The sequence below is a fragment of the Chanodichthys erythropterus genome, chromosome 16 (assembly GCF_024489055.1).
Source record: "Chanodichthys erythropterus isolate Z2021 chromosome 16, ASM2448905v1, whole genome shotgun sequence".
Classification (NCBI taxonomy): domain Eukaryota; kingdom Metazoa; phylum Chordata; class Actinopteri; order Cypriniformes; family Xenocyprididae; genus Chanodichthys; species Chanodichthys erythropterus.
Window position 1 is genome coordinate 36,311,979 of NC_090236.1, and position 144,179 is coordinate 36,456,157.

The 144,179-nt window shown below is 37.3% G+C and overlaps 6 protein-coding genes and 1 long non-coding RNA gene across 14 annotated transcripts; 3 read left to right on the forward strand and 4 right to left on the reverse strand.

The window, feature by feature from the left end:
* The first annotated feature begins 1,962 nt into the window (after nucleotides 1-1,962).
* samd7 (sterile alpha motif domain containing 7) lies at nucleotides 1,963-14,380 on the forward strand. Of its 3 annotated transcripts, XM_067362551.1 has the most exons (11): nucleotides 1,963-2,286; nucleotides 6,654-6,737; nucleotides 7,033-7,138; nucleotides 8,593-8,709; nucleotides 8,846-8,969; nucleotides 9,777-9,901; nucleotides 9,982-10,060; nucleotides 10,166-10,854; nucleotides 12,262-12,383; nucleotides 12,469-12,579; nucleotides 14,106-14,380. In XM_067362551.1, the coding sequence occupies exons 4-11, from the start codon at nucleotides 8,607-8,609 to the stop codon at nucleotides 14,340-14,342; spliced, it is 1,590 nt and encodes a 529-aa protein (XP_067218652.1). In that variant the 5' UTR covers nucleotides 1,963-2,286; nucleotides 6,654-6,737; nucleotides 7,033-7,138; nucleotides 8,593-8,606; the 3' UTR covers nucleotides 14,343-14,380. The 3 variants fall into 3 exon arrangements, with proteins under 3 accessions (XP_067218652.1, XP_067218653.1, XP_067218654.1); XM_067362552.1 differs by lacking the exon at nucleotides 7,033-7,138; XM_067362553.1 differs by lacking the exons at nucleotides 1,963-2,286; nucleotides 6,654-6,737; nucleotides 7,033-7,138 and adding an exon at nucleotides 7,427-7,565.
* LOC137002720 (uncharacterized) lies at nucleotides 10,437-22,048 on the reverse strand. Of its 3 annotated transcripts, none has more exons than XR_010891909.1 (3): nucleotides 18,570-22,048; nucleotides 13,009-14,181; nucleotides 10,437-10,542 (listed from the first exon to the last, which is right to left on the reverse strand). It is a non-coding gene; the product is annotated as an uncharacterized lncRNA (long non-coding RNA). The 3 variants fall into 3 exon arrangements; XR_010891908.1 differs by lacking the exon at nucleotides 10,437-10,542 and adding an exon at nucleotides 12,614-12,932; XR_010891907.1 differs by lacking the exon at nucleotides 10,437-10,542 and having other exon boundaries at nucleotides 12,614-13,791; nucleotides 14,079-14,181; nucleotides 18,570-22,045.
* On the forward strand, nucleotides 16,907-28,999 carry sec62 (SEC62 homolog, preprotein translocation factor). Of its 2 annotated transcripts, none has more exons than XM_067362554.1 (8): nucleotides 16,907-17,064; nucleotides 22,562-22,670; nucleotides 22,794-22,899; nucleotides 23,200-23,395; nucleotides 23,470-23,565; nucleotides 26,520-26,580; nucleotides 26,657-26,776; nucleotides 26,889-28,999. In XM_067362554.1, exons 1-8 carry the CDS (start codon nucleotides 17,029-17,031, stop codon nucleotides 27,365-27,367), a joined length of 1,203 nt encoding a protein of 400 aa, XP_067218655.1. In that variant the 5' UTR covers nucleotides 16,907-17,028; the 3' UTR covers nucleotides 27,368-28,999. The 2 variants fall into 2 exon arrangements, with proteins under 2 accessions (XP_067218655.1, XP_067218656.1); XM_067362555.1 differs by having other exon boundaries at nucleotides 16,908-17,064; nucleotides 23,200-23,368.
* Nucleotides 29,000-30,027: 1,028 nt separating this feature from the next.
* Nucleotides 30,028-51,720, reverse strand: nadkb (NAD kinase b). 2 transcript variants are annotated; one of them, XM_067363295.1, is made up of 12 exons: nucleotides 51,599-51,720; nucleotides 39,075-39,335; nucleotides 38,916-38,999; nucleotides 36,307-36,436; nucleotides 36,076-36,184; nucleotides 35,828-35,913; nucleotides 34,736-34,838; nucleotides 34,478-34,632; nucleotides 33,676-33,775; nucleotides 32,001-32,158; nucleotides 31,801-31,883; nucleotides 30,028-31,630 (listed from the first exon to the last, which is right to left on the reverse strand). In XM_067363295.1, exons 2-12 carry the CDS (start codon nucleotides 39,323-39,325, stop codon nucleotides 31,471-31,473), a joined length of 1,419 nt encoding a protein of 472 aa, XP_067219396.1. In that variant the 5' UTR covers nucleotides 39,326-39,335; nucleotides 51,599-51,720; the 3' UTR covers nucleotides 30,028-31,470. The 2 variants fall into 2 exon arrangements, with proteins under 2 accessions (XP_067219396.1, XP_067219395.1); XM_067363294.1 differs by lacking the exon at nucleotides 51,599-51,720 and adding an exon at nucleotides 40,657-40,821 and having other exon boundaries at nucleotides 30,029-31,630.
* On the forward strand, nucleotides 50,861-52,293 carry gpr160 (G protein-coupled receptor 160). Its single transcript, XM_067363296.1, has one exon. It carries the CDS (start codon nucleotides 51,242-51,244, stop codon nucleotides 52,142-52,144), a length of 903 nt encoding a protein of 300 aa, XP_067219397.1. The 5' UTR covers nucleotides 50,861-51,241; the 3' UTR covers nucleotides 52,145-52,293.
* An 8,762-nt stretch (nucleotides 52,294-61,055) lies between these two features.
* Nucleotides 61,056-96,105, reverse strand: skila (SKI-like proto-oncogene a). Of its 2 annotated transcripts, XM_067363831.1 has the most exons (8): nucleotides 95,997-96,105; nucleotides 93,204-94,486; nucleotides 74,098-74,190; nucleotides 71,438-71,523; nucleotides 69,848-69,993; nucleotides 67,203-67,465; nucleotides 65,421-65,642; nucleotides 61,056-63,903 (listed from the first exon to the last, which is right to left on the reverse strand). In XM_067363831.1, exons 2-8 carry the CDS (start codon nucleotides 94,317-94,319, stop codon nucleotides 63,655-63,657), a joined length of 2,175 nt encoding a protein of 724 aa, XP_067219932.1. In that variant the 5' UTR covers nucleotides 94,320-94,486; nucleotides 95,997-96,105; the 3' UTR covers nucleotides 61,056-63,654. The 2 variants fall into 2 exon arrangements, with proteins under 2 accessions (XP_067219932.1, XP_067219933.1); XM_067363832.1 differs by lacking the exon at nucleotides 95,997-96,105 and having other exon boundaries at nucleotides 93,204-95,934.
* A 9,648-nt stretch (nucleotides 96,106-105,753) lies between these two features.
* On the reverse strand, nucleotides 105,754-140,633 carry prkci (protein kinase C, iota). Its single transcript, XM_067362565.1, has 18 exons — nucleotides 140,179-140,633; nucleotides 130,769-130,890; nucleotides 128,232-128,321; nucleotides 125,033-125,083; nucleotides 124,790-124,875; nucleotides 124,528-124,665; nucleotides 122,679-122,736; nucleotides 121,747-121,802; nucleotides 119,640-119,816; nucleotides 118,951-119,048; nucleotides 117,237-117,323; nucleotides 116,957-117,092; nucleotides 114,018-114,105; nucleotides 113,715-113,840; nucleotides 113,550-113,629; nucleotides 113,300-113,389; nucleotides 108,043-108,158; nucleotides 105,754-107,742 (listed from the first exon to the last, which is right to left on the reverse strand). Exons 1-18 carry the CDS (start codon nucleotides 140,256-140,258, stop codon nucleotides 107,655-107,657), a joined length of 1,767 nt encoding a protein of 588 aa, XP_067218666.1. The 5' UTR covers nucleotides 140,259-140,633; the 3' UTR covers nucleotides 105,754-107,654.
* Between the last annotated feature and the right edge of the window lie 3,546 nt (nucleotides 140,634-144,179).

A 144,179-nucleotide genomic window follows, 5' to 3' on the forward strand; every position in this document is an offset into this window, starting at 1 on the left:
CATTGTCTGGTTTATTAGGAACAGAGATCGTTCTTTGTTAGTATAAAGAAACCTCATTGCTTGTCTGGCTACTCTCTGATGTCTCAGACGACCACATCTTTGTCCTGTGTCGGCCACCGTAGCTTCTCTATGTGCTTCGAAAGGGAGGGGTAAGCTTTGGACTGAGCAATTCGCAACCTCACCACTAGATGCTGCTAAAATTTACACACTGCACCTTTAAGGTCCAGAGTGTAACTATTTTGTGTTACTAGTGTAAAATAGTTTTATTAAAGGAAATAGGAGTGAAATAGTAAAATTCCAATAAAATTACACACCTTTGTCAAAATGTATGCAGTTGGCATTAACACAGACGAAATGATCATAAAGACAAAAATGTCCATAAGGACAAACAAGGGTTAATGTTTTTGAAAGACGTCTATTACACTCTAAAAAATGCTGGGTTAAAAACAACCCAAGTTGGGTTGAAAATGGACAAACCCAACGATTGTTTTGTCTTAACCCAGCGGTTGGGTTAAATGTTTGCCCAACCTGCTGGGTAGTTTTATTTAAACCAACTATTGGCTAGCTTAAAATGAACCCAAAATAGTTTGTAAATTAAAAACCAGATGCAATTAGAGGCAACAATAATAGACAAAAGGTGAATGTTTATTAATAAGCTTTAATATTTTATTAATATAAACTTAATAGTTTATTAATATAAATGTATAAATAAGCAATTTAATAAATGTTTATTGTTTAATAATTATTCATTGAACATTAATAAATGTTCATTTCCAACATACTTTGCGTTAATTTTAATTAAGCAATACAGTAATTTTTAAACAATAGTTGAGTTAAATAAAACTACCCAGCAGGTTGGGCAAACATTTAGGGTTTGTCCATTTTCAACCCAACTTGGGTTGTTTTTAACCCAGCATTTTTTAGAGTGTATGCTCACCAAGGCTGCATTTATTATAAAAAAAACCCTGCAATATTGTGAAATATAATTGCAATTTAAAATAATGGATTTCTATTTTAGAATATGTTAAAATGTAATGTATTCCTGTGATCAAAGCTGAATTTTCAGCATCTTTACTCCAGTCTTCAGTGTCTCATGATCCTTCAGAAATAATATGAAGATTTGCTGCTTAAGATCCATTTCTTTTTATCATAAATGCTGAAAACTTTGTGGAAACTGTCATTATTTTTTTCAGGAATCTTCGTAACATTATAAATGTCACTTTTGATCAATCATCCTTGCTGAATAAATGCATCAATCTCTGACCCCAAACTTTTGAACGGCTACATTGTATATTGTCATTTTCAAGGCCTCAAGTTCAAAGCTATTTGATGAAATACTATAGTAATGTCATCAGTAAGTACTTGACATTCCTGCAGCTTCACCAGCATTTGTTTACTCATTTCCTCCATTGCACAGGAGGTGTTGTGTTGGGCCATTTCTGTAATAATCAGCAAAACAGCTTTATTAACCCTCTGTCAGCTTATCCCCGGGGGAGGTGAGCACTTGCCGCCAATCTCTGCGTCTCCCAAGAATCTGTTTTCCTATGAAATGCTCATATGCCGTCCAATTGTGCGCACACCTATCCCTGTACTAATTCTCCCTGATCCTCTCAGTGTTAAAAAATATAAGTCTGAGAACTGCAGACGATGCTGTAAGCGGGTGGTGAGCGCAAACTGTCAGATTAACAAGTCTGAGCACATGATCATCCACAACATAGTCAGGAGGGCAGGCGCCCAATTAATGCGACCTGATACAGTCTCTGATTAACACTCTGAGAATGATTTCTATGAGTCGCACTTGAAAGGCACACACACATCCTGCTTGACTTCAGCTGACACTGTCTTTTTCACGGAAAAGGAAGCTGAGCGTTTAGGTGTCTTACCCTGTGTCTTAAAGTGCTAACAGGGGATTACTGAGGTAAATGTTGAAAGAGGTTTAGTCACTGCGCTTAGGCAGTGCTCTTAATTACATTTCAGCAGAGTGTCCCGCATGCAGTTGGACGAGAGATCATAGTGATGTCAGGTAAGGGGGGGCTTAAGCAGGCAGATAAAGCCAAGCTAATAGAGATAACATCAATCTGTAATTAAAGGCCTTTTTTAGTTAAGACTAGGAGCTGGCACTTGTTGGTCAAGGCATCTGCAGCAGGACTGAAGGCTTGAGAGTCTTTCTTGTTGCAGCTTCAGCTCATTTTGGAACCATTTTTCTTGTTTGGAATGAATGTATTGATATTTACTTCCTGACTGAGAGCCTGGACAGTTTCACATTTCTCTGGCAGACATTCAGAGGTGAGTCCAATATCACTTTCTTTCCACTATTTGATGTTTTAATTGTTTATGCTGTATATTTTTGGACACACTTTAGATTAGGGTCCAATTCTACCTTTGAACTATGACTTTTGCCTCAATAAATTACAGCTTATCAAAAGGTGGTAGTTAAGTCTAAGGGTTGCAGATTATGATCATGCAGGCATTAATATGTGCTTTATAAGTACTAATAAACAGCCAATATTCTAGTAATATGCATGCTAATAAGCAACAAGTTAATAGTGAGAATTGCACCCTAAAGTGTTATCTTTTTTTTGTTAACCTGTAATGCGAGGTTAATGATTTAGACAGTATTTTAAACACATTCATTTCACTATAAATTCATTGCAATGATGGACATGCAAAATACTGGGTTGTTTCAACCCATGTTTGGGTCAAATATGGACAAACCCAACCATTGGTTTAAATTTTTTAATTCAATTTATATAGGATTTGTATAGGATCACTGTTTTCTGCAAAGCTGTTGACAGACAAGACAGAGCAGGTTACTTTTAATGTCTTAAATTTAAAATCTGGTCATTTTAAAAGAAAATTAAACAATAAATACCGTTTTGTGGCTCTTAATGTGTCGTGACAGATCATCTCTTCGTACTAGTTCATTTATAGCATCAAATAAGCATGAATGAACATCAGAAGGAATGTTGTTTCAACCGCAGAAAGACGTCAGTAGCCTACACACCATTTTTCAAGTTCAAGTCCACCGAAATTAATGCTGCCATCATGTGCTATCGGAAATGTGATAATTCCCACTTCTGACATTGTAATTATGAGCTCATCTCATTCAAGTTTCGAAATAGGAGGGCGTTCATGTGCAATTTTTACCTAGAAAACTCATATTTACGATAATTCCAAGAGCATGTGAAGGCAGCATAATCTACTAACTCCCTTGACCGCTCTGTTGGACAAAATGGCAGATTCGCTATTATGATTGGTTAGATCGCCTGTCAATCAAACTCCATAAGTGACGAACTTCAACACTGAACTGATTTCAGCTGATTTCAGTCTTTCGCTGAATCATTTTCCTGTTTATCACTGTAAAGCTGCTTTGAAACAATCTGTAAAGCGCTACATAAGGGTGACTCGACTTGAAAAGAAAATGCAATTAATTTTAACCGTCATCTTTATTTCTTTAAACGTTAATATCACATTTAACTGTTTATGTACCAAAGAAGATCAAAGTAATTTGCAGTGTTCATATCCTTGTCACTTACTTAGACTTGGATACCATTGGAATTATTGTGTACAAAGGAAGTACATTAGACCAGATGATTATTATCTTCTCTACTATGACCTACCCAAATGCTGGGCTTGATTTAAGTCGTCAGCAGTTTTCCTTTAATTTATTCCTTTAATGAGATTAGACACAAACAAATCCATCCAGTTCAAGTCTATGACTTGGATATGGAATCACTTGTCACATATGTGACAAGTGATGGAATAATATATCTATTCTATTCCAAAAGGGGGTCATATTTATATGAAGAACATGAACCAAAAATCACATGAACCACATTATAATTATGAACCAAAAATCACAGCTGATACAGGCATGTTTATCAACAAGCACCTGTCTATGTATTTTCAAATTATAAAAATTTATATTTTGGGATAATGTTTGAAAATAAAGTACATTTTGATAAAACTTCTCATATGAATTTTCAAAAATTATTTAAAAATGTTCTACATAGAAATATACTTATAGATAATAAATACAATTCCTTCATTCTATATTAAACAGACTCTTGTGTGTACCAGGCAGAGTTTTAACACTGGTGACGGTGTGTCTGCTTGCACCACATTTACCACATAAACCGATTGTATCCCAGATTCATCCCCAAGGTGTTTTTAGGACATCTCTGGGGCTAATGGAGGCTAATAGGCTTAGCACTTAGGGTGTATTGTCCGGTATGCTTACAGGCAAGGTTTGCTGAGGGTAAAACTCTAAACTCTGGGATTACCTCCAACACATCCCTTTAAAATGCTGTATAGTCAGGACTTAGCTAATAGGATCTGAGGGGGGAATAGGGGCCCTGAAGGTAGTTTGGGGGTTGGCTGACAGCAGGACCGCATGCATGCAGGTCAGCAGATGTAGCAGGCAGACTGCTGGACTAACAGGAGGATTACTGGACTCAGATTAGAACGGCTCCTCATAACGGGTAATACGCACAGAGGCAGTCCCATAGAGAGTACAGGAGAATTATCCAGGAATAAAGATCTGTGAATGAATTATCTAGACCGTGTTAAAGGTTGAGAAATGGACACTTCACTGATGTTTTGATTACATGACAATTATATAATATAATATAATATAATATAATATATTCAGAGCTGGGTAGTAATTGATTACCTGTAGATTAGATCATATTACATTTTAAAATACTCAGACTACTTTTCTATTGATTAAATGATTACATGTTATTTAGTAAATTATTTATAATTCATTGATTCTGCTCGTTTGTTATATTTAATACTACTACTAATAATAATACATTTTATTTATAATGCACTTTTCTTAAACCGCTACAACAAGTACATCCATAAAAGCAAAAAAGTTAAGACAAACATTTTAAATTTTTTCTTTCTATAAAAGAATATATATTATATATATATTGTAATAATATATTTATTGAAGTAAGCCCTTAGATTTTGAGTTAATAAGTTAGGTTAATAATCAAATTAAGCCAATAACAATAAATAATTAATCATAGCACCTATTTTACAGTTTGTTTAGACGTTTTCGGAGATGTGAGCTCCAGACCGTCAGCAGCCGTTCAGGGCTCGTGTACCCGCCGAGAACAGCTTAATTTCGGCCAGTGCTTCAGGGATTTGACGCTGTGTCTTATAGTGGTTATACATGAAATATAATTCATTTTGGGTACATAAAACAGGCAATCTTTGGTCTTATTAATCTACTACTTGTTCCTGAGCAAATCGAATTGGGCTATGTTAAATTAAATAATTTAATATTAAGGCTATATGTAACTTATGTCCTGTAGAGCACTGCTTTTGTACATTATGTTTGACTGAATTGTTCAATTATGTTTAATTCCTATTGTCTTTTATAATAGCTATTGTTATTAATTTAAATATTATTGCAACCACCCCGAGTACCCTAGCAACCGCATAGCAACACCTTAACAACCGTATAGCAACACCTTAGCAACCACACCGAGTACCTTAGCAACACCCTAGCAACACCCTAGCAACCACCCCGAGTACCCTAGCAACCACATGGCAACACCTTAGCAACCACCTAGAGTACCCTAGCAACTGCATAGCAACACCTTAGCAATCGCCCAGAGTACCCTAGCAACTGCATAGCAACACCCTAGCAACCACCCCGAATACCCTAGCAACCGCATAGCAACACCTTAGCAACCACCCCAAGTACCTTAGCAACCGCATAGCAACAACTTAGCAACCACCTAGAGTACCCTAGCAACCGCATAGCAACACCTTAGCAACCACCCAGAGTACCCTAGCAACCACATAGCAACACCTTAGCAACCACCTAGAGTACCCTAGCAACCACAATGCAACACCCTAGCAATCACCCAGAGTACCTTAGCAACTGCATAGCAACACCCTAGCAACCACATAACACCTTAGCAACTGCCTTGAGTACCCTGACTAACTATCTATCTATCTATCTTACTATCTATTTCAAAACAACTAAACTAAAACAAACTTTTAAACTTTAAAGTCCGCGTGAACCGGAAGTTGCAAACGACTTTTCTTCAGTGCTGTGACGTATTTCCAAGTGAAACGGAATATTGAATAGAGGGCAGAGTTTTATTTTAGCGCTCCTCCTCTCCATCTCTCTCTCATAGCAAACTAACGGTCGGAGGGGAGTGGTTTAAGTGTTTACAACCCAAGCCGTCAAACTGATGTCATCTGAGGAGGGGCACCGTTGCAGAGGGGAGGAGCATTTTCAGATTTTGATTAAATATTACGAAGCCAAACAATTTTTTTGTGTGGATTGACTTTCACGGATGAATTGTTCACCACAAAACTAGCAATTTGAGCTAACAAAATAAATAAGGTCAATTTTGATTTCATGTGTACTTTAAACTTTATAAACTACTTCAAACTTTCTGGACTGGCTTTTTCAAGCCAACGTTATATGAAAGTTATATTAATACACCATTAGATGACGGCAAACTTTACGCAACTTGTAACGATAGTTTGCTTAGACTACACAGGAATAAGGAAAATACTGCTGAAAATACTGGTTATACTACTAAACTTCAAGCTAAACAGCTAAACAAAGGTGTTGACAAACCTGTTACAGCCTGCTTGTTACATTTTCCCTCTATCTGATTTCTCAGTATCAGACTGAAAGCAGCGACGTCACTAAAATATCTTACACCTGGCCTGAGTGAGTGAAGATAAAGCACAGAACAAGTAAACAGGTAGGCTACTTTATTATATCACATGATATATTCTTTATAACATTGACGTTTGAATTCTTGGAATGTTTTTATCATGGTTGCATCTTAAATATCGTTCACTGGCCTGTCTAGAAAAGATAATCTTTAGTAGGCCTATTAGATAGCAAAGGATAGTATTGCTTTATGAGCCCTCAGGAGCTGATGGGATCGTTTGTGTGTATTGTGTAAATACTATTCAATTTGTCTGTGTGCTATTTCAGTAGTGACTGTGAATAGGCTATGTCATGCCAAGTACATAATTTTACATATGTTCCAGACCGTCTGTGCATTAATGGTGGGGATTTTTGGAGATATATCTAACTGCAGAACCACAGAACCACAAGTCACAGCAGTTTGAGGACAACAGCATCAGACTTTAAAGGGTGAGTTCACCTAAAAATGAAAATTCTGTCATCATTTACTCACCCTCATGTCATTCATCTTTGGAACACAAATAAAGATATTTTTGATGAAATCTGAGCGCTTTCTGTCCCTCCATTGGCAGCAACACAACTGATATTTGATGCTTCAAGAAGTTCATAAAGAGATCGTAAAACTCAGATTTCATCAGTTCAGTCGGTATTTTCACCCCAAAATGGTTGTCCTGTTGTCGCTGTTGTCCTCAGACTGCTGTGACATATGGTTTTGCAGACTCTTTCTGCATCTTACATATTTGAGCCAGTAGATGGCGACAACAAGTGACCGTCTTTATGAGTGATTCATTCAAAACAATGATTAATTCAACAAGTTTTTATAAGTAAGCGGCCATTCAAACAGAACACGTTTTTTGGTTAAGAACGCAAGACGCAGGTCAGTGGAATGAATTAAACGCAAACTCTTGAGACTGTTTTAGAAAAGTTGAACTTATAATTTATGCGCCACATTTCTGAAAACACTATACGCCAGACTCATGCCTTCCGCCTAACACATGTTTACATAGAAAAGAATGGAAAGCAGTGCAATAGAATGCAAAAACTCGTTCTAATAATGACCCCTAAGTCATTGAATCGTTCATTCAACTGATTTGTTCAAAATCCCTGAATCATTTAGAAATGAAACACCAGGGCTGTATCTGAAATCGCCCCCTATACCCTTAAATAGGGCACTATTTGAGGGGACAGCCATTTGTAGTGGTGTCCGAAACCATAGTGGACGGTGTTGAGTGCACTCATTCAATCCCACAATGCACCGCAATAACGAGTGTACAGCCGATGCACGCTCAGCGGCTTGAGAATACCCATAATGCACGGTGAGAGTCGCACGCTGAATGAATTCCCGCATCTCGCCAGGAGGTCCAACATACTATAAATTCCTTTTTAAATTGATCATTAAATCGTTTAATTAAGGTTTGTACATGCATGGCAGAGTTCAACATAAATATTACTACTGGAGCTGCCAGTTTGCTACAAATTATTATTATACAGCAAGCACAAACTATGTGAAAATGGCAGCCCTTCTGGCGCACTCAGTGTCCGAATTCACTCATTTCATTCACTCCTTCACTATATTAGTGAAGTAATGTAGGGGATAGTGAATGAGGGTATAGGGGGTGATTTCGGACACAGCACATGACTGTGTGTTGCAAGTTATACTTAAAGGGATAGGCCATCCAAAACTTAAAATTCTGTCATCGTTTACTCACTCTCATTTCGCTCCAAACATGTATGCATTTCTTTCTTTTGTTGAACACAAATGAATATATTTTGAAGAATGCTAATAACCAAAAGGTTTAATTTCCTATTGACTTTCCTATTGACTTCTGTTGTCCCTACAATGCAGTGTGTTTTTTTTTTTAATGTGCACTATTTATAGACTGTGTATGTTTGTCACACTCAAGGAAGAGGCAGTGTCATGACCCCACGTGAACAGCTAAGGAAGATAACAGCGCTGGGAGAGCAAGGCGCTCTAGATGAGAAACACTGGTACCGACTGGTCAATGGCATGTCTGCTGGAGGTGAGAGTTCATCACAGAAGTGGCACTGTCCATGAAGCACTTTAAATAGAGCTGATCACAATCTTGAAGAAATATGGCTAAGAAAGAGCTAATACTATTACTGACACCTTCATCTGTTACCTTGCATGTGAAATAGAGTTGCGGCAAAGGCAGGAGCTCATGATGAGGAACCAGATGGCCATGGCTCCACAGATCTTGGCTCAGGGGCAGCAGAGACTGCAGGGTGTTCCCACACAGTTTGATCCCCGCTTCATGGAGAGGTATGTTAGAATGAACTCCAGTGAGATAGTAAAAGATATTAAAGGTGGAGTAGGTGATCTGAAAAATGCTAATGTTAGCCTGCTAGCATTGAAAGCATACGATCCCACCCTCCCCACATGGAAAGAACCTATATGTGTATATATGCGCATATATGAAACCTATAAGCAGTGTGTATGCACATATATGCTGCATATATGCACATTTATGATAATATATATGCTGCATATATGTGTATATATACTGCATATATGCTGCATATATGCCCTATATATACTGCATATATGCGTATATATGCCACATATAGGCAAAATTGAGGTGCATATATGTGCATATACAGGAAATATAGGTCTCCTGTATTGCTTCTTCATATCCACAATTCCGCATATCTATATAGCTAATGGCAGGATCTGGTCATTTTGTAGCTCATATCTCATTTTCGACTGTCATACATGATGCCTAGCTCATATTTTCTATTATCAAGGCAAAAACTAAGAATTAATGGAAAAAAAATGATGCAAGAACTTATGTGCGAACACGTGAAATTGGTATCACATGTAATTGGCATGTTATGGAATTTAACTACACTCTAAAAAAATTGGTTCTTCAGCGGTTCTTTGGGGTGGTTAAGGTGCTATATAGCACCACTACCTTATAAACCCACATGGAAAAACCTATATAAACATATATGTTTCAATATAGGTTTTGATATAGGTTTTGCATTTATGTGACATATATAAAATTGGCCGTTTTCCTATATTATAGGTACATATATGTATTTATAAATTATAAATCCTCTTTATCTGCAGAGAACTTGTGCCGCCCACTGAGATGGTATCAGCTGATGCTAGACAAATCCACATGGGTGCCCACCTCGGCCCACCTATGCCCCCAAACTCCAATGTTATTCCAGGCAGGGGATTCCCTGGCTCAGGTTGGAATGGAATTATATACAGGTTAATATTAGAGGAAGCTTACTGAGCAATCTAATTTTGTTAATTTTTTAATTTCCAGGTTACGGCTTCCTTCCGACTGAAACCATGGAGACGGTTGCCAGACGACAAGAGTTAATTCACAAACAGAACATAGCCAGGTGAATTTCAGTGTATTTGCCTGCCATGTAAAACAATATTAAGTATGATGAATACAATACAAAGCTATTAATAAATGTAATTAATAAGTTTGTTTTTTTAATGAGGATGGAGATGAATGCCATCCTGCACCAAAAAGAGTTGGAGAACGCCCACCAAAAGGGTCTTATTGGTATGGAGAATCCCATGATGTACCAGGGCATCCAACCCAATCCAATGGCCTTCAGGGGCCGCCAGCGACTCCCGGATGGTCATGATGTATTCGTCCACCGCACCACTCTTGAAGACCTGCATGCGAACAGTCTCCTCATGTCAAGCCCTTACCCACCGATCAGCACACTGCAAAGGGAGCGCGGACGCAGGACAGGCAGGAGGACCGCCAATCATAAGAGCTCAGACAGCAACATCACTCTCCCCAAAGGCCAATCAGAAGAGAAGAACATCGAGCAAAGTCCAGGAGGTGCCTCGGGGGAGGAGAAGGAAGCTGAAGGGAAAGGTGAAATGAGCAACGAAGCCACCAGCATCAAACCACACCAAACCAAAGTAGACACAGAGCTGTCTTCAGCCAGCAGTAGGAAAAGTTTTAAGGAAGGAGAGCCAGGGATTCGCAAGGCGTGTATTAGTGGACAGGAGGGTTGTGCAGAAGTCACCAACTGCAATGCTAGCACCAGCGACAAAGACATTTCCAACACTTGCTCGGCTTTCCAAGAAAAGTTTCTGTACCCGTCTGCCGCTGGCCCACTCACAGGGATGCCCTACATGCTCCCCGTGCCAGGAAATGGACTTCTACCACTCGGTGTGTGTGTTAGTTCCCCCTTTTTTAAAAGCATTGGTTGTTTTAGTATTATATAATGGTTGCAGTTTATTTTAGAGTAAATGCACTTACAGCGTAAATGAGCATACAGAGTAAATGTACTTACAGCGTAACTAAGAAAGTACTGGGTAATATAAGGTAACCACATGGGGTAAGGTTAGGGGTAGGTTTGGGGTTAGTACCTAGTTATTACCCAGTTATTGCATTACTATAATAAGTACATAGTATGTACATGGGGAAAAGAACTGTAAAATAAAGCGCTACCATAATAATATTTCTTCGTATTTTAAATTAGCTTATATTTTTATATTTGCATTTTAGTATTTTTTAATTGAAGTTTTAGTAATTTTGACATGCTTTTGTTATTGTTTAATATTTCTTTAGTTTTAGTAATTTTAGTACTTCAGCTATTTAAACTATTTATTTCAGTTAGTTGCCAATAAAACATTTCAATTTTTTTATGCATTTAGATTTTTTTTTCATCTAATATTTTTATTTTATTTTATTTTTAGCTTTATTTTAATTAAATATTTTTTAATAGTTTTAGGGCCAGATTTATTAAACAGGGCGAATTAGCATGATGCAATACCAAAAAAGTGCCGATGGGAGTGGGAAGTTCTGCGCGTGAACTACTGACGACATGCAAATTAAAGAACACAGACGCAGCCGGATCATTTCCATAATAACGCAATCTACCAAGAGCAGCAAATTAGCTTTTTTGGGGAGCAAATAATCACGCAAATACTAATGCTATCTCACGACCAATTTGTACGTATTTTACAAGGTGGCTAATTTTTAAGAAATTCGTACGGCCTCACTCTTACAAATTCATATGATTTGTCGAAACCCTAATGACAGGTAGGTTTAGGGGGGAGTTAGGGGTAGGTCATTCATACGAATTCGGCAACTCGTAAAATACGTACGATTCAGCACAAAACGTACAAATGTATACAAGTAAAGTCAAACTAATTTGTACGAATTAACCACCTTGTAAAATACGTATGAATTGCCGTAAGATCGAGTTGCAAGTAACAGTAAATTGACTAGCGCAAACCTTAGTAAATGACCTTGCATGATTAATTTAAATAGTAACATGTTTGTGTCTGAAAGGAAAACTCCTACAAATGCATATGCAATAAGGTCAGCCGCAAAAACAACTGTGTCCATGCCATTTCATTTTTCATTGTGTGTCTTTATTAATTCCTATAGTTTTTTAACGCCAAAAGAGGGTTTGCGCTGGCGCAAGCTGTTAGTAAATCTGTCCATTACAATAACAACACTGGTGTTTAGCTGTTAGTTAGGCATGTTTTGTGAGCCAATATACATCTCTCTTAAGAAATATTAAGACGACGCATTATAGTCAACATTATCTGTTTTATTTTCAACTAGGACATCCTAATATGTTTCTTAATGGAGAAGAGGTGTCTTCATTACAAGATATTCGCAAGTGGACAGTTGATGACGTCTTCAACTTTATCAGTGAAATACCAAGCTGTGCTGAATATGCACAGGTAATAGAAATGTAAAATGACAAAATGCAGTTATAATTTTAAAGCTGTTTTTTAGTCTCATTCTTTTGTGTGTCATCTGCTGCAGACATTCAAAGACCACATGATCGATGGAGAGACGTTGCCTCTTCTAACAGAGGAGCACCTCCTGGATACACTGGGGCTAAAGCTTGGGCCGGCGCTCAAGATACGATCACAGGTATTTACGTTTTAAAAGGACAAAATTCTCTACATATAAGCAGGTTAATCAATGCAATTAAGTTAATATTAAAATATTAAGAAATTTAAAGTGAAGTATAGGCTACACATAAATGACTGAATATTTTAAAGTCAGCATCAGAAGTTTCAACAGTCTTTTCTTCCCTGTTGTGATGTATATGTGGGTAAAATGGCTACTCAAACAAGAAAAAATGTAGGGAGGGACTTGATTTTGTTCATCAGGAATTGATCTGATCGTTTGGATTGTTGTGGTTTGCTATTGGTTGATCTCATGTGAGTGACAGGTTGTCCCGCCCTCACACCAGTAAACACATCATCAGAGAAGAAAAGTTGCTGCAAGAGAGGAGTAGTTATTTTGATTAAAGGGTTAGTTCACCCAAAAATGAAAATAATGTCATTTATTACTCACCCTCATGCCGTTTCACACCCATAAGACCTTCGTTCTTCTTCTGAACACAAGTTAAGATATTTTTGTTGAAATGGCTCAGCAAAGCCTGCATTGACATCAATGACAGCTGATTCATTATGCTCCGAATCTTCCTGAACCATTGTTTTGAAATCGGCCATCACTATATAAGTCGTTATTTTGTTTTTGGCGCACCAAAATATTCTCGTCGCTTTATAATATTAATATTGAACCACTGTACTCACATGAACTGATTTATTTGTGTTTTTAGTACATTAAATGTACTAATGAGGCATGAGGGTGAGTAATTAATGACATAATTTTCATTTTTGGGTGAACTAACCCTTTAAAGATTACGAGTACACATGCATTTTTAAAAAAAAATAATCATATGCATGGATAAATCATTTATATGGTATGACGTCAGAACCCAGAAAAATAATTAACTGAGATTTTCCACTCTAAAAAATGCTGGGTCAAAAACAACCATTTCTGTGTTATTTGGCAACCCAGCACTGGGTAAATATTGGGTACGGGGTTATTTTAACCCAGCTTGTTGGGTTTTATACACTAACCCATTTGGTTGTGTTTTGACATAGTGCTGGGTCAGTCAACCTGATATTGAAGGTTTTTAATTTTAAATAATAAAATTGCACTCTAAAATCTTATATATATCACTCTAAAATGTTATATATATATTTTTTATTCAATGCCAAGTCAGTCTTTTACAATCATATAAAATATTCAAAAACATTTAGTGTTTTAGGACATGCAGCCAATGTGAATCTGTGGAAAGAAAACTGGTATCAGTAGGCAGTTCATTAAATTAAAATCTTATATATATTCAGCTTTGAAAAGTTACTCCAAAAACAGTGATATATTATCTGTTAGACATTTAATTTCAAAGGAACCAGCAGCGAGTTCTGACATCATACCTGCACCACTCTATAAACACTGCAATATTCCATAAAAATAAGAATTGTCAATTTTGATTTCATGGTGACTTTATCCTCCAGTGGGTCCTTGATCTTCAAAAGGTTAAAGATTATTGCAGAATTAGCTCTAAGACTTACTCATACGGTTATTCTCCTCTCTTTTAGTTGTCCCGACGGCTGGGTAACATGTTCTACAACATGATGAACTTGCACCTGCCTGTCTCCGGCCTGCAGCCTCCACCTGAGAAGAGCGGGGACAGATCATCAGACATCAGCTCCCCCCTCAACTGCAACAGCGTGGAGCTGCTCAGCAGCCCCAGAGACACAGAGGCTCTTAAATCTACAGAGCCTGTAAGTGAAGCTGACAACCCCTCACCGACCCAGATGAGTGAGACCACCTGAGAGAGCTCAACTATTGGACCTCAAAGCCCTTTACTGTTTTGACACTAACTGACATTTCTATAGTGAATATACTGAATCTGATCATATATTTTTAAATATCCATCACAAATATATTATGATCTGTGTAATGCAATAGGTTCAAAATGTGGTTTCCAACAGAGTTAGTGGACTGCTTTTCTACGTATATTATGTATATTTTGTAATAAGTTAGCAAATCAATTAGAAATAATTTTGTCCTTATACTTTTTTATTGTAAAATTGATCTTTGGTTTTTACTTCAAACTTGAATTATTCTCTATTGTCATGTGTTGTTTGCTATGAAGTAAATAAAAATAATTATCACTTTGGTCTTTGTTTGTTCAGTTGGTATGTTAAAAAAAAATTTAAATACAGCATTTTCCACAAAAATGCACAAAATCAATAGTATTCTTCTTTTTTTCAAATTGTGAAAATACATTATTATGATGTGTCTGAATCTAAATCCCTTGTGATTTTTGCAACATCAAACATCAAATCTAATATTTTCTATATACTAACTATACATATATATATATATATATATATATATATATATATATATATATATATATATATATATATATATATATATATATATTGTTTAATAATTTATAGCTGAATGGTTTATTAATGCAGATTTATATTAATGCAGTCAACACAACAATATTTGCAAAAACTAAAGAAAATGGTTGAGTTATTTACTGTCTTTCCCTCTGCGTTGTGGGTTCACATTTTGGTGTTATTTTAGTATTATTGAGAATATTTTAAAATAGTTTTTATTTTTATATTCCATTTTCATTTAAATTTAGGTTAAAGTTTTAGTGATGTTGTGTTTGATTTGTCATTTTATCATTATTATTTAAAAATATGTCTATATAGTTTTTATACATTTTTATTTTAGTTTTAATCATCATCAAGTTAAACTAAATGAAAATGAGAAATGTTAACTCAGCAGTTATTTAACAATTTTATTTTATTTGCTAACAGTCATTTTAAGGTTTTTGTTAACTATAATAACTCTAGTTTAAATGTTTCTTAGGTGTCAAACATTTAAGGAACATTAATGGATATGTTTATTTTATGATAGATAATACTTCATAGCCTATCATCTGTTCTCATGACAAATGGTGGGATTTGCATGATGCGAATTACACAATGCCCAACTGATTGACAGACAAACTGAACCTGTTTCAGTGTTAAAGGGTTAGTTCACCCAAAAATGAAAATAATGTCATTAATTACTCACCCTCATGTCGTTCTACACCAGTAAGACCTTCGTTAATCTTCAAAAACACAAATTAAGATATTTTTGATAAAATCCGATGGCTCAGTGAGGCCTGCATAGGGAGCAATGACATTGTAAATTTCAAGATCCATAAAGCTACTAAAAACATATTTAAATCAGTTCATGTGAGTACAGTGGTTCAACCTTAATATTATAAAGCGACAAGAATACTTTTTGTGCGCCAAAAAAAACAAAATAACAACTTTTCAACGATATCTATATGGGCCGATTTCAAAACACTGTGTCAGGAAGCTTCAGAGCTTTACGATTCGGATCAGTGGTTCGGAGCGCCAAAGTCACGTGATTTCAGCTGTTTAGCCGTTTGATAGGAGCAGTGTTGCCAAGTCTGCGTTTTTTTCCGACAGAATTGGGCTACTTTTACACTGTTCCCACGGGTTGTTTTTCACGTCCGTGGGTTGAATCGACCCAAAATAACATGATATTTAGTTCCTGGAATGCAAATTTTACCACGGGAACCCCGCCAAAAATGCTAATTTTACCCCCCGGAATGTGATTCTTAGCGTGGGACCCCTCTGAAATGCCTTTAGGCTAGTTTTAGACTAGTTTTGAGGAGCAATTGGGTGGGTTTTGTTCTGAAAACCTGGCAACCCTGGATAGGAGATCCAAATCACTGATTCGATTCGTAAAGCTCCGAAGCAATGTGTTATCGGCCATTACATGATATTGTTGAAAAATCGTTATTTTGCATTTTTTTGGCGCACAAAAAGTATTCTCGTCGCTTTATAATATTAATATTGAACCACTGCAGTCACATGAACTGATTTAAATATGTTTTTAGTACCTTTATGGATCTTGAGATTTACAGTGGCATTGCTGTCAATAAAGCCATCGGATTTCATCAAAAAATATCTTAATATATGTTCTGAAGATGAACGGAGGTCTTACAGGTGTGGAACGACATGAGGGTGAGTAATTAATGACATTATTTTCATTTTTGGGTGAACTAACCCTTTAAGTTGTGGATATTTTCAGTAAACAGTTTTCTTCATACATTCATACACAGAGGGAAAAAGTTAACATTTGGTAACTGAAAAGCTAAAAAGCTAAAAACACATGTTATTATATCTTATTTACCAACTGCTCAGGTAATGTTAAAGGTATGACCCATTTCAGGAGTGCCCAAAATTACGATTTAAAATCAATCAGAACTAGAATTGTATCTTCATATTTACAGGTAAAGCTTCATATTACGGTTACTTTCTTTGACTTTTCTTCACCTGCACTTCAGATGGCAGTATTCATTCATCAGATTTTAATCTGCCAAGCGAAGAAGTGACTGATCACAGGCTATTCGAAATATCGCGAGATCTCCCTCCCCACTCTGTTTGCGACCACGTCAAGGGAACCCTGAAGTTAGAAATCATGGCGGAGCGCAGGAGACACAAGAAGCGAATCCAGGTACCAAATTCACCAAACGTTTGCCATCATATTCTCAACCTTAGATCTCTATTTGGCGTTGTGTCGTTTCTCGAGTTAGTGTTTTGTTCGACATAAAATACAGTTGTACTTTGATCCGTTATTTTTGCAGTGCTCTCATACGGGAGGTGGATTATTTATCAGTGTTGGCGCAATTTTTGCGCCTCTCTTCGGTAGTGCAGTGTGTCTCTCGGCAGGTATCTAAAGATGTAACACTGACTCGATGGATCTGATGTGAGCATGAGCTGATTTTAACGCCTCTCCCCTGTGGAGAGTGAGTGTCTGATGGAGTTGGCCATCTTAGCTCGACACAGACTGCTCGGTTTGCAGGCTGTTCTTGTTATTAACCAGCTGTTGTCTCGCATGCTTCACGAATTTGACTAAATATCGTCCATAATGCATAACTTCTCAACGATTGAACCATCGCCACATTTGTACCTATTTGCAGTGTAATTAAAGAGACATTTCACCCAAAAATAAATAAATTCTGGCATCATTTACTCACCCTCATGTTGTTTCAGTCTTCTTTCCGCCTTGAATACACAAGGACTTCACAGTTTATAGCATTAAAAGTGAACTGTGACTGTCAGTCCATAACATTTTACCTAATATCTCAGTTTCCATGAGAAAACGCATATAGGTTGAAAAAAATGCTTACAGGATTTACATTTTTGGGTGAACTATCCCTGTAAAGCCCATTAAATTGGTGCATTTAAAGGGACACACACAAAAAGGCGTGTTTTTGCTAACACCCAAATAGGGGCAATTTTGACAAGCTAATAAATGATCTGTGGGGGATTTTGAGCTGAAACTTCACAGACACATTATATTAGATCTTGTAAAAGGGGCATAATAGGTCCCCTTTAAAATGTGTGCAACATCCTCCTCAATATGTTAATCAAATACAAGTGCTACATTTTGTGGATCTGCCACTTAAATCCTAGTGTGCTATAGTGTTTTGACTTCGATACGATACCCAACTTAAATATCACGATACCGATACTTAAACGATACTATGGCAAAAACATAAAACAGCAGGAAAAGTAAATAAATAACATATGACAGAACTTCTTTCTTCACAAGTGTGCAGGCTGATAATTCTGGATGCCATGAAGTTAGAGTTAGACTTAATATAATTTTTAACGTTTATTATTTTCATGCTCAATAAAATTGTAAATTATTTGCTGTTATGCTTTTTTTTATATGTACATTTACGTGTTTTTGACAGTAAGATTATTGTAAAAATTATATTACTGTAAATAATTAGAGCAATGTTATTAAAGCATAAATTGTTTTAAAATAACTGTATATACCCTTCACATATTTATGTATTTTTAAATTTAAATTTTATTTTTGCAACCAGATATCACTTATTAAACTTAGACTCAATAATACACCTCAGGTCTGCTTGCACAAGTAAAATAAATAAAAAACACTCATTTAATGTTTGAGAGCATAAACATAATGCTGGATTCACATTCACTAACCTGTCGCTCTTTAAATTCTTTGTACAAATCGGGATGTTTGTCGGCAAGATGCTTTTGACCCCCTTCGCTTGCGTTATTTTGTAACATCTTTTGCAGACGGGCTTTGTGGTGTCCGTGGGCTTGCCCTGACTTTCGGCGATGTAAGCAAAATAATGCCATATTTCGCTTCTTGCATCTGCTTTCTCAACAATTTGTGGACGGTCTGCAAGAGCACCTATTTTGCAACCACACCTCTCGTTTCGTCACCATAAAAGCCGCTGCGCAGTTGAGAGGAATAAAGACGCACTCAATGTGCCTTAGAAGCAGCGCGCTGCACGCACACTGCCCCCTGCTATCGCACATTAGGAAATACAGCTGGCACTCAAAGTACCGGTACTAATAAAATGAAGAACCGGACCGTTTTTAAAAGCAGGGTATCACGATACCTTTCTAGTACCGGTATATCGTGCAACACTAGTCTGCTACCTACTTAGACAGCATTTTTGGTCATATTGTGATTGCCATCCCTAAAAAACATTGTGTAGGTTGGCAGCTCATTTGGCTTTGAGACACGTCCACAGTGTGTTCCTGTAATAAAAGAACAGTTGAGTTTTGCGCAATGACGTGTTGTCTTGATAAGAGAGACACTCTTCATGATCCTTCCAGCGTGTTGATTTTTGCTCTTATGCAACAGGTTGAAATCCACTGTCATTGCTGGTCAGTTTTATTTCAGTGCGTAAACAAGTAATTTATTCATGTGATGCAAAGCTGAATTTTCAGCATCATTACTCCAGTCTTCAGTGTCACATGATCCTTCAGAAATCATTCTAATATGCTGATTTGCTGCTCATTATCAGTTGTGCCATTTAATATTTGTTAAAACCGTGATGCTTTGATGAATATAAAGTTTAAAAAACAGCATTTATTCAAAACAGAAATCCTTTGTAACACTATTTTAACTTAATTTGTCCTTTCTGAATAGAAGTACCACCACAAAGCCCAAGTAAATTAAAAGCTCTGACATTCCCACTCTGAGTGATAGATGAGAAATCCTGCATTACTTTTACTTATTCACAATCAATAGAATCCTAAATCAAATCTTTAGATTTGAAAGGTTTCCAAACTAAAACAAATAGATAAAGTAAATGTTTTTCACTGTAATGATGCCAATTAGACCAAGTGTTACTGGTATAGTTCACCCAAAAATTGTCGTTTACTCACATTTAAACATTACATTTACTCACCCTCATGTCTTTCCAAACCTGTATTATTTTTTTCTGTGTAACACAAAAAGATATTTTGAAAAATGTCTATCATTTGTCAAGTCAATTGGAACCATGGCATTATTTAATCTTGTGTGCCGCAGGCGAAGTTGGGTGAATTATCCCTTCAAGCAGTTTATCTGAAGCCAGCAGCCTTTCTCATGTAGTACAGACCACCAAACCGTAATGATAACAAGATCAGGGCCTACTGTAGTGCAAGACAAGTTATTATTTACCAAGGCGACTGAGACATTGCAATCAATAAACATTTGGCTGACTTCCTTCACAAAATCCAAAGGAATATCAGGCAACATTCCAGTAACTCCCAGACAAAAATACCATGTTTATATGGTCTTCATTGAATGTGACTCATGCATTCTGACCAAATAAAGTATGACCTAAGGATTGTGGAGCCCGTAACGCTCTCATACTAAGACCTCAGGCTTAAGAGTGCAGTTATAGTCATTCATTACTCAAATGAATGTCGTCTCTGTAGCCTGGATTTGTGAGGGTGTTTTTGTATAGTGTGGTCACACAAGTAATGATCTTTAGCTTAATAGAGCGGGTCAGCGAGGACTCGGTGTGTCTGCAGCCAGTCTGAATGGAGATGGTAATTTCAGTGTATGGATTACAGAGCACAGCACATCAGTGTGTGGTGAGCTGAGGCTTTTAATTAGTTCACATTCATTGAGTCCATGACCGACGAGGGTCCTGCTGCCAGTGCGGGAGGTTAATTTCAAAGCTTTTTCAGATTCCTGCACTGCTGTTATCCTGAATTCTTCTGTCATTTTTCTTTGGAATTAAGGGCTTGTTGCTAAAGGAACAAACCAGCTTTTTGTCATTTCTGTTGTATCTATTATGAATCTTGGTTTAGTATCTAGGTCCTGTCCCATGGTGTCTCAAGTCTCATTGGTCCAGAATCATGCTCTATATAATAGAGATGCACATATTACAACTCTTATTATTATATATATATAATATAATATAATATTATATAATATTATATATATATATACATGCATACATACAGGTGCTGGTCATATAATTAGAATATCATCAAAAAGTTTATTTATTTCACTAATTCCATTCAAAAAGTGAAACTTGATTATTATATTCATTCATTACACACAGACTGATATATTTCAAATGTTTATTTCTTTTAATTTTGATGATTATAACTGACAACTAAGGAAAATCCCAAATTCAGTATCTCAGAAAATTAGAATATTGTGAAAAGGTTCAATATTGAAGACACCTGGTGCCACACTCTAATTAACTAATCAACTAATTAACTCAAAACACCTGCAAAGGCCTTTAAATGGTCTCTCAGTCTAGTTCTGTAGGCTACACAATCATGGGGAAGACTGCTGACTTGACAGTTGTCCAAAAGACGTCCATTGACATCTTGCACAAGGAGGGCAAGACACAAAAGTTCATTGCAAAAGAAGCTGGCTTTTCACAGAGCTCTGTGTCCAAGCACATTAATAGAGAGGCGAAGGGAAGGAAAAGATGTGGTAGAAAAAAGTGTACAAGCAATAGGGATAACCGCACCCTGGAGAGGATTGTGAAGCAAAACCCATTCAAAAATGTGGGGGAGATTAACAAAGAGTGGACTGCAGCTGGAGTCAGTGCTTCAAGAACCACTACGCAAGACATGGATTTCAGCTGTTGTATTCCTTGTCACCTTTGAACAACAGACAGCGTCAGAAGCGTCTCGCCTGGGCGAGAACACAAAATTCTGTCATTTATTACTCACCCTCATGTCGTTCCAAACCTGTAAGACCTTCGTTCATCTTCAGAACACAAATTAAGATATTTTGATAAATCTGATTGCTCAGTGAGGCCTGCACTGACAGCAAGATAATTCACACTTGCAATGCGCAGAAAGATACTAAAGACATATTTAAAAAAGTTCATGTGACTACAGTGGCTCAACTCTAATGTTATGAAGTGACAAGAATACTTTTTTTGCACCAAAAAAACTAATGACTTTTCAACAATATCTATATGGGCCGATTTCAAAACATTGCTTCATGAAGTTTCTGAGCTTTATGAATCTTTTGTTTCGAATCAGTGATTCAAACGGCTAAACTGCTGAAATCACGTGACTTTGGCGCTCCGATTCACTGATTCGATTCGTAAAGCTCTGAAGAAGTGTTTTGAAATCGCCATCACTAGATATTATTGAAAAGTCGTTATTTTGTTTTTTTGGCATACAGAAAATATTCTTGTCATGTTATAATATTAAGATAGAACCACCGAACTCACATGAACTGATTTAAATGTTTTTAGCACCTTTATGGATCTTGAGAGGTGCAGTAACATTGCTCTCAATAGAGGTCTCACTGAGCCATCGTATTTCATCAACAATATCTTGATTTGTGTTTGGAAGATGAACGAAGGTCTGATGGGTGTGGAACAACATAAGGGTGAGTAATAAATGACATTATTTTCATTTTCATATTTTCATGTTACCAACGTTGTAAAGAGCGATACATAAAATGCACTACCATTCTAATACATCGACTTGTAGACGAGCCTGTATAATTCACTTCTTCTGAATCAAATCGGTATTTCCATTCTATTCCATTGACTGAGTGGATCAGGTATTCTGAGAGCCCCTCCATACAGAGACGTGTTTAGCTGTATATGCAAAAAAATTGTATCGTATTGGCCTGAGCTGGTGTGATTGAGTGGAGGCAGGGCTAATATGCGTATTCTTTTATCTCTTTTTTTTTTTTCTTTTTTCAGGAGGTCAGTGAACCTACCAAGGAGGAGAAGGCAGTGGCCAAGTACCTGCGCTTTAACTGTCCCACCAAATCCACCAACATGATAGGACATCGAGTGGATTACTTTGTCGGTCAGTGCACTCATTCCTGTTTTGCTTTCTTTTGTTCCCTCTGCTTAGGGTTTATATCAAGGTTTCTTTCTTTTTGGCTTCCGATGCTGTCATTAAACCAAATGTTTGTTTTCTGCTCATCAGCCTCTAAAGCAGTCGACTGTCTGCTGGATTCAAAGTGGGCCAAAGCAAAGAAGGGGGAGGACGCTTTGTTCACAACCAGAGAGTCGGTGGTGGACTACTGCAACAGGTAAACCTAGTCTTTCTCTCTCATTTTATGATGCCGAATGGGACTTCAGTGGTATTTGATATTACAAAGCTCTAAATAATTAGCTAAAGTCCCCCTGTAGTCCGTAATTTTACCCCTTAAAACTCATCTTTGATCACAAAAATGACACATTTAAACATTTTTTCCTGTGAAAAAAAGCCTTAAAATAGCTTGAATGTATCTCTACACCAGGGCTCTTCAAGTAGTTTCATTTCGAGGGCCGGATTATCAAATCAAAAAGTTGAGGTGGGCACTAATTTGAACTATTCTTACTATTCACAGGCTCCTAAAGAAGCAGTTTTTCCACCGAGCCCTGAAAGTGATGAAGAAGAAGCCAGAGAAAGATGTAAAGAAAGAGAAAGAGAAAGAAAAAGAGAAAGCTAAAAGTGACAGTGGCAAGGAAGAGGAAAAAAAGAGCAAAAAAGACAAAGACAAAAAGAAGGATTCTGAGGTTGCAGACACAAAGAAGGAAAAAAATGTATGAGTGCTGTTACATGCTGCATATGTGCATATCATGATTCTTATTTTGAAGGCTTATTTCTGAATGTTTAGGACGACAGTCCAGGATCTCCAAAGAAGAAGAAGGATGTGAAAAAGAAGTTCAAGCTGGAACCTCATGAGGACCAAATGTTCTTGGATGGCAGTGAGGTCAGGATGAATAGCGTTCAGAAAATCAAATCTAACAGATGCTTGTAAATATCATACATTTTGCTTGACGATGAATTGTCATATTTGCAGTTACCAATTTTATTGTCTGCTTTACATACCGTTTACAGTAGTGTTTTTACAAAAGTACTGACTTCGGTACCAAGTTGGTACTGAAATCTTATTCTTAAACACCTCTGATTGGCCATTGTGTTCACGTACTTAACAGATGTGTCTGTGATTGGCTACAATGATCGATGCTTTAAAAACGTTGTACATAGACATCTTTGACGGTCTTCACCGAGCGCTTACATGGGAAAATTTATGAAGAGCGTGAAATATGTCTATTTACAACATGTTTTTGAAGTGGTGATCATTGTAGGCCAATCACAGATATATCTGAACACAATGGCCAATCAGAGGTGTTTCAGAATCCGCTCAACAGCGCTCAAATGCTATTGGGAAATGCTGGTATGTCACATTTTTACAATTTCACTACCAGCTTTGGTTATTTTGGTGTAATTTATATGCTATTATATTATTTATTAATATGTTCAATTAGCTTAAATTTTTATATTTTCAGTTTTCGATTTAATTTTAGTTTAAGTTTTAGTAAGTTTGATATGTGCTTCTGTCATCTATTTCAGTTTTTGTAAACAAAAAAAAAAGTAAAAATTCTTCAATGTAAAAATATATTATAACTTATATATTATAAGTTTAACATTATTGTTTGTTATTTGCTAACTCGATTCTAATTTTAATTTACTTTTTTAGGTTTTTCATCTAATATTTCTATTTCGTTTTATTTCAGCTTTATTTCAATTACCTACAATAATTTTTAACAGTTTTAGTTTAAGCTTTAATTAACAATTTCAACACTGATAGTAATCATTTTATTTATTTACCTTAATATTTAATAATCTTTTCTTTTTCTTCTCCTAATTGGAGGCCAAGCATCCGTTGTATCCGTTGGCATTCTTATTATTCTTCCGCTCTGGAACCACTTGTGGGAAAGTTATGAAATTTGGCACACAGATAGAGGACAGACTCAACATTAACTAGAACAAATTTGGTGTCTCTAGATCAAACTCTTTAGCGCCACCACTTGTCCAAAGTTTCACTCATGCTTACGCCAATAACATTTGAACCATAAGGGTTCCAAAACGCGATAAACGCCATTTTCAGAAAAATTTAGTTTCTGCCAAAATCAGTATTGTATCTGGTTGGTATTGAAAAGTAATTTATTAATTTTGTGCAAAATGCGATATCCGTCATGTTATTCTGTCATGTTTTCTCCCTTTCTTTCCAAAATGCGACAAACGCCAGTCTCCTTTTTCTGCAGAACACGATATATCCTCTCAACCAATCACATCGCACCATTCCACCCAATGTAAACATTAAAGGCTTTTTTAAAAAACGTTTTTTAACACCAATGTATTTGGCAAATACGTTTATTTAACCGTGCGGTGGCGCCAGATACTCGTTAATCGGTAATGACAAATGATTTATAACATTAACATGACCCGTTAATTTCATTTTGGGAGCGACGGCTGAATGTAGCCTATTTTTAGTAAAATGCCTGTATATAAGATAAATATTGGCAAATTTTACACTCTGTCATATATGTGAATCAACTTACTTTGTTGTGTATTTTCAATTTAAAAAATAACTTTTATATTGATAGATTAATTGTATTTTGAAAAAAAAAAGTGTCATGGATTTATTGCATTTTGGGAAAAAAAAAATTACGTTTTTATAATAAACTTTTTAAAATCATAATGTAGATTTGAATTTTTAATGTTTTTATAACCAAAAGATGCTATGTGAAAGTTTGAAACAGAAAATAGTGGTTTTTATCTTGCCACTTTCTTGGTAAAGAAAACACCTTTTTACTCAAATTAATCAAAATGGAGTTATTGCGTTTTGGAACCAAACTCTTCAAATAATTTTTTTCATCTGATTCTTTAGCTCAATACGATTTGATTGCACCCTATGCTGTCATTTTCCATCATGAAACTTTTCCCGCCAAATTTTCCCTCCAAAAAACCTACTTTTTTGACCTCTTAAACGGTTGCTCCAATTTTCATGAGAATCAAATCCGATCATTTTCAGACTATGATGGCAAAAAGTTACCAAAAGCTGTCGATAAACCCAACCATTCTCGAATAACAAGCAAACAAATTCGAAGAAGAGCGTGCCACATTGGACGCATGACTATATCTCCGCAATGCTTTAGTGTATTCTGACCAAACTTTGTACGTCATAACAAGCATGACCTGAGGCTACATGCTGTGATTCGGCACAGCGCCACCTGCTGGTCCAGAGATAGCAAAAATGGCTTCTTAAAATAACTTCCAAACAGTTTGGCCTTGGTCTTGTTAGATTCGGCTAACTGTTCTTCGAAACTGTTTGTCCAATTAAGATGAAACCACCATAGGAAATTCGGAAACATATGCTAAAGCCCAAATGCCAAAATTCTGATAGTAAGTGGTCATTTTTTACGTACTCATACATATATACGTCTATAACTCCTAAACGAAATTAGATATTTTCACCAAATTTGACATTTATGGGCACATTCTGAAGACACTTTAAAAAAAAAAAAAAAAAAAATGGTGGGATTGCACCTGTTGGTGGCACTATAACTGAACTAAATATTAAACTATAATGGAGTATATATTCTTTGTGCTTGGCCCCCTAATGGCTGCTTGCAGCTATATTTATTATTACTGTTGTTGTTGTTATTTTAATTAAAAAAAATTATTATTAAGCGTTTTTTTGGAACCCAGCCAACCTGAATATTATAATGTAATAATATATCCTTATATTACATAATTATGTGATGAGTTTTGATAATATTGTTGTGATTATTAAAATATTATATGAAAATTGGTGTTATAGATTCCTCACGTTCTCATCTTTTGTGTTATAATTATTAACATTTGTCTTCCCAACAGGTTTATTTTTGGATTTATGATCCAGTCCACTTTAAAACCTTTGCCATGGGATTGATTCTAGGTAGGTTCTCGTCTTCTACAGTGTCTGTCGTTTCATTGACTCCAGTACAGATTCAGAGCATTGTGTGTGTTTGCAGTCATTGCCGTCATCGCAGCCACTCTCTTCCCTCTGTGGCCCGCCGAGATGAGAGTCGGCGTGTATTACCTGAGCGTGGCAGCAGGATGCTTCGTCGCCAGCATATTACTTCTGGCTGTTGGTACGAGTTCAAGACTTTACTTTCTAGTCACAATCTGATATGGTCTACCACTTTCAAATGACACGTTCTGTCTTTTCTCGTCCTCCTATTCCTTCTTTTCTCTTTCGTTCAGCTCGTTGCATCTTGTTCCTGATCATCTGGCTGGTGACCGGCGGCCGTCATCACTTCTGGTTCCTACCAAACTTGACAGCCGACGTGGGCTTTATCGACTCTTTCCGGCCCCTCTACACGCACGAGTACAAGGGTCCGCGCTCCAGCTCCAAGAAATCCAGCGGCGAGAAATCCGACAAGGGCGGCGATTCCAGCAAAGCGCAGAAATCGGATAGCGAGGATAAGTCGGACAGCGAGAAGAAAGACTGCGAGGAGGAAGAGGATGAAGACGAGAATAAAGAAACGGAGGAAGCGGGCGCAGAGCGTCAGTCAGACACGGACAGTGACAGACGAGAGGACGAAGGCTCGCAGCACAGCAACGGCAACGACTTTGAAATGATCACCAGAGAAGAGCTGGAGCAGCATACGGAGGAGGAGGAGGAGGAGGAGGATGACGAAGAAGCGCAAAGTGACACAAAGCCCTTGACTGTTCAGACATAAACGTTTTCCTCACGCCGCACACATACTCCCATGCTCCATGTGGACCTGCTGACGTACTTCTGTCATGTTCAGAAGATGTTTCCCATTTCTGTTCAGGCTGAGATCTTCCTCTGTGAAAACAGACAGGCTTAAAGGTTAAACGAGAGCAGGAAACGGCTACGACGACAATGGATATATCGCAAATGCTTTCCCCACTATGGATGCAACAATGCAAGTCTCCCCGAACCCCATGTTCCTTGATTTTTTTTCTTTTTTTTTTCATGTTAAGTTTATCTAATGTCAAGTGTTTTGTTGTTTAAACATGTCGGTAGTGTTAAGAAGGACTGGTCAACTTTCACAATGTTTTTTAACCCACATAATATGAATGTTTGCTCTCCAATATAGTCAGATTCAAATCTGAAGGGTTTTTTTGTACCAATAGATGCATTGGATAATTTGGACGGACCAACATATTTTGTCTTTATAAGTGTTACTATCTATCGTTTTAGTCATAAATCTCAATGGCACTTGACCTGTGATTATTTCTTTGTGGAACTCTGGGAGATCTTGCTTGGTTTGGGACGAGAAATGTATTTTTGTGTTCTTGACACATCATACGTTTCTGCAGTCTTGTTTTGTGACCCTATTGAAAAATAGTCCTTGTTAACGGAAATGGAGAAGTTAATAAATCAGAGCGGTATCCTTGACTGTGATAGGAAGTTATTTAAAACCAAACTCAATTTGAGTCTGCATTCAGAAGGGGAAACTACATCCACATTTGTGCCAAATGATGCGGGATATTGATGCTTTTTTATGTACATTCAAATTATGACCAACTTACAGATCGAGTTCAAACGTGTCATGCCGTAGCTCGTATAGTATGTCCTCTAGAGCCAATCACATCCGTGCATCATAGCCTTTGGTTCACCCATCTGGAGGTTGACAAATCATACTTCCCCAAGCGGCTGTGGTCCAAAATAGTTAAGTTAGTTTGCATTTTAACAGGGCCAAGGTCCAATACTATCTTTCCGTAGGGTTGCATACTTTTGGCTAGAGTGTTATTTTACATTAGCTGTTTCTTTGACTCATACTGAGGATGATATTTAAGAGAAAAAATACAAATGTATCATTTATATATGGATTCTATAAATCTACCAGAGATGTTCATGCCAGCACTTCAGGTTCAGCATGAGCTGTACTCTATTTTATAATGCCAGACATACAGGTTTTTCATTTCATTGCATTTTGTACTAGTACTAATACTAAAACCACCAATGTTTTCAATGCTGAAGACTTTAGAAAGATTGTTTCGGGGCAATTTATTGGAATTAAAATGGCAGAAAGCATCCTGTTAATCTATATGATGCATTGACTCTAGTGGTTATCAAATGCGCACAAGACGAGATGCTGCAAAGGTGTTTTTCCTATATTAAAAACCCTTGTCAAAAGCATCCCTCAAAATTCATGATCATCTCAAGTTCAAGTTGTGCCTGAGTGAACCACTCTCTCTCTTCTTCAAATGTATGACTCTTTAACCACATCTGTGAGTAGATGATCTTGTCATTCAAACCCCTAGAGAGCTCACATTAGTGTTCCTGTAGAAGTTTTCAATATTCTGTCGTTGACTTTGAAGACCTGGATAGACTGGGCATGACACTACATGTGCAACTAAAGACATTTGTTTTTACTTTCCATGGAACTTCAGTCACCTTTTTTCTGTCCCTGTTGTCTTTATGAGAGAGAAAGATGCTGATATCCCAGATTTTTTTTTTTTTTTTTTTTTTTTCAATTGGCAGGAATTTTGATTTGACATGGGGTGTCTGTCATGTAAAGATGTAATATCATTTATAAAAAAATTACAAAAAATTTAAATCTCATCTTTTTTTATGTGGTCAGCATCTTCAACTATCTGGATCAGTGTTGAGGATTGTCTTTTTGCAATATCTGGAGAATAATTTGTGTCTGTCAACTGTATCTGTATCCTTTCATTGCAATAAAAATATAGAACACAAGCAATTTGCATGGTTTTGTTGAAAACTCACAAATGTGGAGCTTTTCTGTTTTTATAATATATTACATGCTTTTATATATATGTGTGTATATATATATATACAGTACAGTAGTCAAAATTTGAAGTGGATCAAGAAGGTTTTAGGACAACTTTGATGAACTTTTTTTGATCCACTTCAAATGTTGACTACTGATTTTATACATATACACAGTGCCCTCTATAAGTATTGGGACACATTTTTTGAAGACTTTTTTTTATATGATGAACAGTTTAATTTAGGTTATCGCATAGAAACAAACAGAATATCAACCGTACTTGCTTTGATGCACAAAAACAAACCTCATTGGTTCTTCCTGAAGCTCAAACATGCTGTGTAACACGAGAATGAACCTAATAGGTTCTCGCATGCGTCAAGCAAACATGCTTGAGCTTCCGTTTACCACAACTGATGTGTGAATTGAATATTTTTTATGTGAATAAAAGCCTAAATTAAATCTGTTCATCATATAAATTGATCGAGTCTCTTCAGTAAATTTGGACTAAGCCACTCAATTCATATGGATTAGTTTTACAATCTCTTTATGAACTTTGAGAAGTGTCAAAGTGGTAGTTGCCATGGAGGGGACAGAAATCAAAAGATATGATCCAAGATAAAAAGAAATTGTTTTTATTGAAATATTACAAATGAGCCAAATACATGTCATCTCTTATTTACATCAAAATGTAAACAGCTTACATACATTCAGCTGTACTAGTTCTTATGCAATAATGTTATAAGACCTTGCAGGGTCAGGAAAACTTGGTGAAAAATGCAAAACACACAAGGTGCATTTGTAAATGAATAAATCACAGTTTAGGTAGAGTAAATATTAAACTAAAAGGATAGTGTAGCTCTAAAAAGAAAAGAAAACAGTACGTGCAGCACCATCCTGTGCCACCACAGGGAGGCAACAATGTTCTTTCACAAGATCTACTTTGGCTCAACACAGACGCCCAACCTGACAAAGAGAATAACAAAAGTGTTTGATTCATATTCAGAAAGGCTCTGCACGGACATCTAACCACAGCTTTAAGGGATAGTTCACCTAAAAATGAATATTCTGTCATTTACTCACACTGTTCCAAACTTGTATGAATTTCATTGTTCTGCTGAACTCAAAGGAAGATATTTGGAAGTATGTTTGTAACCAAGCAGATCTCGCTCTCTAATTTACTACCATAGTATTTATTTTTCCTACTATGGCAGTCAATGGGAGGCGATTTCTGCTGATTACAAACATTCTTCCAAAAATCTTTGAGTTCAGCAGGACAAAGAAATTCATACAGGTCTGGAACAACTTGAGGGTGAATAAATGATGACAGAATATTCAGACTATCCATTTAAGTGAGCTACAAGAAAAGGCCTGCTAAACCACATTATATCTTAGCAGCTGATGTACAATGGTGTCTAATAGAGTGCACAAAACTGATTGCAAACACAAAACAAATAGTGGCTTCCCATGTGATTTATTACCACACAAGAGGAACTACTGTTAGTGTGGTTAAATTTAGGCTTAAGAGTTATGCACTGTAAAACACCACAAAATTAAAGTTTTATGCTCAGTGGACAAATTACATTTCCTGCTATAATGTGCATGCGCATCCTAAAAAACAACTTAAACGTGGATGAATCTACAGGAAATAATTTACTGTATTAGCATTTTTGTCAAAAATAAATGTTAATAAATGGTATTTAAAAAACAAAAAAATGATATATATATATATATATATATATAGTAATAAAATAATATATATATAAAAACTTATATATAGTAATAATAATGATATTATTTTATATATAATAATAATAATAATAATGATAATAATGCATAAAGACATTTAGTAGATGCTCTAAACCAAAAACTTTTAGTTGCCGATAAATTATGAGTAATCCAGTTAATGTGTCACTTTTCAGGTAGAACATGAGCACTTGTGAGCTATAATGAAATCTCTGAACATGAAAATGAGCAATGTAATATAAATATAAAGATCCTTTTCAGTGAGTCGGGATGGAAATCTGGAATGATTCGGAATGTCAAAAACACTGTGAGAGCACTTGGTTTTTATGGTGGTTTCAGTTCTCAGTTTCTGAAGAGTCGCTGGCATCGGTTAGACGCGTTTGCTTCTTGCGGACATTCCAGTGCAGACACTGAGCCAGGCTGTCAAACCAGTCGTACACCAGATCATGACAACAGATGGAAGGAACCGGGAAGCAGGAGGTTGTGATCTTAATGCTACAGGAGGAAAACAGAGTTCAAGTGATGATTTAACCTGAACTATATCAATTCTTTGGCTAAGTGTTTATTCCTGCTGATACTTTTGATGCTCATTTCCATAACTGTAATAAAGCTATATGGGACAGGTAAAAGTTGTTTGCTTATGGGATTGTGTAAAAGAGTGTCACCTGTCACCATGCTGGATTTCCTGCCTCTTTCTGCCATCAAACGAGACCCAGGCCGTGTTGCGAGCATCAGGCGATAACGTTATCTGCAGAGTAAATGACATTGTTCTTCTGAAGCTTTCTTGTGAGATGAATGAACAAAAATGACAAGTTTGAATGGCAAATGTAGTTTTGTCACTCAAATGGCAAAATCTCATTCTCACCATGAGCTCCACGCCAGCCGGCACCACGATGGGTCTGAAAGAGAGGGAGTGAGGGCAGATGGGGGTCACCATGATGGCAGGGACATTGGGATGGATCATGGAGGCTCCCGCTGCGGCGGCGTAGGCCGTGCTGCCCGTGGGGGTGGAAACTATTACACCTGCACGGAAACAAGCCACATATTTACATCTATTTCCATGGCAGTTGGACTCTCTCGTCAAAGCAAACCATCATGTATTGTGACGTGCTTGAGCTAAAAGAAAAAAACAAATCAAGCAAGAAAATGAAGTGCGTGTCTATGATATTCTAACACTCTTGTGTATAATGCAATAAAAATCAAAAGGGCTTTTCACACTTGAAATAGTTTGTGTCAATCTAAACCGCGGCTAAATGGAATCTTGCTTCATGTTTCACACTGCTCATAATTTACCCGGGGTTAACAATTAATCCTGGGTATTCTTAAGATGACGTTTCACATTGTACATTCCTAAACCCGGGGTTAACTTTCTTATTTGCATATTTGCAGTGTCAGTGTCATTGATTGGATAAACACAGCATATGACCTGTTTACACAAGCTCTAGTATTGCGCGTCCTTGTATTGACGACTGTACTTTCGAGTTTATACTGAATGGACATTTCGGATTATAAAGGTAAGAGTGAAATGGTCTCTTCTTCACTCATATTTTTGCATTTTCTGTCAGCATTTGACATTGTTCCTCTCAAACGCTGAATTTACCGTTTATATACAATGCGCAGTGTTTCCGTGACTTTCCAAATCAGACAAATCGGAGTACGCGATTGGTTGTCTGTTGCTAAGCGTCTGGCTGTAACATTCTAACATCGCATCGTTTCACACTGTACAAGTCTGGCACCGCAATGTGGGGTTAACACTGCAAAAGCGTGCCAACCCTGCTCCGGAACAGGGTTTCATAACCCCAGATAAAAAGTAGCACTAACCCTGCTTCTGAATTACAAGTGTGAAATGTTCCTTTACCCGGGGTTAAAAGTGGTGTTAAGAATGATGATAACCCAGGGTTAAGCGCAGTGTGAAAAGCCCTAAAGCTACACGGCCATTAAGTCTGGGGTCTGTAACTTTTTTTTAATGTTTTTGAAGTCTCTTATGCTCATTAAGGCTATATTTATCTGATCAAAATTCAAAAAGCAATATTATGAAATATTACAATATTAATATATAAAAAATATATACATATATATATATAAATTATTTAATTAAAAATACAGTAAAAACAGTAATATTGTAAAAAATTATTACAATTTAAAATAACTGTTTTCTATTTGAAAATATTTTACAAAGTAATTTATTCTCGTGTTGGCAAAGCTGAATTTTCAGCATCATTACTCCAGTCTTCAGTGTCACATGATCCTTCAGAACTCATTCTAATATGCTGATTAATTTTCAAAGTTGGAAAGTGGAAACAGTTGTGCAGCTTAATATTTATGTATAAACCGTGATACATTTTATTCAGGATTCTTTGATGACTAGAAAGTTCAAGCATTTATCTGTCACTTTTAATCAATTTAACACAACCTTGTTGGATAAAAGTATTAATTTCTTTGAAAAAAATAAAAACAGCCATGCGTTAAGAAGCTTATTTGTGAACACATTAATAGATAGATTAAAAAAAAAATTATCGGGCCAGTCAATCTGTGCTCACCGTCTCCCTGTACAGATGTGATGAGACGTCCATCCAGGTAAAGGTCAACATTGGACAGGTAGGATGAGGGCCCTCTGTCCACCACCACCTCATTGAGCACCTTCATACACACACAAAATATCCATATCACAGATGAAGAATGCATGAATTGCACACAAAAGAATTTAACAAGCAGGTGTATTTCTGCACAAATCACATGCCACTCTGATCACAAATATCCATCTCAGACATAAAAGCGCAGGTTGTTAATGACATCATGTTATTGCTATAGCAACTGGACATACAGACCTACCACAGCTGTTATTTTTAAATAACACCTATTGTGTCTGTCACCATGGAAAAATGTATATAAACAGCCTTGAAGAACAAACAAAAAAAATAAAATAAAATAAAAAACATTTTTCATATTATATATTTTTCATATTATAAACTCATTTTGCCATCAAGTGTAGAATCAAGAATTAAGTGTAGAATAAGTTTTTTTTTTTTTTTTGTTACAAAATACTAGGTAAAATGGCATCACATAAAAAGGTCATTAGCTTGTATTTATGGCCTCTAGTGTGTCAGGTGACTGGCAGGCACCATATCATCAGATTTGTTCCCAGCATCCTTATTGGTGGATTGTAAATTTGAATTATGTCAGTGTTTGTATTTAAATAACCTTTTGTCATTTGAACTCTTTTAGCCCTGAAAGAGGCCTGTGAGCCAAAATGTGTTGGCAAATAAAAGACAGACTTTGTCTCAAGCCTAATATTTCTCCATTCTAAAAGCATTACTGCTTTTGTGTTCAGTGCGGCGTTACCTGTAACTGTAGTGTGATTTTGCCTGCCTCGTTATTCATGTGGTTATGAGGCACTATTCCGTTCTCCTGAACGCTGAAGAGCTGCTCGTTCCTCTGAAACATGCCTTTCACCACCTTAACCTTCAGACGACTGCGCAGGATGATGGCAGCATTACCTACAAGAGCCAGACACAAACACCTCAAATAACAAACTAACCAAACTACAGTTCGTCTGGTTTCAAAAATAGAAAACATAAGAAACTCTATCAATCACTCTACCTTCAAAAACTTTATCCACCTCTGTTTTAAAGGACTCAAACTTGAATGGTGTGAGAAATCCTAAGGAACCCAGATGGAACGCCATGACCGGGGGGACACTTCCCTTAAACAAATGAGACAAAACATCTGGGATGATTAAACCACATTTGATTCTTAAAGGATTAGTTCACTTTCAAACAAAAATTATTTTACTCTCCCTCAAGCCATCCTAGGTGTACACTGCCCTCCAAAAGTTGGAAACACCCTAGAAAAGTCTGGTTTTGGACAATATTGGCATGAATCCTTTTTAAATTGTGATCATTTTGCACTGATAAGGGACAACACAAACTATGGAAACATATTTTATTATATAAACAGTTTATACATAGAAAAAAAAAAAACTAATTTTCGAATCATCAAAATATCCAGCATTAGCAGCTATCTGACCTAAACTGGGTTCTGATTAGTTCATCTTATTCTAAACTTAATTGGCAATCAATTGTTGAAGCTATTAAGGTGTGCTGACCCAAAAATCTTTTACAAACCTGGGCCAAGTTTAAACCAGTAACCAGGCATCACAGCTGGCAAAGGGGCATGTCTGACTTTGACATGTATATATTGCCATTATTATGTAATCAAAATGAAAATTATTATTGCTGGTCTTCAATGATAATGTCAAGTTACTGTAATGTATTTGCACCAAAAAATTATAAGGATTTATGCTGATATCATCCAAAACCACACTTTTACACGTTTATGATGGATGGATGTTTCTTCAGCTCATACGGTTTAATCCCGTTCACTGCCAATATAAAGCTCGGATGCATCAGGATATTTATTAATAGATATATATATATATATATATATATATATATATCAGATTGTGTTCATCAAAAAGAAGGAAGTCATATACACCTAGGATGGCTTGAGGGTGAGTAAAACAAATTTTCATTTGAAAATGAACTAATCCTTCAAATCAATCTCCAACTATTTTTGCATATTCAAATTCTAGCTTATATGGAAGCACACAGAGACCATCCAATGGAAAACAGCTCTGAATGACCTAGTAGGAGACTCTTGTGCACAAACAAACGAGATGAGACGAGAGAATACCTGGAAAAGAGATGATGCGTACAGAAGAGTCCCATCTCCACCCAAACAAATAATCAGATCAATGCAGTCCGAGATGTCATCATACCCTGTCCAAACAAAAGCAATGATGAATCACTTTTGAATGAATCAATTTTACTAATGTACCTAGACTAATATTGGTTAATGGTGTGTCAGGGTTATGCAAATCCTGTTACTGGTGAACCTGTTGATTCACTCCTATCCAATCCGACACTATGAGGTTTCAGTACCTTCCCTGAATGTGCACAGCTGATTGCGGATGGCTGAAAACGACTCATCGCTCATGAGAGAACCATCGTCCACTACTTTCTTCTCCACATAAACCATCAGATGTTTCTCCTGGTGGTCGAAATAATATAGATGGAATTTGTATAACAAAATGTAAACTAATAAGGTACAACAAAAATAAAAGGGTAAAAAAAAATAGCACCTGTAGCTTTATAGCCTTTGGTGTAACCTACCTCCACAAGGAACCTGCAAAGCTCTTTGAACGGCTCCAGCAGGGTCTCGTCTCGGATCTTTCTGATGACCAGGACGTTGAGCGGTGGTTTGCTCCAGGTGAGCCGCTGGCTGGCTGGATCCTGAATGTGCCTATGGGGAAAGTGGACAGAGTAGGCAAACATTGTGAGAGCTGGCACTGCACTTCACACAGAGAAACACTGCTTGTACTTTGTACACTCGTTACGCAACTTATTATCATGGTCAAACAAGCACAGTAAATGTGGACAGTTCTAGGATCAGATCATTGACGGTATTGATAAATAAAAAAATAAAAATAATAGGTGTCGTTTGACAAATTCGCCCTTTTTTGTACTTAAATTGTCAAATATTTAAATAGATATTTAATACAAGAAGTGTGATGAGACTGAGAAATCCTCAAAGGCAAAATACATGACTAGAAATAGGTGCATTTGAAATGTTTTTTCATTTCATTTCAATTCTACTTTCTGAGTATGAATTATCATCTGCAGTAAAAACAACAATACTCAAGCACTGTAGAAGGTTTTGCTACTAACTCAATTCTCTCCTGTATGATTTCATACGAGTCTCTTCAGACCTTACTGTACATGATATATGAGCTTCTACAACTTTTGACCTCCTAACTGAAATCCTTTCCACAAATTGATCATAGAAATAAAAACAGCATAAAAAAAATGAATAACAGTTTTCTCTTAGTCTTATTAAAGGATTTGTCCACTTTTAAATAAACTTTTCCTGATAATTTACTAACCCCCATGTCATCCAAGATGTCCATATCTTTCTTTCTTCAGTCAAAAAGAAATGGAGGTTTTTGATGAAAACATTCCAGGATTATTCTCCTTATAGTGGACTTCAATGGACTCCAAATGGTTGAAGGTCAAAATTACAGTTTCAGTGCAGCTTCAAAGGGCTTTAAACGATACCAGACGAGGAATAAGAGTCTTATCTAGCGAAACGATCAGACATTTTCGAAAAAAATACAACCGTATATGCTTTATAAACACAAATGATCACCTTGCACATGCTTCCGTATTCTTCAAAATGCTTACGCTGTATGTCCTACACCTTCCCTATTCAACTTAAGGAAAAAAATGAAACTGCCGCCGTGTTCGTTCTGCAAGTTGAATAGGGAAGGCGTAGGACATACGGTGTAAGCGTTTTGAAGAATACGGAAAGCAGAAGATATTTTGTGTTTATAAAGCATGTACAGTTGTATTTTTTTCGAAAATGACCGATCGTTTCTCTAGATAAGACTCTTATTCCTCGTCTGGTATTGTTTAAAGCTCTTTGAAGCTGCACTGAAACTGTAATTTTGACCTTCAACCGTTTGGAGTCCATTGAAGTCCATTATAAGGAGAATAATCCTGGAATGTTTTCATCAAAAACCTTCATTTCTTTTCGACTGAAGAAAGAAGGACATGGACATCTTGGATGACATGGGGGTGAGTAAATTATCAGGAAAATTTTATTTGAAAGTGAACTAATCCTTTAAGTGCAAACAATAAGTGCAAACATAATTAAAGAACTCCCTCAATATTCAAAGTGCAAAAAGAGACCAAATTTTTCTTCAAGCATGATACAGAGCTACACAGCCCAGCCTAAGATAGCTTTCATTTTGGGAGATATTTGCATGCATCAGGGAGCCGCTTTTAAAAATGCATTGAAATCATGTTTGAATGGGCACTCGCGTTTTACTTTCGCTTTCTATTTCGCAATCTCGTATACTCTGTGAATAGGGAACGCTAGTGCTGAGCGCACATTCTACAAGATAAGAAATTTCTAAGACGCTTAGGCTCTGATGTGCAATGAATCCTCCAACATGGTCTTGTCAGACATCTCCTCACTTACTCTAGCCACATAATCAGTGAACTCTGATTCCTGCTGCACTATGCTGCTCATCTTGAATGAGCTGGATGGAATTGAAGTGACCTTTATCCAACTTAATTAAATGTTTTTTATTTCTATAAAAAGCAAAATGACAGTGGAGGTGTAATGTAAACATACTGTAGCAGTGGCATAATCTATCCTAATTTCACTCTCACACTCTGCCATATGCCATAAGATTTTCACCTTAACGAGAAATCTCATCACATTTTAATCTCGCATTACACCCCTATTTAATACACACATTTTATTTATTGTACCAAGGAATAACCAAGCCTAACAGCTTGGTTTCTCTAACTCCAATATGCTTCAAAACATGTAATGTTGCATAATATCCAGAATAAGTCATTTTTAGATTCATTTACAGAAACACATAGCTAACATTCATAACCCCTAAACAACATGTTCACTACAACATCAGATATCAAAAAACCCCACATTACCCTCTGTGTGCGTTTTGTCCAGGGGGGTGCAAAGCAGGCATGGTGTTGGGGGGATTTTGGAAGGGATGCGTTAGAAAGTTCCAGCTCCAGTGACTGCACTGCCCTCCAGCTCTATCCAACAAAACGCCCTCTGGACCAGCACTCAGCACACACTCGGCCCTATCACTTGTTTGTCCAATCCTTTTCTCGGCTTAATGTTTAAACTGTAACAAGGGACGTGACCTCGCCCCTTACCTAAGATAGGCCTGAGCGCGCTTACTTACATGACTGAGGTTGGGTTGGGAAGAACGCAAGCTTTGGGTCCAAAGTGAGTAGCAGGATATGGTCCATGTAGAAAGTGCCCTCGTCTGCAACAAACAGACACTTCATTTAAGTCACTTTAGTAAGTTTAACTGATCTAAATCAAATGGCGTGTTATATACCTGCATCTATCCCATCTTTTTGGGCAACTCTCGGCGGTGTCCTCCGCTGATGCAGAGGCTTCTGACTCGTGCTGCTCGGGCAATCGATGTACGCTTCCCCCCGACAGGTGTTCCGGACAGTCCGGCCTCCGAAGAGACCTCTTCACCTCTTTCCGTCTCCTAGGAAGTTTCCCCTGCCGCTCCTGCTGCCTCTGTGACCGCTTAGATGAACCACCCTCCTCCGCCTTTCTGGAGGGCAGCCCGTCTTCCATGCCTTCAAATCTTATGAGAGGGGAAAAAAACAATTTAACATTATTACAGGAATCAAATAAATGAAGTGAAAAGACTTTATTCATGTTCCCGGGTTGATCTCATCCATGCCTTATATAGGATCTTGTTGACCAAAATAGACATTTGACATGCACTACAAAACTGCTTATGTGAACAGAAGAATCAGACATATTGTGTTCATACATTTACATTATAGCAGCTGACATGAAATACTTCAGTGAAGTAAAATATAAAAATTTTCCTTATAATTTACTCACCCCCATGTCATCCAAGAAAAGAAATTAAGGTTTTTAATGAAAACAATACAGGATTATTCTCCTTATAGTGGACTTCAATGGACTCCAAACGGTTGAAGGTCAAAATTACAGTTTCAGAGCAGCTTCAAAGAGCTTTAAACGATACCAGACGAGGAATAAGGGTCTTATCTAGCGAAACGATCGTCCATTTTCCACGAAAATGTAAATGTATATGCTTTATATAAACAAATGTTCACTGTCTAAGTGCCTCCGCCAAAACGCGTTTCCGTATTCTTCAAAACAATTCTTCTTCAATTTATGGAAAAAAGGTGAACATTTGTTTATATAAAGCATATATATTTACTTTTTTTTTTTTTTTTTGAAAATGGTCGATTGTTTTGCTAGATAAGACTCTTATTCCTCGTCTGGTATCGTTTAAAGCTCTTTGAAGCTGCACTGAAACCGTAATTTTGAGCTTCAACCGTTTGGAGTCCATTGAAGTCCACTATAAGGAGAATAATCCTGGAATGTTTTCATCAAAAACCTCCATTTCTTTTTGACTGAAGAAAGAAAGACATCTTGGATGACATGGGGGTGAGTAAATTATCAGGAAAGTTTATTTAAAAGTGAACTAATCCTTTAACATGTCCTGCATTGAGACACTAAAAACTTACATACATGTAAATGTTAGTTTAATTTAGAAACTACATTAAATGTGTGTATATTTTTTTAAAAATGCACCATATTTCAATACAATTTAGCACAAACTTAAGGTGTAAAATGTACTAAAATATAGTAATACACTAAAACCTTGATGTCATCTGTCATCTGCCAATGTATTTATTTACTAAGAATAGCCTCAAACACATATGACGTGTGCTGCACAATAAACAAAAACAAATTTACTCATAACACTCAACATGCAAACTATCAAGCTACTAACAAGGATTTTGCAGTCACAACGAGCAATAATCTTGCATAAGTTAAACAATATGAGACAGTAGGATCACATCCATCAACCAAAACTTCCGTTGAGTTGAGTTAGCCGCGCGCAGCTAGCAGAGCACAGCGCTTACCACAACAGGACACACCGCGAAACTTCCTTCTGGACTCTACAGTCTTTCAACACCTACAGACGTCAATTTAATACACTAATAGCTTGACAGAAACATTATTTCTACTGAACCATGGTTAACGGCTCATGTTTGCTTCATAATATTATTATGGGATGTCCACAATGACATCACGTGACACTCACGCTGCTGCGCAGAATCTCTGAGAAGAAAATAAAAACTCTAGATTATTTTTTTTTTAAATGCCTTAATTTTCTTTACTGACTTTTTTGCCTTTTGTGTTGATCAAATACATTTATTTAGTTATGCTGAAAAAAATATCTTACACACCAGGAAATATTTATCAAGATATCACGGATTGTTATTAAAATACATTGAAAGGTACACATAACCGCTGTCGCGAGCCAGCTGTGAACTGCGCGTGCACATTTCTTGAGAAAATAAACATTACAAGAATTAAATAGACCTTTTTTTCCCTAGGCTATTTAAATCTGTCATGTGATTAGAAGTTGCAAAGGTGTGTAACTGGGATGTTACACAAGACAATACTTTTTCAGGATGAATAAGAATAATAAACAGGTGGTTTGCCACATTTCACTTATTCTTTCATCAGGGTTCAATATCAATAGCAATATCTTTTCATGTTTATCTGCTATTCGGTAACCAATGCATATGGGTCATTGACGGATAAGGTTTTTAAAGGTGTAAAAAAAACATAATGGAGATATAATTCATTTTGAAACTACATTAAATGTGTGTATATATATTAAAAAAAAAAAAAAGCACCATATTTCAATACAATTTAGCACAAACTTAAGGTGTAAAATTTACTAAAATATAGTAGGGGAGAGTGGGGTGATTTGTGCCGGGGGAAGTAATTCCACCCATTGTTTCTGGAAAACCATAGAAGAAATTGGTCATGTGACCACATTATTTTGAAAAGCCATCCATTTTACTCATCCTCCAAAGAAGAGAGATACATGCCATGAGAGGAAAGTAGATTTTAGCTAAAAAAAAAAAAATGTTTCTATGTTTCTAAAATTTCTATGATCGAGGTTTTTTGATGGTAGTGTCTGAACAATTATAGATAAGTTTGTAAACATTTCACACATGTTTTAGTGCTTTAGCAGGATATCTATCTATCTATCTATCTATCTATCAAACTAAATCTATCTATCAAACTAAATCTAGCAACACCCTATGAACCACCCCGAGTACCCTAGCAACCGCATAGCAACACCATAGCGACCCCCCCAAGTACCCTAGCAACCACATAGCAACACCATAGCGACCACCCTCAGTACCTGAGCAACCGCATAGCAACACCCTAGCGACCACCCCGAGTACCTTAGCAACCGCATAGCAACACCCTAGCAACCACCCAGAATACCTTAGCAACCATCCCGAGTACCCTAGCAACCATATAGCAACACCCTAGCAACCACCCCGAGTACCCTAGCAACCACTCAGAGTACCCTAGCAACCCTATAGCAAAACCTTAGCAATCACACAGGAGTACTCTATCAAAATTACTAAACTAAAACTGAAACTTTCAAACTGAAAACTTTTAAAACTGCTTCAAACTTTCTGTACCGGCTTTTTCAAGCCAACTTAAAGTTTGTCTTCACAAACTTTTTTATCTAGTTTTCAACATATTATTAATTTGAAACTGTACATTGTACTCTTACATTTTAGCACTTAAACTATGTGACATTCTCATTTTTAGACCAAAACCCATCATGCCACGCACTTATAAAAGGAAGACAGACAGGGCTTCAACTCCTCTTGTGGAGTTGGACAGAGCAGTGAAAGAGATGCAACAGGGAAAGCCTATACGTCAGGTGGCAAGGGAGATGAAGACCTGCAGGATGATCTTGAAAAGGTTCATGGAGAAGAAAAAGATAGAAGTAACAAAGATGGGGTATAAGAGAACCAAACTGAGTTTGCACTGTGTTATTAAAGAGAAGTTTTATTCAGTTTTAAAGTAGCTTAAGTCACAATAGGATGTTTAGAAATTAGTCCAGTCACTTTATACCTCGTTCCAAATTATTATGCAAGTGACATATCAGTAAGATTTCAGTACAATAAACATTCAGATTTTAGTTTTTCTAAGAAAATGTTTGTTCGTTTATTTATCCATGTCTTTTTAGATAACTGGTATCAACCTCAGACAAAATCTATGGAAACCCTACTTAGAGGTTGTTCCACGTTATTAAGCAAGTCATAGTTCTCATGCAATATGGGGAGGAAGAAAGATCTTTCTGAAGATGAAAAGCATGAAATGGTGCAATGTTGTGCAAAAGGCCACAACCTAGCCTCAAACACATCTGACGTGTGCTGCACAATAAACAATAACAAATTTACTCATAACACTCAACATGCAAACTATCAAGCTACTAACAAGGATTTTGCAGTCACAACGAGCAATAATCTGAAAAAAATATCTTCACATCAGGAAATCTTTATCAAGATATCACGGATTGTTATTAAAATACATTGACAGGTATACATAAGCGCGGTCGCGAGCCAGCTGTGAACTGCGCGTGCACATTTCTTGAGAAAATAAACATTACAAGAATTAAATAGACCTTTTTTTTTCCTAGGCTATTTAAATCTGTCATGTGATTAGAAGTTGCACAGGTGTGTAACTGGGATGATTACACAAGACAATACTTTTTCAGGATGAATAGGAATAATAAACAGGTGGTTTGCCACATTTCACTTATTCTTTCATCAGGGTTCAATATCAATAGAATAAGATCTAAAGCATTAGAACTAAGTAAAGAAAAGGGAGGGTTATAGCATTGTTGCATGTACACCCTTTCATGGAAACAGTATTCCCTGGTGGCTGTGGCCTCTTTCAGCAGGATAATGCTCCTGCCACAAAGCAAAAATGGTTCAGGAATAGTTTGAGGAGCACAACAACGAGTTTGAGGTGTTGACTTGGCCTCCAAATTCCCCAGATCTCAATCCAATCGAGCATCTGTGGGATGTGCTGAACAAACAAGTCTGATCCATGGAGGCTCCACCTCACAACTTACAGGACTTAAAGGGATAGTTCACCCAAAAATGAAAATTTGATGTTTATCTGCTTACCTCCAGGGCATCCAAGATGTAGGTGACTTTTTTTCTTCAGTCGAACGCAAATTATGATTTTTAACTGCAACCGCTGCCGTCTGTCAGTCAAATAATAGCAGTAGATGGGAACTTCAACTATAACAGTAAATAAAACTTGCTTAGACAAATCAAAATTAAAACCTGCGGCTCGTGACGACACATTGATGTCCTAAGACACGAAACGATTGTGCGAGAAACCGAACATTATTTATATAATTTTTACCTCTAATACACCACTATGTCCAACTTCGTTCAGCTTCCTGTTAGTGAGGTCAAAAAACCCGCTCTGCTGACGGAAGTGATGTCTCGCCCATATACTTCAATGAGCGCGAGACATCACTGCCGCTGTCAGAGCACGATCAGACCTCACTAACCGGAAGCTGAACGGAGTTGGACATAGTGGTGTATTAGAGGTAAAAAATGATATAAATACTGTTCGGTTTCTCGCACAAACCGATCGTTTCGTGTCTTAGGACATCAATGTGTCGTCACGAGCCGCAGGGTTTAATTTGGATTTGTCTATGGAAGTTTTTTCGACTCTTATTGTTCAAGTTCCCAATCACTGCTATTATTTGACTGACAGACGGCAGCAGTTGCAGTTAAAAATCATAATTTGCGTTCGACTGAAGAAAAAAAGTCATCTACATCTTGGATGCCCTGGGGGTAAGCAGATGAACATCAAATTTTAATTTTTGGGTGAACTATCCCTTTAAAGGATCTGCTGATAACATCTTGGTGCAGATACACTGTTAGCCCGGATAAGTTGAATTTACTTAAAAAATTTGAGGAAACTGGTTGCCCTAAAAAAATTAAGTAATGATTAAGTAATGTGAACTTAATAATTCAAGTTAATTTAACTTAAAATGTTTTGTAATATTAATTACTTTGTAGTTATTACACCTAGTATATTTAAGTTCAATGTAATAAGCAAGTTAACTTGCCACCAATCAAAATTCATCCATGCCTCCCATCATGCATTGCTGCATGAATAAATTATGAGCTGAATTGTCTTAGTAATTTTCTTTATTCTCACTATTTAAATTTTGCTGTTTTTCTGTGACTTTTTAGCAGCTTGTTTTCTAATGTTCAGAGTTGATCTGTTTATTAGAACATGTTGCTTGTCACCGTCGTTGAGATTCACAGGCTGATTCTTGATGTCTGTATGTGCCTAAAATATATATATATATATTTTTTGTGATAAGGACAACTTAAAAAAATAAAAATGTATTATAGAAGTTGATCATCCGCTGTAGAATCACAGTGCTGCTGTAATCAATAATGTAAATCTAACTCAGAGATTGGACTCTAAATGAGTTCAGTGATTCAGATCAGATAATGATTATGTGAAAACATAACCAACATCAACTGATCATCTTTTAACTTTGCTTGTCTGGTTGGTTTTATTGCAGTTAAAACTGCTCAAACAAAATCTAATATTAAAAAGTTAAGGGTCAAGAGCTCAACTAAAACAAACCCTGACCCTCGATGATGGTAACTTAAAAATTGTGATTTTCTCCTTTGGTGAAAAACTATAAAAAGGTAAATGTTTGGAAAAAATGTCTGTAGAACAGCCAAAACAAATGTTCCAACTGCTCATCAACAGCTCCTTGAATTCACACACACCACGACAAAATGGCGTCATTACCTGCCGCAAACCAGTGTGAAGGAGGCGTGGTCAGGAGAAAAACTTCATAATTTAAGTGCATTTAACTTACATTTATTAACACATTCAAATACACCCACAAATTAGTAGAATTTACTTATATTTTATAAGTAATGCAACCAAACTTAAATATTTTAAGTATATTGTAATTATATTTTTAAGTAAATATAAAATCCGGGCTAAGAGTGTACCACAGCACACCTTCAGAGAGTCCATGCCTCGACAGGTCAGGGCTGTTTTGGCAGCAAAAGGTGGACCAACACAATATTAGGAAGGTGGTCATAATGTTATGCCTGATCGGTGTATGTTTTTGTTTTATTGTAAAGAAGCATTTCTGCCTTGATAAATGTGTGTTTCCTCTGAAATGAAAAAAAAAAATTAAGAAAAAATCGAAGAACGGTGCAGAAGCCCCATCCCTGGTTGTAAGCCTCAACTTAAAACAATCTAAACGTTATCCCTCGAAAGTGATTATTGATTGAAATGTCATTTCAGGATCAACAAAGATGTTGATCCTAAAACATGTTATTGGTGTTATTGGTGTTTCTGCAGCTTAGTTCCAAGAAATGCCTTTTTAAAACCTGTTTTAAGTACTTCAAGTTGAAAGGTTCACTTTATAAACCACCTCTGGTCAAAAAGTGAAACGCAAACAATGTCTCATCTCAAACCTTCAACACTGTCTTGGGCTCATTGGACAGCCATATCAGGATTGAGCTGCACCTGTGTCTTGTAAAATGTGAACAGGAACAGCTACTTTCGGCCAGGGATAGAGACAGCCATTAGTATAAGGTGCATGTAATTATGCCCAGAGTCCTTGTGGTCTGCTGTTTTGTAAGCTCAGCCATGACACATCTAAGTTTTTAACATTAGAAAGTGTTTCCTCACAATTTTCTTTAGAAAAGGGTGGAGACAACCTGATGTGACTGCTTGTGTCAGAAACCTCCCAACGGTCATTGTTTTAACAACACCCAGTTTTCTTCTTTTTAAAGCCTATTCTTGTTCCCTCCATGTAACCACTCCCTTTTAAAGTCAAGCCACTTCTCACACAAAGCTATATACTCTTTTAACCTATAACTCTTTTAAATTAGATGTTGACTTGTAGTAATAAACTAAACTCTTTTTTGTGTCTACAAACAAAAGCCCAACAGTGGACACACATGCATTAGAGGAGAATTTTTGTCACGCTTTTCTGAAAATCTTAAACATTTTCACCTCAATGGCATACAGAATTTATTTCATGTTTAATACGCTGTAAAAATGACAGTAAAAACCTGTTAAATGGTTAACACTGCAGTAAGTTCCCTTACTATACAAGGGAAAACAGTAATAGATCTAAAATTACATTTCATGCAGTTTTATACTTCTGTTAAATGGAAGTTTATGTTTATTTTTGGAACAAATCATCTAATAATTTACAGTGAAAAGTGTGTGACACTTCTCATTTGATATTTTTTCATTTTAATAATTGTGTATCATTTTTTTTTGTTATCAAATATGCACATTAGGTACATCTTATGTTGTTATATTTTTATTATTATTATTATTTTAGTGTCATGTTTTGTATTTGTGTGCGTGACACTATGTATGCCTTACATTACATTTATTACCTCAGCTTGTGGATAAGCTGCTTGTGATGAACTTTGATTTACCATTGTATTTATGGTGTTTGTCAGTAAAATAAAAAGAGATTTTAGTAGCATCAAGGCCTTGCTAATTCAGCAGAAAAGGGCTGTTGGATTTACTGGTTTAAGGTGTGAGGACCCTATTGTAATTGCTCTGTCAATTATTCTTCTTCAATGAAATGAATCACATTTTTGAGGGCCTAAACATGCCCGAAAACTCATGAAACTTTGAGTCTGATATGGGTTTCAGAATTAGGTGTGGTAAAATGGCTCGATAGCGCCACCTACAATATTTCAATTAAGCGCTGTCATGGAAAAAATAAATTTAAAGGTGGGGTATCCATTTTTTCAACTACACTGCTGGACATTGTTTATATCTGAAATCAACCAGAACAAACATACCACTCTCTTCATTGCTCCGCCTCCAAAACTCACACTCCAATCCTAACCACCCTCCTCTGAGTCGATCTCCAACCTTGGCCCGATTGCTTCTGGCATGCGAGGTGAATGCACTAATGACGCTAAACACCTCATTCTCTAGCAGTCGTCAGTGTGCAGTGGTTTACCTGCACAACTCTCACTATCTGGCCGCTGTTACACATGCAATGCGAGTGGATGTCCGTTTATCACAGCTGACGCGCAACAAAATGCTTCACGAAAAAAAAAGCGCAGTTGATGAACGAATGAAAAGAAAGCAAAAAAAATGAACATGCAGTACACTAGAGCAAATACAAACAAGATTTCATTGTTAGTCGCCAACAGCACAGCAGCTCCAGACAATCAAAACCCAGTGTTACTCACATGAAAAGCGGGTTCAAAGCAGCCTCCTCATCTGTTTTCAGGCCTTCCCTCTTGGCTCTCTCCAGCGCTGGAAAGCTTTTCTAATATAAACTAAAGCGCTTGCCCAGTCATGAACCTTCATTCCAGTGATATTCTTTTGAGCTCTTTTGTATTGTGTCTCATCATTTCTTTTTCTGCGTTTTTTTTTCTTCTCTTTTTTTCAAATCTCCCTCTTGCTCGTTCTGTCTCCACGACCGTCATACGCCCCCTAATGCTGATTGGTTAGACGTTTGTTGTTGGCGTCGGCCCGACTAACTTCCAAATAATGAAAAAATGGATACCCTACCTTTAAAGGATTAGTTCACTTTCAAATGAAAATTAGCCCAGAAGGCGGACTGAAAATTATACGGAAGACGGTCTGGCGGAAGCTACATATTTGACTTCATAACTTGTTAAATATGGATTTTTTTTTTTTTAAACAAATGCATCGCTTCAGAAGGCCTTTAATAACCTCCCGGAGCCGTGTGGAGTACGTTTATGATGGATGAATGCACTTTCTTGAGCTTCATATTCATACTCATTGGTGTCGTTCATTGCCATTATGAAGCGTGGATGCATCAGGATATTTATTAATATAACTCCAATTGATGTTCATCAGAAAGAATAAAGTCATATACACCTAGGATGGCTTGAGGGAGAGTAAAGCTTGGGGTAATTTTCATTTGAAAGTGAACTAATCCTTTAATTATGTTGATGCTGATTTTGGGAAAACAAACAAGGTGTCTATAAAAGGTTTTTATTTTTGCAAGAATGTCAAATAAAACATACAGAGATGCTCTGCCATGTGAAGAGACAAAACAGGCCACCCAGTCCTTCACAGCGGATGGGTGTGAGCTTCTTGTTAATCAAACAAAACAACTTCTTACATGTTAGTTAAACTGTAGGTGTTGCTTACACACAGAAAAAAGCTGCATATAAATTGCACAAGGTTGAGCCTTGAAAAAACACATTTATCACAAGACAGCCAGAGGGGAGGTATTGAACCATCTCTCGTTCATCTGGTTTCAGTTCCTGTATATCAAACTGAAAACATCCTGCACAATTTACAATGTTAAAACTTTCCACTTCCTGCTACGTTTCACATACAAGCATGAAACTTGGTACACACATGTAACAGCCAAATACCTACAAAAAAAGTCTCTTGGAGCAAAATCTGAAAAGGAAGTGAGATATTTTGAATTTTCTCTTTTTTACCGTTTCCAGACATGATACATTAACAAACTCCTCCTAGAGAGTTTTATCAGATAAACAGGAAATGACGTTTTACACTGTGATTAACTCCTCATAGACATTTAATCAGATCAACATCAGTCTAATCTTAAGGCCTTAGCCATGTTAAATAGCAAAGATCTTGAGTTTTCGTTGAAGGGCGTGTCTGCGACCGCCTGACTAAATCTGATGTTTCGCCATGAAGAGGAAGTTATTGTAACTCGGGCATACAATGTCAGATCTGCCCCAAACTTCACAGGTTTTATAGTCCTGACCTGAAGACATCTACATGCCAAAATTTAGTTATAGTCATATCGCCACCAGCTAATTGTCAGGTATTGTTTGTGTCTACGCTTTGGTTGTTGATGCTTATCTCTCTGTTTGGATCAAAGATTTATTAAAGCCTGTTTGGATTTATCTTTATCATGCATGTCTGATGCAACCTGAAGCCTATATGCACTGCACGATTTTAGCACGATGGCAATCTTTCATCTGGGACAGCCAAATATCGTGCAGTGCATCCCGGGCTTTAGAACTGTTACAGAATACCGACCTCCAAACATCACACACAGGACAAAAAAATGAGCTAACACGCTATCACAAATGTTAACTCAAACAACCAGGTAAATTAACAATACACAGCTAAGAACAATACACCAATCATGTCAGTAACCATGGTAACTAAAGAGTGGCGGGAAATTCAAACAAAGGAACATGTGACTGATGAAAACAACACCAAGAACAAACATGACTGAATATTTGTAACAGCTGCAACAGTTTTTTTTTTTTGGCAAAATTGTTTGTTATGCAATTAATGCCATAAACATAGAAATAAAATCTACACATACCAGATATTTGAAAAGTAGAAAAATTAAATGACACAGTAAAAGCTTTATAAATGCGATCTTCATGAAAAAGCTGGAATTAGTAGCAAACTATACAGGGAACCCTCTCATCTGGTACACTACAATATTAGAGGTTAAAATTAACAACAGAGGTATTATATTCGGCTCTGTTTATTTTCAGATATAATAATTACACTCAAATAAAAACTGAAATGTTTGTATTAGTATCACAAAAGCTAGTTTTCATAAGCACTTGTTGTCTTCATGGCAAATTTACACAATTAGCAGTAAATAAGCTCCTATCTAATGTTTTTTATAGCTAAGGAACTGTGAACACTGGAAAATATTCCTGAAGTAAATGTGACATATTGTTCACAAGCTATTTTATTGACGTCTTTCCGTGGTTGAAATACAAATAAAATTATTACATGAGATGTGATGCATTCCAGTCAGTTGTACAATATCTTTTAACCTACCTTTAAACATACCTTTGATGTTCAAGCATTTTTTCGAAATATAACTTGAATTGAAGAGGAAGAAAAGACTCGCTCTGCGTCGCCGCCTGAACAGCGATCTGACACGTCACATTTAAGAGCGTCAAAACGCCATTTATTATTTGAATTTCATGTTAAAATGATAAAAACTTTCATTTTTATCAGAAGCAATAAAGCACGAAGCTTTTTGCAATTATTCGATGGGAGGCGCTACAAATAATAGTTGATGTAGAAAAAAAAACGCAAACCTGGCAACCCTGGCTTGAACCACAGGTGATTCATAGGGTCAAAAAGAGCCTGCTTTTACATCACTATTTTTAAACTGTTAATGCATTAAAATTAAACACACAAGTTATTTTCTTCGCACACAGTATGTATGAGTTGCAGTCTGAACACTCTTTCCGCACCTTTTTGTTTGGCAGGATATATCATCGGCAGTTTAGTGATAATTATCGTCCGATACCGATTGTTGGCCGATACATCGGTGCATCTCTAGAAAGTACTATATTGCTGGTATGCAGGTCACTCTTTCATTTTCAGTTTTATATCTACTATTTTAATATCCAAGTTGTTGAATATGAGTAGTGTTGTTGAATCAGCAATAGTAGCTACGGATTTATAAAGAAAGGTTAAACTACACCTACAATAACATATGTGGGCTATTCATTTGATTGTGCAGGGCCAGCCTTCATCTCAGTAGGGTGTGTCTACTGTGAACTGCTGTAAAGCTGTTTCAGTGAGGAACTGAAAAGAAAGACTAATTGTGGTTGTTGTGATTCCTGCCTTGGACTATGCCTTACCATGGACATATCAATCCCTTCACTTCTGCTGGTTCTGTGGCTCAAGAGTTTTCTGAACTGGTTGGTGGTCGTGATCCAGCGACACTACATGATCCGGACGTTCTCAGGATTCTTCTGCATTTCCTTGGCACTGATTGATAGTCTCTTGAGTTTCGCCCTCACAGCTATTTTCTATCTGGAAGACATCAACTTCTCAGGCTGGCATATCACCAGGTACCACATATGCCTACTGACTCAGATTGCTTGTTTTATCTATGCCATGCTCCACTGGCCAGTGTTCCTCCTTGTAGGACTAGATAACTTCTGGACGCTATCATCAAGCTCAAGAAACACAACCTGGACACAAAAGCTGACTTACATTACGGGAGTGTGTCTCCTTTGGATTCTAGCAGCTCTGTATGTCTTCTGGGTGCCTGATGTTGCTCCTCTGTTAGGAGATGATGAGAAGCACCGATGCACGCTGTTCAGCAGCCCTCAGAGTGTTCAGGTTCTCGCTGCGTTGTTACTGACAGCCACCTGTGTCATTATTTACTCATACGCTCCGTTTGAGAAATGGAGGGTGCAGGTTTTTCTGCATTCCATTCAACCATGTTGTATGATTTGTTTAAGGCGGATTATGCATACGTTCCTCAGCACGTGGGCCTCGTTTCTCATTCTGATGATTATCTCGCCGCTGCTAAAGATAGAGATGAACGCGCATCTGCAGTTAAACGTCGTCTGGTTGAGTTTCCTCAACAGTTTTTCTGTCGCTTTGGCACTGTGTGCTGGCTCTTTTGCAACGAATTCCAAGAAAAGTGAGACCATTACAGATGGGTTTTGTTCATGGTACTTTTGTTTTACATATGGAGCTGACGAGTGGAATTATGGACAACAAGCTGACCGCATTCAAGTTCAAAAACACTAAATGTCTGAGTATGGCTATTTGCTTTCTTGTTTGCATTACAAAAAGAAAATTAAACACACGTGGGTTTGTAAATTAGCCTGCAAATGATTTGTGTCTTTAGAAGAATAAAAGTGAATATTAGACCAGCACTGAGGTAAAATGTCTGCAAATTTAAGCCACACTCTAAAAAATGCTGTTGTTGCGGTTGATTTATATATAATATATATATATATATATATATATATATATATATATATATATATATATATATATATATATATATATATATATATATCATATATCAAATGCTGGGTTCAGCCTGCTGGGTAATTTTATTAGGTTATTTTTAATATTTTTAGCCAGGTGCTGGTTTCTGTATCTCAGCTGCTGGGTCATTTTTAATGTCAAACCCCCCCCCCCTACCATACCTACCCAGTGCTGGGTAAATGTAACCCAATGTTGGGTAGTCTGTCCCAAACTTGTTAAAACTGGTACTTAACGATTTTTTTGTTAGCTGTTCTGAGAGAAAACTTTCTGAGGGGAAATTCCTGTTTCCTTCCTGAGGGGAAATTAAGGTTTGTATTGTGTTGTATTCTTATCAAATTATTACAGTACTAAGAGGAAAACATCTGTAGTCTCACATTTCCCCTTTCTCACATGTACGCCACAGTCTGCTCGCAAGCCTTCTACAAATGCATTTTAATATCAAATTGACTGACCCAGCACTGATTAAAAAAATAACCTAGCATATGTGTTAATGTATAAAACCCAGCATGGGTTCTGTCCAATATTTACCCAGCGCTGGGTTGCCGAATAACCTAAATTGGGTTGTTCTTAACCCAGCATTTTTTAGATAGTCAGGCCGATTTGAGGCCCAATTCTCCCCTTCCGACAAGGATTATTCCACAGATTTTCTTATCAGATTTTCCTGTGGTGTGAGGTGTGTTAAAAGGGATAGTTCACCCAAAAATGAAAATTATTCCATGATTTACTAGCCATCTTAGGTGTATATGGCTATCTTCTTTCAATCAAACACAATCTGAGATATATTTAAAAATATCCTTAGCCCTCCAAGGTTTATAATGGTTGTGAATGAGGGACTGCATTTTGAAGCCAAAAATAATGCATCAATTCATACTAAAAGTAATCCATACGTCTCCAGAGGGTTAATAAAGGCCTTCTGAAGTGAAGCGATGCATTTTTGTAAGAAAAATATCCATATTTAAAACTTTAAAGGATAAGTCCACTTTTAAACACACTTTTCCTGATAAATTTACTCATGAACATCCAAGATGTTTATGATTTATAAACAAAATATCGCCTTGAACGTACTTTCCGCTTCCGCATTCTTCATAACACTTACGCTGAATGTCCTACGCCTTCCCTATTCTACTTACGGAACGAATGCGGCACCAGTTTAGTTTTTTTCCTTAAGTTGAATAGGGAAGGCGTAGGACATTCAGCGTAAGTGTTATGAAGAATGCGGAAGCGGAAAGTACGTTCAAGGGGATATTTTGTTTATAAACGGTTGTATTTTTTTCGAAAATGACCGATCGTTTCTCTAGATAAGACTCTTATTCCTCATCTGGTATCGTTTAAAGCCCTTGAAGCTGCACTGAAACTGCAGTTTGGACCTTCAATCTCTTGGTAGCCATTGAAATGCACTATATGGAGAAAAATCCTGGAATGTTTTCCTCAAAAACCTTCATTTCTTTTCGACTGACGAAAGAAAGACATGAACATCTTGGATGACATGGGGGTGAGTAAATTTATCAGGAAAAGTATATTTAAAAGTGAACTAATCCTTTAAGACGTAAGAGTATCCTTTGACCAGTGGCGTGCTGTGGTGTTCTGAAATGAGGAGGCACATTTTTTATTTATTTATGAAATTCATGTGCATTACTCTAACGGTGACACATCTTCCTTGTTAAATGAACATTACTTTACATTACATCAAAAAAGAAAAAAAAAGAAACCAAATACAATTCTATTGTGTAATTTTACATTAACAATGTAATGTTCTATTTATCAAAACCAAGTCAATCTCATCAAGTTAGTGTTTTAAGCATTTCTACATTCATTCCAAAATAATAACTAAAGGCAATAATAATTTAAACAATATATTTTATTGGTGTATTGATGTTTTTCTTTTTAATTGTCAACTTACGCTATTTTGGATCATCGTAAACACCGTCTGTCACAGACACGATTTCACCAAGCTGATTGCACTAAAAAACCCTGCAATCATCATGTTTTCAGTCCATTTCAAGTTTGATTTTGACATGACATAAAGAGGTGATATCTAACTGGGTGATCTGTTTACTTTTCAATTAGCTTCCCATTGACACCGTCATTTGTTCAGTCAAACTGAACAACACTCTATAAGCATTACAGTTTTTTACAGACGCTAGGACACATTTCTCAATACTTAGGTCACTTTTGCAAAACTCTTCACACAGTTCTCCTAACCAACCTTCTTGGCAAAGCAGTTAATTTCACAATCAAAATGCACTACAACTACCAAAACACTGTATTCAGGTCTCAAATCAAAAGGTTGACAGCAAAGGTTGACAGCCGACAAACACACTTTGTCACCCACAAAACAATGACCTGAAAAACACTAACAACATGTAGCATTATACAGTGTTTTCTTATGAAAAACAAGGACACATCTCTGTTTATAATTCACTGCAATATATGTTACTGAAATGAATCAGACATGATGCAGAATTCGTCAATATTTTATGTCGTTTATTTTTTATAATTTTTTTATAATTCCAAAATACAAGAATTTGTATACACATCATCCACTGATACAGATACAATTCAATTGTTTTTATAGCATTTAATTTTAAGATTTAAAATATATTTCATTAAAATATTACTGTAGGAATGTAGCAAATTGCTGTCTTATTGAGTTTTGTATTATGTTATTGTTTTGAACATAAGTTTAACAGTTTTGAAAACAGTATGTAAGCATGTGCAAATTAGTCTGTACGTACAACGAGTTTTGGCAGTTGTCGGAGTGAGAAAAGAATTCATGAAATTTGAGAGATGTAGTCATTGAATGAATTTTGTGTCAAAGCAATTATAATTGATCCTCAGTTTAGCCCACATAGACTTCTGTTGTGCTCACTGTGTGAAGAGTTTTGCAAAAGTGACCTAAGTATTGAGAAATGTGTCCTAGCGTCTGTAAAAAACTGTAAACTCAGGGTTGCCAGGTTTTCACAACAAAACCCACCCAATTGCTCCTCAAAATTAGCCCAAAACTAGCCCAATGGCATTTCAGGAGGATCCCATGGAAAAAAATCGTGTTCCGGGAGGTAAAATTCACGTTTTTGACAGGGCTCTGCTGGTAAAATTCACATTTCAGGGGCTAAATATCACGTTATTTTGGGTCTATTTAACCCGCAGACATGAAAAACAACTTTGCGGCAATAAAAGTAGCCCAATTCCGCTGAAAAACCAAGGACTTGGCAACACTGACTAAGCTCCCGTACGAACTGAACTTAGCTTTTTATTCAACTCAGAATTGGTGTGTGTGTGCATGTGTGTAACAAAAATGAATAAAATGAGCAAATGTTCCAAATGATCCCTCAATTTGTCTTTCTCTTCCAAGACTTAGGCCAGGGGTCACTGTGATTTTGCCAAGTAAGACATGTTCCTGGATCAACATATTTTGTTGATCCTGGAACAACATTCCAGTCTGAAAGTTTAGTCTTAACCCTATTCCTACCCCTACACCTAATCCTACCCATAACTTATCCCTAAAATCAGAGGGAAATGATAGTTGCAGAACACTGTTGTGGAAGCACCTAACCCTGGTTGCAAGCCTAAACTTGACATAAATGTTAAACTTGTCCCTCAAATCTGTTGACTGGAATGTTGATCCAGGAACATGTCTGTTGGCAAAATCACAGTGGCCTAGGCCATGAGTGTCCAATCCTTCTCAAGATCTACTAGGCATACTAAACTTCCAGTCAGGTGTGTTGAAGCAAGTTAAAGCTAAACTTTGCAGGCCAGTTTATATTAAAACTGTGGTATGTTATCCATTTAAATGTGTAGGTAGCTGTTTTTCATAACAAATGCTATAGATAAAAAAGAAAAAAAAAAGTGCCCCCAATGTTCAAACCAAAACTATTTAATTGCCAGCCTTATTATTTCTGCTTCAAACGAAGAGTTCCTGAACACAAGCATTTTTTTCGATTATGCAAATAAACTAAGCCAGTGAAGATAAGCTTACAAGGATAATACGCAGGTATGTAATTATATTTGTAAAGTAAGAAACCGGTTTATTTGACTTCCTGATACTATTGCCGTTCGTTTAGGAATATTTACACAAGACCACATCAAAGGCATTTCATCCAATATGAAAATTAGGTCAAAATTAGGTTCAAATGTGTCTGACTTCTTTCTGCAGAAGACAACATACGACGTTTAAAGGGTTAGTTTATCCAAAAATGAAAATAATGTCATTAATTACTCACACTTAAGACCTTCATTGATCTTCAGAACGCAAATTAAGATATTTTTGTTCTAATCCAATGGCTCAGTGAGGACTTCATAGGAAGCAACATTTCCTCTCTCAAGATCCATAAAGGTACTAAAAACATATTTAAATCAGTTCATGTGAGTACAGTGGTTCAATATTAATATTATAAAGCGACAAAAATATTTTTGGTGCACCAAAAAAAAACAAAATAACGACTTATTTAGTGATGGCCGATTTCAAAACACTGCTTCAGGAAGATTCGGAGCATAATGAATCAGCGTGTCGAATCAGCAGTTCGGATCGTGCGTCAAACTGCTGAAATCACGTGACTTTGGCGCTCTGAACTGCGGATTCGACACGCTGATTCATAACTCTCCGAATCTTCCTGAAGCAGTGTTTTGAAATCGACCATCACTAAATAAGTTATTTTGTTTTTGTCTTACGGGTGTAGAACGACATGAGGGTGAGTAATAAATTACATTATTTTCATTTTTGGGTGAACTAACCCTTTAAGTTATAATTTACAGACATGTAACTATTTGCTATAGTGTGTGTGTGTGTGTTGACTAATGTATCTTTAATCATTGGCTCACTGAAATGACAAAATAAAAAAGATTCAGATAGGTACGTTTTTAATTAGTGCAAAAGCAATAAGGATAATGTTGGAAAAAATTGGATGACTCTTTACAAAATGCATTACATTTCCATTGAAGGCTATCTGTATCCTCCTGTGGCACAGCCTTCTTCATGGACAGTATTTGCATATTTGGCATATTATTTCACTCTGTAACCTACTTGTTTTACAGATTCGTGACGGGAGAAACGAAGCTTTTCAATGGTTTGAATCAATTGATTCGCAAAATGATTCAGTGTTTCGAAACACTGTACACTGGTGACCTCTGCTGGTGAAAACAGCATCGGATTTGCACGAACCAGGCCTATTACAATGTCTAAGGGAGGAGTTTGCAATGTTATATAGGCTTAATACCATAAGTAAATGAATCGTTAACAGTTTCATCCATCCAGTTTCAGCCAACACCTTGCATAATTGTGGGCTAGGCCTATTTATTGATTGTGAACACCTCTGAAACCACAAGCCTCTTAGATATAGCGATTCCTGTTTTCTCCAAAGTTCAGACCTTTTGAAATGATAATTAAGACTTTTACCATTTAAGATATTTAAAGGGGACATATAATGAAAATCGGGTGCCCGGTGCATCTTCCACCCTGGTAACTTTGTTTTGGCAAGCCTTTCTCTGCAAGCATGTGAAAAAAATGAGCCGCTCAGATTTCACTCCCCTTGTTACATAGGAAGGGGATCTTATTACCTCCCTTTAATATGCACGTTTCCATGCACGGGGCCGCCATTTTGTTTTCGCAATATATGCAAATATGGCAAAAGTCGAGCAAAGCATGCTAACTGTTCTATCATTGGCTGCACAGACGAGCACAAACACTATTTAGAGTCTCATTAGCTTGGATAGCCTGCAATTTGACCCTGGCAAGCTTGATTGTTTCTGTCCAAGCAATGTTTTGGAAAAAAAATATTAAAGCATTCAAAGCATTTGATAGCAATCATAAACATTAGCCTGTGTGTATGGCTTTGTCTGACGAACATGTACGCTATAGTGGCCGTCCATACGGGTTTTGCACAAAAGATGAACATGACGACACATGCTAGTGGATGAGTTGAATCAACTCCACAGCAACTACATAAATTTATCCACTAACCATTCAGAAACGTCCAGTTTCATTCTAAAAGTTGTAACTTCTTCCTGAGTCTCTCCATCAATGTCGACTCCGGTTTGAACAATGTAAGGCTGAACACCGTTACTGTCAATCCTCATTTTGGCTGCGTGAGATTCTCCAGCTTTGTTGTTGTTGAGCTGTTAAAGCTCCGCCCTCTTCTGGAATGTGGGCGGGGAGCAGCAGCTCATTTGCATTTAAAGGGACACATACAAAAACTTTGTGTTTTTACTTGCACCCAAACGGGCAAATTTGACAAGCTATAGCTTAATAAATGATCTTAAATCAGAAGGCAATATGTACAATATGTTTTTCGGCAGTCATGAACTTGTAGATAATTTGAGTCCTTAGAAGTTCGTGTATCAAATGTGATACAGTAGGATTTATAGGGTTAACATTTTTTAATAAAATTGGATAACACTGACTTTCATTGTATGAGAGAAAAAAAATTCACAGAAGTAAATCATACAGTTTTGAAAAAGAGGACATGCTTTTAATTACTTTAAGTGAATTAAATGTAAATTTTAGCTTTAATGCTAACATATTTTAAAGGGTTAGTTCACCCAAAAATGAAAATAATGTCATTTATTACTCACCCTCATGCCGTTCCACACCCGTGAGACCTTCATTCATCTTCAGAACACAAATTAAGATATTTTTGATGAAATTCGATGGCTCAGTGAGGCCTGCATTGAAAGCAATGACATTTCCTCTCTCAAGATCCATAAAGGTACTAAAACATATTAAATAAGTTCATGTGAGTACAATGGTTCAATAATATAAAGCAATAAGAATACTTTTTGTGTGCCAAAAAAACAAAATTACTTTTTAACAATATCTAGTGATGGCTGATTTCATAACACTGCTTCATGAAGCTTCGGAGCTTTACGAATCGAATCAGTGAATCGAAGCGCCAAAGTCACGTGATTTCAGCAGTTTGGTAGCTTGACACGTGATCTGAATCACTGATTCGACTCAAAAGATTCATAACTCTCCGAAGCAGTGTTTTGAAATCGGCCATCACTAAATATTGTTAAAAAGTCTTTTTTTTTAATTTTTTTTATTGCTTTATAATATAAATATTGAACCACTTTTCTCACATGAACTGATTTAAATATGTCTTTAGTAGCTTTCTGGACCTTGAAAGTGTTAATTACCTTGCTGTCAATGCAGGCTTCACTGAGCCAGCGGATTTCATCAAAAATATCTTAATTTGTGTTCTGAAGATGAACAAAGGTCTTACGGATGTAGAACGACATGAAGGTGAGTAATAAATTACATTATTTTATTTCTTTTGTGTGAACTAACCCCTTAAGTCTTCTGGCTTTTTCTTAAATTTGTTAAAAATGCAAAATCATGAGTAGATGAGTGCTAAATCACACCAAAGCATGTGTGCTTAAAATTCATAAAGCACAACGACACAACCAGTTTGACACTACAGAACTTTACTTGAATTGAATCCAAGTTCATTGTCTATACAAGATATATTTACAATGTCTGAAAGAGGGGAAAGAAACAATAAAATACTAGATTCAACTGAGGTATTAGCTAAAAGCATGTACATGTATTTAACTCGTAAATATCAATCATGATAAACAGTTCGAGATGTGTCATCTGCTTTAGAAAACATCTTATATCACAACATGAGGTAGGAGAGCAATGTCTCATTTTCATGCAAGAGCAAACCTAAAAAAAAAAAAAAAAAAAAAAAAAAAACACTGTAGGATTGGCAACATATTATGCAATGATACACAGAAACACTGCATTTCATATCGCAGAATTACAACTCAAATATCTTTGCTGTTTACAAAAGTCGTAAACAATATCATTTCCATTACAGTGTTGAGTGTGTTCTCCAGCAACAACAAAAAAGCATCACATCTGTATTTTTTTTTAGTATTCATGTCTCAGTTACACATTACAAAAAGGTGTGATGAAGATAATAGGGACACATGCTGTGCTGGCAGGTAGTTATTTGTATACTACGTGTATTTTTACCAATATAAAAATGTATATATTTGTATTTTCTTTTGTCTCGTTTTGCCATTAATCAGCTCAAGGGAGCCACAGTATTCATTATCCCCTGTAAAATGGGATATTTTCCTTCAGAATGCAAAATACATGGGAGCTTTGCTGGAAAACTCTAGTATAAGATTGCTTTATGGTACAATTTTGCTAATTATATCATACCAGGCCTATAAACATCATCATATTCAACACCTCCCAATTATGTACAACATTTTCTGCATTAATCTGTTTAATACTGCAAAAGCCAAAAAAAAAAAAAAAAAAAAAAAAAAAGGTTTGTCGTTTCTAGAGTCTAAAGAGTACTGTAATCCTATGCCCAGAATTCAACATGGCATTCTACATAGAAGATATACAGCGCCCCCCTGTGTACAAAATGCAATTTACACGTTTCATAGAATCGTTAAAAATGAAAAGGTACTCTAAAAAGCTTCAGAAATACACTTTAATACCCAAAAACTATCAAAAACAGCATTGAAACTGGCTGCTACAGAGGTAACTGTGGTGAAAATAAAAGAAACCTAATACTGATTGTACAGAAATTGTAGTCGACACACTGTGTGTAATGTATTACAGTGATGAAAACAAATGCTACAATCTCTCAAAAGAACTACACATGATGTCAGAGCTATATATATATATATATATATATATATATATATATATATATATATATATATATAAAAAAAGAAATCGCTCCTTTCAGAAAGCATTAAGCATTTGCCACTGACAGTCTCTCATATATCAAAAGTCTCTGGTATCTATATTAGGCATATTTTATGCCCATTTACATAAAGACTACTTTTTTCAGACAATATGGAGGAACGTTTGTTTGAAAGCTTGTATATGTGAGAGAGAATACAAAAGAAAGGAAAAAAAAAAAAAATCACTGCATTTTAGCAATAATGAATCTTTGTTTTAGCATAATATAGTATCTAACAATACATGCATTATTTCACTCCCTTCTTTGTAAGAAATGCTCATATATATATATATTTTTTTTTTTGGGGGAGAAGAGGAAAAGCTGAAAAGCCAGCCAAAATAACAACAGGTTGTCAGACGCAGTGGGGTCCAGTGAAATGGATGAAATGACCCACTGTAGGGAGACACTGAGGTACCGGTCACTGTTCCCAATCCCCGATGGATGGATGGAGCGCAGGGGTTCTGAGCGTCATGCATCCCACCCCCTACACCACCTCACACACACACACATCAACAAACACTCTTCAAAAACAATATAAAAGCTTGGGATGCACCCAGCTTTTGCAAATGTGATCAGAAACCTTGAAAGATTATTTATAAGAATTTAGTTAATATATTAATGACTACCTTATGTACAAAGTGTATATAAATCTTTATTAGTTAATACATTAAATAATTTCTGAATAAAAGTTCCAAAAAATGGCAAAGCACTCATTTACAATATAGTCTCAATTCTTCATTGCTGGATATATTCACATAAGTCAGGGCGTTTTCCTCTCTTACATCCAAGAGGTTTTGCACTGTACACATTATCAGGTTTAGAAAAACGCTGTGTCTTGGCTGATTTTGAAACCGGTGAGTTGTGCACAGTGGAATGTTCTAGATAAGTACATCGTGAAAGAAGAAGCCTGTATTTCCGTCTAATATTGTTTATAAACTCACTTGGAAGTGAAGAACGAATGAACAAACTGTACTAAAACAGTTGATGTATGGGTGGGGCATCAAAGGCAGCTGTCCCATTATACGGAGTGACTGGGAGCTGACGTCCCTCCCTTGACCCCCTGTCTGTTTTCCTCGTCTCTGTCAGACCTGTTTGTTCAGTCATCCAGAATAATGACACAGAGGAATGAAGAGGGGAAATATGAAAAGAAAAGAAAAGTCTAGGCTAAACACCCGATACATGACGGCCAAATCATTTAACCTGGAATAATCCAGCATTGAAAAACTAGATAATTTATCAGCATAAAGAAATCAGCTGTGGTTTATGAGAGATTGTGACTCTCTAATTGCACTACTAATGGATCCTTGAGGAACTTCACTAAGAAAATGACAAAGTGTGTGCTTTGCTTGAAGATACACTTTAAAAATGCTGGGTTATAAATGACCCAATTTGGGTTAAAAATGGACAAACCCAACAATTGTTTAAAAATTACTATATTCCTCACTTAAAATTAACCCAAAATAGATTGGAAATGAACATGTTTCATAAATTAAACTTTTAATTGCTTATTAATAAATGTACCTTTTGATTATTATTGTTGCCTCTAATAATTATGTGTCTAATTTCCAGCAATTTTGGGTTCATTTTAAGCCAGCCATGTGCTAATTTTTAAACAATAGCTGGGTTAAATAAAACTACCCAGCATGTTGGACAAACATTTAACCCAACCGCTGGGTCAAAACAACCTAATCATTGGGTTTGTCCATATTTAATCCAGCATTTTTTAGAGTGTAGGATGTTGATCTACTCAATCTAGTTAATCTACTGAGAACTGAGTTTCATAGTGTTCTCCAGCAGGGGGCGAATGTGAGTCTTTGCTTGCTTACTGCATCACACAGGAATGAACTGAGTTGTTTGTTATACCAGCCTGCAAAGGGTCAGCAGTGCAGACAGGAAACATATAATCAACACCAGACCGAAAAGACAGACGGAGGGAAAGAAAATGGAGGGGAGAAGGAAAGGAAGAGGGATTATGGTCTTAAACCAGGGGGGCCTCAGTAAGGGGCGCCTCTCTGCGTTTCTGAACCACTTGTGTGAAATATAATGACTTAAAACATAATATTTTACTGAGATTTTTGTGATATTAACAAAAACTTCTCCCATTTTTTTTTCTGTGAGAAATGATGATACACATATTGAAAATAAAAAAGTAAACATCCACATGGTTTCTTGCGGCTGCAGGGCATTGGCGTCTTGCTGTTTGGCATCCTGTGTGACAGGTAGTATTTTACTGAGTGTCAGTTTTGTTTCCAGTATCCAAAGAGCTGGGACAGGAAAAGCACTCAAGCACTGTCCCAACGCCACAGGAGGCAAAAAAGTCCTGAAAAGAAACGCCTCCTCTGTCCCATCAGCCTCTCAGCACGACTATAAATTAAAACAAACCGAGACACGAAAAGTCTTTTTAAATTAAACACAAACACTGAGGGAACACAAAGGGAAACGTTTATGGGAGAGCTGCTCTTTTCTGCAGAGCTTGTCTTGTGTTTGTCTGTGTCTCTGCAGGGAGTGGGCAAGCGTGTTCCTGGGCTACAGGCGTGGAAGTGTGCGAGAGAGGGGGTGAGCAGTTTATCCGGAGGTTACCTCAGGGGCCGGTGAAATGGGGGAATGCTGGGATTGGGGGCTTGCAGAGGGGGTTGGGGGCTGGGCAGGGCTACTGCTGCGGCTCCCCTTGGTGCCAGACTGGGTCATCTGCAGCTGAAGCTGAGAGATCATGAGCTCCAGCTTCTCTCTGGCCTCCCGTTCTCTGCACAGCTCCTCCTGCAGTTCCTGCCGCTCCGCCTCGGCACGCTCCAGACGCCGGCGAAGCTCGCACAGCTGCACGCAGAACGAGAGGTGTTAGAAATGGGAACGCTCAAAATATTTCATATAACACAAAATTGAACACCAGTGACTTCTGCACAGTGGAGAAAATCTATATCGCCACGACAAAAGACCAACTGAACTGAATGTGAGCGTAAAACATCAGATAATACAATCATTGTTGCTCTATTGCATTATCTTCACTGTATCAGTGCGGTTAATGAACTTACTCTGACAGAAAGTCATCAATTTCAGAAAATGTTTTGAGCAATGTCATATCTAATGCAGTGTTATTTAAGTATTATGTGCATGCTATTATAGTATTATTTTTATAATTTAATTTCTCATTTTCAAGTTTTAGTAATTTTGTTATGTGGTTTTTAAATGTTTCTAATATAGCTTAAATTATTTTATTTTATATTAGTTTTTCTATGTAAAATTTGTATTTTAATACATTGTTTAATTACCAATAGTTAATAGTTTTGGTTAAAAATATCACTAATCTGATGAGACAGACTCCATTTACCCCTGGATTTAGCAACCTTAAAGGATTAACACTAAATCAATGGTTCTCAAAATGTGATACTCTAACACAATTCTGTAAATAAATGATAGTAAACATGAACTTCATCTCCAGAGCTGCTTTGAGAGTCACAAGCTTTTTACAATTTAATTTGAGAAAAACTACCTTCAAATGCACTCTGAAACTGAAACGATCTTCGCGACAAACCGTCAAAATAAAAGTGCGGTTTAACTTCAAGAAATAAATCACTACTGTAGCTTATACAAAAATGTACTTCTCAAAGTAATAATAAAAATATTGTTTCTAAGGAATAACTCACAACCAATATATTATTTCATCCATGTTTTAAAAGTATACAGTTTTGTTGTGCAGCATCTTATTTGACAAAAGATAAAAATAAAATGTTTTGTTGCACATTGTTATATTTTCATCCGATTACATTTTTATTAAAATTGTTAAAGTTATATTAAAGAAAGTTATATAAATTTGTATTTATAAGGAAAACACAGAATTTAGGGAAAAATAAAATGAATTTCACGGGGCCCGAAGTTAAAAGGTAGCTTCTCTGTGGAGTTTAATTGTGAACAAGCAAGTTTACATGCTCACATTAAGTCTAACAAATATGTGGAAAGCATTTCCTTCCCCATTAATGGTAGGTAAATGAATAAATATCGATATTGTATGAAAATGTGATATTATCTTTGGCCATTTCGCGTGGATGGTCTGATTTGATTAGACTGGATATTTGTTCTAAAAAGTTTGAGAACTACTGCCCTAATTAATCGCTGAAATCAGGCCCAGTGTGCAAGTCAGCCAGACATTGGCTCCCATCTCAGTGTGTGTGCGCATCTCTCTCCCCGTTACTGATTCACTCCCACACACAGATGAGCTGTGCTGATACATGCAACATATTGCATTGGGCACAGGAATAATTCACATCACTGCACCAGAGAGTCATCCGAGCACGCTCAGATAGGCCCTGCCCTCTTGCTGCGATCCCTGCATTTACCTGCGCGTTATACTGCGCCTCCTGTTCTTTGGGTTGGCAGGCACAGCTCTGCTGCCTGAGCTGCTCCAGTCGGTGTTCCAGCTGTCTCTGCTCCTGCCGCACCTCCCCCAGTCTCTGAGCATGCTCAGTGTGCACCGCCTCCAGCTCGTTCTGCAGCTCCAGCTGCTCCGCAGACAACTCCCTCAGCCTGGCTGCCTCGCCTCCGCGCACCGCTTCCAGCTCCTACGCACACACACACACATATCAAGACATGCATCAAACAATGAGTGGCAAAGGTCAGGGGTTTGTAGTGGACGATTCGAGGGTGATAAAGCTCAACTGGAACATACTCCACTCTGCTCTGGCCTTCACCTTTACACTCACTGTAACAAGGTCACTCTCTTTTCACAGGACCACAAAAGAGCTTCTCAGATACACAACTAGTCCATCTCCCTCACTCTGATCAAACCTCTAGTGAGCTGCCTATTTAGAGGAGCATTTTTAGACATCATATGCGTCCAGCCGACATGAAGGCTGCTCCAAACAGAAGGCAGCAAAATCACGCTGCGTTTTAAGAGACCCGTTTAGGCCAAAATCTAGGGCAGAATCGCATGAATCACTTTGCGGATGAAGCAATCCCAGATGCAATACGACAAGCTTAATGACTTTCATGGCAGCAGGAAATGATTATGAACATTGTATATGCACATGTTTATGCATCAGTGTGTATGCAACGTTTAGATAAAAATTGCATCTGATTAAAAAAGTACTATTTTATTGATTATGTGTGTTTGCTATGTATTATTTGTGCTTATGAAACTTAAAAGGCAGGGGGTTTTAAACTAGGGTATGCAAATGTGCTTGTATTAAAGTATGATATAATAAAATATGTTTTAATTAACTGAATAAAAAACACATTTACTCAATTTGATATTACTACTTTTTCCTTCTTAAGCATTATTGAATGATTGTATTCTATTGTTAGCCCAAGTTTTTAATAATAAGAAATAACTTTCTATCTTAAAATAAGTTATAAAAATAAGGTATTGATTCTATCTTATTTTCTTTAATAGTGAACAGAAAAAATATACAGTCAACTTAGTTAAAAATATTATAAAATATGATTTTTTTTAAATTAAAATCTATATAAAAAAAGATTATCTAATTTTATTTAATATTGAACAGAAAATATATATTTAAATATTTTTTAAATAAAAAAAATCTATAAAAAATAAGATTCTATCTAACTTTCTTTAATATTGAACAGAAAATTTATTTTTCAATTTTTTTTAATAAAAATAATCTATAAAAAAATATTTTTATAAATTTAAATGTATTTATTTATTAATCTATTTTATTTTCTTTAATAGTGAACATAAAATATATACAGTCAACTTAATAAAAAATAAAAATTCCCAGGTAATACTTTAATATTTTAGGATTTAGTAGTGACCATATAAAAGCAAATTAATTCATTTTAGAAACAACATGTTTTCTTTTTTAAAATCACACTTAATATTTTTTTCCCTATAAAATGTAAATGTTCATTACACATTAAATATATATATTGTAACCTTTAATTTATAATTAAGCACCATAGAGTCATGTGCCGTTAGCACATGTTAACATCAGTCCCTATTTTAATCAACTGTGAGCATTAGTACAAAGCCAATAAGTTACTTATGCGTCATGACGCATCCTTAAAAGGTCGCTGCCTATGTAGGCAGCAGACAGCTCATTAGGGTTTGGAACAGAGCCTGTGTGTGTCAAGTAGGGATGATTTGTCTAATTTGACTGTCTCACCATCTCCAGCTGCAGCTGTTTCTGAAGGGTGGAATTGAGCTTCTCTTGCTGCCGCCGGTACATCTGCACAATCTCCAGCATGATCCTGTCCTTGTCGTCCTCCGTTCCGCTGTCTTTTCCCGCCGTGGGAATGGGGGCGTGCTGCTTGCCGCCCGAGCTAGTCTCCATGGCGACTGGCGGAGGAGGTTGGCGGCGCTCGTGCGCTTCGCCCGCGTGGTGGGATTTGGCCTCCTCTGCGACAGAGGAAGGAGATGCGGGAAGATCTGAAGGAAGGGAAGAAAGAGTTAACCACACACACACACACACCTTATCTGTCATGTGCTGAAAGTCTGTGTGACTAATTCTCTGTGGGTGTCTCTCTTTGAAGGTCAGCATAGAGGGGAAGGGCTGGAAGTATCACACAGAAATGTGGAGATTTTCTCAATTTAAAGCATTTTTTAGTGCTGCACACGCTCTACATACAAATCACCTGCACCAGGCAAACCGCAGCTGCTTAGCATGTATGTTTAGATGAGCAATACAGGAGTCCAGAGGGACTGAGAGAGAGAGAGATTCAGCTCATTTAAATGTAGGACAGGCAGGCTGCAGGTCTGGCACTGCGGAGCCGAATAACAGCCTCGCTCTGCTGCTAGCCTCTACTGTGACTAAGACCTGTCTGTCACACTCAGAAGAATGAGTCAGAGATGGAGAACGAGAGACGGAAGGGACACGGGGAGCCAGGATGGAGAACGCGTACATGGAAAAAAGAGAGACAGACTGAGGAAGAGAGACGGAGGACGCGTGTATAGTGAAGGATACATGGAAGAAAGTGAGACAGATTGATGAAAAAAGGGAGGAGGGACAGAGAACAGGTGCATATATAAAAGACAGACAGATTGAGGAAGAGGGTCAGGGGAAGAAAAAGAGAAGATGAAGGAAGAGAGGAAGGGGGTGTCTGGATATAGAAGTGATAGACAGAGACAGACAGATGAAGAAGGAAAGACACAGGATAGTATGGATAGAGAACAGATACAGGGAAAAAAAAAAAAAAAAAAGAGAAATGAGAGATGGAGGAGGATGGCAAATGAGTGGATATAACAAAAATACCAAGAGATGGGGGAAGAAAGAAAAACAGATGAGTAAATAGAGACAGGGAGCTTGGATGGAGAACGAATACATGAAAGAAAGAGAGACGGATTGAGAAAGAGACAGGGAAGATAGTGATAGAGATGAAAGAAGAGAGGCAGGGGGCCTAGATGGAGAACGGGTACATGGAAGAATAAGAGACCGGCTGAAGACGAGAGATAGACAGATGAAGGGAGGAACGCTCGCATGAGGTGGTTTTTCAGGCAAAACTGCCATGGTTTTGCTGTTTTGTGCTGTAGGCAACGTGGATTTTGTCAGATGGCATTCGGGATTTCTGCGTTCACGTACGGTGGCTCTGAATTGTCAAAACGTCTCTCAAAATGCGTGCCACGGATGTGAAAAACGCAGAAAATCAAACCTGATCCGAATATTTTTTTGACGGACTAAAGTTTCGGAGGCAGTGTGCAAACGTGATTGACATAACGTGAGGTCGAATTTAATTTTTAACGTGCGAAAATTTCACATGCGAATTTCAGACTCAGTGTGCAAAGGCCTTAAGGGGCTTTCCTTGCCATTAATGACTGAATAACACGCCTATACGTCTCCTTTGATTAAAAATAATGGCTAATGCTTAAACCTACTAACATCTGTTGCCATGATTTTTGGAATGACTTATCGCGAGAGGAAAAGCTTGCACAACTTCAGTTAATGAAAACACCGTCAGATTTTATCAACATAGAAAATATCACTCTATAATGGAAACCCGGTTAATGATCGGGAGAAGAAAAAAGAGAAAGCAGTAAGCACAGAGAGGTGGGCCAGAGGGGGTTGAAGAGGATGAAAAAGTGTATAAAGGGAAAAGTGAGGCAGAGAGAGAAAGGAAGAGAGAGAGACAGGCAGAAGGAGGACAGGAGGAAATATGGTGCGCCGCAGTGGAGACCCCTCCCCCAGCACTAGAGCGATCCGACACTCGCAGGGACAGCGGCCTCCTTTCATTCCCTCTCTTCACTGGCAACTATAAAACCTGAGTTGTGCTAATCATTAGCTAGACACTTTCAGCAGCTCCTCACATTTCTGAATGAGTCAATCACATACATGTACATAAACATCTCACGTCATCATTCTTGTACATCTTGTGCTCGTATGTACTAAGGCTGCATGATTAATCGAAATTAAACTGCATGCAATTTGGCAAAGGCTGCAATTTTTTATGCGCAGCTTGTCAGTGAAGCACGGCTCTGTGATCAGTAGTAAATGCTGCTCCATCTGAAAGCCAGATGGCGCTCTCACGCAGAAACTCCAAATCCCTATCGGCATCATACTATAATAAACAGAAGATTCACATGCTTTGATTAAATGTTGCCTTTTCAAATGCATGTTATAAGTGACTCAAACTCAGTGCTTCCAGATTGAGCAGCATTTACTACTGATGATCACAGTGCTTCACTGACAAGGCATTAAAAATAATCGCACTAAGCCAAATCGGTTTAAGCGCGATTTCATATTAATTGTGATTTATCGTGCAGCCCTAGTATGTACATTCATTTACTGGGATAACTAAATAGTGTGCATGTACTGACCTGTGGTGGGCTGGCTGTCGTGGGTGAGCGCTCTTCTGCTGTAGTGTTGTTTAAGCAGGGCCCCCAGAACCTCATGGCTCACCTCTGCCTCCTTCCGCAGGGACACGTTAGGGGCCACCATCTTATCGTACGTGTACAGGTAGTAACTGCAAACATAAACCCTAATATTAGTGTACATACAACACTGAAACTGAAAACTCCAGCAATAACAGGAGAATTGTTGCTCTCAGAAAGCCATTCACACATACAGCTGAGCAGGTAATGATGCACAACAGAGATAAATCGCAATAATCAGATCATAAAAAACTAACAGGGTCTAGTTGGCAGTGTGGCAATACAATTCAATCGCTTTTTTCTTGTTGACTGACTCTAAAGGCCCTATTTTAACGATCAAAGTGCATGGTCTGATGGCGCAGGTGCACTTAGGGCGTGTCCGAACCACTTTTGCTAGTTTAACGATATAAAAAAAATGGTCAGCGGGCCAGGTGCATGGTCCAAAAGGGTTGTACCTGGTCTCTTTATGAGCAATATGTGCAATAAATCAATCAGTCTCGTCTCCCATTCCCTTCAAAAGCAGTTGTGCTTGCACTGGAATTTGTAAGCGGAAAGACTTCTCCAGAGAGGAATCCATTTGTTTTTAATATTTGAAAATGTTTGCGTGCTGCTGTGTGTAACAAGCAGAGTGTACGCGCATTTATGCACCCACCTATAGGCGCATATTACTAAAGCACCCTTTAAATACTCCAAAAATACTGCGCCATTGACTTTAGACCAGGTTTTTGTTGGTCAGTGGCGCAGTCATTTTCATTTGCCTCAAAATAGCAACACGCCAACAATGCACCTGAACACACCTTGTTTTCAGACCAGCACGCCCATGGGTGAACAGATGGGTGCGAGTGCATTTGCTATTTAAATAAATGTGGCACTAGACATGAAAATGATAACTGCGTTGGGCTGAAATTAGCACTTGCGTTGCGTGGTGTCTCATTGCGCCGGGTGTATGATAGAGCCCCGAGACAGGTCAAGTGCTCTTATTCTCCTATGATTTTTGCACATATTGGCCCAGTTTCACAGACAGGGCTTAGCCTAAACCAGGATTAGGCCTTAGTTCAATTAGGATATTTAAGTAGCTTTTATAAACGTACCCTAGAAAAAAACATTACTGGTGTGCATCTTGAGACAAAACAATGGCACTGACATATTTTAAGATCTGTCAGTACAAGTTACTTTCAGTTAAAACAGCGCAAATATGCATTTTAGTCTGGAACTAGCTTAAGCTTCGTCTGTGAAACCAGGGGATAAAGTTTACATATATTATTGTCTGAAAAGATGGGTGGTGAAAATGCCATCAAAATGTTAGGGCATTGTGGTTGGTTGCCAGTGCACTGCTATGTGGTTGCTAGAGGTGTTTCCTACAAGCCAAAATCAAAATAACCCAGGTTTCTATGATATTCTCATCCCTACATTCGGTGTATGTGACAACTATGGATTTTTGCCATTTTATCATACGCACTTGCTTCTTCCTATTGAAACCCTGGAACAAGGCCTAGGCCAAAAGGGAATGTTGGTGGAAAAAAAGAAAAAAACTACCTCGGGTGGATGATGGGGCCGTGTCCTGGTTCCTCTTTGATATCGGGAAAGAGTCGACTGAAAACTAGTGAAGGCTGCGAGTTGCCCTGTACACATAAAAACAAGCGCATATCAATATTAATGAAGCACTTTAAGGCCGTTTGAATATGAAATGGACTGTTTGATCTACATTAAAATACATGTATACACATATTTGTGCATGAATAATACAGAAGTTCTTTAAGGTCTCATTACACACAGATTATCAAGAGCATTTGCAAAGGAGCAGCTGAACAGCAATAATTACACAGAAATGTACAAACACACAGAGGGAAACTTGAGGATGCCTGAAGCAGAGTAAACAAAGAGAGCAGTACAAATATTTTGCTGTAATATCATGTATGTATGAGAGGAGCTCATCCATCAGTGACCACAGAGACAGTTAGAGCATTAATGAGGAGGATAAGAGAATGACAGCGTTTAGTCAAACAGCCCGGGTGGGTTTCTGGCTGTTTGACTTGATGTAAATGCTTGGTGAACTACACTGGGGGAGAGTTAGGCTCTGTTTACACCTCATTTTAAAAATGTCTCATGTTAAGGGTTTTTGAAAGGACGGCCTCCGATTGCGTGACTTTTGGAATTTTTTTTATTAATGAAAGAAATGTATGCTTTTATTCATCAAAGATGCATTCAATTGATTAAAAATGACATTTACAGTAAAGACATTTACCTTGTTCTTCTACAGTTGGTACATCATAATATTAAAGGTTAACATGAATTGATTTGTAGGCTACTTGCATTTAAATTACACAAGAAAATGTTTATAATAACGTTATAATACATTTTTAATGACATAATTATGTTTCTATTAATGTTTTTATATAAACATGTAAATGGTGGCCGTCATAAAACAGATTTATCCAAACATACAATAATTGAGGAACAGGTAAAAATACAGTGAATATGCAATATAGTACATATGTTTAGCAAAATGCTACTCTCCAAGTCATTTTTCTAGCTGACTAATGAGTGTTTGTATATTGAATGGCTTTTCTGGAGGTAAATCTGACATTATTTGGCATTGTACACAAGCTGTTTTATTGGCATCTTTCCGCAGTTGAAACACTGATTACTTCGGTACTTTTGTACGCATCTTTCAACATACCTTCTGATGTTCATTCATGTTTACTTTGTGTTGTAACTAGTTAAGCAGAAGAGATGATCAGTTCATCGCTTGAAACTGAGGCATTACAGCGATCGGTCACGCCACAAAAGATTGTGGCAGCAAGAGAGACGTCTATAGTCCCACTCCAATCTATGGGAAAATGGCCCAATTTTCAATTCTTGTGAGGTTTATTGTGCTTCCAATGTCACACGAATGACATTTTGATTCAAAATGGCAGGTATGAATAATAAATGTTTGGTTTGCATGAAACAGTTTGGACCCCGTTTACACCTGCCGCCTCCCACTTGTGATTAGAACACCCGAAAACGAAAAGCGGAAAGATGCAGGGTGACACCCAGATGACTGTTGGGACTCTGGTGTGATTAGATATTTCTGAATGAAATGAATGACTGAGTGAGTCAAAGACAGAACGAGAGGAAGGGGTGTGAATGAGGGAGGGTGAGGTCAGTTTTGAAGCCTGTGATCAGTATGAGTATGAGCAAGATGGAGAGAGGCTGTGACTCTATGAAGAAGAGGGTGTGTGTGAATGAATGGAGAGGCTGTTCTGTGTAAACAGAGGCAAGGAGGAGACGGGCCACTTGAAGATTGTTGTATGCAAATACAGTCTATTTCAGCTAAAGAAGCTAAATTTGTGCTGGAGATTTTAAGACTGTCCCAATTCAAGCAGACATGACCTGTATTTGCAGGTCTACTGCTTCGATAAAAAATAGGAGGGAATGTTGGCAAGATGCCTGCCTGATTAAAGGGTTAGTTCACCCAAAAATGAAAATTCTGTCATTAATTGCTCACCCTTATGTCGTTCCACACCCATGAGACCTTTGTTCATCTTCAGAACACAAATTAAGATATTTTTGATGAAATCCGAGAGCTCTATGACTCCTCTATAGACAGCAATTTACCACGTTCAAGGCCCAGAAAGGTAGAAAAGACATTGTTAAAATAATCCACGTGACTACAGTGGTTCAACCTTAATGTTATGAAGCAACGAGAATACTTTGTGCACAAAAACAAAAATAATGACTTTATTCAACAATTTCTTCTCTTCCATGCCATTCTCCTACACGGTTCACAACAGTGCAGTGCTTCCGTGTTTATGTCTGAACGCTGCTCATTATTGGCTAACGTAGAAACCGGGATGCGCTGAACGTAAACAGCGTAGGAGAGTGACACAGAAGAGAAGAAAAAGGTTATTTTTGTTTTGGTTTTGCACACAAAAAGTTCTTGTTGCTTCATAAAATTAAGGTTGAACCACTGCAGTCACATGGATTATTTTAACGATGTCTTTAGTACCTATCTGTGCACTGAAATCGTAATTAAATTGCTGTCTGTGGAGGATTCACAGAGCTCTCGGATTTCATCAAAAATATCTTAATTTGTGTTCTGAAAATGGCCTTACGGGTGTGGAACGACATGAAGGTGAGTAATTAATGACTGAATTTTAATTTTTGGGTGAACTAACCCTTTAAAGTGACTTCAGTGTAAAGCAATCCGGTACCTTTTTCTCCAGGGCGTTATCAGACAGCTTGCTGTTAGGTGGGCAGGGTGCAGGACTGGTCTTCCTCCCGTGACTGTCATCATCCACCACCTTCTGTGAGAAAACACAAACACATGCTTTATGAGCACAACCTTACTCACAAGAGTGTTTACACCTAGCTGCAAGAGTTCAGACATGTAATACATCTGATATCAGAGAGCTTGTGCACAAATCACCACACTCAATCTGTCCATCACCTCCTCTGCTCAATGCATTCAAACACGCTGCGAGGCTTGTATATGTGTGTGTGTGTGTGTGTGTGTGCGAGTCACACAGCATGAATCCAGGGCAAGCTCAGTGCTGATGGTTATCAGACACAGACAGAGCCTAATATAGCTGACACAGAAGGGAAGAGTCCTTACGCTCATCTGACACTCCAAGATTCATATGTGCTTTTCTAATGTTTATAATCCGTAACATCCTGTATTTGGCAAAGCAAACCAGAACGCGCAACGCACATCCTCGTCCCTCCATCAGAGAGAGACACTAACAGTAGTGGTTGGGTGAGTGCCAGAGGAGGAAGAAACATGTTTTATCTGGAGTAAATTACAACTTCCTGCAGACGATGGGATCTCCTGTTTCCTGTAGGCTGAAGAATGAATGGCAATGTCGTCGCACAACATAAAGCAGCTGTACGGTGGTGGGGTGACATAGCAACCCCACACCTTGGCGCTAAACGCAAGAAAATGTGCGTGTAGGAGATAGGGCTGTTTTTCTTGAGGGAAGAAGAGGACTGCAGCACGAGGGAGGGGGTGGGCAGCTGCCGAGGGGGGCAGAAACAATGAGCACACTGCAGTGGTGAGCTTGTCTAACCTTGACAAGCACACACACTATGTCTACCGGCCAATCTCGCCACACTTCAAGGCCCAGCCAGCACTCCCTCCTCACCCGTGACACACACAGTCTCCCATCCGTCTCCTTCACGTTGTCGGTTTGCATTGTGGGTTCTCATCTCTCGAGAGCCAAGTATGCAATTCTCTTGAAAAAGTCCGCTAGATAGTGCGCACGTGTCAAATTGTACCGAACTGCGACCCCAAAACCGAGGTACGTACCGAACCGTGACTACACCCCTAGAGTGTACAATATAAAATCTTGTTTTATTGTGTTTATATATAACCTTAGCATGTTTAATTTATCAAGTGAAGTCCATAATCGTATGTTTCTTAATATAGACATTTTGTATTGTAATCCACAATTGTGCAAAAATGTCTTGCCAGTCAAATATTAAATAATGAGTCATGATAAAGATATTAGGGTATTACTTTCAGTTCATTCATCATACTGGAAAAAGAAGGTCAAATCAAGTACATTGCATTGGGGGATACAGTTGGACACAGCACATTTTTATTAGGTCATGAAGGGATTCTGTGCATACTGAAAATTTGCATATTATGCAGAGTATATGTACTTTCTACACTGCAGAACCAGCAAAACAAGTATGCTATTTTGAACAGCCGTAGAGACACCACACACAATGCTTTATATTAAAGCTTCCCATCCGCTGTACTACATTACATTGGATGCACTGCAGCCTTGACGCAAGACCTTACAGCAAAACAAACACAAAAAACAAGGATTTATCTAGCTGGCCTGCAGCACATGGTATGAGTAGTGACTGTGATAGTTGTGCGAAAGCTGTGGGCGCTGTTTACTGAGAGAGTTATTGCGCTGTTCTCCTCAAGGACATGAGAAAATTACACTGGAACAGGTGTCTCATGCTCGAAGATGCACAAACATGAGATATAAATCCACTATACATAAATGACGTGAAATATAAATAAAGTGGTAAGAAAGCGTCTGCTGAGAAGGCCATTGTAAATGTACACAGTTCATAAATGACAGTTTTCTTGAACGGTTATTTCTCAAGATCCCAAATCCTGCGGATCGGGTTGTTATGAGTTTCTCTTCCAGGGACGCAACACCTCAGCCATCCCTAATCTCTTTTTAATTAGTGTGTTAAAGTCCCTCACACACACACAATCATATTCTGTAACACTATTTACTTGGGCACCGTTGACAAAAGTAACGAACACAAATCCCTCACGTCTCGACGTGCAATCAGAACAACAACACAAACGCCCAGAGGATGCAGAGCCTGTTTGTCACAAGCATGTGATATGAAAACTCAAAAGTGTGTGTGAGAGAGGAAGATGACCCACAATGGTGGGAGTTAGCATTCCTGCAGCTCACTCATTTGAAACATACCACCGCCGCTCCAAACCCATCAGCGCATGCATGTTTGCACGCACGTACCCGTTCTTCAGTACAAGGGTCCGCATCGTTTCCTTTTTCCCCACATCAGCTCGCTAACCTGAGCGCCGAAACAACATCCTAGATCTAACAAATTCACATGCGTTCCCTCGAAATGGGCATAATGAGGTCACTGACACACAAACACAAATTCCACTTTGGCTCTGACAATGAACACTGAACACTGATCAAACCTGACCGCATCACTTTATCATCAACTATGGGGATCCCCTGACGCAAACAGCAATGAAAAAACAACAACATACAGACAAAGGTTGACGAGAAAAAGTCAAAAACATGCACAAGTTCTTGTGCAGTTCCCGCACGAGTACGTTTTATGAGCTATGTCGTAGCTGGGGAATTACAAGCCGCACAGGCTGATGATGAATCGTATCTAGGCCAACCTCACACAGTCATACTACGAGCTGACCTTTTAGAGAGCACGCGCGGTGTACCCTAGGAATGCCATTTTTTATGCCTGCGATTGTCTGTTTTGATGTGTACACGTGTGTTTAAAAGTATTTAATTTGTGAAACTGTGAGTGACACTGAGCATGTGTGGACTCATGAGTAGCTTTTTCATTATAAGCACCTCACACACACACACACACACAGTTTAGCACAATTCGTGTGAAAGGCGGCACATGAGGGTGATTGTGTGTCCATCTGTTGCAGCTCTGGCAGAGAGTATGTATAAAGCAAAAAAAGCAGCACAAACGTGCAGTTTTCAGTCACAAACACACAGAGCTGCTGGGGCCCCTCACTGTACCCCCTACATAGGTCTCCTATTCACACATCATTAGCACCACAGGGAAAAAAAAAAAAAAAAGAGTGAGGACATGTGTGAGCCGGGAACACGTCGACCAAATATAGGCCATGTTGATTTAGGAAAAGTGCGCAAATCATTTACAATCTGGAAACAATGGCTGTGTTTAGAGAGTTGCATACTAACAAAGTTAGGGGTAAGAATCACAGGGTACCTCATGATACGATACACGATACCGATATCATTAGGATACAGCAATTCTGCGATAATCAATATAATGCTAGACAATACTATAATGATATATCACGTTATCTGTCTAACTATGAAAACAAAAATGGCACTTTCAAATAAACCTTTCCTGATAATTTACTCACCCCCATGTCATCCAAGATGTTCTTTCGTCAGTCGAAAAGAAATTAAGGTTTTTGATGAAAATATTCCAGGATTATTCTCCTTATAGTGGACTTCAATGGACTCCAAATGGTTGAAGGTCAAAATTACAGTTTCAGTGCAGCTTCAAAGGGCTTTAAACGATATCAGATGAGGAATAAGGGTCTGATCTAGGGAAACCATCGGTCATTTTCGGAAAAAAAAAATACAACTGTACAGTATATGCTTTATAAACACAAATTATTGCCTTGCACATGCTTCCGCTTTCTGTATTCTTCAAATATTCTTCTTACGCCTTCCCTATTCTACTTAAGTAACGAACGCAGCACCAGTTTCGTTTTTTTTCCGCAAGTAGAATAGGGAAGGCGTAGGACACTTAAACTGTAATTTTGACCTTCAGCCGTTTGGAGGCCATTGAAGTCCACTATAAGGAGAATAATCCTGGAATGTTTTCATCAAAAACCTTAATTTCTTTTCGACTGACGAAAGAAAGACATGAACATCTTGGATGACATGGGGGTGAGTAAATTATCAGGAAATTTTATTTAAAAGTGGACTAATCCTTTAAGTGCGGGTTGACAAACGTGACTGGGGCATCTATTATTTTACTTACACGGCTGTCCGCAATCCCATTAAAAACCTTTTTCTTAGGTTAGTTAAATTGTGTTCACGTTTCCCTCATTCATGTGTTGAGCGCCACCTCGAGGAGCCATGAAGTAGTAACGCTGGGAGCAGGGAAATCTGTATAGAGTGCCTTATTTTATTAATCAAAATATCAATATTTAGGGCCAGCATATCGATTCTTGTATCACACAGAGAAAGACAATGATATATTGCCCTATCGATATTTTGTCCTACCTCTAATCAAAGTCCTTTCAAGGAAAGTCTGTTCAATCAGAGGCTAATTTTGCAACACATCCGGGCAGCTATTTCGGGCATCCCAAATCCTAAATATCTGAATGGAGGAATCTTGAACTGCTTGCCATACATGCATTTAAATAACAAATTTCAAATCTGCAACAAAATCTGACATGACGGCGAGTTAATGATGACAGAAGGTTTATTTTGGGTGAGCTATCCATTTACGTCAGCAAGTCCAGCTGTCGTCTCGGAAATAAACCTTTGTTTTACATTTGTAATCAAAGTGTGTGTAAAAATGTCACATCAAATAATGAGTCATGAAATTCACTGCGGATATTACTTCCATTTCATTCATCACACTGGAAAAATCTTGTGCATTGCATTGTGGGTCTCAGCTCAGTGCTACACTGATAAGGCATCTTTTCCATGTGGGCTGGACAAATGTAGGCCAACTTGATGCAGGCTATAAGGAGATAAAACAGAGGAAAAGACGGAACTAAAGAGTGATCTAAAACCGTGACGGATACGGTTTTTCTTTGACAAGAATGTAAAATATTACATGGCATTATCAATCATCAACAAAACATGGGAATATTATGTAGGGGTGTGCGATATCATGGTTTTTGTCTCCACGATCTGCTTTTGAAGAAATATCGTAGCATTGTGCTACAGTGCATTCAATCAGTTGCAGTCCTGGGGCCTCCGTCCCAACATGCTGAACGACACGACGTACATTCACATCACGTTAACGCATAGGTAGGGTTACACTCACATGACATTGCAGTTATTCACTACAATAAGCCTTGTCGGTTAAACATTTTATTTGCACGCTGTTCTGACATGCGTTTTTCTGAGAACGTACAACCAATCGACGTGCATACTAAAAGCCTGTGAGTACTGAACCAAGTTATCTTTTGTGTCTTATTGCACTTAAAACTGACAAATACACACAAGGTTTACATAAAGTCGATTATGTCTTAAGTGAACGTAAACAGTTTGGGAGAAAACCATGCGTGTCTTTATATTAGATCTGTGCATTTGCTTTTAAAGTGACAGCAGCAGAATAAGCATGCTGCAGTTTGTCATTAAAGTTAATCAAACAACAAACGTCAGAGAAAATCATTCACTGCTCTTCACTGAATAACTTCAGTAGCTTTAATAAGAATCCATGTTTAGTGAAGTCCAGTATTTTATTTTTACTTTTGTTTATTCAATTTCTTACTTGAATACTACTGTTAAATACACCAGTGAAAAAAATGAAGCACTGTTTATTTCATTTGTATATTATATTGTATTTGTAATGTGCATCTTTGTTCTTACTGTTAATAAAAAAGATAATGAAATAAGTATTTTCATCTTTGTCCAACCCTACTTTAGCCTAAATTGTCTGTCATTATATATATATATATATATATATATATATATATATATATATATATATATATATATATATATATATATATATATATATATATATATATATATATATAAAAAAATATATATATATTATATTATATTATATTATTTTATATTATTATATATTATATATATATATATATATATATATAAATAAAGAATATAACCCTGTAAGGCTACATTTTAAATTTTTTCCTGAAAAAAATTGTGATAAGATATATCGCTCACTTTTAATATTACTTTATGTTGGACACTTAAACGTGACAAAACCCCTAAATTATCATTCCATGTGCCTGAAACACAATCAGATGAATTTAAACAAATTCATTCATATGTGAATTGTCCTACTGAAATCAATGTAGCACCTTGCGCAAGAATAGACAATTTACACAAATAATTTTTTTCTCTCGCTTTCCTTGATTAAGGCCCCATGTGTATATAGAACAGACACAATCACTCCAGAATAAATACAGTAACATTTTGGCGTCTATCTTGCAGCTGTAAAGTGGCTTATGTGGATTTAAAGTAAATTCAGTGTCACACAAATCTTTTAGGAGTAAATTCGGTAGTGAAAGCTGTAAACGTACATTCCTGACATTACCTATGACGCCTATACACACACTTGAGTACTAAAATCCATATCCTACAAAAACACACTAAAACAACCCAAACATTCATAATCAAACTAAAACACTTGCGCAAAAACCTGAGCAAACAACACGCCTCTAAATATCAATACGCACACGCTCACAGGGATCAAGCACACAGGCTCAGACGTGCTCATTCCTGAGAGGATTTGGCTGGCAGCCTGGGGCAAATTTTTTAAGGCAAGAGGGAGGGAGACGAACATTCCGTCTAGACGTGGTCATCAATAGTGCACCGTCTGCCTGTCTGTCTGCCCTTCCCAACATCTGTCTACACACATCCACTACAACATACGCCCTGATAAGAGCCGCATACACGGGCGACTGAGTTATCCACTCGCATACTAGCGCAAGCAAAACTAACATACTGTGCCGGTGATCACGGATCAGCTCGGCGGGCCGAGAGCCGTAAACACACAGAGGAACGGTCTCTCGCCTCTCCTGCTCTCAGATTTCACAGAGTCAAACAGAGCTCTGCCTGTTCCCTTTCCTACACATGGGCGGCTTTAAATAGGCCTATGAATGGGAGATCTGTATGCACGCGTGTTAGAGCAGAGTACTCTCAAGTGTGCGCCGGTGAAAAGCAGCGACCGCATAAGCCTCCCATGGCGCGGCTACGCTAGGCTACAACGCACACACATGTACTCACACATGCACAAAGACATTGGCAGACACAGTCTCGGTGGAGATACGTCTCTGAGGTGCGTGTTCTTTGGGCTATGGCACCCTACGGTTCATTTCAGAAGCTGCTGTCAGGGCTCAACCAGAGTCATCTCACAACGTTGGAAAAGGCCCACGCTGCTCTCTGTAGGATGCAAGAGGGGCAGAACGTGACCTTCCTCTCTCAGCAGGACACACACACAGTCAGTGAGAGCTGTGGTCGAAAGAGGACAAAAACATCTGGATGTTTGCGTGGCAGCTGTGAACCTACGTTTCTGAGTTTTTGTACTGACACCAATGAAAAATGTACTGAAGTGTGTGATTGATACTACTGGCCAAGATGGTTGACTAGTCAGTCAATAATTTTGTCACAGCTTTAAAATTAATTCAGAAACCCAACTTCTTAAAAAAGGGTAGGCTTTTATAAGTGTTAAACCACTAGCATGCTAAAAACCATTTCAGAGAAATTGTGTGTGGATCTAAAGGAAACCATGAATTCATAATATACAGCCAAACCAAAATGTATTCAGACACCTTGAACATTTCATTAATACAGCTTATTCACTATAGTTTAAAAAATGGTAATAAAATATGACAAGATATTAAACTCAGAGTTAAACTGTGTCAGAAAAAATTAATCTTAATTATGTGAGATAACACTTAAGCAAAACATGGTCAAGTCAAAGTGTATGAATAATTTTTGGTCCCAAATTATCAATTTTACTGGTAGTCCACTGTATGAAGAATTTTTGGTTCGCAGTTTACTTTTTTTTTTGCTATCCTTACATAAATGAACTATAGTGTCCTGCACCCACTAGTAAAAAAAATATAAAAAATGTCCGATTAATTTTTGGTTTGACACATATATATATATATATATATATATTAAAAGCATGCAACCTAGACTAACATTATGTTAGGTGTGTTAGAGGTAGAGAGGGAGTCGGTCTCTATGGGTGCATGTCATTAAACCGTGTGCATGGCACAGGAGAATCACCAACATGGCAGCTTGACACACAAAACTGGCAGTGCATTTCACTTCTGCCATCTTCAACAGCCCTTGAGAGAGAGAGAAAGACAGACAAGACAGTGAAAGAGAGAGACAGAGCAAGGGAGAGAGAGAACAACTGCCCACCCACAGAGAGCTGAGTCTCATACGCAGAGTTTAAGCTGCAGACAGCGCACACGCACACACAATTTCACTCTACACAAGGAGGCTCATGCATTTTGCATGGCATAGCCTGTTAGGGGCCACAGTGACTGGCTTTGCATAGAGAAAGGGAGTTTAAAAAAAAATTGTAAAAAAAAGGAAGAAGAGAGAGAGCAGTGTCCTATCCATCCATCCCCTACAAGAGGAAGCTGTCAGCACACATCCACACCGTTACCAGAGTACATAAACCCTCACACACCATCACTCATCAATCAAGCTCAATACATAACAGAAGATAATGGAGAGGAGAACGGGACATCGTCACACGCAGGGTGTCATTTTTAGACAAAATAAACAAACATACGCCCTTACAGACTAAATGGCACAGCTGACATCCCCAAAAACTCTTTGCAATGCAAAATATTTCCATCATACATTACCTTTATATGGATTATGCTCAAGGCACATACGTGGGCTAATAACCACAAAACTACACTACCATTCAAACGTTGAGCCGACAGGATTTTAAAAATGTTTTTGAAGGAATTCTCTTATACTCACCAAGGTTGCTTTATATGATCAGAAATATAGTAAAAACAACATTATGGAATATTACAACTCACAAATGTATAGACCATATGCGCCAGAGAAACGTGCCTGCAGCCATCTTTAAAATGTTGTCTTTGAACTTCCGTTTTTGCGGTAGCTCTGTATATTTCAATGCCATCGCTGGTGAAGTGGATTTACAAACATTTACATTTACGCATTTGGCAGACGCTTTTATCCAAAGCGACTTACATTGCATTATACTATACATCTGTATCTAAGTACATTTACTTATTGTAGAATTAACAAAAGATATCATGAGCATTGTAATGTTTAAAGCAGATGTCTTAACAAATGTCAGTAGACTGGGAAGATTTTAAAATTAGCAGTTTATTCATAAATGCCTAAAATCGTTGTGGAAATACAAACCGGAAATCAAAAAGGCAACAAACACTGAAAAGGGGCAGGGCTACATAATGTTTATAATATAATCTATTTTAAAATGTAATTTATTCCTGTGATGGAAAAGCTGGATTTTCAGCATCATTACTCCAGTCTTGAGTGTCACATGACCCTACAGAAATCATTCTAAGATGCTGATTTGCTGCTCAAGAAACATTATTATAAGTGCTGATAATATTTTTTTTTTCCAAAAGAACAGCATTTATTTGTAATAGAAAATGTATCACTTTCGATCAATTTAATGCATCCCTGATTAATAAAATTATTTCTCCCAAACTTTTGAATGTTAGTGTACACTTGGAATTCTACTCTACTCTAGCACTCTAATACAGATTCAAGCCAGCGTGGTCGAACCTAAATATCGATATCTGTAAAAAACGGTCGACCTTTAACTATCACAAAAGAACAAAAAAATTCACCTGTCCTTCTTTACATTGAGGCACTTACAGTGGAACTAAATGGGCTAATCTGTAAATACTTTTTCAAAAAGTATAGCCACTAGATAGCATGCATGTAAATAATATGCATGTAAACATGATTTTAGTGTGATAAAATCGCTTACTAACCTTTTCTGTGTAGTTCAGCCCAATTTTACAACTTCTTTGCTATGCAAAAATTAACACCTAAAACCCTAAAACAACCGTAAAATTGATTTAAACGGCTTTACAGCTCACATAATACATGAGTTTTAGAGGAAGAACCAATGTAAGTACATTTAAAAAATGATTAACCTTCATATTTCTTTTTAAATCCTCCTTCCACTAAGCATTCTCTTCAAACAGGCGCTTCACGACAGTAGCCTGAAATAGAAAACGTACAGAATTGCAAAGTGTTTTGAATCAAAAAATCAAGTCTGTCATCATATTAAAGAGCTGAAACATGCTGAGACAAGACATAAACGGGCACTGATGTATGTCAGACATGTGGGACTGCTTTCTGGGATTGATCAATAGATGTCTTGTATTAGAGATCAATAATTACTAGACAGATGGACTGTCAATCAAAGCAATTATACGACTGTCCTTTGTTTTGCTTGTAACCCAGAGCCAAATGTGTGCTGCTCTCCAGAGAGACATGAACATGCAGGCTGGTGCTGTTGTTCAGGTTGAGGAATCCCCCAGCTTGATGCAAGCTTGGAACAGACTGTCCTCATACAGCCAGGAGAGCAGAGCGAGTCTACATTCAGAGCCTCCGCAGGGAAAGGAGGGAAGAGATGAGAGGGGAGGGGAATGTTCTCCTATGGCAGCCAGACCCTCACTCGCATTTTCTGATGGTTTGGGAAATGCAGTCTCAAGTGGGAGGAGAAAGAGAAAGATTTACAGTACAGGTAGCTGTATGTAGCGTACCGGTGCATTAATCACAACCCGACGGCGTTGTGAATGTGTCTTTGGAGCTGTCGGCAGAATGACACATCTTCCTTAGGGATGAGCTTGGCGTTAGGAAACAAGAGCATGCAGTAATGGGAGGAAAATATGCAGTCTAATGAGATTGTGGTGAAAAGAGCAGTTTCACACTAAAAAAAAAAAAAGTGCCTCACAAGCACAGATGAGGATAACTGCAGGAAGCATCTTCATGACCCATTTTTTGCCAACTTAACTGATGAAGCAGGACAACTGTGGCCTCTGCATTACATTCCATCAAAAGGGTGTCCGACCACAGTGTGAGCGCATAATCGCAGCACTCTTAATGTTTTGCAAGAGGACATTAAGATGAATCATTAGCCAGCACAGTCAGACGGTCCTATCTGGAGCAGAGGGACACCGACTCCGCTTGTGTCCCAGTTAGGACGGACTCACTCCTATTATGTCCCTGTTACATGAAGACTAACACTGCTGGTTTTGCAGTATATCATCAGATCAAGTTATAGTAGATTTACAGCAGTCAGAGAGGGAGGAAGCGGAAAAGACAGAAAATATTATATTACACATTATAGATATAAATGTCTTTGGGGGTCAGTAGGAATGAAATGGAACAAATCATTTAAATCAATGGTCTTATAAAGAACATGCTGATGTTAAAAGACTGGCTTATGAAGGCTTCTTCCTTTTCAAGGGGACTATGTCTCTGTTCCATGCAGAACTAGACATATATGTTGAGTGCGTGAACACAACGGCCAATCAGAGGTATTTAAAGAGTTAGTTCACCCAAAAATGAAAATAATGTCATTTATTACTCACCCTCATGCCGTTCCACACCAGTGAGACCTTCGTTAATCTTCGGAACACAAATTAAGATATTTTAGTTGAAATCCGTTGGCTCCGTGAGGCCTCCATAGGGAGCAATGACATTTCCTCTCTCAAGATCCATAAAGGTACTAAAGACATATTTAAATCAGTTCATGTGAGTACAGTGGTTCAATATTAATATTATAAAGCCACGAGAATATTTTTGGAGCGCCAAAAAAACTAAATAATGACTTATATAGAGTGATGGCCGATTTCAAAACACTGCTTCAGGAGCACATATGAATCAGTGTGTCGAATCTGCTGTTCGGAGCGCCACAGTCACATGATTTCAGCCGTTGGCAGTTTGACACGCGATCTGAATCATGATTCGACACACTGCTTCATGAAGCATTGGAGCACAAATGAATCAGTGTTTTGAAATCGGCCATCACTAAATAAGTCGTTATTTTGTTTTTTTGGCGCACCAAAAATATTCTCGTCGCTTTATAATATTAATATTGAACCACTGTACTCACATGAACCGATTTGAATATGTTTTTAGTACATTTATGGATCTTGAGAGAGGAAGTGTCATTGCTCCCTATGGAGGCCTCACTGAGCCATCGGATTTCAACTAAAATATCTTAATTTGTGTTCTGAAGATTAACGAAGGTCTTACGTGTGTGGAACGGCATGAGGGTGAGTAATAAATGACATTATTTTCATTTTTGGGTGAACTAACCCTTTAAGAATGCGTTCAACAGCCCTCAAAATGCTAGAGGGAAATGCTGGTATCATCACATTTTTAAAATTTCAGTACCGACTTGATAAAACCAAAGCATGATAAAAAAAAAAGTATACCTTGAATTCAATGCAAGTCATTTGGGATAAAAATGTCTGCCAAAAGCATATAGTATAATCAACCTTTCTCTTGCGCCATCAACCATCTTTGATTATTTTTTGTACTGAGCTCATCCCAATGAAAAAATACATGCAATGCTGCCAAAACGAAGTGCTAATATGACACAAAAATCATATTAACAGCACAGCAGGCATTGCTCTTGTCTTTTGCACACATGAGATTTCTTTAACTAATGCTCACCATGGCAGTTGAACCACCTGGCTGAATAATCAAGCATGTCTTGACAAATTTGGGTTAGCCGCAGTCTGCGGTCCGTCCTGGGGCTGTTCTGGCTGCTGGCTCTTCTCCAGGGACTTGGCGAAAGATCGGTACAACAATATTCCCAGCTTGAGCACAAAGAGCAGGGCCCCCAATCTGCCCACAGCGTCCGAATGTTGAGCCAACAGGGAGGAGTATGTTGTCTTAACGGCCAACAGGAACACTGGGCTTTATATAAATAGGACAGATTGCCAAATCACAGAGTGTGTGCTTTTTTGGGGGGCTTTAGGGTTAGTTAGTGATTTGTTTGTGCATGAGGACAAACAGTTGGAAATAAATGAACAGAGAGGTGGAGTGTGTGACCGCCTGAGCACATGGACTGTGGCGATACTGAGAGATGAATGCTTCACCATGAGTGGAGCAAAAGGAAAGAGTAAAAGCTGCTGAATGTCCTGATCTGAACCTGATCTCGCTCTCTTATTTTTTTCACATTCCACACTATTAATCATTCCTTTATCTACCCATCTCTCATCAGGTATATAGCTGCTTGGGGCCAATGGGTGTACACACATGCTCATTCATTCAAGTAAATATGCATTTGCCAGCAAGTCTCTTCATATTCAGTGTACAATAGAGGTGTGACGTGACGAGACACGAGACTGAGTTTTTTAAGAACGAGGTTTTACCGCAGTATCCTCAATGATGAAATACATATCTAGAAAAACAGTCTGCAGGTGCATTTGAAATGTTTTAACTAATCACCTTGTAATGAATATCATTTCAGTTCTACTTTCTGAGTATTAATTATCATCTGCAGTAAAAGACAACAATACTCAAGCACTGTAAAAGTTGAGTTTGTGGCAAAACCTGACTGGCTTTTCTCCTGTATGATTGAAATCACGTTTGAATGCGCGCTCGCGTTTTACTTTCGCTTTCTATTTCGCGATCGCGTGTACTCTGAATAGGGAACGGCGATTCTGAGCACGCATTCTACAAGATAAAACATTTGTCAGACGCTTAGGCTCTGTTGTGCAACAAATCCTCCGCCATGGTCTTGTCAGTCATCTCACCACATGATCACTGAACTCTGATTCCTGCTGTACTATGTACGACTCTGCAGCTCGTGTTGGATGAGCTAGATGGGAGTGAAGCAACTGTTATCCAAATTAATTAAATTGTTTTTATTTCTATAAAAAAAAAAAAAAAATCAAAACGACTCATTTTTCAAGGTGTTTTCATTTTTATTGAAGACAGAAAAACAAGACCTGGTTAGGACACTGTGTAAATCAATCTCGCTCTTCTTCAGCTCGTCTCCGTCTCTGTCCAATACACACAGTTACCATCTGCTGAATTCACCCACTTCAGCCAGATCAATAGTTCTCCTCAATCACTCTCTCTCTCACTGCCATAAACACACACTCACTGCCCTCCGCTCCTCTTATGCAAACAGAGACTGATTAGGTCATTCGGCTGCTTATTTTGAGGGGCTGAGTTGCATCCACTGGAGTCTCTGATATTTACACTGGAGCAAACCCTGAGCTCAACAAACTCGATCAAACAGACAAAACCCTGAGCCTCTCAAACCTCTGACCTTTCATTACTCTTCAATCTCTCACCAAACACAGGCTACATGAAGATAAAGTTCCCAAGATACATTGTCATGTTCTGCAGATTGCTGAAAATGCCAGGCAGAAACTAGAAGACAGAACAATCCATGTTGTAGCCCTCCATAACATCAGCTAAAAGTTGTTATCACATTTACAGTTTCTTGGCCTTTCAATAGGAATCTGTGCGATCAGGAGTTTCACATGAGGGTGAAAATGTTCCTGCAAATTTAAAATTTGCAAACAAAGCCAAAGCAGGATCAAACGTTGCACGTCATCAAGCAACACGCAATTTGAAAGCCTGAGATACTCGAATAATAAAAGATTCTAAGGCTTTAAAAAAAATATTCAATCAAATTAGAGGACCGGAACTAACTGTTGAATAATAAATGATAGACACGTGACGAAATGGAAACAGCAAAGCAAAAAAGGACTGCAGCTGTCATAGAGGAAGAAAAAAAAAAATATCGAGAGGGGGAAAAAAAGAGAGAGAAGTCTGACAGGGAAGATACGTCACAAACGAGGTTTGTGGCCATGGTGAAAGATGAGAGAACAAAACATATACAGACAGGAAAATGTCAGCTTTTCTCTCATAGATTTTAAAAGGAAGGAAAGAAAAACAGAAAGTGGAAATAGGAGAGCTTGATGGTGGAGAGCTGTCCTCCTTGCCCGCGGTGCATGAAGTTACTGATTTCACAATTACAAAAGGCAGAAAAAGAAAGAGAGAGAGGCAGCTGTCTAGTGTCTGCACCGCAGCCGCCGTCTCATCCTCTGTGGGAGATCGACAGGACTCCATCTGTCTGCCAGACATGTCTGCACACCAAACCTTAAACCATCACAGCTGCCTATCACTGACATACAGTCATACAAACAAACAAACAAATAAACACATTAGCTATCTGTATGAGAGCCAAGTGGCATGGGAAATGATGGGGAGAGACAGATCAGGTAATGTCACAGGTCTAAATGACTCAAACTTGTGTCGCCAACATGAGCAGCAACAGCGTGTTGGTGACGCATACATACTAACCATCAGGCCACTAAACTGATATACTCAATTTTGGAGAGAAAATTTAACATCGGTTATGCCCGGCTTAAGCCTAGTCTCAAACTAAAATGTATGTTTGAACTAAACAACTTGTACTGACATATCTTAAAATATGTAAGTGAGATTTTGTCTAGAGAAGCACACCATTTGTTTTTTTCTAGTGAACGTTTATAAAGGCTACTTAAATGCCCTAGAAGTGCAAGACAAGCATTTGTGTTTAAAAAATATAGTTTTTTCTTTCTTTCTTTCTTTCTCTTTTTCTTTCTTTCTCTTTCTTTCTTTCGTTTCACTAGATAAGACTCTTATTCCTCGTCTGGGATCATGTAGAGCCCTTTGAAGCTGCACTGAAACTGTAATTTGGACCTTCAACATGTTGGTGCCCATTGAAGTCCACTATGTGGAGAAAAATCCTGGAACGTTTTCCTCAGAAACCTTGATTGCTTTTCGACTGAAGAAAGAAAGACATGAACATCTTGGATGACATGGGGGTGAGTAAATTATCAGGAAATTTGAATTCTGAAGTGAACTAATCCTTTCAGGAATCACAGGCATGTTCCGCCAGTGACTGTTTCAAAACCCAGTAAGCTGCCTATCATTAGAAGCACAGTATATGCTGTCTAGGCTGTCTATAACCACACAGATGGGGGGGGGGCACTGTCCTTGATGAAGGGGAAGAGGGCGAGGCCTGGTTCTGAGCAAGCTAAAGTGCTGTGTGCAGAAGTCTGGCGGTGAGGGTCTGATTGTCACCAACATCCACACAGCCACCTGTGGAAACTCTGAGTCACTTGTTCTGGCACTCCAGCATCACAGATGTTTGGAGTGAACATTTCACCCAGTAAACTGATGAGCCTGTCTGCCCTGCTTCCCGTACACACACACACACACACTTAACAGTGATTTCTTGATATGGACACAAGCAGATGAGCGTGCATGTGTTGTTTCTCTTTACCGGCATGACCCATGTAAGCTCAGCGTCTGAGCAATGACCTTTGACGCACGCACATATGTCTGTTTACAGTCCCTTCAAAAGCCGTTTAACACAAAACTATAAGCACCTGTTTTCTTGACACCATTTTAATTCTGATCAGTGTTGTTAATGTTAACTATTAAAATTATTTTCAGTTATAGGAATAAAGTGGAAATAAAATAAAATATTAGATGAAAAACCTAAAAAAAAGGGGTTTTTTTTACTAAAACTCAAAAATGAAAATTCTGTCATCATTTACTCACCCTCATGTCGTTCCAAACCTGTCAGACTTTCGTTCATCTTTGGAACACAAATTAAGATATTTTTGATGAAATCTGAGAGATTTCTGTCCCTCCATTGACAGTCTATGCATCTACCACTTTGATGCTTCAAAAAGTTCATAAAGAGATTGTGAAACTAATTCATATGAATCGAGTGGTTTAGTCCAAATTTACTGAAGAAACTCTATTGCTTTATATGATGAACAGATTTAATTTAAGCTTTTATTCACAATCATTGATCAACTCACACATCAGTTTGTTCTCGCGCATCAAGCAGGTTCGGTTGAGCTTCTGTTTAAGTTCGCTGATCAATGTTTATATGTGAATAAAAGCCTAAATTAAATAATTTCATCATATAAAGCAATCACGTCTCTTCAGAAAACCACTTAACTCATGTGGATTAGTTTTACGATCTCTTTATGAACTTTTTGAAGTGTCAAAGTGGTAGTTGCGTAGACTGTCAATGGAGGGACAGAAATCTCTCAGATTTCATCAAAAAGATCTTCACTTGTGTTCTGAAGATGAACGAAAGTCTTACAGGTTTGGAACGACATGAGGGATGAGGAATTAATGACAGAATTTTCATTTTTGTGTAAACTAACCCTTTAAACTAAAATTAAAATAAACTGAAAATATAAAAAATAAATGCTGATTCAAAATATTAATAAATATTATATAATTCTAAAATAACACTGTTACTTATAGATGAACACTTTGAGAGTGGGGGCAAGTGAATCAAAAAGTTTTAAAATAGTTTAAAAATACATTAACCCTTGAAGGATCCTTACAGCTTAAAATAAAACTAATTGAGAAACAGAAGAAAAAAAAAAAATCACAAGAAGAAACAGAAGGATCAGGCAAAGCGTCAGGGCAGGTGCAAGACGCTGTCAGACAGCGACGTGTCGGGAGCTCGGCAGTTAACGGCTCGCCATGAAAAGAGAAGGTGTCACTGACTCACTCGCATTTCTGGGAGTTTGATTTCTCACCCTCAGAGACGATCCCTGGGGGAGTTTAGCGTGTGCTTGTGAATCAATTTCATTAGTGTGCGTTAAGCATAAGTGAGCTGAGTGTAACTGTGTTTGTGTGTCAGGGTGAGGTCAGTCTGTGTAGCAGATGTGACTGTATGACTGACAGACTCAAGGTTTGTTTCAGTACATGAAGTGTGTGTGTGTGTGTGTGTGTATATATGCGGGGGGGTGCGGAAGGAGGAATGCGGTTTGGGTGCTAGACGAGACACCAGACGGTATTTCCGGTACACTTGCATAAGCACACAGGAGAGACTGGGGCTGTTCTTCCTCTCTTAGACAGAACAATCATTTGCTCACATCGGCACTAAACTAAAAATAACTGTGTCTACTGGAACATCACCTCACTGTTAAACCATTAACCGCTGCCACTTGCATTTGAAAAAACATCTGACAGCACTCAGGGGGTCAATCTTTGTCTAACATGAGCGCTAACAACAAAAAAAACTCTGGCTTGCTGCCTTGGTCAAGGGGGTCATGAGACATGGCTGGTCAATGGGAGTGAAACAATCCAGATCTTTTTTCCCCCCGCTGACTTTTCTATAGATTCTAGAGCACTAGTACACTTTGTTGACTTTTGTTTCAACGGTTGCATCATGAAAGTGGAAGAATCTCTAGTGTTCTGGCTTTAAATTATACAATCATGCAATGTGGGCATTTCCCAATGCAATGACACCACTACGATTTTTCCCCCATTAAAAAAGGGAAACTTTTACAGATGTTACAAATAGTTCATCCACCTTAGTTTTCATGTGGAAGTAGGTTGTTTCCCATGAATGTGTGAGACTGCTGATTCATTAGCAGAAATTACTAAATAATTAGAAGAAAAACAAAATGCATTAAATGGTAAAACTACTTGACCTACAAAGCAATTGGTTTAAGATTACGATATTAATAAATTAAAGTAATATGATAAATACCAGTTTGCAGTGTCAGTATAATAAACTATTTCACAGTACAGCTAAAATAACTGGAAGCTGCTCACGGTAAAAATGCCTGTGCTCGAAAAAGAAAATTAAAACTAACTGGGAAAAAAAAAATACAATTTCATTAAACATCACAATGCCAATACACAGCAATAATACTAGACTGTACTGAGAAATTTAACAGTTAAATATTACTGTGACTTAATGTGATTAATTATGAAACCAGTTATTGTTACAATGTAACCAGTTACATTGAACCTATTATTTTATGATTAGTCAATCATAGTCTGAAAATGTGAAAAAACTAACAATGATAGAATATAAATTAAACTAAATTGAAAAAACAAACTTTTGTTAAAAAATTTAATTAGCATTTGTTAATGTTGCATTTAAATTGTGACAGGAGGCCTTGCACATTCGAGGTAAAAATGCCCGAAAATATACATAAATGCAAAATTTAAGGTTGTGCTAACCCCATCCACCCCCCCAAAGATGACCCTCTTCTGACCTGGGAGGTAGATGTATTTCCCGTTCAGCCAGACCAACTGGAATTCCCTCCCTCCTGCCATACTTCCCCACCTGCCCCGTGCCACCCCATAAAATTGGGTCAACACTAGTTTATCAAAACAACTACAGCCTTGCCCAGACAACAGAAAACAGTCTCCTCTGCAGACTATCACACATTACCATCTGGTCACACACGTGCAAATCCACTTGTGAACATGAAGCAAAACTTGACCTTAGTTAACCAACAAACATGGTGGAAGAAAAGACAAAAGACACTTACTCTGTCCAGTGGCCTCTTTAGCTGGTAGTTAAACTTCTCCTTCATCTCATTCAGGAGCTGTTTGAGTTGGGGCTCCTCCGCCGTGCCCTCGTGCTTGCGGCCCAGCTGTAGGTAGCAAGGCCACTTGGCCGAATCGAAGCCCCAGTGGCAGGTCCTCTTGTCGGGGGATTTGTGCGAGTGCATTACAAAGTTCTGTGGGGAAAACAGCAGCTGGCATTCCATGCACTGAATGCAAGGAACGTCCGGCTGGACGTAGAACTGGGGCACAAACAGGCCTTGGCACTTGCCCAGACACTGGTGTTCCACCTGGAAACTGGCCTCGCTCTCCTTCAGCAGGCCTTGGCCTGCAAGTTTGCTGTTGGGGTCGGCCGAGAGGGCGGCACCCGGGCGGAGCAGGGCATTGCAGAGCCGTTGGGCGTCCGTTAGGGTGATCAGGCCACAGGAAGGCGCATTGAAAGGCAGGATGCCCAGCACCTTGAGGATGTGGAGTTGCTCGGCATCGCATCGGGAACAGTAAACGTAAAGTTCGTCACAGACGGCGTTGATCTGCTGCAAAGAGAAGTCTCGCAGCACCGAATTGAGTACCTGGGGCAGACAAAGACGCTTTTCACCACCTACAACAAAGCAGGAGATGGACTCCCCTTCGAGGAGAGAATGGGTGAGCTCAGTAGAGCTGTCACAGGGAACCAAGAGCGGGCCTCCTCCAAGGACTGGGGGAGACGGCAGGGGAGCCATGCCAGCAGGAGAGGCGCACTCCTGAGCCGATTTTGCTGAGAAGGCAGCAGGACCTCCCAGGGAGCTCTGGCTGCTCAGCGTGAACTGTGCCAGAGTGTGCTTGAGGCCAGCGCTGAGATCTAAAGCCTTGGAAGCCCCGACCATGTGGAATTCTCTGTCTTCGATGTCCATTTCCGAGCTGGCGTGTTCCTCACGCTCCTTCTTGACCTTCGGGGGTTTGGAGACGCTCTCCAGGCTGCGCCGTTTCAAGTGCATTTCTGCCATTACCCTCTTTTTAATTGGAGCATCCTCCAGTCGCTCCCTGTACAGCCGCTTCATGTTGCCTTTGAATGACGTCAGGTCTTTGAATGGGGTTTTCAGACTCGTCTGAGGGCTGGCCATGTCAGTACACAGATTACTGGTCTTGCTTGGGTGGAAAATATTCAGCTGTTCTTCAAACACGACACCTTTGGGTTGCTCCTTCTTTTCTCGCTGGGTTAAAGGTTGCAAATCCTTTTGCGTCCAGCTACATGCATGATTGTGACAGAACTAATGGTTTGATGTGCTTCCTGTGAATGAAACAAAAAGAGTTAAGTGAATTGTTAAAAACATAGCACAAACAAAACGTTTGTTGACATTATTATTAGGGTAATAAAAAGCAGTTTTAGTGCTAAACTAGACGACAGAAACATTTTCTCCTCATCAGGATAATCTAATCTGAGACTGATCGATCTAAAGCTGGTTTCTCGGTGTTTTAGAGCCCTGTTTTCCTCTACTGACAACATGTCGAATCCTTCAACGCGTTAAATGAGTCAATGCACTAATAACATCGGTTTAACACTTAGATAACCAACAGCGAGCAGCCATTTAGTCCTGTCCAACCACAGCAGGCTAGAAATAAGATGTAATAACTGTACACCACCACATCTGTGAAAAGATCAAATCACACACGCCATCTCTATATAGGAGGAAAAACTGACTGAATATTTTGATGGCAGAAGCAAAAGCCTGACGGAAACGGAATTTCCGAGCATGAATATGAAGGCAAAATGAGATCAAAACCCCAAATTCAGCGCATGGCAAAGAGGTTTCGGCTACAAGCGGCACGAAAAACGCGTTAAATTCCTTATTCACAACATGCTGCGTCTGTTTCACGAACGTAAAACGCATATCAGCCAAATTTAGCAGCCAAAAATACAAGTTCCTCAAAATAAAAAACGTATTTTCGCTTGGTTGTGCTTTAACAGATCATTGCTCGAATAGACTGGACCGCAGACGCCGTTTCGTTTCCTCGTAAAATAACATTTTTCAGAAACAATGACAAAATGCTGTCTATTTTTAACCCTGAACGAAAGTGTGACTCCCGCAAGGACACCGCGGCTCTGTCCCCGACTCTATCCGTCTCTCTCCTCTCCTTCTCCGGGCACAGCTGCGCTGAACGCCCGCGGTGTGACATTCACCGGGAGACCCTCAACACGACCACAGAAAAGCTGACCCAATATGTCAAAACGACATCGAAAGCTTGGATTTTAAACACATTATATGACTTTATTCAGCAGTGAATCATTTGCCAAGCCATTCAGACTGACACCTGACCTCCCCGAAAAACGTTAGCTATCGCTACAAATATGTTTTTAATTAATAAACATATACGTTTTATAATTAATACACATATTATACATAATGTTGATCAGGTTGAGGATTTAAATCGAAGACACGACGACGCGTCACGTAAATGTGAATATGAGCATTTCAAACACTGAATATATAACGTTAACGTCCCTTTTAAATTAAAACATCTCACAAATTCACATGCTACACAATTAAATTATCATCGTTCAATAACCGCAGCTAAACCGAAAAAAATTCGCATAGACAGCTTTAGCAGTGCGGCTAGAACATTTAAACCCTTTAGCACACGCTAACAGAGCTAACGCTACAAATCCCGTTTCGAGTCCGAAACAAAACCACTGAAAACCATTAAAAACGATTTAGAAACATGTAAAGAATCTGCTGAACCATATAATAAATTAACACAGTCTATAGGTGAGCCTGTTGTCGTTTTTTAAAGGGACTTGCCTCAGGAAGATCGCTCCGGGTCCGCTGTCTCGCGCTCTCCCTCTAGTCTGTCTGACCGTCAACAACACGCGCGCAGACTGAAACCCTTCAGACAGCTCGAGCGTCACAGCGCGAGCGCGCACTAGCAGAGCGGATGTCGCGCGCGGGCGTGTCTGTCTGTCTGCCGCCCTCCCCCCATGTCTTGTGAAGTTCAGACGTGCAAGATTTTAGGAATAAACAGTACTAGTAACGGATTACATGTAATCTGGATTGTGTAATCAGATTATATAGCTACTCCTAATCAGACTAGTTACTTTTCTATTGATTATATGATTACGTTATTCTCATAATAGCAGTAAATTATTCATAATTCATTGATTCTATACTTGTTTGTTATGTTTTAATTTTTTTCCTTTCTATAAGAGTCACTAGTCATGTGACTATTACTGAAAACTGAGCTAAACAGCATTTGATCACTGGAGTTACAGAAATAATTTCACTTTTAAAGGATTAGTTCACTTTCAAATTAATATTTACTGATAATTTACTCACCCCCATGTCATCCAAGATGTCTTTCTTTGTTCAGTCGAAAAGAAATTAAGGTTTTTGATGAAAAAATTCCAGGATTATTCTCCTTATAGTGGACTTCAGTGGAGCCAAACGGTTTAAGGTCAAAATTACAGTTTACAGCGAGCCCAGACGAGAAATAAGGGTCTTATCTAGAGAAACCATCACTCATTTTCTAAAAAATAAAAAAATATATATATGTTTTAACCATAAATGCTCATCTTGAACTAGCTCTCTTCTTCTTCTCTATTAGAATTCCGGCAGTGTAGACACTGCTAAGTTTATTACTGCCCTCCACAGGTTAAAGTTTGAACTAAATTGTCATATACAATATGCTAGTGCAAATATATAACAATTAGTTCAAACTTTGACCTGTGGAGGGCAGTAATAAACTTAGCAGTGTCTACACTGCCGGAATTCAAATAGAGAAGAAGAAGAGAGCTAGTTCAAGATGAGCATTTATGGTTAAAACGTATATAATTTTATTTATTTTTTTAGAAAATGAATGATGGTTTCTCTAGATAAGACCCTTATTTCTCATGTGGAATCATGTAACGCTTTGAAGCTGCACTGAAATTTTGACCTTCAGCCGTTTGGGCTCCATTGAAGTCCACTATAAGGAGAATAATCCTGGAATGTTTTCATCAAAAACCTTAATTTCTTTTTGACTGAAGAAAGAAAGACATGAACATCTTGGATGACATGGTGAGTAAATTATCAGGAAATTTTAATTTGAAAGTGAACTAATCCTTTAAGTGTTTTCTGAACTTTGCATATCTAATCATCTCCTGACGGACACATTAATTATTATTTGTTTTATCTCAGTGCGTCATTTAACCTTGTATTACTGTCTGCAGAAGGCTTTTGTCTTTCAAACACATTAAAATGTACAAATTCATATATTTACTGTACATGCAATGCAGGGATTTCCCAACTTTTTTTGTTAGCTGTACCTGTTCGACCTAATATATTTTTGAAGTTACCTTTGAGATTTTAAGTTAATAAGTTAGGTCAATAATAAAATTAAGTAAATAATAATAATAATAAATAATAATAATAATAAAATGAAGTTCGCGGTTCTCTGATATCGGTCACATGACATGCGGGTAAACAAATATTTATTTTAAGTAAATGTTTTATTTTGATTGTTTTTATTTAAAATTTTAATTTTTGTGATGTAATTATTAATAGCTTTTCATTTAAGGCACAAACCCCTGCAGTTCCTTCACAAACCCCAGTAAACGCTGATCTAATGTAATATTTAATGAACTTCATCTTGTTAATAACAAAAAATGAAATATATTTTCTTTTGTCGTTGTATTCTTATATCAATATGGTACAAGATTATCTATTTTAATGTGATACACAAGTTAGGTTAAAAGAAATCTAAAAAGTAATTAGATAAAAGTAATCTAAAAAGTAATCCAATAGAAGTAATCTAAAATGTAATCAGATAAAAGTAATCTAAAAAGTAATCCAATGGAAGTAATCTAAAAAGTAATCAGAAAGTAGTCCGAATACATTACCTAAAATGAGTAATCTAGATTACATTACTAACTACAGTTTTTATCATATAATTTTGAATCAGTAACTGCATATAATCAAATAATCTACCCAGCACTGGGTACTAAAAGAGAATGTCATGTTTGTCATATGGAATATATGGTCATCTTGTGTTACATGACGGATTAATGGAAGTTTTTTTTTTTTTTTTTAAAGGTTTCAAAATAAGAGAGTTTTATTGTCAGCATTGGATGTAGGGACATTCACTGAAACTGAATCACTTTGGTGTCAGAGAGAAAGTGAAAATGTCATTACAGTCACATGATTTAGCAAGATTTATGATGAATAGTGAAGGACATGAGCAGATGTCTGTAAATGTTTCACAAATAATGACTCATCTGAAATGTTCCCTTTGAATGAAATTCCTTCGAACACACTTCTTTTTTTTTGTATACGCCTAAACAATGAATTGACAAAGACATAAAGAACATGTGGTGTAATAGCTAGTCTGTAGTTATTTAATTATTAGTTAAATATAAATATCTTTTTTTTAAATTTTGAATTAGCTCTTATTTTTGTGTTTTCAGTTTTCATTTTAAATTTTAGTTTAAATTTATTTTACTATTTTTATGTGCTTTTGTCATTTTTATTTATCTTTATCATATTTATTTATTTAAATTAGGGCTGTCAAACGATTAATCGTGATTAATCATATACAAAATAAAAGTCTGAGTTTGCCTAATATATGTGTGAGTACTGCGTGTAATTATTACGTATATATTTATATTTTTATATAATTTATATTATATTTATATATCACATATATTAGGCAAACTCAAACTTTTAATTTGTGTGCGATTAATCGCGATTTGAATAAACCCTAATTTAAATAAATATTTACTGTATTTATTGTAATATTTATTGTAATATTTTATTATATTTATGTTTTATTTGTGACCCTGGACCATCAATGTAAAGCTTATTTCATAGATGAAATCTCAAATTTAAAAAATTGACCCTTATGACTGGTTTTGTGGTCCAGGGTCACATTTTTTAATTTTGGCTTTAATTATAGTTTTATTTCCATTTAATAATTTTAGTGCTTCAAGTTAAACTTATTTAAGTTATAATTTCCAAGGCAATATTTCATTTTTTTTTTTTCAAATTCAATTAATTTTAATCTAATATTTTTATTTTAATTATTTTATTTCATTTCAATTAACAAATCTTTTTAATAGTTTAGTTTTTGGTTTTGGTTTTTGTTAACGATAATAACCCTGGTCTGGGGCACTTGTGCTGTAAATGTAACAGCTTAAAAAGAACATTATCGGATATGATGTTTGAACTGACCTAATTATAAACCACCCAGACATGTTTATGGACATTAGTTTGAGTAACTGTTATGCTAGTACAAATGTTGTGGAGGCTTTTGCCAAGGACATTAAGTAAAAGCACTAGAACATTCTCTGTGGCTGAGTAATGGCCTGGAGCCAATCCAGCAGTTCGCTTGGTCCACAGGGCTTCCACTATCCAGTAGGCTTCTTTTTTTTCAATGAACCCATGATGGGGTGCTGGGATCACCTTTGCTTCGGTATCCATCTCTGTGTGGGCCATTTGTTAGGTGTCATTTAAATGTTAAATGGGAGAGGCAGAGCTATGAGGGCCTGAATTCAACAGCCCATTCACAAACACCAACTGCATTAACACTTTTAAAGGCTTCTCCACCACACTGACCCGGGTCATGTTCAGGCGAGACGGGTTTGTGAAGATTTGAATAGTTTTGATGTGTTGTGTTTTTGTTTAGGCTGAATACCCACACAAAAGAGCAAGGGGTTACCTTGACACCTGCTCTGGAAAATCTAACACCTGTTGTTTTTTTTTGCATTTGCCAGAATATGCAAAACACCAAAAGTTTGGTAGTATTATTTAGTATAAACTTTTATTATAATTAGATTAATTTGGGTAATTGACATGAAATTGAATACCTCATCAAGTACTATAGAACCTTAAAATGATTTTGTAATTATTATAAGTATATAATGCTCGGTTCAGACCTTCAGACTGTTCTGACTTGGGTTGTTATATGTTTTCTAACTGATCGGACTTACGGTTTTCCTAAAAATGACGATCTCGGAAACTCTGAAAAATCCCATAGACTTATGCCCCATTTACACTAGTGCATTTTTATTTCAAAACAGCCTTTTTTTTAAATGAAAACAATCCTCGTCAAAGACGCGTCACTCGTATTGTTTTGAATGGGAGAAAGTGCAACGCGCAATATGGCGGAATAAGTCCCGCCTTCTGTCATCGCATCACTGCAGCGGCCGTTAGAAGCTTCGGTTTCTATAGAAACAGTCAGACACGCGCCTCAGAAATGGAGATATGAGGCACAAGAGCGCGCATTTAGGACTGCGCATGCGCTTTAGGTTGATCCAGCCTGAAAAATACATTTTTTTTTAGAAACAAAAATTATGAGACAGTTGTTGTCAGATTTCACTGGTGATTACAAATATGAAATTTAATCGAAAGCTTGGCAAACAGCTTTGGAGAATTTGATGTTTCCCCATTAAAAGAGAGAGGAGCTGCACTTGAATGCCCGAGAGGCGTTTCAAAGATGGCCGCCGAGTGAAATGACTTGTCTTAAAGGAACACTCCACTTTTTTTGAAAATAGGCTCATTTTCCAACTGCCCTAGAGTTGAACAGTTGAGTTTTACCGTTTTCAAATCCTTTCAGCCGATCTCCGGGTCTGGCGGTAATATCATTGCGTCTGCTGCACCCATGGTACGATAGCAAAGTTTCTTGATTATTACGCCAGAATGAGAGTATAGTTCCTCCTAGCTATATCGGCCTAGAAAATCGCAACTTTTCATTTACTATTTCTAACACGTGTCTACACCTGACGCAAGCGGTGCGATGCTGCGCAACAAAAGACAATAGAACCCATTATAATCAGTGATGTTGTCTACACTGGATGCGGCGTGACGCGAGCGACAAATCTCAGACAGTAAACTGATGCCTCGTTTTCTATCTATCTATCGTGATTTAGCACTATCTAGCAATTTGCTAAATCATGCTAGCAGCATGCTAATAAATGCTAAGACATGCTATTGAAATGTTAAATCATGCTAGCGACATGCTAATTCATGGTAACAAAATACTAAAACATGCTAGAAACATGCTAATTCATGCTAAATCATGCCAGTGACCTGCTAATTCATGCTATCAACATGCTAACAAAGACTTTTGCTGCGTCCGAAATCGCATACTTCCCTACTATATAGTATGCGAAAAACAGTATGCGAGGCGAGTAGTATGTCCGAATTCATAGTATTCGAAAAACAGTAGGCGAGAAGTACCCGGATGACCTACTGCTTCCGCCCGAATTCTGTAGTAGGCATTCGATGGACGCTGCGCTATCCCGTGATGCCGAAGGAGAGAGGATTCTTCATAATTCAAAAATGGCGGAAAGCGGCGATATGCAGCTCATTCAAGTCCTTCAGTACCTCAGGGAAAAACTGTTTATTGTGGTTAAATTGCACTTGTTTAACATAATGTAAGTAAACGGCTGACTTATTGAAAGTTTAAACAATGTAATGAGAAGATTAAGAGTCGGTTGTAAAAAGATGTTTAATCATTATTACTGACAGCACATCAAGCTAACCAACAGGTCGAGATAACGTTACATCCGCTTGTTAACACTGTTTTATTTAACAGAGACGTTCGTTGTTAAGCAGTTTAATGAGATTAGAAAACTTAACGGACAGCAACATTCAGGCAGCAGTAGTTTATAGGGCTCACAGTTTGTAGTTTTTTTTTTTTTTTTAGAATATGTATATTATTATCATTGTATTTATTTGTATATATTGTATATAATATTTAGGCCATGTTGTGCATTTCTCTCGCCCTCTCTGTCTATCTACACACTATTTATATATAATGTATTCAAGTTTGTTTATTGATTCATGTCTTTTGTTTCTCGTGTATTTTTATATGCATTCATTTTAACAATAAATTGCTTAATTTCGTTGCTTCAAATCAGCCTCTGTCGTGATATTCACAGATGTATTTTTATTCTGAGGTAAAATTTCCTAGCTAAATAGGTGATTATACTTTGACATATTTAAATTTGCGCGCTGTTGTGACGACGCATGACAAGTGACAACATTAACATGGCGGATGTAGTACGTCCGAATTCCATTCATACTACCCATATTCATACTATATAGAACGTACTGTTTTAACGGTCGGGAAGTACGTTCAAATTCAAATGTAGTACCTACTCATGTAGTATGCGATTTCGGACGCAGCCTTTATTTATAGAAAGACGGAACATTTGTATTATTATGAATGGGAGAAAGTGCAACACGCAATATGCCGGGATAAGTCCTGCCTTAAAGTTATCGCGTCACTGCAGATGCCATTATAAGCTCCGGTTCCTATAGAAACAGTCAGACGCGCGCTTCCTATAGAGACGTGTGCTTAGGACTGTGCATGTGCATTAGCTTGATCGAGCCTGAGAAATACCATTTTTTGTCATGATTCGAGCATTTAGAAACTAAATTTATGAGACAGTTGTTGTCAGATTTCATTGGTGATTTCAAATATGAATTTTAATCAAAAGCTTGGCAAACAGCTTTGGAGAATTTGATGTTTCCACATTCAAAGAGATAGGAGCTGCACTTGAATGCCCGAGAGGCGTTTCAAATATGGCCGCCAAGTGAAATGACTTGTCTTAAAGGGACATTGATGCTAATTCATGTAACAACATGCTAGCAACATGCGAAATCATGCTAGCGACCTGCTAACATGCTAAAACATGCTAGCAAGATGCTAAATCATGCTAGCAACATGTTAAATAATGTAACACACGTTAGCAAAATCTAAAACATGTTAGCAAAATGTTAATTCATGTTAGCAACGTGCTAAAAATGCTAACATAAAACATGCTAGTATTTTTTTTTTAACTTTCTATGCGTAAAACTTTGAAACTTCAAGCTGTTCAAAGTTATTTTAAACTTTCAGTCCTGGCTTTGTCAAGCCAACATTAAAGTTTGCCTTTTACTATCTAGTTAATTACTTAAAATATTTGCTGAAAAGAAAATAGCATGTTACTTGTCAACAACCCTCTTTATCAGTTACAGCATTTGCTGGTTGGGTATAAAATGTCATTTTATGAGATCAGAGTCACCAGCCTGTGGAAGGTTTGATGCTCCAGTGATCAAGGCCCATTTCAGTGGCGTTTTCACTATTCGCTGCAGATAGCAAGGTCAGCAGATGTATTATGAAAGCAGGTGCGCCCACACACACAGTGTGCTGTGCCTGAACTCCAAACACTAGCGCATTGATTTTTTTCCAGAGGGTAATAACATCATCCCGGTATTGTGAGGAGTAATTTAAACTTAATATGGGTAATTACTCTCCAATAGCTGATAGTTCATTTAAAGCTTGACATTATGCTGTTTGCGTTCAGGAGAATGAAGGATAAAGAATGCCAGGAAAATGGATTAAGCGCTGACGGGCCACACAGTTAGTCAGGCAGCTGTCTTCATTACAGACTATGGGACTAAGCCCTAAGCACCCCCCTGAGGACGTAGCTTCAGAGAAAATCTATATAGAAATGCATCATCAGACAGCAGGACAAACAAACGCTTATCGCAAGCAGTACTGTTACAAGTGCTACCTGCTCTATAAAGGAGTTTCGGCTTGTTATTTAAACAGACGATCTAAAGGAAACACACCTGGCTCCCTCCCTAAAGGCTGATTCAGAATGTCAGATGTTTATTGTGAAAATACCAACAATTTAAAGGAGCAGAGTTTGTGCTTCTAACAAAAATGTAATCACGTATGCAGTACGCAAAACAACACTGGGTTAAAAATAACCCAAGTTGGGTTAAAAATGGACAAACCCAGCTGTTGGGATAAAAGTTTGACCCAACCTGCTGGGTAGCTTTTATTTAACTCAACTATTGTTTAAAAATGACTATGTTGCCCACTAAAAATTAACCCAAAATAGATTGGAAGTTAACATTTAACATTGTGATGTTAACATGCATTCTCTGTAAAGCTGCTTTGAAACGATATGTATCGTGAAAAGCGCTATACAAATAAATCTGAATTTGAATTTACTAATATGTTTAATAAATGAACATTTATTAATACATTTAATAAATAATAATTAAATAATAAACATTTATTAAATTGCTTATTAATAAATGTTCACCTTTTGATTATTATTGTTGCCTCTAATAATTATGTGTCTGATTTTTAATTTCCAACCTATTTTGGGATCATTTTAAACCAGCCATATGGTCATTTTTAAACAATAGTTGGGTTAAATAAAACTGCCAAGCAGGTTGGTCAAAACAACCCAAAACAACCCATTTTTTAGAGTGAATGCATATCATGCAATAAAAGCTAAAATGTCATTATTTTAAAACAAAGCAGAACCCACTGTAAAAAAAAAAATACTTTTTTTAAAAGTACTAAATAAAATGAAGATGATTGGAGTATGTATTCGCTGGGAGTTTGATTGACAGGTGATATAACCAATCATAACTCTGAGTCCGCCATTTTGTCTGACAAATCAGTGGACTTGAACTTGAAAATGGTGTGTACTGACGTCTTTCCGCGGTTGAAACAACATACCTTCTGATGTTCATTCATGTTTATTTGACGATATAAATTAACTAGTAGGAAGAGATGATCAGTTCATGAGCCGCTTGAACTGAGGCGCTACAACGACACATTAAAGAGCCACAAAAAGGTATTTCTTGTTTAAATTTCTTTTTTTTTTTTAAATATACATTTTGAGACTTTGTTTCATATCAAAAGTAACCTGATCTATTGATGCGTTGTCAGTGTCCTTTGTCTGACATAGCAACAGTAACTAAAAGGGGCGGGTCTTTGCGAACAGCCAATTGGGTCCCATTGCATATTATTGTCTTTATCTACTATATACTAACATTTAATTAATTTGATACAATGCACTTATTGTGTATGTACATTTTTTTACATTGTACTTATATTTAAAAATACCTGCCTGTAATTACACTGTCAACCCACCCTTAAACCTACCCATACCAACAAACCTGTCCCTGTCCTTTCCTGTATCCCACCTCATTAGCAGCAAAAGTGTTTTAAACACAATAAACACAATTATTATTTTCTGATGAAAGTGCATAATAGTTAATATAAAGCCTAACTGAATTTTATTTTAAAGGAAATCCTACACCATTTTTTTTTCAGTGCATCACCTCTAATCAAACAAGGTCACACATCTCTACTTTAGAGGGCACCTCTGCTCTTTCTTCCACAGGGAATCCTGTGCCCGGCTCTCCCGAGAAAGAGGACACCGAGACAATGTCATAGCACAGTCTGATGCAAAACATTCACATTCATCGCTCCTCATGGATTTACAGTAATGGCCAAAGTCATTCAAGGTGAGTGGTTCCTCGGGCACTGTCAAAGACAGGCACGTGAGGTGAGGTCCTCAACCATCTGGCCAACATGGTGCATGCTATACATATATTCAAATCACAGGAAGAATTTAATTTTTAATTATATTTTAAGTCAGATTATGTATGCATGGAGGCCACCAGTTCACAGTATTAAATTTTTAATATCAAGTTTACATATCAGATGTCAGTATTATCTGACAGTTGAAGCCCAAAGGATATTACATCAATGAAATTGTTTGATAGATGCAGGAACTTGGCATTTTTTGAACTTCATTTGTTTAGTCTACAAATGCATATTATGTGACTTGTGAGATTGGTGACGTTCGCTATGAAACAAGATATACCGTATGCATTATGAACTAGCTCAAGATGACAAATGTTCACTTTGTTTAATCATTGTGATACACAATGCAGAGGTTAAAAATGCAAAGATTTTTTTTTTTAAACAGACCACCAAATAATAAAACAATGTTTCAAAGAACAATTATTAGTTTTACGCAATCCTTTTGTACAGGAAATTCATTACAAGTAACAAGAGTCAAAGTCAGGTGTGAATTTTGCCCAATCACAACAAAAACAAACTGCTTTCACACTTACGAGAGAATGAGTTTCCTTAAATACTTTAATGAGGTGTTAACAAAAAGTGTTTATTCCAGTCAGTTGATAGTGTTTTTCAGTGTGCATATTAATACACAAAACATACAAAGAAAAAACCCCAGGTCCACTTCAGCCCCCTGATGCTTCTTTAAAGCATATTAGCACATAGTTTACGTTTTTTCTGGGAATGCATAGAGGGCTTTAAGCAATTCAATCATTCCTAACACCGGGTTGCTAATGAGCTCCTCGCAGCTCGAAACCAGTGTGAACATCTGTGAAAATATAAGCAAGTTGATACATGCATGGCGAGGAATGAGAGAGGGCAATGCTGTGTGTTTAATGTCATCATTTGGTCATTACTGTCAAAGGTCCTTTCAATGTAACACACAAACAAGTGTGTCCAGACATGATATGTTTTCAAAACGCACCACCTGAAGAGCTCGATGGGGCCGTGAAGGGTAAACCCGATCCAGGACCCTTTAGTACATCATGTATCTGACTAGAAATCACCCTAAGCTTCTTAGTGACTGTGCTGAGAAACAATGACCGTGTCCATTGACACTCAATTTGTTCAATATATATAAAAAAAATACAAACGGAATATCATAACCAGAAAGGCAAATCACATTTAACACAAAAAAAGCAAGAAATAGAAGAAGAAAAAAGGTGAGAAATACTTTATACATGCAGCAGTTGAAGAGTAGTAACATGCTTTTACTTCGTCCGTATGGAAACCACTGACAGGAACATTAGTTTTAGTGTCTTGTTTTGGTCCTGTGTTGAAGAAAGCTGTTGTATTTCATGTCTAATTTCTCCCTCCTTCCCTCTCTATACAGAAAACTTCTCCATTCACAGTTTGTCAGTATTTACAACAGTGTTCATTAGTGTTCCCTGCTCCGTTCAAACAAGTTTAATACCACTTCAATCAAAAGCGAGGCCACATGCCCAATCGACTTAAAATGCAAAACTCTGATTCAATACATTGTGCACAATCTATATAGATGACAGTATTCTTAAATAATAATAATAATAATAATAATAAAAATAAAACGATAAAAAGTTTTTTTTTTCCTTACTCTACACTTTTTTTTTCTGAGGAGAGGCAGAACAGATAATCAGAAAAATGTTTTCAAGAATATCCCATGTGGTATAGAGTTTAAAAATGGCTTACTATATATGCTCAATGGATTCTCTTTAATATATACAAATAAAAGGTGTATCAGACGTCATTAGCATTAGGAGGTTCTGCGTACCATCACAGTCATTCTTCTCCTTTAGTTTGCAGAGCGTCCAGTAACCTTACTACGTCGGTCAACGCGGCACTGATAAGTTTCTTTTCATCAGTGCTGATTTTACAAAAATAATCAAGAATTTTTTTTTTTTTTGTCTTAAGGACTAGTGGTTATAAATGGCAGAAAGTAAAAGAGGTTTGGCAAAGTTAATGTTTCATCTGGTCCCAAAAAAGTGAAGTCAGGTTGTTGTTTCCTTTCTTGCGATTGTTTGTGACCATGCAAATAAAGGCAGCGATGATATGCACGTAACAGAAACAGACGTTCACACACACTCCTCCGCCGACATCAGCAGAGGGTTGATGTACTCAAAGCCTTCGAACTCAGACTGGTCGATCTTCTTTACAGCATCACTGGGAGGGAGACAAAGAGATAATCAATCAGTCTTAACTGCTCCAGCATATTTAACTCACTACAGCTTTCAAATAGAGAGCACGCCATAAAATATCTTCCTGGAAAACAGCGGGATGTGCAAATGAGGGATTCCTGTTCACAGAACTATAATGTGTCATCGGGCATCGTAAATGTGATATTACTTCCTGATGAAAGCTGCATTGCTGTGGTAAAGATCTGAAGCCGATTAATGGTGCCTGAGGTCTGATTCAGAAAGCTTGAGGCGTGACACAGACAGATACACATGAACAGACACTCACTCATCGTCAGGCGTGAGCTGGATGGGCTCATTGGTGAACTGGGCATCAAAGTTGTCCAGCCCAAACTCGCCAGAGATGTTGGGCTTGAAGGGCGGGACCACTTGCTTCTGCTCCATCTGAAATACAGTTAACATGAGTCAAATAATGTCTGTGACTGTGTCACACTTAAGAATGCAGTACTCATCTTGCTAAACATTTACATATGGCAAAGGCTTTAAATAAGGAGGCATGATATATCTGCTACCATATCGGTATCGGCCGATACATGTTCATTTTTAATGTTATCATTATCAGCCAGATAAGAAAATTTGGCCGATATATTAAATACAGTGGGTACGGAAAGTATTCAGAGCCCCTTAAATTTTTCACTCTTTGTTATATTGCAGCCATTTGCTAAAATCATTTAAGTTCATTTTTTTTCCTCATTAATGTACACACAGCACCCCAAATTTTGTGCTTTGCCACAATTCTGTCTCTGAGCTCTTCAGGCAGTTCCTTTGACCTCATGATTCTCATTTGCTCTGACATGCACTGTGGGCTGTAAGGTCTTATATAGACAGGTGTGTGGCTTTCCTAATCAAGTCCGAATCAGTTTAATCAAACACAGCTGGACTCAAATGAAGGTGTAGAACCATCTCAAGGATGATCAGAAGAAATGGACAGCACCTGAGTTAAATATATGAGTGTCACAGCAAAGGGTCTGAATAGAGGGTATGCATTTGACGTCACCGTCGACCGTTAGGACTGCAGTCACGTCCACTGAGTGGCAAAAGACTGAGCGGCAACGTTTGTTTTCAGCGTGAATGTCGCAAAAAACGCACAAAACACATCCAAAACGGGAAAGAGCTTTTTGATTGACTGTACAAATAGCTTTGACAAAACTTGAGGTATATATTTAAAAACTGCAGAAAGCAACAGAAAAATAAGCAAATGGATCACTGAAATTCACAGAAACAACTGGACTCCAGCAGAGAAACATGGATTTGCAGTTATCATTTTGTCAAATTGTTGGATTTTGAGGTAAAATCATACTGTATATATTGTATTGTTATATATTATGTTGACAACTCATCAATTAAATATTTGCCATCTTATATTCTGCTTAATTTCATGTTTTTAAATAACACTGACAAAAACTATACTATAAAACTATATATGTTTTAGGGCTGGACAATATGACGATATAACATTGATATAAGTGATTACTCGGATTTAAACCTACCAATATTGTAGTTATATAAGATATTCACAGGCAGATTTGCTTTATGTATTTCCCCACCGTCGAAATCAGGCACATATAAATGTCAGGAAACACGATTCCAGGCTGCATGTCGATATCTATGGATTAGGTTTATTTGACATGTTATAAGGAACACTTTCGAGTTCAACCTTTAGTGTAATTCGTTAGTTTTAGTCGTTTTTTCGCAGTTTCCTCTACTAATTCCAGTCACGCAGCAGGTTCTTTTGCCACTCAGTCCAGCTGAGGGAGCGCGTTTTCAGCGGGAAAGTGACGTCGTTGCATACCCTATATACATAGGACCATGTGATATTTCTTTTTTAATAAATCTGCAAAAATGTCAACAATTCTGTGTTTTTCTGTCAATATGGGGTGCTGTGTGTACATTAATGAGGAAAATGAACTTAAATGATTTTAGCAAATGGCTGCAATATAACAAAAAGTGAAAAATTTAGGGGGGTCTGAATATTTTCCGTACCCACTGTATATAAATGATTATTTCCTTCAGCTGAGACACTTCAGATGAATACTGTTCAGCATGATGGTTTTGAATTGCTTGAAATATGATTGAAAATACAGTTAAGTGCAACATGTGCAGCGCAAAACTGTCATATAATCTACATAAAATTATAATGAGAATATTATGATTGTGTTCTTGGGACATGGTTTTTAATGGTGAGACTTTTGTTTTTGTAATCAGGATCTCCAAAATGTTTGATTTAGATTTATCGGCCAATATATCGGTCATCGGCTTTCAAATATACAGATTATCGCTTATCGGTATCGGCCAAAATTTTTATAATCAATGCATCCTTAGATTTAAAGGCCCACTGAAGTGACTTGAAATGCACAGAATTATTCAATGTTGACGCAGTTTCCACTGAAACAGGAAGACAGGGCATGACATATCAAACAGCTCCCATTTTTTAAAATAGCCAATAGCGTTTTGTTTATATCACAGCTAAGCCAGAGCCGTTGAGCTCAGTAAAGGCTTAGTTTCTTCCTAATCTCTATCAACTTCTCCTCCTAATCTCCTCCATATTGCTGTAAAATACAGGATTCTGTACAGAATTCATATGGGTCTGATACGTTTTGTGGTTGGCGCAGACTCGCGCACATGATCCGCTCTGTGCTATCGTGTCTCTGGACTGTGTGCTGTGGTTCGCATGAAACTAGACTTCATTAATCTCAACTGAAAGAATTTATTTACACCAGGGCTTGTCAACTGGTGGCCCGCCAATCATCTTCATCCAGCCCGCGGCACCCCAATCTCCCTCTTTTCCTGGCGGTGCAGCTAAATTTGGTTAGATACGTGGTCGCAGTAGCACCTGCAGCTGTACGGCTATATATGCACCGTGCGTATGTATTTGCATAGAAAATGTTTCTCAGGTCAGTCAGAGGAGCGTGTCCTAAACGTTTAAAAACCTTTTCCATGCGAATATTTCAGCAGTTTTTATGCATGTCCCGTATTTCTGTCGACTTTCTTTTGTGAATTGGCCATCATTTATTGGTGGAAGTCAGAGACTGTAAGTTTTGAATTCTTATATCTAAAAGATGTCAGTTTTGTCATTGTTTTGGAGCACACTAGCTTATAGATAAGAGTAAGGCTAACATATTCATACTGAAAGCCAAAAAGAGAAAAAGAGATGGAAGAAAACCTATTCCTATTATTAATGTAACCGATTTTTAAGGCCTCTAAAGAATAGCACACAAACAGCAGAATTTAAAACAAAAGCAACTTAATTTAGTTGATCTTTTTTAATATATAAAGTGTCTTCAATGGTTTTTGGAGAGAAAAAATAAGTGCCAAAAAATGGCTGAGAGATTAAGGTTTAATTTTGACATTTTAATATTAATTAAAAAAAATATATAATAATCATCATTATCATAAAATATATACATTTCACATTAATGTATTTTTTTTTTTACAGTACAGTTATATTACAACAGTGATATATTACTTTCTTTTTGTCACTTATTTTTTCTCTGAAACAGAAGATCAGCAAGGATTTAATAATATATTTAGGTAAACCGATCCTTTCCATGGCTTGTTCAGCGCTGCTCTTAGTTTGGCCTTCTCCATGCTATAAACCTAACAGTGGGATCTGCTGCAAGGCCAAGATCTGCTCCCCCTGCAGGTTTCCTCAGGCACTGCAGCCTGTCTGAGAAGAAAGTGTAATCTGATCCCTTAAAACGGTCTGACCGCCACTTCTCTCTCTCTGTGTTCACCCAGACCAAACAGGGACAAGAGGTCAGTGTGTTCGTCTGAGTCTCGTCTGCTGGTTTGACATCACTTAAACCTGCCTCACACATGATACAGTTCACTGCCACAACTCTCAGACCAGAAAAATCAATGACTTGACACCTTATCACCTACATTCCCCTCACTGGCCTTACATGCGATGGTTTATGTGATGATACAATATCAAGTGAAAGAAATTACATTCAGTTTATTATGCAATATATAGTAAGCTATACATTTTTTCCCTTTTTTATAATATGTATACCCCCACCTTGAAGCACTGCAAAGGCATCAGATATCCCTGTAGCAGAAAAAATTCAGATACAGATAGAGATGTTTTGACTGATGAAGCATGAAGACTAAACACATGATTGTGACAATATCTGGTTTATCTGTGTTCTTCTAGACATCTAGGGTATTTTCATGATAATAAAGTATAACATAATGCTAATCAAACTAGCCGTTATCACTGTATACAATACTATAAAATGATATAATTTCTGCCTCATTTTAAGATATGAAGTCACGTCAGATCACAAAAGGAAGTTATTTCAAACACTCCACGCTGACGTTATAGTTAGGAAACATTACTATTTTTAATGTTTTTGAACGAAGTCTCTTATGCTCATTATTATTTCATAATAAATACAGAAAAAACAACAATATTGTGAAATAGTATTAAAATTTAAAATTATGGTTTTCTATTTTAATATACTTTAAAATATAATTTATTTCTGTGATCAAAGCTGAATTTTCAGCATCATTACTCCAGTCTTCAGTGTCACATGATCCTTCAGAAGTCATTCTAATATGCTGATTTGATACTCAGTTATTATCAATGTTGGAAACAGTTGTGTTGCTTTTGATATTATTATTAATATTTTTACCCGTGATACTTTTTTCAGGATTCATTGATGAATAAAAAGGTTAAAAAGAACAGCATTTATTCAAAATATAAATCTTTTCTAACAATATAAATCTTTACTATCACTTTTTATCAATTTAACACATCCATGCTGAATAAAAGTATTCATTTCTTTAAAAAAAAAGAAAAAAAAAAAAAAACATACTGACCCCAAACTTTTGAACGGTAGTGTATATTGTTACAAAAGATTTCTATTTTAAATAAATGCTAATTTTTTAAAAACTTTTTATTCATCAAAGAATCCTGAAAAAGCATCATAGGTTATAAAATAATATTAAGCAGCACAACTATTTCTTACATTAATCATAAATCAGCATATTAGAATGATTTCTGAAGGATCATGAAGTAACAATGCTGAAAATTCAGCTTTGATCACAGAAATAAATTATATTAAAATAGAAAACCATCATTTAAAATTGTAATAATATTTCACAATATTATAGTTTTGTCTTTATTTATTACGAAATAAATGCAGCCTTAATGAGCATAAGAGACTTAGTTCAAAAACATTAAAAATAGTAATGTTTCCAAACTTTTGACTGGTACAGCAGGTGTGGGAAAAAAAAATACAAGTTACCGGCTAATTTTTAGGTGAACTGTGCTTTTAAAGATGACGTTCCTGAAATGCTATTTGAAGTGGTAATAGTGCTCACGTCAAATTACATGAATGAGTAATCAAATGGATAGTTTCTCAAGGTCATAAACAACACTAAATAGTTGTTCAGGCTCCAGTAAGTCCTCTGTTTAGTTTCACTACCGTCAGGCTACGGCAAATGACTCATGCTTCCTCTGCAGTCTCGAGTCAAAACATCCAATAACTCAGTTAAAGGAAACAGAGATAGAGGTGACTCACAAGATCCCAGTCTACATTTCGGAAAAAAGGATGGCCCATTATGTCTGCAAAGCCTGTCTGAGGATGACATCCGAGACGTTCCTTTGGCTCCTACAAAAAAAACAGATAAAGAAATTAGAGAGATGTAGTGTGAAATAAAAAGGTAAAATGGAGGTGAGGAAATAAAGAAGAGAAACAATGATTATGACAGCACTATAACAGGTCCATGTGACATAAAGACATAAACATTGATTTGACTAGTCTGCTTTACCTTGTTAAGGAATCCCTTTAGGACGCTAGCGGCTTTAACCGATAATGATCTGGGAATTCTGATCTGCTTCTCCAAAATAACTGTGAATGAGGAGCAGAAAAAACATGAGATATATTGAGAGACATATAAAAGATTTTTTGAAACACTCAGGCTTCTGTCATGTACCTTGGAAAAGATAATCTTCTGTGTTTTGGTCAGGGTTATCAGAGCTGCCAACTATATCAAAGGGTGACCTCCCAGCCATCATCTCAAACATCAGGACGCCCAGTGCCCACCAGTCCACACTAAAACCTGTAAAGAAAGTTGCACATACATCATCCTGAGGCTTTAAAACGGGCAGCTTAGGACTGACAAAAACTCAAATGGCAGGAAGTCATGAAGTGGACACTAACAGCGATAAATGGATTAAGCAGTGTGTGTCAGTGCACCAAAAGTCTTTGTGAAGAGCTGTGTGTGAATTGTGCTTACCGTAGTCTTCTCCTCTCAGAATCTCAGGCGCAATGTAATTGGGGGTTCCACAGAAAGTGCTGGTTGTGTCTCCTGGTCTCAGTCCCTCCTGCGCAAGACATGAATATTGAAGCCAATGAAACATTCAGGCACACAATACGACTAATGATGGATTTTTTTGCTGACCAAAGCTAAAATCTTAGAGAGGAGGGTGGCCTATGGCCGATATAAAGCATATGTATGTGTAGATCACAACATTTAAAGATAAAAACTATTTCTGCAATGCAATTAAAGGATAAGTTCACTTCTGAATGAAAAAACGGAACTGGCGCCGTGTTCGTTCTGTAAGTTGAATAGGGAAGGCGTAAGCTTTTTGAAGAATACCGAAAGCAGAAGCACTTGCAAGGCGGTCATTTGTGTTTATATAAAGCATATACATTTGTATTTTTTTTTTTTTTTAAGAAAATGACCGATGGTTTCTCTAGATTAGACCCTTATTCCACGTCTGGTATCGTTTAAAGCTCTTTGAAGCTGCACTGAAACTAATTTTGACCTTCAACTGTTTAAGCTCCATTAAAGTCCACTATAAGGAGAATAATCCTGGAATGTTTTCCTCAAAACCTTAATTTATTTTCGAGTGAAGAAAGAAAGACATGGACATCTTAGATGACATGGGGGTGAGTAAATTATCAGGAAAATTATATTTGAAAGTGAACTAATCCTTTAATATTTATTTGACATAAAATGTACTGAAATAATTAGAAATAAATAATTTGAAAAATATATCTTCTAATTCATAAATCTGGATGGATGGACCAAAATCCCATGAGGAGATCTGACATTTAATCAATCTTTTTTATATTTCCGAAGAAAACCTTAGTTTTGCTTGCCATGATGCTAGTGCAGCAGTAGGTAATTTTTTTGTCTAAAGACCCACTGACATCTAAAAAAAACAAATATGCTACAAACAAATAAGGTGCAATATGAAATTAATTATGCTGGGCTTTAACTGTGAGGGTTAGTTACCACAGCATAAACCCTCTTCAGGAGTTCTGTGCGTGTGTCATTTACTTCTTTCTCATTCATCCATGTTTCTTTATTAATAACTTCAAACAGTCCCGCCCACTGAAAGCTGCGTGGATTGTCATAAATATGACACACAGGACATAAAAGGTCTCTGTGACAAAAGCGAAAGTACCCAGTGAATTTAGAAACCAAACTTTAGACATACGAGAGGGCATTGTGCTATAAAAATAACCTGTACGTTTCAGAACTCAATTTCCCCAGCCAAAAAACAACGTTAATTGAAACCAAGCTGCCAAAACAACTCGTTTTGGATTTTGTCACATTATGAGATAATAGTGCAACGAAAGACCGCCTCTGCAGAAGAAGATCAACGCCTACTTCTTCATCATTGCCTCTTTAGCCCCGCCCACCCATTAGCCCATGTCATGTAGTAGTAAATAACAGAGATGCAAACACAGGATTACTCCAACAAAGTGATCGAGATGTCTCTGAGGATTACAAGACGTTTTGCAGTGCCAATTTGTGGAAAAACAGTCTTTGCATCGCCTTCCTTGTGATCATATCATTAAGAAAGATTTGAAAACTAAAACTTTATTTTATCAAAGTTCCAGATCGCATCAGTAAGACACTGTTTGTTTGTTTGCTTCATTTTACTTCTGATTCATTTTTAAACAAGACGCCTAAAATAAAAGATGATGCAGTGCCGACTATATTAGATCCGACAGCAATGTCACAACACACTAGTGTGAGTAACAATGTTTTTACCATGTCTGTTTGACTGAGTATTTATACTGCAGTCAAACTGTGAATAGTTGTGATTTGCTGTTCTCTCCTTTACTTCAGCATTTATGGGGTTAATGCACTGGATTATCGGATACAGAAGAAGAGTAGAGGACGCATCTTTTGTTGGTTTGATAAAGCTATAATCCTGAATAAAAGCTTCAGTGAGCGAATCTTGTTTTCTCATCAGTAAGACATTACAACACGTTTAATTTTATTTAAAACACGGCACTATATATGTTACTATAAATGACATTATATATGTTTTTCACTTTATCAAAAAGAATGAACGATGAATAGCCTATAAGAGTGATAAACGATGGTACATATTTATTCATAACTCCGTTTATACAAAACACTAAGTTATTTGTCAATTATAACTGTGATAACTCCAAGTACTTAAACTTTATTCGCCACAACCAAGACTTATAAAGCATATGTAATACGCATAAATGTTTTACATTGTTGGAAAATGTTTCAAATATATAACAAGATATTTTTCAAAATAGGAAGTTTTCAAAACGTGTAATGGCAGGGACATTGAAAATTATTTTAATATACAAAACTGCTGCCCAATCATAGCAGTGGGCGTTTACTTCCCAGTCTTTCATGTGACACGCCCATCAAAAAGGAGTGTTTGAAAGAGAGGGTCAAAAACAGGATAGAAAATAGCTTATTACTTTTAAATTAGGATGTTTGTAATATTAACATTATAAGTGGACATCAGAGAACATTTTTTTCTTTTTTTTTTTAAAATGCAGTTCATGACCCCTTTAACTGCTGTTCTGATATTCGCGTACAGCCCTGAACACACACTTTGGCCGGTACAGCTTAAAATATATTATTATTCTAAACTTTTCATTAACAGCGATAGGCTGTACAACAAAGGAATTCTTATTGGCTGCTTTTTCTGCAGAAAGCTGAACTCTATTGATGCGTCTAATTTTTTATTGATCATTTGTTGGTAAAGGGTGAGAGACCGGGAGAGCCACATGATATTTGTTCAAAGAGTGCTAGTGTGTTGTGGCTGGTTGCCATGGCAACAGCCATGAGGTTTCTAGGTTGTTCAATAGATGGCTATTTACTGGTTCAAGTTTTTTTTTTAAACAACCTCAACTCTCTATGATATTCTCAAAGAACATATTCAGACTTACCTTACACATGCCGTAATCAGTGAGTTTGATGTGTCCCTCTGACTCCAGCAGAACATTGTCCAGTTTCAGGTCCCTGTAAATGATGCCACGCTCATGGAGGTAGTTCAGGGCAAGACTGATCTCTGCCGAGTAAAACCTGCCAGTGGAATAAACAAAAGAAAAAGTTAGTGACCTCATTTGTGTTTCTGTTCCTGTGGCGTGTCATTCAGACTAACGTCAGTTCCAACCAAGACAGGCTGTTCATTAACGCTGAACTGTGTTACACACTACATCCTCATACCTGGCATGCTCTTCCGGAAGTTTTCTCTGTCGCTGCATGTGGAACATGAGATCCCCTCCATTCACATACTCAATTACAAAAAATAGCCTGTGAAAGAGAAGCATTAAATAATCATCAGCCGTCAGCAGACATACAAAACAGTTTACCCTAAACTGAAGGGCTAAACAATAAGAACGGCCAGAGGACCAATAGAAGAGCGGTATGGGGCGGAAGTTGATGGAACTTTCACTTTTATTTGTTTCAGAACAGTTTTTTTTTTTTCATTTTTCGTGATTCTAAATAAGTCACTTTGGATAAAAGCTACTGCCAAATGGGTCAGCAAGTTTAAAAAAAAAAAAAAAAAAATGCTCGACAATGCCATTTATGCTCACCAAGGCAGCATTTATTTGATCAAAAATACAGTATAAACTAATATTATGAAATATTATTATAAATTAAAATTATACTTTCAAAAATATATCTTACTGACCCCAAACCATTTAAAAGGCAATGTATATGATGTCTTGTTTTCCATAAAATAGGTTTATTAATCTATTAAAGGCACAATATGTAATTTTCACCACTACAGGTCGCTTATTCAAAACAAAGGCGTAGCTTGATGACGCAGAGATTGAGCGGAATCATGGGAGTTCAAGTCTACAGCCGGTGGAAAAGAATCCGACGAGACTCTGGCATAAATCATATTCATGGCTGAGCTGATGTATTAAAGATGTATTAACATTACTGTAATATGAAGCTGGGTGTAGATGAAAGCCGTTTGAGCGGAATGAGGCCGCTGGAGCGATTGCTAATGAGAGACGAGCGTGACACACACCTCAAGATCAGTGGAGCTTTTATTATACCACATGAGTGTTTCCGCTTCTTCCGGTCATGGGTATGTGAGGTAACGCAGCGCTGTTTATCATATTAGATACATATGTGTATTGAAAGTCGCCATCACCTGCTTTCAAATGGAGCGGCATTTAATAGACAGAGCCGTAGTTCACTGACAAGCCACGCAATATCGCGTTCATTATCGAAGTTGATTCATCTGCGATATGAACGCAATATTGCAGTGATCTACGGCTCTGTCTATTAAATGCCGCTCCATTTGAAAGCAGGTGATGGCGATTTAGCGGTAATCAGGGAACCGGCTTTACTGACGAAATGCGCGTGACAATCGCATGCGATAAATTGGTCAGCCCTAGAAAGTTGTTATAATGCTACTGTGTGTTCGCTTGGTGGCTACTATGAGACTATTGTTGGACACTGCAGTAAGATCAATATTAGGCAAGGTAAAACATGGTACTGGTTAAAATTGCTTATTTCTCTGAATTTAAACGTTGTTGGAAATATTTGGGATAATGTAAGTATAGAAAATATATAATATTGCTGTAGTGGTTTTTGGATATTTTAATCACATATTACATATTGCACCTTTAACTGTTTATTAGTAATTAGTTATTATATAAAGCTATCAAATAAATGAGAAAAGCAATCTAGAAAAGAAAACCTAGAAAATCAAAGAAATAAAAAATCCCTTTTAAAGACAAAAATGGTGGTGCCACTGAAAAATTGTTGGGGAAGTGGGGGGAAAATCCCTTACTGTTGAGCTCTAAACTGTTATGAATCCATCTATTGACTGGGAAAACAAATTGCTGCTTAAAATTCATAATACAATATAATAATTTATTCTTGGAGTCCTGATGGTCTAAAAGTGCGAGTACAGACAGACCTGCTCTCCGTCTGGAAGCAGGAGTGAAGTCCCACCAAGAAGGGATGGTTGGAAGCCTGCTCAAACACGTGCTTTTCTGTCTGAACCCAGTCAATATCCTGAAAAACAAGAAAGCAAAGAACAAACAAAACACACACACACAAAAATCAATCTCCCATTGAAAAGCAGAGCATACTTTCTGTCAGTACGGGAAACATTTGGAAGGACATTCTGGACTGTATTGAGTAAAGGCTCCTCACAAGGCTAAAAACTGATAAAGATTTAAAAGACGGGGGCACTAGGTCTTCCCAAGGAGCTGCTCCTGGATGTGAGGAGACTCACAATGGACAGATACAGAGTGAAAAGCTAGGACCTTTCATTGACAGCCTGGTAAAAATACCTCTGACAGTGAGACACGCTCAAAGAAGCACTGCGGGGCCAGTAGAGCACAGCTGCCATTATTGACCATTAGCTGCTGCTGTCAATTCATCACACAAGGCTAAAGTGCATCTAATCAACGTTAAATGCCCACTTCATCAACATCTAATCATCTGTATGTGTGTACATCAACACATCCTGGAAAGATTAGAGCCAGAGTCTGGGATGTGGTTTATTTGAACTCGGTGTGGTTCACAAGGGTTATGAATGCAATCTGACAATTTATATAATGACATATCAGTGGCATCTTTGTATGAAATGTGAAATGTCACCTCATCATCGTTCACCAGCTCCTTCTTCACCACCTTCATGGCATAGATGCGTTCTGTCTTTTTGAGACGCACCAGCAGCACCTTGGCGTAGCTGCCCCTGCCGATCACTCGGAGCAGGTCAAAGTCTGTGAGCCCCAAACTGGACACAGCCTTCCCTGATTCCCGACTGCCCACAGCCTGAGGGATGGATGAAATATCATTAATAATAATAATAATAATAATAATAATAATAATAATAATAATAATAATAATAATAATAATAATAATAATAATTAATAATAATAATAATAATAATAATTAATAATAATAATAATTATATATATATATATATATATATATATTATATATATATATATATATATATATATATATATATATATATATATATATATATATATATATATATATATATATATATATATATATATATATATATATATATATATATATATATATATATATATATATATTTTTTTTTAATGGTAACACTTTAGTTTAGGGTCCAAATCTCACCATTAAGCAGTTGTTTATTAGCATGCATATTACTAGGATATTGGCTGTTTATTAGTACTTATAAAGCACATATATATGAAGAGTTCAGATGCAAAAGCCACTAAAAAAAACACCTCTGTCAAAAATGAAATAATGATATTGAGCGAATTCTCTCCGCACATAGTATACGTTCAAATACTTTCGCTTCAAATCCTCTAAATCCCAGCGTCAGCTCATTCAGAAATACCGGTTCATTGGCAGAAACCACTAAACGCCACTTCCCTTTGTCAACAAATGCCTCTAAGTCCACAGAAGAACCAATCAAAAGACGCAAATCAAATCATACGATTTCAAGATGAATGACGGCATGCGTATGAGCCGGCTTTCAATAGCCGAGCTGCAAGTTATCATCATGTTTTGTCCGTCGTTACAGTGGCAATGACAGGATTTCGCGAGTAGCAAGTAAACACAACAGTGCTCCTTTTGCTGCTGTAAAACTGACTGATTTTACTATGTCTTGTTGTGCAGAGTTGGACTCAAAAGGTTGTTGCAAAAAAGACAGTCAAATTTGTTAAATACCATTGAATTGACTAAAGCGACATTTTAAAAAATAAGGCATTTCAATAACTGACTAATGACCTTTTCATTGCCATTAAAGTGAAATCAATGAAGCTAATCGTGAGCCTGGTAAAAAAAATGCTCATTTAAAATATATATATATGTGGTCAGAATGATTGGCACTCTTGGTAAATATAATCAAAGATGACTGTAAAAATAAATCTGCATTGTTTAGCCTTTTGATCTTTAATTGATAGAATTAGCGAAAATCTAATCTTTCATTGAATGAAAATAATTTATTATTATTTCACATAATGAAATAAATGTTTTTCTCCAAAACGCATTGGCCACAATTATCACACCCTCTTCTTTCTGGTTTACATCTATTAATGCTCTTCTCTGTCCTTTCCCTTTCGTTTGTCCCTCGTGCCGTATGATTTCCCATGACTGCGACAGAGCTAAAGAAACACAAGCCCTTAATCAGATGCTAATGACCCTGATAGAAGGTTACTTTATTAGCTTCTCTAAAGGAAATCAATACGAATGAACCTTGTGCACACCCCCATTTTCTTCTCTGAATGACAACTCCAGCCTGATCATTGGTCTGAGAGTGTACTGAAAGCTCCTCTAATTTCACACACACACACACACAGAGTTTGTAATGGTCCAATTTACACCTGGTACTTACATTGATTTTGACCAATTCAATCAACAAGTAGAAAGTGTGATCTGATTGTTCAAATCACATGTAATAACACATTTGTCTACACCGCGTTTGTGAGGTAAATGCTTTTCCACAATGGAAGAGTCAACGAGAACATCAAACATGTAAGTGATTGGCTAAAGACAAAAAAAGAACCGTCCCCCATTCAATACGAGTATTCAATAATAACAATCATTACAAATTTTGGAAGATGGTTGGCACGTGTTGCTTTTCAAATGCACGTTATAATCCAAACTCACAGTGATCGCAGAGATGGAGTTTGTGGGAAGCAGAATTTAATAATTGTGAACTGATTAATTAATACTAGGAGTAAACAAGGCCAAACTTTCTTACCTCATGCTCCTCTCCCTCGTGATTGATACTTTCTGTTGAGTTCTTTTTGTCTAGAACTGGGAAACAACAAAGAGAAACAGGGAAAGTCATCACTCATTTATATTAATATACTTAATACAAATCTGATTCACAAGCCTCTAAACCAAATCAGGCACTTTGATAAATAAAGCTCTTGAAAAAAAAACAGAGGGATTGAAATTTATCTGACCAGCACTGTAACTAAAGCCATGAGCCTATTCACGTCATTAATTCCAACAAACAAGCTTAATCTTGTGAGAAGACTCACGCTTGTAGGCTGCTCAATGCATCAATCTGTTTCAGTGCAAGCACATGCCTAATTACTAAAGGGAAAACATCAGCTTAGCCCATCCAGTCATTTAAAACCCCTCAAGATGAAAATCAGTGGCATCAATGAGCCGCTATAGATCTTTGTGAATCAATTTAGTGACTTAATGAATGCAGTAACTCAGATAAACATTGTTTAACACCTCTGAATTACAAGTTAGTTTTTTAGTTAGTGATGATGCTAACAACAAAACACAGGGCTTGAACAAAACACAAGGTTATCTACTTGACTTTTGATTTGTGTAAATGGATCTGTGGGCAGAATGTTTTTTATACGGTTATTTATGACCTTGTTCCAGGTAGAAAATCAGGGAAATTGTATGTTCAGTTCCAGAAAAGTAAAGTATACCTTGAATATTTATGTTCTGACAAGAAATAAAAAAGATATTTGAAAAGTCTGGGCAAGGCACAAGAGGTTGATTATTCTGTGTCCAGAGGCACTGTGAGTTGAGTTTCATCGAAATCTCTTTTTTTCTGAAAATTGATTTTATACTCTGCTCTTCAAGTTCAAAGGGGTAAGGAAAATGTAGTAAACAGAAATGATGCATGTGTAGTGTATGACAAATACAGATGAGAGTCTATTGTACCTTGATCAGCGTGTTCTGATGGAGTGGACCCAGAATCGATTCTTCCAAGCAAAGGGTCCTAGAAGAATAATAAGAAGATTAAAGCTAAAGATAGATTGAGATTCAAAGTGTTATTAGCAGTAATAGCTAGGCCTGTTGCGATAATTAAATAACTGTCTAATCGCAGTTATTTGATCTAATGTGAAGGACAAAATAATATTTACACCTTTAAAGTTCATGAAAACTCATTTTCCCTCCACTGTGGCTGTCAAATTTTCTTAGTTCAGCATTCAAACAATGCGTCATGTTCGGTTAAGACAGTTAGCATGGTAAAACTATGTCCGATATGATATATTCCCATTATAATGCATGATCTGTAGATAAAGGGCTGGCTATATCTTGCTGGATTTTATTGCTTATTTGTTTATTTGCCGTACTTGCTACCTAGTGTGTTGGATAATACAACACAAGGCATCAGATGCACAATAACTGGAATTTAAAAGCTACAAAGAAACAAATGATCAATAAACTGTTGGATAGAAAGGATTTGGGCGCTCAATATATCCTCTCTTTGTGCCGTGTTGCTTTAAGCACATCATTTTGCACCCAGGATGCGCATAAGCGATTTCTGCCTCTCTGTTAAAGCGTTTCATATTATCATGCTTGTTCTGTTATATATCATATCTTGTTGCCCCATTAAAAAGCTGCACAATACATTTAAAATAAACTTCTTTTAATTTTAGATTATTTGTTTGCAAAGTCTTATGCACGTCAGTATTTTCACCCCCCAAAAACGGTTTAAGCCAGTTATTTACAATCTTATGCTGTAGTGTGTCAATATGAAATATCAGTTTACATTTCTAAACATTAATTTTGCCATTAATTGTAATAATCCAGTGAGATTTTTAAATGCACAGTAAGTCTGACAACAGCTTGTATGCTCCATACGGAGATCTGATCTCACAATCATCAAATCCGTCTGTGATTACATGAAGAAACAGATGAAACTGAGACAAACTAAATCCAGATGAACTGTGGCCGCGTCTCCAAAACGCTTGAAGAAATCGACCTGCAAAGATACCTGAAAAATGATGCCCAAGTGTACCTGGACAAAAGCTGTTTTAAACGCAAAGAGTGTTCACACCAAATATTGATTTCATTTAGTTAATATTAGTTAATTGATAAATAAAATCTATTTATAACAGTATTTTTGAAAGCATCCTCACTTTACAGCATTTTTACACAAGTTCCTAAAACTCTTCACAGTACTGTATCTTTGCAGGCAGGTTTCTTCAAGCATCTTTTATTGGAGACACAGCCACAGTTCTTCTGGATTTAGTTAGTCTCAGTTTCATCTGTTTCTTCATGTAATCACAGACGGATTTAATGATGGTGAGATCAGATTTCAGTATGGAGCACCGGCTGTTGTCAGACTCCTTGTGCATTCAAAAATCTCACTGGATTATTACAATTAATGGCAAAATGAATGTTTGGAAATCTAAACTGATATTTCCTACTGACACACTACAGCATAAGATGTAAATAACTGGCTTAAACCCTTTTTGGGGTTTACTGACGTGCCTAAGACTTTTGCACAGTAGTGTGTATATATGAATGATATGTATGAAAAAATGCATGACAAAGTCCTAAACAGACAATTAATCAGCATAATCGCAATTATTTTTCAGTCAATTAATCATTTCATAATCGTGACAGCCCTAGTAATAGCATGTGTAATATATAAATCTACACAGAATCTGAAATTTGAACTACCTTATTTTAGCTACCAATAAGAATGCAGTTCTCTCAGATCCATTTTATATTATATTTATTCCACAGAAAATATGAAAGAAAGATGCAGATTACTCACCTGTATTACCTGTCTACCACACTCCACTGTGACCAATTTATGGCATTTCTTGTGAACCAGCAGTTTACAGTTTATGCACTTGTATCCCTGCCTGCCTAGGCCCCAGATACGATCTGTGCAGATGGCACAATGAGCACGCTGTACAGAACAGAAGGAACAGGTACAATAAACCATACTGAACACAAAAAGTCACATGCATATAATTGAGACAAATTGTGTAACGCAACAGGTGCCAGAAACAACAAAAAGAGCAGTTTTGTACCCTATTAAAGCGCTTGGCCTGAAACGCATGTCCGTTGGCATAATAAAGTTTCCTCCAGCGTCGAGCTCCACGACGGTAAATGGACTCTGAGTGCAATTAAGAGTCAATAATTAAATCTACTATTCATCAGTTAACACTCAATCGTTATAACTCGCACTATAAATGCACTATAAAGTGCAAATATCCCAAACATTATGACCTAAATGACCATAATAATTAAAATCACAAGAAAGATGCACATACTGTCTTCTCCAGGACAGGGCATGCCAGGCTTCTCAGGGACGCATGGAAACACTGTGGAGAGATGGACAGAGAGACTGTGAAAAAAGCTCTGACAAACAGTTCCAGTGACCTCTCTGTGACCTCTTCTCATCTGACAGCGGATAACGACTTTGGGGTCAAAAAACAGAGTCTGTCCAGGCCTGTGTGAAGAGTGAGTATTGACGGACAGTCGGTTGGGGTCTTTTTCTGAAAGCCCTTGTGGCCAGACGTCTCCACCCCAGCATGACTAATTCACTCACCCAGCAGGCAGTACAATGTATCTCTGTCAATCACTCCCTGAATCCTTTCTTTCCTGTCCAATAATGATCTAGTGACCTGTATGATGCCGCAGGGTGTGTTATAAATAAATAAATGTATGTACCTGAGTCAGAACATCAAAATGTGGAGCTTCGTCTGAGCTCATGGGCTTAAAAGGATATGGGTGGTATGGTGTTATGACTGACTGTATCTGATAAGACAAGTTTCCAGTGACAAACTGAATACAAAAACCACTGTGCAATGTGACAGACCCAGACAATCAGAAGATACTTCATGTTTAAAGAATTAGTTCACTTTCAAATGAAAATTACCCCAAGCTTTACTCACCCCCAAGCCATCCTAGGTGTATATGACTCTCTTCTTTCTGATGAACACAATCTGAGATATATTAATAAATATCCTGACACATCCGAGCTTTATAATGGCAGTGAACAAAGATCAAAAAGTATGAGCTGAGGAAAGTGCTTCCATCCATCATAAACGTACTCTACACGGCTCCGGGGGTTAATAAAGGCCTTCTGATGCGAAGTGTTTTTGTAAAAAAAAAAAAAAATCCATATTTGACAAGTCATGAAGTAAAAAATCTAGCTTCCACCAGACCGCATTCTGTATTCAAATAAGGAAAAAAATGGAACTGGCGTTGCATCAGTTAAGCTTTTTCTGTAAGTTAGGGAATAGAGAAGGCCAAGGATGTAGCGAAAGTGTTTTGAACTGCGAGAGTTTTACACTTTCCTCGTATGTAGAATACGGAAGGTGGTCTGGCGGAAGATAAACATTTTACTTCATATCTTGTTAAATATGGATATTGGACGTTGATCCCGCTCACTGCCATTATAAAGCTTGGATGAGTCAGGATATTTATTAATATTTCTCCAATTGTGTTCATCAGAAAGTCATATACACCTAGGATGGCTTGAGGGTGAGTAAAGCTTGGGCTAGTTTTCATTTGAAAGTGAACTAATCCTTTAAAATGTACAAAATTTTTAATTAATGTACAAGATTTCACAGCACCCAGGGCTTCCCAGCACAACACAAACAGAAACCACATGGCTGAGAAAATGTAATTTTAACAGTAGTCACGGATTACAGCTCATTAAAGATGATCCAAATATTTTTATTTGAACAGATCTGAACAATGGTAGGTTCCTAGAGACAATTCATAGGCGTATGGGAGGTTTCTCACTGCTGTACAATCTTAACAGCGACTTCTCTGTTCAGATCCCAATTCAGGATTGTGGGTAGTTCTTCGCCAGTGCTTAGGCATATAAATTACTTTTTATTTTATTTTAACAGTGAAGAAATCACAATGGCAGATTTTACACAAGCATATAAAATCAAAAAAAAAAACTACCTCACCCACCCTCAATATAAAATGACTCGATATTAAATTAGTTGGCAAGTATAAATCCTTTGGTTTAAACATTCTCATGTGAATAGACTCTTTATAGATTTGTTGTGTATGTTTAAGAATAGACATTCTTTTCCTCACTGGAATTTCTTCCTCAACATTCTATTCTATGATTCAACATTCTAAGATTCTATGTGTGTCATGTGTACTTAAAGCCTGTCAATCAACATTAGAGCACCACCCTCAGGCTGAATAACGCCTCTGCCAAAGGTTCTCTGCGTGTGTTCAGAGATTATAAAGCTTACACAATGTTTATCATAGACTAGCGCTAAGACCCAGAATCTAACCTACCTAAATTTACAGTCAAGAATATTTTAGTCTATATTTTAGATTCATAGTCTGTCAACTCTATGTGCCATCAAACCATTTTAAAAATTTGCTTGTTGGCAGTTGTCACGACAACATCTGGGTGGTGGGTTTGGACTGCCTGTTACAGTATGAATGGCAGATAATTTTGTGAAGTGTGTTGATAGCTTAATGAACTATTAATTTTACTATCTCTGCTGCTGGAGTTCAACTTTGGCAGAAATTGCAGCTTTGAAAAGGAAAAAATTCAGAATTTGTATTGCCGTTATCTGTAAGTCTGTGCATGTCCGTGGACTACATGCATTCTTTTAGCATGGTGGGTTTTGTGTACACATTTTATTTAGATACAGTGTGGTTACTTGGGAATGTCGTTGTTGTATGGCCAGATGGAGTTATGTCATACCCTAGGTTTTTGTGAAACACAGACAGCACAGCGCAGCAGGAGTCGGATTTCACTTATCATGACGAGAGTAAAGAGAGATGACTGACAAGACGATGGCAGTGATGCGCAACAGATCCTGACTGCATTGACAAATATCTTATCTTGTAAAATGTGTGATCAGTACCGCTGCTCCCTATACACAGATGAGCATGATTGCAAATTCCAAAGTGATAAGCGAGCAAGCATTCAAAAGAGATTTCAATGTCCGCGTATTGATACACGTGATTAATTTAAACACTTAACCTCCATTATGAAACAAAAAATGCAGAAAAATTAAAACAGACAACACATAATAAATAAATCGGCAAGTGAGCACGCTTGAGCTTCTGTTTACCACAACTGATGTGTGAGTTGATGAATATTTAGATGTGAATAAAAGCCTAAATTCAATCTGTTTATCGTTGATTGAATCTAAGAAAATTTGGACTAAACCACTCAATTCATATGGATTAGTTTTACGATCTCTTTATGAATTTTTTGAAGTGTCAAAGTTTCAGTTGCATATATGTCTATGGAGTGACAAATCAGATTTCATCAAAAATATCTTGATTTGTGTCTTACGGGTTAGGAGCAACATGAAGGTGAGTAATTAATGACAGAATTTTCATTTTTTGGTGAACTAACCCTTTAAAACATGATGTAAGACTTCATCTGTCATAATTCTTTCAAGAATCTGGACAACTACACAAAGCACAAAAGCATATGCACTACAGCCCACCCACATCAAAAGCCAAATCCCAGCATACCGTGAATAATGAGCTCTGAGTCTTTGTTGAGTTCATAGAGACGTAAGGCCTCCTCCAGCTCCAGCTGAGAAGAAACGGTGCACGGATCCCCTGCAATGACAAACACAGTGAACACTCACTAGAAAACTCTTTACCAAAGACATCAGCATACCTGACAGCACAGAAAAACAGAGAGAGTGGGTGAAAAATAAAACAGAGACAAGAAACGAGTCCCTTCTTCACATGCTATGATTATAATGATGTTTGCAGAGCATGAAGCAAAAATCTTTTGGTTTTTCACCATGAACTAGTAACAGGGTCTGTGGCATTGTCCAAAGTTGACGTCAATCCTGTTTTGTCATCTAAAGAGCAGCCTGTGGCTCCGACTGTCTCGGCTTGCGTAGACACACGGCCCTCAATCAGACATCACAGCAGAGGCAACGAGTGACATCGGGCATCGGTGCCAAAGCTTGTGCAGACAGAAGGGATTAACTCTTCGCCATGACGGCCCTCTCAGATCAGCTATGCTAATGATCAGCGTGACTCTAAGCTCAGCATGGAATGGTGAAGATTTTGGTATTTAAATGAATGTTCTTCCATCTCCATTTTCCATCTCGCATGACTAATGCAGCAGTTAATCATCGCACCCAGTCAATCTTTCCAGCATAAAACCTGCTCCCTGCTGTGCACTGCATTCAGATTCACTTTATTCCTCATGTAAAATCCATCCATTTCATTCCTGCCAGTGGAGTCCAGGGTAATTCTGAGAGACTAATGCAATCTGCCAAAAGTGGGTTCATTTGTAATATATAGTGTTGGTGCAAATGAGGTAGGCTTTTCAGCAGAAAGGCAAGGGGGAAGCTTGTTGCTACGGTGACAGTTAGAGGAACAGAATGAGATTTACTCCTGATATTAACATCCGTCTCAGGGGATTTGATCACAAGCGGACATCACTAAACACAGGTTTAGTCCCAATAATTTTGGAGGTAGTCAGACACGCAAGTGACCACACTTCATTTAAAGTGTAAATACTGATGCGTCCAGGACAACAAAAAGTTGCATATAATATATATATAATAACATATAAGTAATATTAATGTATATTACAGTGCTTCCCACACATAGACTTTACTTGGGCGGGCCGCCCAGGTATAATAACGGCCGCCCAAGTATATTCGGAGACGCATTTTTGCTTTTATTATTTTTATCCTCTTATACTTTTATATCTACGCAAGATAATGAAACCATCCGCGATCGATTAACTAGTCGTTTCGTACCTGCTCGTTATGTGTGCGTCAGAACTGTTTACTCCCACTGACATTCCCACGGGCGCCACATTTTGCAAAGTCACAACTGGGCGCTGTTGCGCGTTCTACAAGCTCACGCAACAGAGTTTCAGACTGCTTCAAAGTGATTCTCAATCAATGAAAAGCGCAGATTTATGCCAAGCGATTGCTAATGAACTCAAGCTGATGAATTATTACAATGTCTACTTTATGGCCTTTATATAAAATGTTTTAGACGATTGTAAGAATCTGAAGGATCAGCCTGCAATAGTACAGACATTTCAAAATAAGAGAACCTGTGTATTTTGGACTTGTTTATAATTAAAAGTCACACGCTAAGTTATATCTTTTTCTTTAACCTGTATTCAATTTGATTTCTCCCCCACAGAAAGAAAAGACTAAGAACATTATTTGACACATATTATTCATTTTATAAATTTTACTAGTAAAATCTGTGTCCCATTCATTGAGAGAGACACTAAATGACAGCAAGGAGAACATAGGAAAATGTGAACCATTTAAATGCTGTAATCTTGCATAATTTACAATGCATAATCATGCATAATATTAGTATGTAATTAAATGCAATCTTATTTAATTCAATAAATAAAAATACTGTTAAAAATCACACATTGTTTGTTTGTCACATGTAGTAGACCATTTTTGTGCCGTGGGTAATAATAGGAGGATTTTTCGCCTGGCTACCACCGCAAGTATATTTCAATCCTGTGGGAAGCACTGTATTATGTTATTATAATTATATTCATTTATAATATATTTACAAACAAGTCTCATCAAAGCTGCATTAATTGAAAATGAATACAGTAAAAAAGTGATATTGAATAATATTACAATTTAAAAAAAATCTTTTTTCTACTTTAATATATTTTAAAACCTTACTCATCAATCCATTTCATGCTCAAGAGCTGGTCATTGTCCATGGAGTCAATGCAATAACAACAACTCAAGAAAAAAATTCTTTTAACATTGAGTGAAATAAAGTTAATGGGCAAAAATGAAATGAATTAAAAATTATTGAATTAAAACTGCTTGTAAACGCACTGACTGATTTGGCAAGTCTTGTGTTTAGTCATAAAATCAGACAGCCTCTGCTCGAAGTCTGATCACAAGAAGTCACAGGAGAGTCATGTTAATACCTGGTGTAAATGGCAATCAGTCTCGGCTGACTGCTTGTGATCGGATCACCTTGGACAGATGTTGATACCAGCTGTAAATAAGGCCAGAGAGACAAACACAAATGAAATGACAAACCTTCTTCATCAATCCATTTCATGGTGAAGAGCTGGTCATTGTCCATGGAGCACATATCCCGCACCTCACTGCACAGCCCCTCGTAGGAGATGGAGGGCTCGAAATGTGTGATCATGATGTCCCTAGAAGAGAAAAAGGTGACATTCAGTACTGGTTTATTTATTAACAGTTTATTCCAAGAATATTATATATTTTATTAAAAGGTGAGCTATTGTGCCCCTTATACACAATGTAGTAGAGCTGCACGATTCTGGATAAATTGAGAATTAAGTGTTTAATATAGAGATGACGATTCTCTCAGGATTCTGAATAGACAACTCCATGTCATGCAGTAATAGTGTTAAGGCCCCGGGATACTTCAAACGAAATCAAAGAACGAACTGATGTGACGTCATTTTGAACAAAATCAGGCCAAAACGAAGTTCGTTTTGTGTTCTTTTTGGGAGTTCAAAACAGCTTGCCAAACGAACTTTCAGGAAAAGTAATGTCATTTAGTACAGGTTCTGACAAAATGTTAATTGCTGCAGTCCATTTAAAAATATTTAATTAATTTGAATTATTTATTTTTAAAAACTGGATTGAATGAATGATTCAATGACTCACTCATAAAGACTTCACTTGTTTTATTACTGGATGAATTTCTGTTTTGAACGAATCTCTTGAGTGAACAATTTTTTTTAACAGTCACTTGTTGTCACTTGCTGATTTGATTAATCGTGCAGCTCTACAATGTAAAATAATTCTCAGTGTTCTCAGTTCAGCTCAAAATACACAGTTCACCCCACAGGTCATTTATTATACCATGCTATAAATAAAAGCAAAAACAAGCCTATAATCTAAGTTTCGGTTCCTTTTTCTGACGTACTCCAGTTCACAAAGACTGGAGACGGCAGAAAGCGCATCCTGTGTGACACAATATTTTCTTGCATTGTGAGGTTACACAAATAAAGTAGACCCTACAGTTTCAAATGATGTATTACTCTTATCTGTATGACCAAAAATGACAGAGTATATTAAGTTGTTTCCACTGTTATCAGGAAAAAAATGCAAGTGATCACGCCGGCTCCTCCATGTCATGCAGTAATAGTGTTAAGGCCCCGGTATACTTCAAACAAAATCGAAGAATGAACTGATGTGACGTAATTTTGAACAAAATCATTCATTTTGTGTTCTTTTTGGAAGTTCGAAACGGCTTGCCAAAGCGAACTTTCAGGAAAGGTTCGCTCCAGCTGCAAAACACCTTCGTACTACCATTGGTCAGTGACGATAACATAATAGGAGGTGTGCGCTGAGGCTCCGCCTTCACTCGTGTGGAGCGTGTCTTTGACTCATTTGGTGTGTTTGAGTTCGTTGAGATAAGATCTCTGCGGGTGAAAACATTAATACACTAGATAGCCACTTTATAGTACAACATGAAGTTGTGCTTCTGATGAAATGAGGCACTAACACTGTTTTTCATGTTTGATACTGTAAAGCTGCTTTATTTTAAGCAATCTATTAAATAAAGTGCTATATGAAGACGTGACTGGAGTGCTTATTTGCAGAGCTCGTGCTAACATACACATGTTGTTATGATCAGACGCTTTTCTTATGCTTTCTATAATAAATGCTTACTGTTTTCTCATTTTTGTTGTGTTTAGTTCGTTACTGAAGAGAAAGTACACGCCACATATTTACATATTCATATAACCGTCGATCTCAGCAGTGTGGGCGGCGTCAGATGTTCGATTACAGTTTATCACTGGTCACGCATTTCAAACTTCATTTTACCCCTAAACGAAGAACGAAAAAGAATTTCGTTTGAAGTATACCGGAGTCTTTATACTTTAGCTTCGACACTCGGCACAAACACTTGGATATGTGCCTAATAACAGCGCACATTTATCTAGGTTAACGATAGAGCGAGCAGTCATGTAAAGTTGTTACTACTAAGGTTTCAAATGATAATTTGACATTTTCGATGGTCGAACGTTTGGATTTCCTGCCCAACATACTGTAATTACCACAAGGACCTGACCCTCACGTGACTTCAAAGTTTTTTTTTTTCTGCGACTAACGAACTAATAAAATTTTAATCGACTATTGGCAGCCCTTGCTGAACAACTCAATCTTAGACACTCTTTCTGATCTATAGGGGGGAAAAAAGGAAGTGGGTGGATTCTGGTTGTGCGCACACACACAGCGGATGCAAAATATGTTCAAAAATCATAGGTCCGCTTAAAAGCTGATCATAAATTTGTGAAGCCATTCTGTACCCTTGAGCTTGGTAATTATGGAAATGCATTTAAAATGCCATCAGCCTTCACCAAAAGTATGAATACCATGCAGAAGGAGTATCATACATTGAGTTTCTGGGAAGCAGTGTGTTGTTTTACTAGCACATTCCCATAGTAGCAGGAACCCAGCAGCTTCTTTCTCTTTGTTTTCTACTGTGTTCACACTGTTTTGGTTAATTATTGACAGCAGGGGAGTACTTCCTGTCTACGAGCCAGCGCACGGACCCACACATGCCACTGAAACTAGTGGGAGTGTATACACACACACACACACACACACACACACACACACACACACGCACACACACCACCTTATGACAAAGAAAAATCACAAGGCTGATTTTATCTGATCCAGGGTCATTATGATGAAGCTACTGTATGCTAGTTAAAGGGCAGCTCTGTTCTTCCTGTGATGCATATCTCTGACATAATGAAAGCTCTGCATCAGTGAATTGTGCTTTTGGTAATATTTACAGAGAGATACACTTCCTCTTACTGTTGCCTCTTGCAAAGGATATAACATTATTCTGGCACATAACTGACAATGTAAGGAAGATGGATCTGTACCCCGCTCTCTTAGTATGAACAGATGCACCCTGCAGGAGCTCAGCATCATTGAAAGGAGGCGGTGAAGCCACATTCCTCCATAGGGCATACATGGATCAGCTCACACTCTATTTACAACAGCATACTGAACACATACTCATTACTGCTCTTAAATATACAAAAAGACCCCTTAATCGCCTATGTCACTGTGACGTCACCGCTCTAGCTGGAGGCAAAACATAAATAAGAACTAATAGCGGGCGCGCTAAAAGTTTGAGGTTTTGACTTTAAAATTTCGTCTTGTTGTGTTTTTGGCTGCCAGAATAGAAGGAACAGGACTTTTGGTTCAAAACTAAAGTTTTACCAGATCCCGGCAGACATTCCTTCACAGAAATCAAGACGACAAATTGTGGTTGAATGCAATACGGCGTACAGACTGGACGGAAACGATCATAAATAATACTGGTGCTTGCAGTGCACACTTCATATCAGGTAAAATAATCTATGCATATGTAAAGGTGTGTTGGTTTTATCTAGTACAAATCAGCAAGTTTCTGTTTTATAGGTGAAAAGTCAACCAACTTTCAGCGCACTAGCTAGCTTAAATGTTAAACATACAGCGATAGATGTGTGTGCCATCCTTTGAATGGTCTCTTAAAATAATCCACATTGCTAGCCATAATCATAGTTAGCCCAGCGTTAGGTTACATTACACAATAAGTCTTGACAAAATTCCCTGAACCACCCGAAAGTAATTCATATGTTGTCTAGGAAATATCCAAAACTTAAATTAATTTACAAAAATAGCTGTCACGGTCCCGCAGAGTCAGTGACTGTACATATTCGGACAGTTCTAAACCTTCTTCTGCATCCATGTTTAATAAATCCCTCTTAAAACATGCTAGCTTACGCTTGTCAACATTGAGTCCAGCGTCTCTTTTTGCCTCCAGCTAAGCCCCGCCCACCAGGAAACATTGCAATGTTTACAAACTTTTAAGGGGTCTATACATAAAGGTGTAAACAAGCTAACAGATACTAAAAGTCAAGGGGAACGGTCATCATTTATTCATCAAATATTTTCCCTGTTTGTGTGCATGTGTTTTTTAATGGTCACAAAAAATGTTTGGTTACCAACATTTAAAAATTTACAAGTATAAAACAAGAAATTAAGAGAATTGTCGGGGATTTCGATATAAGAGAAGATGACCATGACAAACAGGCAGAGCACTGATCATGAGCTAAGCAGGACTCTTATATGATGACCAAATGCACAAACGTGACATCACTTCTGTATTCAACATGCATAAAAAATTGTTTTCAGATTAGAGTTGCAATATAGGTCAGGGCTGTTCAAAGATAATCATGATTATCATGTACAAAATAAGAGTGTGTTTACGTAATATATGTGTGTTTGTTCTGTGTAAGTATTATAAATACACACACATACATGTATATATTTAAGAAATATATTAGGGATGCACCGATACCAGTTTTCATTATCGATTAGTGAAGGCGGGATAGGCGGAATCGCGCTGAATGACACAGACCAGAAGCACGCTCTCTCGCACACACTCTCTCTCTTTCTTGCGCGTGATCCCAGTTCTCTCAGACAGCGCACAATCAGTTCTCCTTCCACCTGAATGGTCAAATGCACAAGTAGTTGTCAGCGTATGGAGTAACTCACATAAATACAGTCGGTTACGGCTTAAGTGGACGTAAACATATGAGTGAAAACAGGATGTGTGTCAGTATCCATGGATTCTGTCTTAAAGGGACCGTATCCTATATTTGTCATTAATGTTAATAAAACAACAAAATGTTAAATAAATGTATACATGGTAAATAAAACTACGGTATCTGAAAAACAAGTTTATTTAAAGGGTTAGTTCACCCAAAAATTCTGTCATTTATTACTCACCCCCATGCCGTTCCACACCCGTAAGACCTTCGTTCATCTTCAGAACACAAATTAAGATATTTTTGTTGAAATCCGATGGCTCCATGAGGCCTCCATAGGGAGCAATGACACTTCCTCTCTAACACATATTAAAAATATTTAAATCAGTTCATGTGAGTACAGTAGTTCAATATTAATATTATAAAGCGACGAGAATATTTTTGGAGCGCCAAAAAAAAAAAAAAAACAACGACTTATTTAGTGATGGCCGATTTCAAAACACTGCTTCTGGAAGCATCGGAGCACAATGAATCAGTGTGTCGAATCTGCTGTTCGGAGCGTCAAAGTCACGTGATTTCAGCCGTTGGCAGTTTGACACGCGATCTGAATCATGATTCGACACACTGATTCATTTATGCTCCGATGCTTCATGAAGCAGTGTTTTGAAATCGGCCATCACTATATAAGTCTTTATTTTGTTTTTTTGGCGCTCCAAAAATATTCATCACTTTATAATATTAATATTATAATTAATATTAGTACCTTTATGGATCTTGAGAGAGGAAGTGTTCGGAGGCCTAACGGAGCCATCAGCTTTCAACTAAAATATCTTAATTTGTGTTCCAAAGATTAACGAAGGTCTTACGGATGTGGAATGGCATGATAACAGAATTTTCATTTTTGAGTGAACTAACCCTTTAATTTGTATCTCTATAGTATTTGTTGTATTGTTTGTAATTTGATTGTAAATTTCTTTTAATATAACAACAATTATATATATGGGTAATTATGCCCTTTGAAGGTTATTGGACACTGAAATTCTTTAAGTTTGTGACATGCAAATTATTACATAAAAATTATTACTCTTTTCATTAGAGTAATAATAAAGAAGCTGTCCTTTATTCATTAGTGTCACTGTGTTGTGCTTGGAAAACTGCAACATCACCAAAAGAGAGAGAGAGAGAGAGAAATTAATAAATAGGCAACTGTATCGGCGAGTACTATAAGAAAAGTATCGTACTCGATCCTTAAAAAAATGGTATCGGTGCATCCCTAAAATATATGCATGTATGTTTAATTATATATTTATATTATATATAAATATTTTTATAGAAATAAGATATTTTTCTTAAATATATACATGAATGTGTGTTTATATATACACATAATAATTATAAACAGAACACACACTCATATATTTCGTAAACCCAGACTCTTACTTTGTACACGATAATCACGATTATCGTTGAACAGCCCTAGGTCAGATCCTCTAAAAGAATTATTACAGTCATACAATACATGACAGAATAAAAACATGGATGGGTGCCAGAAAGAGAGCAATAAGTGGATCAAAGAGAGCAGAGGGAGCAGTGAAAGAGGAGAAGGAGGATAAAGACTGTGAATTTTATCTTCACCAGGCTTCAGGAGCTTTCATACAGAACATAAAAGGTGCACATGCACAACATGTCCTTCACTCTATTCAAGACTGAGCTGCATTCAGGCAGAAACCTGCCATTAAGGCCTCCACACACCAAAAGAAACAACCTCTGATTGGGTCCATCACAGCCACAATAGAAGTTTATATAGAATAAGGGGGTTGAAACTGGTTCAAAGATTGGCTAAAATGACCTGCTGAAAAACAACAGAAACCTCAGGGAACACACATACAGGGACAAATGGTGGGTTTCAAAATCATCCACACCCAGGAATTCTGTGCTACTATTTTTATACAGTACAGGCCATCAATTCATGCTCTCTCCATTTCTTAAAAACCAAAATAAAATCAGAAACTGAGCTTTCAAAAACAAAGGATCGTACTGTGGGAGATATGCTCCTTCAGCCTTGTTTATATTTTCGCCAGACTTCACACCACGAGCCTCCGCACTTCTAAACAGACGAGGCGTTTATAATTGACGCGCACGGCGGTGTTCAATTCTTTGAAACGGCAGGGGGCGACTCAAACCATGTTTCCACCGAAATTACCCAGAACAATTTGTCCCAGGAACTTTTTTCCCCCAGGACCTGTTGCTGTCTGTGTTTCCATCGTGGTCTAAAGTACCTTAAAGATTAGGCAAATTAGTCCGGCGACGTAGGACTGCACGCGACTTTCCAGTTCCCGCTGGATTTCATCCTCCGCATATAAGCGTAATAAACCTTAAACTTTGTCGGTTGGTCCATCAGTCATATTTTTCACACTTTATTGTTGAATTGAATAGCAAACAACTATTACTGCAGGCACCGCAACAGGCTTGTAAAAATGGTCTAAATGCTGCATTAACTCAACCAATCAGGATGTTCAGCTCCCAAATCCCACCCCCGAAAGTTCCTGAACTTTGAAAAAGTACTACCTCATGAGCAGGGACTTTCTGAGTGGGAAATTTTTACTGGAACTTCATTTAGACCCTGGTTCCCACAGAGTACCACCCCAAAGTCCCTAGTTCCTGGGGAAAGTTCCTGTGGTGGAAACCCGGCTTAATTGTCCTTTAAACCATAAGGAAGCAGCGGTGAGAAGTAAGATACACACGTGATTATGTTTGTTTGTATTACACTTCACCAAATCCACACTACAAAACAATGTAAACCCAGTAAATCTTGAGATTATTACTTATGACATTAGATAAAAATATGCTTATGACAACATTTGTATAAAACTAAAATAATCTACTACTACTTATTTTCTAATTTCACCAAACATTTTTATTAAACATGGACCTTTATTTTCATTAAAAAGGCTTATTTCTGCAATCGTAGGCTCGTTTGCTCGTTTGTTTGCTCGTCCAGAACTGCCTCAAAGTCACGCATCTTCGGAAGTGTAGTCGCACGCAAAGTTACAAAAAATGCCGTGCACACCCAAAATGGGGTCTCACGCACTCAACGCGGTGAGTATATACCAGGCTTTAGTCATAATAGTCAGTATTATTGCGTGTTGGGGTGTGATAGTTTACTTATTTGATCATTAATTTATTTATTTATTCACTTGTTTACTTTTATTATCATTGGAAATGAGAATGTTCTATAACTTTGAAAGTAAAGATGGAGTTGGTGAAGAAAAATGTCATGTCACGAACCCTTTAAACAACAACTGTAAAAGAATGATGCATCTCTTTTAAACAAGCATTCTTGACAAAAAAATCTTGATCACCCTGCGATTCAATTTTGATGTGGGATGAAGTTGTGATGTTGTAATGAAGTGTGTCGCTTTGAATTTGTTCATACTAACCTGATAATAATAATAATAAAGACATTTATCATCTTAATATTATCAAAGGCATCAGTGATCAGCGATCTGTCTGACTATTGTCGATACACAATACTATCATCTATCGCCACAACCAAGGATGATAGGTTTCTTTGAAGATTTTCACATCACTGAGGCCAATTCATAGAGACTAATGACGGAGGACCGGTCAGTCCCCTACAACAATGATAATAATAACTATTATCAACAAATTCAGCTGGAACAGAAACTGATTGAATCATCCTGACAGCTGCACACACACAATAGCTCTCTTGGGGAGTGTAAATAGGAATCAGTCTCCAACAGGTCTGGCAGAAGATACTTGCTGTACGAGTTTTTCAAGTGCATGACAAGCGTAAAGCGTCATCATGAATGGAACAGAGCTCTGATTGAAACCCATTTAGACATCACTGTGCTTATTTATTCACATTAAAAGTAATATATAGCAACCCAAGAACTGTTTCCCTAAACAGTAAGAGGAATAAACACATTTACAGGTTGTTTTACTTCCCATTTTGCTAATGTTCACTAACTAAATTCACTAATGTTCTCATTTAGAAAGATTCACGCCTCCACGCATAGTGTTTCTTGACAAAAAGTGGCTTGCAAAATTTTAATTAATACATTGTTTTATATAAACGAGTAGGCAGGATCATTTTTACATAATATTGAAGCAAAAACTCTAGTCTACAACCTCAAATATCCAGAAGTCTTGTGAACACATATAAAATATTAGTTTTGTGGCCTTATTTAAGTTTTTTGTTTTTTCAATAACCACATAAACGTTATTCCTTCAAAAATACAAACATGTTTCTCACATATTATGGTAGCCTAGTTCATGCTGAATTCAGTGTAATGACAATTTTGTCATTAAAATGTTTATAAAAAACTGATAAAAACACAAATGTCAGGGCATGTCAAAACTTCTCCAGGGCCCTAAAAATCCTCAGACTTCAGAGGGTTAAATAAATAATATGATGATCTACATTTTGTGTTCATGACACATGAATACACTTTTTGCATATAATTTAATTTTTAATTTTATTACAGGTATCTGTGACTTGCTTTCCCCTATATCCTACCATCATATAAAACCACCTAAATGTGACATCTCAAATGTTTTAATAGATATATCCAGCTCAGCTCAGATGAAAACAACACATCACAAGCCATTAACTGACAAACAATATAATCACTTTGTTTTTGTATACTATTATGTGAACGACTACAACAGCTGTAGATAAAGAAATAACTAAACAGCTGTTTTATTGCAGTTGGTTTCACTTGACAACTTCATCAAGAGTTTTGTTTTGGGCTTAGCGAATACTGCCAGTTAGCAGGCTAATCATTTATTTGTGTATATCCCGAAACTGTTCTATTAAGAGGCCAAAATAAGAGTATAAGTGTATCGAAACATCTAAAAATACAGCTCAGAGTCTCACAGACTACTTACCCTCTGTAGTAAGCTTTTACCCGGACCTGGTGCGGGTTTTCTCCGGGGTGGGACATGGTGCTGTCCCGCAGCGTAGGCATTATGAACTCTCCGTACTCCGGCTAGCGAGCTAACTTAGCTAACGAGGCTAGCCCGCTGTCGACTGGCGAGAAAAAACAAAACAACCTGAGTAAGAAAACTGGACTTATTACTTGGACTAAATTAGTGTTGACCCCGGTGGTCCAATCGGCCTGTCTGAAATATAACTAGTAAAGTTCTGACCAAAATAACCTGACTACTAGAACTTCTGTGTCTGACGGGAAACACTCCCTTCTCTCGCGCAGGCCTCGAGACGGAATGATCCAAACAGCGGAATGTGGAGGGGGAGATGAAGGGGATTTCCAACACACACATTACACATTATTAGCAACTGTTAGTATCAGAAAAGTGTTTGTCTCGATTGTTTAGAGAAGGTGCAAATATTGAATATCTGCGATATGATTAATGTTGGAGTATTGTGGAAATATGTTCTAATGGGATGTTATTGGTTGGATGGGAGCGTCCGGTAGCATTCCGATTATACCACACACAATTCGAAGAGGGTGGAGATTGAGAAGATTCGATTCGTGAAGATTCTGATTCCTTTTAACGATAGAAATATTTGGCAAATAAGAAATTCGATTTTTATTTTAGATTTCAATAAAATGGATATAACAAATCAGAAAATTATTTTAATACTAATTTTAAAATGACTACATACTTTTTAGATGTGGGATAAATTAAGTCCTTATATGTAGTATTTGCACATTATTAACATTAGACCTAACAGTTATTGGTTCAAGTCAGAAGAAAGTAATGTCAGAAATCAGAATAATTCACCAGTGCCCAGGCTTAGAGGATTAGTTCACCTTCAAATTAGAATTCCCTGATAATTTGCTCACCCCCATGTCATCAGAGATGTTTTTCTTTCTTCAGTCGAAAAGAAATTAAGGTTTTTGATGAAAACATTCCAGAATTATTCTCCTTATAGTGGACTTCAGTGGAGCCCAGACGGTCAAAATTACAGTTTACAGCGATCCCAGACGAGGAATAAGGGTCTTATCTAGAGAAACCATCGCTCATTTTCTTAAAAAAAAAAGAAAAAAAGTTTAAACCATAAATGCTCATCTTGAACTAGATCTCTTCTTCTTCTTCTCTATTTGAATTCCAGCAGTGTAGAAACTGCTAAGTGTATCACTGCTCTAGTTCAAGCTAGTTCAAGATGAGCATTTATGGTTAAAACGTATATAATTTTAAAAACTTTTTTAGAAAATGAGCAATGGTTTCTCTAGATAAGAACCTTATTCCTCGTCTGGGATCGTTGAAAGCCCTTTGAAGCTGCACTGAAACTGTAATTTTGACCAGCTGTTTGGAGGCCATTAAAGTCCACTATATAGAGAAAAATCCTGGAATGTTTTCATCAAAAACCTTTATTTCTTTTCGACTGAAGCAAGAAAGACATAAACATCTTGGATGACATGGGGGTGAGTAAATTATCAGGAAATTTTGATTTGAAAGTGAACTAATCCTTTAAAGCCCTGGGTATACTTTGTTTTTTATGCGTACGCTAGTGTACACGCACAGCCTTGGAAAGAATACTTCATTTGACTCGCATATACAGGCGTTCGACGCATGCGCAGTTTTGAGCAATCTCTCGCCAACCTATGTAAACATCTTTGTATTCTTTCATGCTAGAGTTGTACAAATGAGGGTACTTTCTAACCTCTTCACACAATCTCTTTGTGTCTATGCAAGCCTTCATTGTCGCTGTAGCTTGCATGTGTTCCGGTCTCTGTTCTGTTTATGCAGTTTTTCTTTGACTAACTTGTGAATTGACACCCCCAGGGCACATTTGCCACCTTGTGGATAAACTAATTATTGCAAAAAAAAAATCAAATGCGCATATGCGACCAGTGTTCCCAAGTCTGTGGTTTTCCCGCAGAATTGGGCTACTTTTACACTGTTGCCGTGGGTTGTTTTTCATGTCCGCGGGTTAAATAGACCGAAAATAATGTGATATTTAGACGCTGGAATGCGAATTTTACCAGGGAAGCCCTGCCAAAAATGTGAATTTAACCCCCCGGAACGCGATTATTAACGCTGGACCCCCCTGAAATGCAATTGGGCAGGTTTTGTTGTGAAAACCTGGCAACCCTGTGTGCGACCTGCACGTAAAAAGTATAGTTATAGTAGCCTAATAATATATATTTACATAGTAAATGTGTAGGCATACAGCTATGCAATTTCAGACATAGCATGCAAACAATGACAGACACCTTGGTCCACGCATTATTTTTCTTATTTATGCCGGAGCTTGCCGCCGCGACACGAATTTTGTCACCGGAAGAGTATGCGCATACTGTACGCACACCACCAGATTTTCGCACATGCGCATTTATTATATATTTTTTTGCAGTTAATTAGTTTATCCACAAGGTGGCAACCTGCCTGAGGCGTCAATTCACAAAGTAGTCAAAGAAAAACTGCACAAACAGAACAGAACGCATGCTGCAAGCTACAGGGACAATGTAAACTCTAACAAACTAGCATCAAAGAATACAAAGATGTATGTGTTGTAACTCGTGGGGAGAGATTGCTCAAAACTGCGCATGCGTCGAACGCCTGTGTGTGTATACATACGAGTCAAGTGAAGTATACTTTGCAAGGCTGTGCATTCACCTGTGCGCTTACACTAGCGTACATGTAAAGTATACCCAGGGCTTTAACTGAAAGCAACTTGCACTGATATAGCGTTTTATACTGATAAAACGTCAGTGCCATTGTTTTGTCTCAAGATACACACCAGTGATGTTTTTTTCCTAAGGCATATTATAAAAGCTACTTAAATATCCTAATTGAACTAAGGCATACTCCTGGCTTAATCTAAGCCCTGTCTGTGAAACCAGGGCCAACTCCGACTGATTCACTAAAAGAACCTGCTGACAGTGTCATTTGTTCAGAATTTCAGATTACACCGCCTGTCGCGCGGTATGTTTTTGATTCCAGCTCATAAGAGTCATTCGTGAATAGATTCTTGTGTGCTTATACTTCATGGTGTAGCCGAATACGCCTTCTAGTGGCAAAACCATTTCCATTACAGTGCCACGAGGTTTCATACACTGCACTGGTGTCGATTACCGGAGATTCCCTCTAGATGCAGGAGTTTGTTTGCTGTAAATAGTCTATTCACTGTCATTATAATCTGAGAGCTTTTAAAAAACATTTAAATACGACTGTTTATGCCTTTTCATAATTTTTGAAATATTATGCAGATTGGAACTGACGTGCTGATGAAACGGATGCACCTCCTAATGAACATTACTGTGCCGTTTCACTAATTAAACAAAGTTTAAAACATGTAAACTCACCATTAAACAAATATGAATGGTGCAGTCAGAGTTATTTGGTTATGAAAATTATAGATTTCTTTCCCTTTATTCTCTTAAAAGGTGTATTTTATCAAAATAAATAAACATTTTCAAGCTATATAGCACCAGTGGCTCATTTATAATACTGTAACTGGTGAAATGAAAGTAAAAATGGCGTACAGAAATGTTTACAAAGGCAAACTTGGTAGAATTCACATAAAAGAGCATCATGAATAACTTTTAATAAAATAACTCTAACCAAAATATATGCAGTGCATGACTCTAAAAATAACAATTATAGGCTAAAACACCGCATTATTTTCACTAGGCCTACATGCAAAAGTAGCATATTTCAGCATTGAAAAAAAAAAAAATCTATTAAAATAATATTTTAACATTATTATTTAACATCAACTAACAATAAAAATACTTGTACAGCAATGTTAGCTCAAGTTCAACATTACTTATACATTTTTAAGATCAAAAGTTGTATCTGTTAACATTAGTTAATGAACATAAAAAAAAGGTTAGCCTAATAAATACTATAAGAATATTGCTCATTGTTAGTTCATGATATTTCATGCATTAAATAATGTTAACAAATGAGACCTTATT

What these genes read in the sequence shown, in the direction of transcription:
- samd7 (XM_067362551.1), top strand. Translation starts at nt 8,607, where the DNA reads ATGACCCCACGTGAACAGCTAAGGAAGATAACAGCGCTGGGAGAGCAA. An exon ending in CACAAACAGAACATAGCCAG is followed by an intron (nt 10,061 to 10,165) that starts GTGAATTTCAGT and finishes TTTTTTAATGAG; the next exon opens with GATGGAGATGAATGCCATCC. An exon ending in GCTGTGCTGAATATGCACAG is followed by an intron (nt 12,384 to 12,468) that starts GTAATAGAAATG and finishes CATCTGCTGCAG; the next exon opens with ACATTCAAAGACCACATGAT.
- sec62 (XM_067362554.1), top strand. Translation starts at nt 17,029, where the DNA reads ATGGCGGAGCGCAGGAGACACAAGAAGCGAATCCAG. An exon ending in ACACAAAGAAGGAAAAAAAT is followed by an intron (nt 23,396 to 23,469) that starts GTATGAGTGCTG and finishes CTGAATGTTTAG; the next exon opens with GACGACAGTCCAGGATCTCC. An exon ending in TGTTCTTGGATGGCAGTGAG is followed by an intron (nt 23,566 to 26,519) that starts GTCAGGATGAAT and finishes TCTTCCCAACAG; the next exon opens with GTTTATTTTTGGATTTATGA.
- nadkb (XM_067363295.1), bottom strand. Translation starts at nt 39,325, where the DNA reads ATGGAAGACGGGCTGCCCTCCAGAAAGGCGGAGGAGGGTGGTTCATCT. An exon ending in AAAAGATGGGATAGATGCAG is followed by an intron (nt 39,000 to 39,074) that starts GTATATAACACG and finishes TGTTTGTTGCAG; the next exon opens with ACGAGGGCACTTTCTACATG. An exon ending in CGGCTGGCGTGGAGCTCATG is followed by an intron (nt 31,884 to 32,000) that starts GTGAGAATGAGA and finishes TTTACTCTGCAG; the next exon opens with ATAACGTTATCGCCTGATGC.
- gpr160 (XM_067363296.1), top strand. Translation starts at nt 51,242, where the DNA reads ATGGACATATCAATCCCTTCACTTCTGCTGGTTCTGTGGCTCAAGAGT.
- skila (XM_067363831.1), bottom strand. Translation starts at nt 94,319, where the DNA reads ATGGCCAGCCCTCAGACGAGTCTGAAAACCCCATTCAAAGACCTGACG. An exon ending in CGACAGCCAGCCCACCACAG is followed by an intron (nt 67,466 to 69,847) that starts GTCAGTACATGC and finishes CCCTTCCTTCAG; the next exon opens with ATCTTCCCGCATCTCCTTCC. An exon ending in AACAGCTGCAGCTGGAGATG is followed by an intron (nt 65,643 to 67,202) that starts GTGAGACAGTCA and finishes GTGTGTGCGTAG; the next exon opens with GAGCTGGAAGCGGTGCGCGG.
- prkci (XM_067362565.1), bottom strand. Translation starts at nt 140,258, where the DNA reads ATGCCTACGCTGCGGGACAGCACCATGTCCCACCCCGGAGAAAACCCG. An exon ending in GAAATGGATTGATGAAGAAG is followed by an intron (nt 128,322 to 130,768) that starts GTTTGTCATTTC and finishes TTGTCATTGCAG; the next exon opens with GGGATCCGTGCACCGTTTCT. An exon ending in GCCCTGTCCTGGAGAAGACA is followed by an intron (nt 124,876 to 125,032) that starts GTATGTGCATCT and finishes AATTGCACTCAG; the next exon opens with AGTCCATTTACCGTCGTGGA.